The sequence below is a fragment of the Crotalus tigris genome, unplaced genomic scaffold, assembly GCF_016545835.1.
Source record: "Crotalus tigris isolate CLP2741 ecotype Arizona unplaced genomic scaffold, ASM1654583v1 scf7180000019363.1367679, whole genome shotgun sequence".
Lineage (NCBI taxonomy): Eukaryota > Metazoa > Chordata > Lepidosauria > Squamata > Viperidae > Crotalus > Crotalus tigris.
The window spans coordinates 862280-992123 of NW_024097499.1; the positions used below are offsets into that span (position 1 = coordinate 862280).

Below are 129844 nucleotides of genomic sequence, written 5' to 3' on the forward strand. Positions count from 1 at the left end.
CTGGACTCTTATAAATAATGATTTCTGCTTGATAGAAAAGCTGATTCGCTTTCTCTCTCTCGTTCTGTTTGCATCCCACGTCATGCTGCAGGACTCTGTGAATCACAGCACAATCCTAGAGCAGCATCAGCTCAGCAACGTCTGAAATTTCCGCTGGCAGAGAGCCAGTGTTTTTCTTAAACAATCTGATGCTCCACCCGTTGCAGGATGCCCTGCCCAAAGGCAGATTCAGGAAGTGACCAACAGATTTGTTTTAGAATAAGAGCATTTGCTGGTAGGGAAAGGAAATGAATGTGAATCCAAGTGTGCTTTTTGCAATGCCAAGGGCTTGGCTGTCCTTGGGGGACCTGGCATTTTCTCAGCTAAAATGGTCATCCTTCAAGGTTAATTGTTATATTAGGCACAATCCATTAGTCAATATAAAATGATAAGAGCAAACCAGGAAATTCCTTTCTATGGATCCTGGATCTATTACAGAATAAAATAGAATAGAATAACAGAGTTGGAAGGGACCTGAAATACTCCTCTTACTTCTGAACTTCCCATGAGAACTGCTGCCTTTGGCGCTGACAGCAGAAATCGTTACCTCTGCCTTCCTTGGGTCAAGGAAACAACTGTACTTCTTCTCATTCAGAGGCAACGGATGGAAACTGAACAAAGAGAGAAGCAGCCTAGAACTAAGGAGAAATTTCCTGACAGTTAGAACAATTAACCAGTGGAACAACCTACCTCCAGATGTTGTGAATGCTCTAACACTGGAAGTTTTTAAGAAGAGACTGGACACACATTTGTCCGAAATGCTATGGGGTTTCCTGCTTGAGCAGGGGGTTGGACTAGAAGACCTCCAAGCTCCCTTCCAACTCTATTATCCTGTTAGAGCAGCCAGAATAATATGATGCAAGAAGTGGGTCAAATCACAAGGTTGGTCATGCCCAGGCATTGTCTGTACTCACATGTAGGACACTTTGGTGAGATAGCACCATACTGAAGGAGTCTTGGTGTGGTTGTTAATGCATAGCTGAAAGAAACCCAAGGAGAGCTGAAGAAGCTTCTTGGATGAGAAGTGAAATGTCTTCAAAGAAAAACAAGAAAGTCTAGTGGCCTCTTGAAAAAGCACCTTTGGGGCAACCATGACCTGGATGGCTGAGAATCTCCACAGACCAAGGCGACTTGAAGCCACAGGCTTTAGGAAAACTGATGAATCCTATATGTGTCAGAACCAAAAGATCAGACCCAGCTTGTGCCACTTTAAGCCCTGTATTTTACAATAATTATGTCAGAGCTGTTCCCTCAATCATCCATTTTTGTTTTCCTTGTTATGAATCAGTGAGCTGTCAGCAAAAATTCCTAGCTTGAGGTGTGGCACTGCATGAGGCTATACTACATGGATGGCGGTTTGACGTAAATGCAATTCTAATGAATCCGATGAGCGTGGAGGCAATTAAAACTTCATCAAAAGGAAGGGAAGGTGCAGTAAAGTTATAACCAGAGTTTAATAAAACAGTAGCTTCAAAATCCATTTTACTGTTTGCATGTGTTTAACCTACTGTTGCTACTTTTATTATTATTTTATTCTCTGAATTTATACTTGCCAGCAGTTCTGCTGTGATTTTATCTGGGTGAGTATTTGGGTGCATTTCTCTTCTCCTGCATTTATTAGGTGATCCACAAGTACAACAAGAAGAGGAATTGAAACGAACATTTAATGAAAAAGAAGTGAGCGGTAGAACTGAAATTAGTTTCATACCAGGCTGATTCGACGCTATCTATCTCCTTACAGTCCGCCAAATGACTAAGATTTCTGTTTCAAATTCCACTCAACTTCATATCTCTCCAATCTGCTCTGAGGGCACTGGGGACCCTGCAAATGGTTGATAAAGTGCTACAAGAGATTCAGGAGAGTAAGCTTCAATCTTGCCATTCAGTGTCAAGATGAGTCATTATAACTCAGGCGGCCTCAAACTTGGCCACTTTAAGACTTGTGGACTTCAACTCCCAGAATTTCTCATGCTGGCTGGGAAATTCTGGGAATTGAAGTCCACAAGTCTTAAAGTGGCCAAGTTTGAGGACCCCTGTTATAAATTGTCTGCCCTAACTTCTACTGATCTGTCCCATATTTCATGCTTGATATTCAGTTGGACCCACTCAGTGATGTTTTAAACTTCAATGTTTGACTTGATTCACATCAAAAAATGGCATTCATGGGTATGGTCACAATGGAATCCCTAGAGAGCTTTTATTTTTTTTAGGTTTAGATTTTTTTAAAATCCTGCTTTTATTATTTTTATAAATAATTCAAAGTGGCAAACATAATTAATACACTTTCCTTCTCTTGTTTTCCCAGCAATCACAATCTTGTGAGATAAGTTGGGTTGAGAGAGAGAGACACTGGCTCAAAGTCGTCAGCTGCCTTTCATGCCTAAGGAGGGACTAGAACCCACAGTCTCCTGATTTCTAGGCTGGTGCCTTAACCACTAGGCTAAGCTGGCTCTTAATATTTGATATTTATATTTGATATTGCCTTAAACATATTTTTATTTCAGTGAAGTCTGTTCGCATTCAGCTGTAGCATCTACAACTGTGCCTGCACAGAAACCATCATATCTGTGTATGATATTTGTGCAGAAGGAGGGTATTTATTGCATTTATTTCCATTTATTTATTGCATTTTGGGGGAACAGAGACAACTGGCTTTAAATGATGGTGTTCAGTAAGTCACTGTTTTTTTTTAAATCATATTTCAGGCTGGATTGTGGCTATACTAACAGAGTTCTTAGCAAGAATAAAATAGTTTCATTAACATTCACTGCTTCTTGATCAAAGGAGGCATTTGTGAAAATAATGAGTCTATGACCATAATGTCAAGAGTTTTTAATATTTGCATGTGCTCATATATCTCACAAACAATAGTTTCCAACACTGAAGAGACATTTGTCTTCCATTCTTTTTCAACACCAATTATTAGAGTTCAGATACATGTGGTTAAAAGGCCAATTACTTACAATGTTCATAAATTGCCTCAGTAGCAAGCACTCTTATAGATGCTGCTTGAAAGAAGATTTTGTCAGCAAGATGATTAGCTAAGTCATGCACAAAAAACATAAGTTCCGTTTATCAACATGGAAGAAATTAGAGTATGACAACAAGCTTTATCTTTATGAATGACTTCATTCTTAGGCTTCTTCTGGATGAGTGATCCAACTTATGCACCACTGCCAGAATAGCTAGTGATATAGGACCCCATTTGTCACTAAATCTGACTTAGCACAAGGCTGGAAAAACTTTTCTAATCTACAGGTGTTATTGCACTATCTTGCACAATGATACAGGTGATTCCCACTGAAATCTCACTTCAAGTATAGTGAGACTGTGAAATTAGCCAGAACAGGAAGCAATCTTGGCAGGATTTTTGTTTGAAATTTTTCAAAATCTCAAGAGAAAACAGCAAAAGTTTCTGAAGATATGACAACGTTGTGATAGTTGGGGCATTTTTAAAAGCATGTGTGTTTGTGTGCAATGGAGGGACTATGTAAAATGTTTGGGAATTTTGTGGTATCATCATCATTGCTGATTTCTGATTTGTGTGTAGACTAACTCTTAGATATGTAAGGGAAAAAGGTTTGCTTGAAATTCTAGTTAGGAATTTAATTACTAGCATAAATATATAGCGTATGTGTAGTATTATATAATAGGTCTTTTTGGTATCTGCCAGTTCATTATCCAATCGTAAATATTTAATGGGCTTTTGTATGAATGGTTGACTTAATTTTTCCTTAAGAGTTCTCTCAGGCTGACACAGAGAGAGATTGTGTTTCTGAAAAATTAAGCTAATTTCAGTTCAAACTCAAAAAAATTTGCCACCAGAAATCTCAAGCCAAATGGTATCTCCTTTTAGGTCAAGCCAATTTTAGAAATTTATTGCACCTTTCATACATCACTTCCTACTCTTATAAGAATAGAACAGAACAGAACAGAACAGAATAGAATAGAATAGAATAGAATAGAATAGAATAGAATAGAATAGAATAGAAGTTGGAAGGGATGTTGGAGGTCTTCTAGTCCAGCTCCCTGCTTGAGCAGGAGAGCCTATACCATTTCAGACAAGTGACTGTCTAGTCTCTTCTTAAATACCTCCGGAACAACCACCATTTCTGAAGGCAAGCTGTTCCACTGGTTAATTGTCCTCACTGTTAGGAAGTTTCTCCTTAATTCCAGGTTGCTTCTCTTTTGAAGGGCATCCTGGTGCAGGCCAAAGTTCTCTTTGGTCCAACATGCTTCCTGCAGAGGTTAGCCAGATGTCTCTTGGATATTCAGGAGCAGGAGATGAGTAACAATTGCCTTCCTCATCATGACCTGTCTCACTGCTTGAAACAAACTCCTTCAGGCTATTAGACAGCAGTGCTTGTTTGGTTTGCAAGGAACTTTGGATTACGGTGTCCTTGTTGTGAAAGGCATACATGAATACAGTGCCCTTTGAAAATGGAACAAACTAAAGGAAAACGAAATGTTTTCTTATTTTTTTTTTTTACCACTGAATACATCTGAAGCTCTCCACCTATCACCTTGTAACTATATACAAGGCTGTTTTTCCATGCAGGCTGCAATTCTCTGCATATTTATATGACAGTCCCATTGCTCTCAAGAAAAGGATTGATTTAGAGAACTTAATGAATTTAATAAACTTGTATAGGAACTCGCTGCAAAGCTATATTCAGGGTAACTAAGTGTTTTACAAAACCAAATACAGGATAACAATAATTAAAAGTACGACCTATACATCACTATCTAGTGGCAATCAAAATCAAAATATCATCCCTAAGGTCTGGGAAGAGAGACTTGTACAAGAGAGAAAATGTACATTGTACATGTAGAAAGTTCCATTTCTGCAGGTTTGTGTGATTGTTGGCATACCAGCCTGAGAAGCTGCCCTATCTTTGTTGTTTGCATGGGGTGGCTAACCTATGAAGGGGACTGTGTTTTCAGCTGCTCTCATGTCATCAGCTGGAGTTGCAAGACAGAGAAAAGAGAAGTTTTTCCTGCAAAGGACAATTTAGTAATGATCACTTACCCATTTAGACCAAATTCAGCCTTCCATGACATTTTAAAGACTAGTTGGACTAGTTCAGCCTGTCATGACATTTTAAATGATTTTATTCCTTTGCTAGAAACAAAATGACGGGCAAGATTACGATATAACATACAAAGTCACTTGATAAAATTTCTTGATATATTAGATCAGACATGTCAAATACAAGGCCCAGGGACCGGATGCGGCCCGCAAAGTGGTTTCATGTGGCCCGCAAAGTCATCCTGGAAATAGTGAGGGAACGGCCCCCTCTGCCTTGGCCCTGGCCCAGGCCACCTGTGAGCCAATGTTCAGCCATCTATGCTGAAACGCATTCAGTCTTAGCTCCATAAGCCCCCCCCCTGCATGGCCTGAGAGGAACAGCAAGGCTCCTCCAGTGGACCATGCCTTGGCACTTGCCCTGGTCCCACCCCCTTCTGCCAGAGACCCTCAGATCTATCCCACTCCTGCCCAGGCCCCCACAGGCACCCTTGACACAAACAATGTAGAACTGACCACGCCCAACCAGTAGGCCACACCCACTCCATCCACGCCCATCCAGTAGGCTGCACCCACCCTGGTCACACCCACCCGGTCCCCTGAGGGCAACCGCAATGCTGATGCGGCCCTCAATGAAATTGAGTTTGACACCCCTGTATTAGATTGTGGATTGATTAAGTTGCCATCTGGTTAAAAGTACAACAGAATAATAAAAAGGTTCTAGACTAGAGGGTTAGACTTACAAACTTCCAGGGCCACAGTTTCAAGGTAAAACTGATAAATAAAAGTCTAGAACCTCAATGGCTTAATAAAATTCTGGAGGCTTCCTGGGTACAATTTATGAAGGTAGATGAAAGCAAGCCTATCTCTTGAGGGCTTCCTGATTAGAAAAGTCCTCTCCTTCTGAATCATATCCTTTCCACTGCTGCTAATTGCCTTTATTGGACTGGTTCCAGCTTGAACACGTTGCTGTGAAGTTGGCCTTGAAAGAAGGCAGACTGGAAAAAAAATGTCCAGCTTGCCAAACTGCCAAAAGCTGGTCAATAATTGCTCAGGGATTTAAACACACAAAGCTCTAACAATAGCACACTTCCCAGGCAGCGACTTAGTTAAGACTTTGATTTGCTTCCTGTTGCAACATGGCTTCTTGTTTCCTAAGCCTACTCATGGGATCTTGGGTGCCCTTAACAAAATCATGTTTGCACAAAAAAGGAATCTCAAGGCCTAGGCAGAAAATAGAGCTCGGGTAGAAACTAAATCATCTAATATTCAGATACCCACCTGCCCACCGTGGAGGAAAGGGAGTAGGACTTAAAGTAGTGTTTCTCAAATTTGGCAACTTTAAGATATGTGGAGTTCAGCTCCCAGAATCCCATAGTGACTTAGAGCAGCGGTTCTCAACCTATGGGTCGTGACCCCATTTGGGGTTGATCGACCATTTTATGGGGGTCGCGAAACAACGCAATCCGCCATTTTCCCCCCAGGGGGCACCGCCGCGCATGCGCACCACGCATGGGTGCGCCGCCGTGCATGCGCGCCACACATGGGGGTGCACCGTGCATGCGTGCCGCACATGGGGGCGCCGCCGCGCGCGCACGCCGTGCATGGGGGCTGCCGCGCATGCGCGCCATGCATGGGGGGCTGCCACGCATGCACGCCGCGCATGGGGGGTGCCGCGCATGGGGGTGCCGCACATGTGCGCCACACCGTGCATGCGCGTCGTGTCCGTGTGACGGGGTCGCCGTCACGCGGAGATTGAGAACCGCTGACTTAGAGGAATGGGGGTCATGCCATTCAATCTGCCATTGCTTAATTTCCTAAAGTGAAGGTGCACAACCTCCAAGGCAACACACTTACAACAGTTGCCGTAGATAGGAAGTGTCATTTTTAACGGCACAGAAAGGGGAAATGATTAAATTAAATGATTACCAAGAGTAACAGTCCAAACAGTATTTCATTAATTGCTTTAGAGACAGATCGGTTAGATTATTTGTATGGTATATTGTTCTGGTGGTTTTAGTCTGGTTGCCTATTTATATGTTTTAATTGTTTAAACACTTTTCTATGATTTAGTAAGTATTCAATGAATGAGCAGCTATCACCATTTTAATAAATTATTTATGTTGATTTTGCCCCTATTTTTTCTCTTTAGGGCATGCCTCCTGTTATATCCTCCAATAGGTAACCACACCTTACTAATCTTGTTAGTAATGACTGTTCTGTTTTAATGTTAGCAATGCTTGGTTTAGCATGAGAGAACAAAGAAGAGATGGTATTTAGCTATCTATGAATCCACAATTCTATTGGCCATGTACCACTGAGGCACTGGAGAAAGATAGAGCCCAAAAATGAAAGTAGAATTGGGGCTCCGGAGTGCTTAGGCCCAGCAACATACTTTGTTTGTGAATGCACTGTAGTTCTCATGCTTTTACTGCAGACCACCAGCTTCCATCCCTAGAGAGTGCAAAGGTTACTGGTATGTGTGGTCTCTCTGCTAGCAACCTGCTTGGGCTCATCATTTAACCTGCCATTTCAAATGGTTTCTCGCTAGGGAGGGAAGAAGAGCGAGAGAGACATTAACACAGGAGGAACTTGGCCAGGGTCCCAGAGCTCAATCTTTTAATTCTGAGAGGGAATTAACATTGTCTGGCTCTGCAAGGTTACCTTCAGAAGAACAAAATCTGGGCCTTTTCTGGCGAGTGGGCTTGGCGGGAAAGGAGGGAGGGAGATGCTATTTTAGTGCTGTTGAGAAACTGCTCTAAAACTGGGGACCGGAGAAAGATCACTTCGTTGCTCGAATGGAGGGGGGGGGGGAATGATCTAAAATGCTTATGGGGCTCCCTAGGACTCCTGTTTGGCTGGCAGGAAGCCAGCTTTTCTCCTCACTAAAACAAATACTCAGCCATGGCTAGCCAGATGTAACAGAAATTATCAAGGAGGTCACCTGATTCTTGAATAAGCCAAATGGTCATAAATAGGATGGCTGGGAAGGTAGGCAGAGTGTTTTCCTCTGGGTAAGACACAAAATTGTCAAATCGGTGAGGGGATTGATTATGAGGGGAATGTTGAAGTCAAAGGACTTTCAGCTTTCAAAATAATTACAGAAGCAGTTAGTTGGTGACACTATCAGTAGGATATTTCACATCTACATGTGATGACATCGGGAGTTGTCGCAAGGTCTATTTTCAGATGTTTGATCACCTCTTCCTCTATACAGATTGAGAATGAGGCAAATTGGACCTATACATTCTCATCCTATACAAAGATAAGGCAAGAATTAATGTTTGTCGGGTATTGTTTAGGTGTAATATTCACTTCATCCTAATTTAAACTGAAGCCTCACAATCCACTCCCTTAACTAAGTGATTTGGATTTGGATAGAGTCAGAGTTACTTCTGAGGCTGGTGACCTGTGTCAGTAATTAAAATGCGTCTATAAGTCCAAAAAGAAAGTGATTGACTGTACTGCTGCTTAACAATAATGTTTGTGTGTCTTCTTACTTTGCTTGCTTAATGTGTTTTCTAAAGAGCTGGGGGTGAAGAATCTAGGGATCCCTTTCAGAACAGATGTTACCTTTGTAACTTTATCTGAGGGTGGCAATCCTAACTTCTAATTTGCATTTTATTTAAAGAACGGGGATGTGGTAGCATTTTCATCACTTTATTGTAACACAAAGCTTTGAGGGCTAGAAATAATTTCAGTAGCTGTATGAAGCAGCTTCAGAAGTAGTCAAAGTGCTGTGAAATTGCAATTATAATGATAATGAGTTTATGTGGTCTAGCCAAAAGGTAAAGAATTGCAAAGTGATATGAATTTAAGAATAGAGCTCATTTTAATAAGCTCTACAACAATTGCTTATTATTAGTGTTTTCTTCAATCTACCACATCTGGTCCACCACTCCCTCCTATATCGAATATAAAATAAATACTATATATAGTTTTGAATATATTTATGCACTGGCTCCAATTGGCCAGAACAAGCTGTAATTTGGTTTCTTAGAGGCTTGAATTGTCTAGGCCAGTGGTTCTCAACCTGTGGGTCGGGACCCGATTTGGGGTCGAATGACCATTTCACGGGGGTCACCAAACAACGCAGTCCACTATTTTTTCCCCCTTTTCCTTAGCTGTGCTACTCCCTTTTATTCTATTGGCTTTTGAAAGCCAATAGAATAGACTCTCTTGAATAGAGTCTAATTCTATTGGCTTTCAAAAGCCAATAGGAATTGTCCAGGCTGTCTCTGCCCTGCTGAGCCCGCCAAAAGTCCCATTCTGCAAACGGTGCTGCACCAGTTGAGTAGTCCTCGACTTATGACCGGTTGAGTAGTCCTCGACTTACGACCGGTTGGGGGTCGCGGCATTAAAAAGGTTGAGAACCACTGATCTAGGCCTTTTTATATTATCTGCTGGAGTAAAATATAACCTACAGATGCTTTTCAGGAACAATTGGGTCACAGTTTTAATCTCCTGTTTGAACCATGGAAACCACCCAATATAATATAACCTCCCTCCCTGCCCAACTAGACTGCTGCATCAGGAATGGCCATGTCTTAGAGCAGGGGTCTTCAAACCTGGCCCTTTTATGACTTGTGGACTTCAACTCCCAGAATTCCTCAGCTAGACACACTGGCTGAGGAATTCTGGGAGCTGAAGTCCACAAGTCATAAAAGGGCCAAGTTTGTAGACCCCTGTCTTAGAGAGTCAAGCCAGCTGGCTTTTGTGGGTGAAATCTGGAAGGGACACCAGGTGATTCTTCACTTCAGATAGCAAAATGTCATGATTCACCCTGATCCCAGATTTATTGAATTCCCACCACTTTGCAAAGCTGTCTAAAGTCAAAAGAAAGTGGCGGGGTCTTCAGAGTAAACATAATTCAGATTATACTGCCTACAGGAAAAGACTTATTTGTTTGTTTGTTTTGGCTGTTGTCAAGGACATATTTCTGGTTGATGCATATCATCAGCATTCAGGGCATAAACTTGTAAAGCACGGATGTCAGGTATGGGCTGAATGATCTTTAAGCTAACCTTGCCAGAATGATCTCACTGATGATGGTGAGGTGACTCTTCTGGAATCAATTATCTGAGACAGTTAGTGCTATTTTTCTTATTAAAAAAAATCCTTTGCACAGTGATTTTTTTTTTCTTAATGAAACTGAATGGATAGGCAGTTGAGCCATTTGCAGAAAGAGTCTTTCAACATCTGGGTTATGGTAGTTTCAGGAAATTCTCTGCATTCTTAAAAGAAAATCTGATAAATGCAGAGCAGGTGCTGAGCCTCCAAAGACCTCATCTCTTCGTTGTACTTTAAAAAGGGATTGAAGCAAAGAGTTACAAAAGTGGATGCCTGTAACCATCTTGTTTTTCTAGTGCACAGTATATGTGTCTCTAATGGCCAACCTAGACCCAATACTAAATGAATCCTTACATTTAGCTTATCTGTTGCGGGAGGGCAATGGGGCTATCTTCTGCTGTAAATTGATCAGCTACCAGTGAATTCAGAAAAATACAATGCCAGATTTAGAGTATTTTCAGATAAAGTTCTTTGTGTACAATAACTCTACCTTATTTGACAGGCAGTTTGACAGGCTGTAGCAGAAACTTTGTCTTCTTTGTAAGTCTGTGTTTTGCCATGGCTTTTTCACTAGGTTTTTGTTCTCACAAGACAATGGCAAGGAGATAAAGTTGATATTGTATGACATTTCTTGATTGCTGGTGGAGGAGCTATCCATCTTGGAAGGTAGCTATAGTGGTGGCTGGATTTATGTTAGAGACAAAGAGCAATCTTAAAGGAAATCAATGCAGACCAAAAAAACCATTCTTCTTAGGGAAAATATAAATGCCTCTGTTTTATTGGCTTGTATTTTGAAGGGCAAACAAGGGGGAAAATGTTCTTTTTTCCCTACCACATACAGATTTCTTAATATCTATCTACTAAAAAGAATCAAGTGTGTCCTTTCCAGGCTGAGATAACTGCAGCTGTTGTTAACATTCGAGCATTGCATAATAGTGGAATATTTGGAAATTTTTTAAAAAAGTGTGAATGTAAGGTCTCCTTTGATCCATCTACATGCACCTTCATGCTGGAGGACTGATTTTGAAGAGGAAGGCACACAATATCACATTCCTCTCTGCCCCTAACACACAGATAGGGTCACAGAAATCAGATTGTTTGCTAAGTCACAGGAGAAAAACCCACATGGATTCACAATACTTATTTAATAGAATGTTCACTTGAGTTATATGATGACTGATAAAGCATTAACAATCACTTCCTGAAACAAATATTCCTATCTTTTTATGTTGATTGCTTAACCATAACTCTTACATTTCTTTGTACATGTTCAGTTTTATTTTGAGGTTGATCCATATTATTTAAAACCTGAACTATCACTCTTGGTATTATTTAAGATTTGATGATGCTCTTACGCAGTGCTTTTTTTGTAAAAAAAAAAAAAAAAAGGTGCCGGAACTCACACATGTCATACAACCCGCCTTGCCTACCCTACAAGGTTTACCTTCGTAGTTGAAAAAAAACCCCTTCAATTTTTAGTGTATCTAAAAGACTAGGATTTTGTTCAAGGTAAGTTTATACTGTTAATGTTACCATGCACTGTGTGGCTTTAAATTACAAGAAAGCATTTTATTAATCTTTTGGGACATTTACCAGTGGCATACCCATTTAGTTTAATGAGTGGAAATGTCAGCTTTCTATGTGGAATGAAATTGGCCCAATAAAACAAAATTTGGTTGCCTGTAAAAGATTGAATTATTTTTAAGAAGTTGTCGAGCAAGATGAAAAAATTTACTTTTGGAGTTTAATATGGATATTGACTTGAAACAAAGTAAAGTTGAAACTTTGTCAGTGAACAGATTACTTTTGATTTACCTTTAAGTTAAACCCAATTTAATAAATAGATCTGATTAAACCTCATACTGTAGGTCTATCTTTACATTTGACCAATACATAATTAATATATATTATTATTAATAATACCTCCAAATCACAAGACATTGGCTTTATTCTTATTCTTTCCCTCTGCAGTTGGAATATAAAGTATAAAAGACTAAAAAGAGATTTTTGTAGACATCCCAGCCTTTGAACTACCCAAGGAACTGAAATAGCAAAGTTTCGCTGTCGGGCAAACTTCCACACCAGCCCGCCTTTCTTTCCTCTCACTTCGCCTCTTTTTAACCTCACACCCACCTTCTGTAAGGGTGGGCAAAAAGCTCACTCACCCTCTCATGAAAGATGGCCTCCATGTTTATGTGTCTCTCACGCCACCATCAGCTTCCACATCACATGGTCTGACCCAGGCAATCAAGCCACGCTCTGGCTGTGGTGCTCCGATGCCTCATGGCTCCTCCTAGAGGAGGCAGACAGCGCTGGAGGGGACCCCGCTCACACCCTACTGCCAGCAGGGCATTTTCAAAAACAAACAAGGATAAGAAAGGAAACAATAGGAAAAGAATGCAACTTTGAAAAATCCGTCAAAAAAAGGTGCCGAAACTCTATTCTGGTACATTCTGTGACAAAAAAAGCCCTGCTCTTACGACAATTTTCCCCAGTCAGTGTGTATTATGGTAAAGAGGGAAAAAGTTTGGTTTCCCTATAATATCCATGCATCTCAATGCTGTTCTTTTGTAATACTTAAAGAATGTTCTTTGTATCGTTCTTCTCCCATTCCTTGTGAAAAGATGCTACCTGACTGGCTGCTTAACAACATATAGGCAGCAAAATGTGAGCAGTACTTTTAAGAAAATTTGATCACAGCTAATTGGAAGATGTGACTTATGACTGCAAAATAAGGGAGAGGTTTAGCAAGAAAAGTTAGACGCAAGTAAGAGGAATTCAGATTCTGGCATAAACCATACATGAAGTGCCGTCAATCTGTTACACTGATAATAAAGGCTTTTAGGGTAAACCTTGCCTGGAAGTTCTTTGAAGTGTTTCATTAGTCGGAACCATGACAGTTGCTTTCGTTTTCAAATTTACGTCACCACCTGAAACCAATTGGAACTAGGCTACTGACAGAGTTTGCATGCTAAAAGCAAGATGCAGAATCAGAATAAAATTAGAGTTTCAAGAACATATTTTTTCAAGAATTTGTTGTCCCTAGTAGCAGGGATTAACTAATGAATAAATATATTTGTCTTAAACAGCCATTAGTTTATTTGAAAACCCTGAGGAAAGGACTACCCTGTTATCAATTTCCTTAAAAGGAACTGCAGAGTTATTCCTCCCTAAACCGTGGTTTTCATTTTGTTTTATCTGCTTTATTTTACAGAATAATCTCACCATCAGTAGGGTTTTTCCACATTTTATCTCTCTAGATAGCTTTTATCTAAAGACTTGTTGAGGTTTATCAGTGAGCAACTATGATTTTTTATTTTGGTGTCCTTGAGTCAGTTATGATTCCTGGCAATTGCCTGAACAAGTCCCTGCAATTTTCTTGCCAAGGTTTTCCAGAGTGGATTGCCTGGTCTTGTCTTCTTCTTAGGGCTGAGGCTAAATAAGTGGCCCAAGGTCACCCAATTGGGTCTGTGCCTAGAAGTCATGGTCTCCCATTTTTAGCCTGGTGCTTTCACCAATATGCCAAACTGGGTCTCAACTATGAGTTTGGAAACAGCTAAAAAAAAGAGGTGGTTACCATATTTACAAGAAAGGAAAGTTAAATTTAATTCAATTCTCCCTGAAAAAAGAATATTACACAAACACAAAAAAATATTAGAAACATATACCTATGCCCATAATTTATAAAATGGATGTTCCAAATATGTCAGATGTCTGTATTACAGGTAACCCTGAACTTGCAATCATAAGTGAGCCAGCCGGTCATGACAATCATAAAGCAGGTGACCCACATGATTGACCTAATTTTATGATCTTTTTTGCAGCAGTAAAGTGAACTTATTGTTTAGTATGGACTGTTTTTGCTGAAAAACCATAAGTAAAGGCAGGTTTCCAGCAACAATGTCAAAAATTGAGGTCGTGTGACTACTGGTTGCTGCGAATGGCCGTAAATGCAGGCTATTTGCCGAGCAGCTGAAATGCGGTCATGTGATCAGGGAGGAGCCCTGGCTGTTGGAACTGGATAAATATCTTTTGGGAGGTTCATTGTAACTTTGAATGGTCACTAAGTCATAAGTTGAGGACTACCTGTACTGAATTTAAATAGTAAAGCATTAAATTCATAGCACTTCATGCATAATTTAGATTTTTATTTTTTATGTTGCAGCAAAAGAGTTTAAGTTGTTTTGTGATGTGTTTTTATTTGTTAGAGTTTTAATGCCCCTGAATAAATGAGCCATGGTTTGTCAGCCTTCAAAATGTCCCCTCGTCTTTTGGTGAAACTTAATATTTTTTAAAAAATAAAAGAAATGCTTAATTATGAACCCAACCCCCTCATATGTTAACGTCTAGGTTCTTTTGCTCTTATAATAAACAAAGATCTCCCTTTTCGATCCTACTCTTTACAGGAAGGAAATGTGGAGTAGTTCTCTCTTTGCTCCATTAATAAAGTGCTGAATAAATTTTAATGTCAGATGTCACTTAGACTAATGACACTGTACATTTAAGGGAAATTGAGATGCTTGCACATAGATCTATTTAAACAAAATTGCTAAATATGTCACAGTTGAAGAAGAGAAATGATGCTAGTTATAGCTGATGTTTAAATAAATGTATAGCGGTTAATGGAAATGTGGTGTTTTTCTTCTCTTCTACAGTTATCCATTCTCATTGTGATTCAGATTCTCAGACTTCATGTAAAGGAAACTTTTCAGATTTTCAAGAAGACATTTCACTATTTGCTGTAATGTCCAGTTTGGTTTTACAGACTAGCTGTTCACGCAGACCTAAATATTGGAGAGAGTGGTTTCAATGATATCCCATTTCAACTTCCTTATCACTATCTGCACGGAGTAAGGTAATACTCATATGTTACTATCATCTGATTATTCATGGATGTTTGGCAATTCATGGTATGCTTATCATGTTACTGTATGCTGCCAGGCCCGCCACCACCACCACCAAATCTGCTTATTTTGGTTACAACAGGTAACCAAAGCAACACTTCAGTAATACAATAATATATTTGTGAAATTTAAGCTCTATAATTTGTTGATTCAAGGTCCAACATGGTCCTGAATTTTGGGAAGAAAATGAGAAATACAGCAGCATTTCCTATACTTTTAGGAAGTATAAGTGTTTTAGACTTCAGAAGAACCAATGTATATTCAACATGTTTCTTAAGTCTACTGTAGAAAATCCTTGTTTTTGACATTTCTATTTTTTCTTCTTCATGATTTTGTTCACAAATCATCAGATCTGGGCAGTTTTTGATAAAGGGTTCAAGAGTCCAATAATGAGCTCCATCAGCTTCCTTATTTGAGTTAATTTAATTCCATATTCTGCATTCATAGACCTTCTTTGTTTTTTCCACAGTTAGAAAGAGAAATAAAGACTTGATTGTGTATACTTTGTGAATCAGTCTGTTAACTCTCAGTTATTGCTTAGAGCAAACATGTCTATGGAATATAATTAAACGTTATGGTTACTATTGATGATAATATCTTTGAGCTGAGTTCATTTTTACATTCTTTCTTAAGAAAAATCCTATTTGATGTTTTTAAAAGCTACTTTTTATAAATGATCCAGCCTAAAAATAGCAATTTTGTCCTAATAAATTAGCATGGAACCTTTATCTAAGGGGATTGTCCTGTAGATGTGGATGCTACTTCTAACTATGGAAAGATTACATGCATTATGTATGGGTGTATACATATTGAAAACCAAGAGAGAATTTTCTGAAATTTGCACACTTATCAGGTTTCAGAAACAGTTGCATCTGCAAGGAGTGGGAAGGAGAAGGGGATGAATAGTCAAGGCTGAGCTACACTAATATAATGCAAGCTCCACCTCTTTTGTACAAATATTGTGACAAAAGTTGTGAATCCTGCTTATTTTTCCTAGCCTAATACTCTAGCCAACATACCGTGGACCAAATAACTTTTTCTTGAGGGAAAACAGAAAAACAAAACAAAACCCAGCTTAAAGAGACATACAGGTACATTTAGGCAACACTGTCCTAGTCTGGCTGATTTTATTATCTCTTAATTTTTGAAGTAGAAACACAGAAAGATAGGCCTTTTGTCACAAGGCCAGAAAAAAGAATGAAAAGAGAGTAATTACCTTCATGAAGATTTCTTTCACGGTATACAGTGTACTATTTATTAAAGCTGGCTTCTTGCCACATCTTCTGCCTGCAGTTCACTTACATCAATGTTTTTCAAACTTGGTAACTTTTAAGATGTGTGGACTTCAGTTCCCAGAATTCCCCAGCCTGCATGGCTGATTTGAAAAACACTGACTTATGTGAAACAGAGTAGATGAGCATTGGTCTTCTGGGCTTAATTTCCACTGGAGATGATTTGTAACTCTAGTGCACTGTGTAATTTTTGACTTTATTTCCAGGAAATTGAAATGGCTTTCACTCCAGCAAAATGTTCCCTTCATTTTTAACCACAAAATGAACCTGTATTATAATTTAGCAAAAGCAAGGAGCAAGTGGATTGCAAGGGAGAGGGGAGGGGCTACAGAAACACATGAATGTCAAAGAGAGTGTTTGACTCAAAATCACACATAAGAAGCAAAATTGAGGCTTGCATCAGAATGTTTTTCTTGGTTGTGTGCAAGTACTATCCTACAAATCTCTTTTGCAGATACTTGATAACTCTCTTTCACAAACCGTTCACAAATTCCATACCCTTTTCCTGATCATTTATTCTCTTTGACTTTGTACTTGTTGTCAACCAATACATCTTGACATAATAATGCCTCAAGCTTTCTGGTGACTGATAGAGGAAATATCATTGCACCAGCCCAGAAGGATATTGAAATGCTTCATGTTTATGAAATAATCATGCTTTCATGTACAAGCTTGATTTCACTCAAGGCCCGCCTTCCGATGAGTCTATGATAACTCGCCACAGCCAAATCACTGAAGCCAATTCGCAAGACAATTTACTGTGGCCACGGAACAACTCGCCATGGGACAAGAGTTACCCTAATATTGAAGAAATAGTGGAATAGAATCATTAAAGAAAGAATGCCAAAGGAGGGACAAAATGAAGTGTGATTGACAAAAATTAAAATATTTTTAACATTATTGTAAATAATTACATTGGATTGCTGAATTGTTCCGCAACAAGTTGTCCTGTGGCGAGTTGGCCCATGGTGTGTTGGCCATGGTGAGTTGGCCCTGTGGCAAATTGGCTGTGGCAAGTTGACTGTGGTGAGTTGGCTGCAATGAGTTGTCCTGTTCTGCTCCCAACTGCCCTCCCTACTGCAGTGGTTGCTGGTTTGGCCCTTTCACGAACTTCTTCAGTAGAGCTGAGTCAGTGCTGTCCACGTTCTTCCAAGCCAGCTTCCGATTTTTCCAAATCTAGTTCCCGATCAACTTAATCAGTTTGAACATAAGCTAAAAAACAACAAATACCCTAAAAATAGATATAAATTGTTTAGCTGATTGAGCAAAGTCAAAATCAGGAATCCAATCTGATGGAAGCACATTCGCCTTTGGAGAAGTAGGAAATGATAACATTATTTCCTCTGTCTTATTGAGCGGTGAATATTCTAGGTATGCCCTGAATTACTCTAATGAAGAAATTCCTTTTCCTTCATCTTTCTTCTTTTCCTGCATGCATTCTTTCTATCTAGCCCCTGAACAAATTCCTTGTTACTATATACAGTATTTTTATTACAAATAACCATCATTTAGATCTGGGAACTAGAACCTTTCAGATGTTTAACTCTTGGCCATTGGCCAAGGTGGCTAGGAGTGATGGGAGAACACCAGATGGTCTAGGCCAGACCACCAAAGCTTGGAGCATATCATATGTTAAGAGAGGAAATTGTAGACAGCCTGGCCCTTGTTGGGAATTTTGTATCGAGAGTTCCAAGTCCAAACCATCAAGACAGTTCCAGATTTGGCCAGGCACCACTAGAAGTCAGCTTCTGAGATACCCAAAAGACTTTTTAATGCTGATTTGTGGTCATAAAAAGAGAGGATCTTGTTTATTGGAACCCAGTTTCTGCAATTTTAATAGAAAATTTGAATTTCATTCTGATTTGCTAGAGGCTACGGCAAATTCCAATAAATGAAGGACTACTTATATTACCATTTGCTTTAGGCTTGTCTGCCACTATACAGCTCTGGCCTGTAGTACAGGTAGTCCTCAATTTACAACCACAACTGAGCCCAAAATTTCTGTTGTTAAGTGAGACATTTGTTAATTTGCTTTGCCCCATTTTGTGACCTTTCTTGCCACCCTTGTTAAGTGAATGACTGCAGCTGATAAGTTAGTAGCCCCGTTGCTAAGTGAATCTGGCCAGCCCTTTGACTTTGCTGGCCAGAAAGTCGCAAAAGGTGATCATATGACCACGGGACACAGCAATGGTCATAAGTGTGAACCAGTTGTCAAGCGTCGGAATTTTGATCATGTGATCACGGGGATGCCGCAAAGATTGTAACTGTGAAAAAGGGTCAGTGCTGCTGTGACTGAATGGTCACTAAATGAACGTTAAGGATTACCCGTACTTGTCCTCAGCGTTGACATGGGATGAAAGTTCTGTAATGGAATTTGGTGATAACTGTTTCATGCTGTCTTCTCTACATAATACACACTGACAAATCTTTTTCCTCTCTCAGACCTTCCTCCATTCCTCAGACTCAAGACAGCTGCACAGGGGCGAAAAGATTGTGCCTCAGGTATCTCTCAAGGGAGCAAAGTCTCAGCCCAGGAGTAACTTGCACCTGAATGTAAAGTCTCATTCTATAAGTTAAGTGCTCCACTGTGCCTTGTTGCCAGTGTACTATTCCTCTGCAGTTCTCAGATAATAGCCACTTCAGAATTGAACTCAACATGTGTACCCCTTTGCCAACAAAGACGTCATTCATTCATTCATTCATTCATTCATTCATTCATTCATTCAGTCAGTCAGTCAGTCAGTCAGTCAGTCAGTCAGTCATTCTGTTTTAAAGTTGCCTTAGTCATGAAGGTAAGCCTATGATGCTTTTGGTCATGATATTTAGTTGTTAGTTATTGCTTACAATTATTACTTACATTTTAAAATATTTTAGTAACTATTATTTTAGTTATTAGATTTCTATATCTCCTTTCCTCTAGGACAGGGGTGTCAAACCCAATCACATCGTGGGCTGTATCATGATGTATCGGCATTTGTTTTGCCTTTGCAGGGCGGGGGTGGCCTATGTGGGCCACATTTGGCCTGTGGGCCACGTGTTTGACAGGACTTTTGTACAGCATACATAGCATTCCCTGGTTTTTTTTTTTTTATCCACAGCAACAACCCTGTCAGGTACACTGGACTGCCAGAGATAAACAGGCCCAGATTCACCCCTATCAGATTCTATGGTTAAGAGTGGAGATTTATTGTATTTGAATTGGTGATTAGAACTTTTCCAACCAAAGCAAAGTTTTCACTCCCTTGATCTGCCTCAAGAAAGTGTATTTGCATTTTTCACCAAAATTGGATGGGAAAATATGACATGGAGTTTGGAAATGGCACAACAACAAAAAAAGAAAGGAAGAAAAGGATTGCTTCTCCTAATAAAAGACATGCATGGAAATCAGCACTTACAACGCTTTCAATAGTGCCATCATAATGCTCCTTATAGAGTTATCTGATTATAGCATAGGTGTGAAACTGGAATCACATGGGAAAATCTGAAGTGGCTCTTAGAAAAATTCTCAGGTGGCCCTCAGCTTCTATAGTTCTGGAAGTGACAGCCATTATTCAAAGTGTAATATGTGTGGCAGTACAAGGATGGGATCGCCTGCAACAGCATCATCAAGCAACTTAGGAGAAGGAGAAACTTCCTGACAGTTAGAACAATTAACCAATGGAACAACCTGCCTCCAGAAGTGATGAATGCCCCAACACTGGAAGTTTTTAAGAAGAGACTGGACAGCCATCTGTCCGAAATGGTGTAGGGTTTCCTGCTTGCCTGAGCAGGGGGTTGGACTCGATGACCTCCCAGGTCCCTTCCAACATTATTATTATTATTATTATTATTATTATTATTATTATTATTATTATTATTATTATCACCATCATCATTATCATTATCATTATTATTATGGATCATCACACAGTCAGTCAGATGTTCAGACTGGATTTGGCATTTTGTCTACCTATCGAGTCCTTACCAAGTACCTGGGATGGGCAGATGTGGATGTTTGATGTTATTACAGATATCGTCGCAGGATGGAAGCAGTTCCTAGTAAAGCTGCCTTTTACAATTGACTAATTTGTCAATGCCGATGGTGTTCAAGTGGTGCTCCAGTTGTTTTGGGATTGCACCCAAGGCACCTATGACTATTGGTACTACCTTTGCTTGCTTTTGCCACAGTCTTTCTATTTCTATTTGTAAGTCTTTGTATTTTGTTATCTACCAGTTCTTTCTTGTCTATTCTGCTGTCTCCAGGCACTGCCACATCCACTATCCAGACTTTTTTGTCTTTCTTATCGACAATTGTTAAGTCCGGGGTGTTATGTTGCAGATGCTTGTCTGTTTGAATTTGGTTGAAACATCTAACTGTTATACACCCACTCATTGCCAAGCAGTTCAACAATATACTACAAGGAGGAGAAATTGAAAAGTGGCTAACAACTGGGAAAACCTACCTAATAATGAAAAATCCAGCAAAAGGGGCAACACCAGGCAACTACAGGCCAATTACCTGCTTACCAACAACTTTCAAATTACTAACTGGTGCGGTAGCTGATGCAGTACAACAGCATCTAGTTGAAAACAATCTCTTTCCACCTGAGCAAAAAGGAAACCGCCCCAATAGCAGAGGAACAAAAGATCAACTCCTAATAGACAAAATGATCTTGGAAAACTGCAAGAGAAGGAAGACCAACCTGAATGTGGCATGGATTGACTACAAAAAGGCATTTGACTCTCTGCCACATGATTGGATAATCAAGTGCCTAGAAATAACAGGAGTCAGTAGAAACATCAGAAAATTTGTGCAAAGATCGATGGCACAATGGAAGACACAGTTGCAGATCAATGGTGAGAGACTGGGAGAGGTTAATATCAAGAGAGGAATATTTCAAGGAGATTTATTGTCACCATTACTATTTGTTATTGCACTGTTTCCTCTGTCAACAATACTGAATAACTCAGGACATGGCTATCAAACATCAAAAACATCTACCAGACTACCCCATCTCCTTTACATGGATGATCTGAAGCTGTATGGAAAAACATCATCTGAAATAAAATCGCTGCTCAACACTGTCCGTATATATAGCCAAGATATTGTTATGGAGTTTGGCTTGGACAAATGTGCCACACTTACTATCAAACAAGGAAAAGTAGTGAAAACTGAAGGAATCAAGATGCCCCACGAAAATAACATTAAGAGTCTGGATGAGGAAGATTACTACAAATACTTGGGTATCCTTCAAGCTGACAACATCAAGCACACTGAAGTCAAGAAAAAGATTAGAGGTGAATACATCAAGAGAGTGAAGAAGATCTTAAAGTCCAAACTCAATGGAGGAAATACCATAAAGGCAATCAACACCTGGGCAATCCAGTCATTAGGTACACAGCTGGAATAGTGGACTGGACTCAAGCAGAACTAAAAGCAATGGATAGGCAGACCAGAAAAATAATGACAATGAATCATGCCCTTCATCCACGCAGTGACATTGACAGACTTTATCTACCAAGGCAAATAGGTGGGCGTGAAATGCTACAAGTACATCAGATGGTTGAAGAAGAAAAAATGGCTTTGGAAGAATATCTGAAGAACAATGATGAAGATGCACTGAAATTAGTATATCAGGAAGGCTTACTGACTACTGGAGAGACCAAACTGGCCTACAAGAAAGACCAAATGAAGAACAGAATAGAGGCATGGGAAGACAAAGCACTACATGGCCAATACATTAAAAAAATAGCTGGGAAAGCAGATAATAACAAGACCTGGCAATGGCTAAGAGCAGGAAAATTGAAGAAAGAGACCGAGGGACTAATTCTGGCTGCACAAGACCAAGCCTTAAGGACAAATGCATACAAAGTCAAAATTGAGAAGACAGCAACAGACAGTAAGTGCCGCCTATGCAAAGAAGCTGAAGAAACAGTGGACCACCTGGTAAGCTGTTGCAAGAAGATTGCACAGACTGACTACAAGCAGCGGCATGACAAAGTAGCAACAATGGTGCATTGGAAGATCTGCAAAAAATATCATTTGCCTGTAAGCAAAAACTGGTGGGATCATAAAATAGAGAAAGTCATAGAAAATGATAAAATTAAACTGCTCTGGGACTTCAGAATTCAAACAGACAAGCACCTGCAACATAACACCCCAGACTTAACAATTGTCGATAAGAAAGACAAAAAAGTCTGGATAGTGGACGTGGCAGTGCCTGGAGACAGCAGAATAGAAGAGAAAGAACTGGAGAAGATAACAAAATACAAAGACCTACAAATAGAAATAGAAAGACTGTGGCAAAAGCAAGCAAGGGTAGTACCAATAGTCATAGGCTCCTTGGGTGCAATCCCAAAACAACTGGAGCACCACTTGAACACCATTGGCATTGACAAATTCGCTATTAGTCAATTGCAAAAGGCGGCCTTACTAGGAACTGCTTCCATCCTGCAACGATATCTGTAATACCATCAAACATCCACATCTGCCTATCCCAGGTCCCGGGTAAGGACTTGATAGGTAGACAAAATACCGAATCCAGTCTGAACATCTGGCTGATTGTGCAATGATCAATAATAATAATAATAATTTGCATGCAATTTCTATCTACCACTATGGATGTAATAGCTTGCACCTTACAGCTATATAAGAGCTCGTTCTGCCATGAATAGAAAAACCACAGTAGTAATACATTAGAAAAAGGTCAAGCTGCACATTTGCTTCAATACCTATTTACCTCTCTGTGAATTTAGGTTGTCTCTAAAGAAGATGCCTTTTGTAGGGAGAGCCCCGAAATGCAGAGAAGGACGTGAGAATAAGCGTGGGAAAACCCAATCAAGAAGAACCTCTGAACTAAGTTTGCCCACACAAACATTCTTTTGTACCGTAAATTATTTCCCTATGTCCTTTGCTGGAATGGACTATTTTTTACCCTATCCCACAACAATATATTGCCTTCATTACGAGGACAATAGTTAGATACCATGGATTCTATCATTTCCTAGCCTTGAGGGCAAATAAGATTTACTGTTACCTCAGTAATATCAGATGTTAACCATTTGGCTATATGTAAAAGAAGGTCAAATGTGTAAAGCATGCTGGTTTAAAAGACATCTTGCAAACATCTTTCCCCTATTTTAAGAAATGAAAAATCATCTTCCTGTTTCAGTGTAATTTTATTCTTCCTGAACATTTTGTTCATGTAATTTTAAATCAAACTTAAATAAATGAACACATGGCAAAAGGCAGATCAGAACTTGCCACACATACCAGTTGTGGTAGGGAATATTGGATACAGTCTTCATAACACATTTTAGCTCATTTTCAGAGGATATGCAAATTTCTTGGAGCTATAATGACTACCAATTGCATGGATCAAAATTATTATGCCAATTTCTCAAGTAATATTAATTTTTTGTTATACAAGCTAAGGACTAGGAATGTCAACTTCTCTCTCTTGCTCCAAAAAAGCGTTCAAAAACATTGAATAGTTGCCAACAAATTAATCAATCTTTGGATTCTCTTGGCATTGCCAGATCAGCATTGATTGATTGATTGATTAATTGATATTGTGCCACCAAATCAGTGTTACTTCTAAGTGGCCATATAGATAGATTTTCTCTGGGAGGATCTTTCCCCAACCTGGTCCTTCAGATCCAATGTTCATTTATTACCACTGTAAAATCCATCTTGCTGCTGGTCATCCACTTACTCCCCTTCCTTCCCAGGATTATAGATTTCTTTTCTGAGGATTATAGACTTCTCCAGAGAGCTAGGTCTTTGTTTAATATGTCCAAAATATGATAAGTTAAGCTTGTTCATTTGTTCCTTAAGCGGGCTGACTTGTTTGACAATCCATTCCATTTTCTGTTTTTCTGGCTATCCGTGGAATTATTCTCAACACCAAAGTTCAAAAGCATCAATACTCTTTCTGCCCAGCTTCTGCAAAGTCCAGTTCTCACTGGCATAGAACACAATAGGGAAAGCCATTGCCTCAAAAATGTCTGATATTGGTAAATATACTGTAGACACGTTCCAGCACCTAAATATATTTTCCAAGGCCTTTATGGTTACTTGACCAAGTCTGTGGTGTATTTCTTGACTGCTGTTTCCTTCATTGTTGATAGTTTATTTAAAAGGCAGAAACCTATCTGCAGGTTCAGTAACTTCACTGTGAATTCTAAAGCTGGTTGCTGCATCTGTTGTCATTAGTTTGAGTCTGGGAGTAATCTTACAACATTTTTTTCCCACTGTGTTTCCTGACTCACTAGTACAGCTTGCATTTGCATTTTCAACTATCGGAGTAGCATCATCAGTAGGATGCAGATTGTTGAAGTTTCTTCCTCCTGTTTTAAAACCATGCAACTTTTCCCCCAATCCAGCTTTTTAAATATATACTGTACTGTATACCACATGTTGAATAAAGAAGGGGAGCATATACAGCCTTGTCCCATTCATTTGCCAACCTGGAGTTAAGTCTGTTTCACCATGTTCTGCGCACACTGTGGCTTTCTGTCCTATGTTACATGAAGAAAATGCAATGTCTTCACTGATATTTCTGTTTTTCTTCGACATGAAGAAAGCATCTCATTAACATCATTGAAACAACCAAAGAACTTTGGGTAATCACTGAATCATGACTCCTTTTGTACTCTTTGGCTTTTTCAATTATTAAATGGATATCAGCAATAATGTCTGACGTGCATTTGACTTTTCCAAAGCACTGTTGAACATTTGGCATCTCCTACTCCATGAGGGCTCTAATCTGCATTGGATGATCCTAAACATTGTTTTGCTAGTCTGTAAAATTGTGGTCATTATATGACAGTTTGTACACTTTGTTAGGTCTCCTTTCATTGGTACTGCTGGTATGTAGGTTCTTCCAATCTGTTGGTTACTATATTGTTTGTTGACTAAGGTTGGTCAGAACTTTTAGAGATCCAACTTCTGTTGCTTGCCATATTTCTGTAGATATTCAATTAATCCCAGCAGTCTTCCAACTTGGTCATGACCAGAGTTCTGATTAAACTTCACTTCTTGCACTAGACGTTCTTGTAAATAGGAGATACATTTTTTTGGTATCTTGGATGTTGATATCTGTACTATGTAGAATTTCAGTATCCTCCCTTCATCCTTGTTTGGTCTTCTTTGACTCAGTTACTATTTATCCATTGGCATCCTTTAACAAATCAATTTGAAGTTGGAACCTCCCTTTTTTGTTGGGAGGTCTTTTGGAAGACCTTATTTTTCTATGTATGCTTCCCTCTTTGATGACTTGATAGATGCCATTGTAATGTTGCTTTTTGTCTCTTCTAACAGCTCTGTGAAAGTCTTTTGAGATCTTCCTCTTATACAGATATAAAATAACAGAGTCGGAAGGGATCTTTTTTGGCTTTAGCTTCTCTTCTTCATTTGCTTTGCTTTCCACTGTTTGTTGACTGTTGACTGCCTCTTTTTCATGTTTATTCTTAAAAAAAATGTAAGTTCATTCCACAGTTCCTCTGGGTTCATGTACATGAGGTTCAAGGTTTTAGAGTGGCTCTTGATATTCTTCTTGAAAACAGTGGGTTTGTGCTCAAGATCATATTGTGGACATTGTTTGGCTTTCTTCTGCCACTTTAGCTTAATTTGAAGTTGCACCTGAGCAATTTGTGATTTGTTCCATATAGACTATTGTGCAGCCCTTTGCTGTTAAACTGAGCTCTTCCACCTCTTTCTACTAATAATAGTAAATCTGGTCAGCATAAAAATGTAATATTGTGCTCAAACATGATAATTGATGTACAAAAGGATGATGGCAAAAGGAAAAATCAGTTTTGTTTGTTTAAATATTATTTATAATTTCTAAAGAAAATACTAAATATATATAATAAAAGAGTATGAAATATTTTGTCAGGCCCCAAGGAACTATTAAGTTATTTTTAATTGGATAAACACCCTTTTTCCAGAAGATCTATTTATGTATTATTTTTCTTTGCTCCTCACATTAATTTTGGACTGATGAAAAGATAGTGATTTCCTTATTGGTTAGAACTAGAAAGCTTTATTGGATAAATAGAATTTACACTTCATTCTCACCAGTCATCATTATGTTGTTTTGTTTTCTCATCACCTCTAGATTTATCATAGCATAAAAACATCACAAGAAGAGGTTGAGATGTGTGGATAGGTGATGAATTAAAACATCCCTCATTTTTGATTGGTAATAGGTTTGATGCAAAACTATACGTTAAATATAATTGACTTCCCCTTTGATTACATATGCAGTATAATAGAAGTGGATAGAAAATAGATATGGATTTTCTGGCAAATCTCTGAATAATCAGAAGCAATTCAGCCATGATTTATAGCAAAAAATGTCAAGAACAAAACCATGTGACATACTTCCTAAAAATAGCTTCTTAGCTAATGATAACTTATAAATACTTTGCCAAGTTAGTTACAAATAGTGCACATTGCCAAAATATACTAGGAGTAATCTACTGTAAAGATCTCCTTGCTCTAAACCAGTGGCTCCCAACCTTTTCTATACCCCGCACCCCTAGAACGCTTCTAATATATTCTTGCACTCCTTACAAAAATTCAAAATAATGTCAATGAATTATGCATATACACTATAATTTTGAAAACCCAAGTTTTCGCACCCACTGGAATATCGTCTCGCACCCCCGGTTGGAACCCCTGCTCTAAACCATTAATTTGCCTATCTATTTTAACTGAGCAAAGGTATTCCTCTTTAAGGCCTTAAGCCTTAAATTGTGAAGGGAAGTGTTGCACTCAGTTATGTCGTTAAGTCCAGTGTTTGTGAATTGGGCCCAGAAGAAGACCATGATTAATAGATGGTTCAGAAGAATGCTCTCTGTTCAGTGTCTACTGTAGGTCATCTATTAAAATGATTAAGGCCAACTCAGACCAAAGAACTGAACATAAATTTGAAAAATAGGCACACTCGTTTGTTTCATCCAGTCAAATCTGATGAAAGACCATTATTTAAAAATGGTCTTGTTATTGTTTCTTTTAAATATGGAGGAACCATACCTTTCTATAAAAAGGCATTTTTTCTCATGCCATCCACTTAGCCAACCTAGTTGCTCTTCTTATTAATCTAGATAGGTCAGAGCTGAATGCACACGGAATTGACTTTGTTTCCTTAAGAATCTGGTTCATTTCCTAACTTTACATTAACCAGAATGAATCCAATCTATCTATATAAAGATGTTTCATCCATTTATTCTTCTTTAATCATGGTATCCAAGATAGAGTATGGATGACCGATTTTTATGCACAAACTGCCCTGAAAATTGGCTGTGCAAAGCAAATGAGCAGTCCTGCATTTGATTTTGTGAGTCAACATGGAAAGCCTTCCAACTTTTTGGAATGGTTCTAGTGGACAGTTCTGACCTGATATAACTGTAGTGGAAGGTGGAAGGCACGTCTTTGATGTTATATCACAATTGCAGAGTCTATGGAACATTATCTGTTGAGCACTGCAATGATATGGGGCCCATCTAGATCACTGAATTAACATTCTCCTGAAAGTCTTGGCTAACTTGTTGCTAATCCCTGCTAGATGTTTAAATTTTATAAAAACTTCTCAGCCCCAAATAGAACCTTCAGATATTCTATCTCCTTTGATGCATCCACAGAGCTCACCTGAGTATTGGTTATATATCTGTTTGACTTCCAGAAATCATACCACAAAACATCTGGACCGATTCATCATTGGCTATAGAATAGAAACTCCAACAAACTATCTCCTTGTGGAATACCTCTGGATTTCTAGATCACAGTCCCTTCCTTAGAAAAGACATGAAGGCTATGTGAACACCATCCTGTTGCTATAGTCCTGCCTCCTCACTTAATTGCTGTTAAATTATATACCAAGTGATCTGAGAAATTGCCTATTCAAATACTGTACTGTTTTTTCTTCAACAAATCAGTTTCCAACTCCAGAAAAACTGATTACATTTTATTTCATTCTAACATTTACATATTGTTTGATAATCTATGTAATCAACCACCGAGTTCTAGGAATTAACCAGCTGAAATTTAGCAAATAACACGTTTGCTTCTGGTTACTTGTAAGTTTGTTTACAAAGCAATGACACACATGCACTTACTAGTAGCCAATTTAAATTTCATATGCTGATTCAGAACACGGTTCTAACCCAAAGGTGCCTTTTCAAGAGGCAACTGGACTTTCTTTCTGCTGAAGAAGCTTCTTAAATGAGAAGCAAAATGTCTTCAAAGAAAAACAAGAAAGTCCAGTTGCCTCTTGAAAAAGCACCTTTGGGACAATCATGTCCTGGATGACTGAGAATCTCCATAGACAACACGGTTCTAATTTTCAACTTAAATGAGAGCTATACTATTTATGACACCCAAAGCAGGAAGGGCTTTTTTGTGATATTTTAAACACAAAATATTTGTTAAGATCTTTGAATAAGCCTATCGAACAAGCATTTTGAATAGCAAAAAAAGCACTTTCCGTCTTTCCTTTTATCTACATTAAGACCTCAATTACCAAGCAACTAGGTCAGTGATGGCGAACCTTTTAGAGACCGAGTGCCCAAACTGCAACTCAAAACCCACTTATGCATCGTCGGGTGCCAGGAGGGTGTGGCCCATTGGCTGGGTGTGGCCCATTGGGTAGGCGTGGCTGCGGTGGTAATGGCAGACTGGGTGGGACTAAAAAGTTCAACCAATTCCAACTTTACAAGATCTTTTTTTTCCCTGCGAGAAGTTGAAATTGACTGATTGATTGAATCTTTTTTGTTGTTGTTGCACATGGTGGCGGAGGCCTAAAGCGAAAAGGTTTTATAAAACCCAGCTCAAGGACTGGAGTGACAGTGCGCGTGCCCACAGAGAGGGCTCTAAGTGCCGCCTCTGGCACCCGTGCCGTAGGTTCGCCACCACTGAACTAGGTGCTTGTTTTGAAAGTACGTTTGTCAAGATCTGAAAAGCAGGTCTAGAAAATACAGTGCATATGTTATGTATGAAACAGAGGGCTGCTTTAAAATAAGAATCACATCTAGCCTTATTATTAGGCAAATCCAGATGATTCAGTGGGAAATAGACAGGTAGCAGCATTGTCACTTTGGAATAGAGAACTGGCTGTTGCACATAGCCAATGTGGTATGTCATGCAGAATACGGCTCACAGCATTTTCCTGTGCTCCATTAAGTTGGTCTGCTCCCCTCTAGGGTGGTGAAAGGTTATTCTATGGCTATTCTATGTCAATCAGAGTCAATTGCCAGTCCGGCCTTCAGCAGTGGAATGAGGAAGTTGTGAGCAAAATTTATCGTACTCAGCAGGATAAATCATGACCCCAATGAGATCATGAAAATGAATGGAAAGACAAGACAGTGGCAAGTCAATATCTCAGCATATTCATGACCTTTTACATCTCTAAAAATAGAACTAGGCCACACACTGGCAAACAACCAATAAACCACCTATCTTTCTTTTATCCTTCTTTGATGGATGTTTACAGTTGGAAACTATCATGTACAGAAAGAGGCTAGCTGTGCCCTGGTGTCTTTCTTTTCAGGATTCTGTTGCTCTAATCAGTTCTCCTTCATTCTAATAAATGAATAAACAAATAACCAACAGATCCACAAAAAACACTTTAAAGCACTTCTGTGCTACCAATATATTTTGGGGGGATTGAGTGGGGGATCCTTACTATACCTAATGTTGTTCTCTTGTGCTTGTTGTGTTTTTTTTTCTACTCAAACTTTGTAAGGAAGGATGGGCAGCAATATTATTTTTTTGGAGGAAAGTAAATTACATCCCTTTTTCTGTCTGCAGTTACAAGTACTGTAGTCCTCGACTTACGATCCAATTGAGCCCAACATTTATGTTGCTAAGTGAGACATTTGTTAAGTGAGTTTTGCCTCATTTTATGATTTTTCTTGCCATAGTTGTTAAGTGAACCACTGCAGTTCTTAAGTTAGTAATTTGGTTGTTAAGTGACTCTGGCTTCCTCATTGATTTTGTTGATCAGAAGGCTGAGAAAGGTGATCACATGACCCCGGGACACTGCAACCGTCATAAATATGTGTCAGTTGCCAAGCATCTGAATTTTGATCATGTGACCACAGGGATGCTGCAACAGCCATAAGTCACTTTTTTCAGTGCTGTTGTAACTTTGAACAGTCATTAAATGAACTGTTATAAGCTGAAGACTACCTGTATAGTACAGGTTTTCTGGAATCAAACGGAAAGGAAAAATCTACCTTAAAAAAAAAGACAACACTTTTGTTTAAGTGTTCTCTGTTCTCCATAGCCCTGCTGGGAAGCAGAATAAATTTTTCTGTTATTTTATAAAAGTATGAGGCAAGTGACAAAGCAAAAGGTCTGCGCAGGAAACAACTGCTTCCCTCGCCTCCGTTTTTGGGGTATTTATATAAACAACCCTACAAGTGTTACATAATTCTTCTCTTTATAGCATTCCACTCCTGTCTGTATTCTGTGCCAGCCTTAATAACACATTATCATTTTCTTTCCTTTTGAAGCAGTTTATCTACTTGGAGCAGCATAAATAGAGAAGATAATAATTTATAAATTCTTTGAGATAATGTGTGTCAAGAAAATCCTAGAGGACCTACTCAGTAACAGTTACCATGGGATGTTTACGTGAACAACTTGCCCTAGTTTATAATCTGGGAAATGAGAACCTTTTAGATGGAATAAGTGTACTTGATAGAACTATACCAGGATCCAAGAATGACCTTCTAGTCTTTTGATTCCTGTTATCCTGCCACTGAAAAAGGAGGAAACTTGTGATAATGAACTGTTTCTTTTTTTAGAAGAGCCACATTTATTTCCCCCCCAATTGCCTTTAATGCATTATAAAATACAAATAATGTATTATAGAATGCACATAGTAACGAAGTACAGTGGCATTTATACAATGGAAACTAAAAATTGCTGACATTTAAAGATGATTAAAAATGGTATCAGTGTGGAACATGATTTCTAAAATATTAAAGAATATAAGGGTGCTTAAATTGTGCAATTAATGCTAAACACATTGATAAAAATCACAAAGTGCATTCATTTTTATAATATAAAAATGTTTTGACCTTTGAGTTTAATACTAACTATATAAGAATTCATACCGAAATCTTTAATGTTTTATTATTTATCAATATAGGAAAGGAAAAAGGAAGGAAAGAAGGAAGGAAGGAAGGAAGGAAGGACAGAAAGAAAGAAAGAAAGAAAGAAAGAAAGAAAGAAAGAAAGAAAGAAAGGAAGGAAGGAGGGAGGGAGGGAGGGAGGGAGGAAGAAAAGGAACTGCTTGTAAAAAATATATAGATATTTAATTAATTTCTCCCTCTTAAAAACCATACTGTAAATATTCTGGGTGGGATTAGTAGTAGAAAGCATTCTACTAGATCTGATAGACAAAAAGAGAGAGGGTGGGAATGAGAGAGTAGTAGAAATAAATTAAGCTAATTACAGTAGATCTCCTTCAATAGATTATGCATACTTGCTGGAGTTTAGGAACCAGTAAGTTTATACATAGGTTTATGTTAACTAGGCCAGATTTCCATATACTATCTTTCCCTAGGTGAAAATATTTACATCCTTGTTTGTGTTTGCACAAGAGCTTGGGCTTTTATGAAGCAACTGCAGTGGTATCAGCAGAGTCTTTGAAAATAGTTAGTGCCTGTATGAGATCTGCAGAATTATTATGCAATAAAGGTCCATGAAGGAGAATTGGAATATCCACTTGCTAGGCTTGGTAATTCCAACTGGGCCATCCCAAGTGTTTACATTTATATCATAATGTATTGACATGACAGCAAATAAACCTGATGGCCTTCAGCATCATGCAGATTCTACATATTGTGTAGATTACCCTTCTGATTATTTGCACGCCTGAAATCCATTGAAATGGAATACAACTTCAGGCTCTTGGTTGTGAATCTTTCTATAACTTTGTCGGTTCTCAGAATGACAGTTGTTTAGACTTTCACTTTTGTGGCATACAAATGTGCAGTCAGTTATAACCAAAATAAAAAATAGGAGGTTGGCACAATGTCTATGTAGGAGGCATTGTTTTGTTGCTTTAGAAAATGGTCTGCTTTTACCATAAAGATATAATCCCCTCATACAAACAGCCCAGGGGGAAATTAAAGGAGACAGTGACAAGCCACCTATTGTCTATAGCTCACAAAGGAAGCCTATTGTAGAACTTGTACCGCTTTCCTGCGCTGACTTCTGCATTAAAGATAATAGCTTTAAAAGCTTTCTTAAATCATATTGTTAGGTAGGTGAAATAAAGCCTTTAAAACTATCTCTAAGAGTTTAAGATTAGGAAAAAAAAATCAGACTTTTTAACCACTCCTGAAATCCAACCATTCTATTGATCAGATTAATCAGCTTCTGCCATTAAGCACTCCAAATGTAATAGAATTGTAAAATGAAATACAGTAAATCATTTAAACATGGATGGGATGATCCTTGTGGTTCCTTTTAACTCCATAATGTTGTGATTCTATAGTTTAGCAGTTGTACCTGCTGATTGCAAAGTTGGTCCTGAGAAATGTACTATATTACATATTTGGAAGAACTAACAATAAAATAAAGTGTTAATAGATCAGTAAGCTCCCATTATTCAAGATATTCATGTTTATCATATCCTAAATCTGATCCTACTTGATCTTTGTCCAAACGTTAAAGAGTGTGAGATGACCTACAACTGTCTTATCCATTCTAGTACACCCCACATATGTTGGATTACAATTTCTATCACTCCCAGTCAGCATAATCCAGGTAGATTTTAAAAGAGCTCTTACTGTCATTGCCAATAAAACTCATGGAAACTCAGATGAAAATAAGTCTATAGCTATAGCAGTTATTTAGCATTTCCTAAGCTCCTCTATAGCCTTTCCTAATTAATAGCTCCAATTAGCTTTCCGCCAAGTTTCCATTTGATATCCATCAAATGTTTGCAGCAAGCGTATTTCCATTTAACAAATGGTCTACATAAATGGGTGAACATTTGGGCTTCTTTGGGCCAGTAGTGGGTATATTTGGAATTTGGAGAACATGATGTGGATGTCCTCAGAAAATGGCTGAAATAGGGAGCCTGCCTATATTTGACAAGATGGCTGCTCCTTTGACTATGACTAATTTTAAACCAAAACTAACGATAATGTTCCATGCCATCCCTTTTAGTCCCCTACAAGGTTCTCTATTTCTCTCTCTCTTTTTTTTTGTAGAAAGGTGGGCATACTTCCAAAGGAAACACTAGACTGCAGCTAATCACAGCTCTTCTTTTCTAACAATGCTGTGAAGTTTCTGTGCTGCCCAGAGGCAGTCTTGAAAGTAAAGATGATGCAAAAGGCTGATAATTTGCTTTGTGCCTGCCAGCTCTCAATTTTTTTAATTAAAATATTTTAAAAAAAAATTAATGCCAGATGCAATAGAAAGCATGTGGCCCTAATAGCTGGGGCTTTACTGGTGCTCAGAAAAATCTACATTTCATAGCCTTATTCTGGACATTTTACAAAGCTTGATTATAATAAGCAGAAGCACTGGCTGGATAAGAGCTGAGGTTTTTAAATCACAGTTTGTTGAACGAGCTGTTGTCTAGTCGTCCTCAAACATTGTTTCATAGCATGATGAATCAGTTTGCTTTTTGCAAAGCCAACAAGCTACTTTACAGAAAGATAAAACATCAGTCCATTTCTTTTTTATTGTTCAGTCTGATCAGGTCAGTTTCACAAAGTTTTTGCTCATTACCTGCCTCCTTCCTTTGATGCTGAACCCTTGCCTGGCTTTCCAGATCATATGGGGGGGGGGGGGAATCAATTTATCTTGTGAGAATAGATTTTGATTCTTTCTGCATTCCTGGGGGTTTGTGGGCCAAATGATGACATCATTGCACAAATGATACCAATTATGTACTTGTGTCAGATTTTGGGATGCAAGGACATAATGATGTCATATGCTCAATGATCTCATTTTACTGTATATGCCATCAGTTTGGAATCCATGAAGTTTGCTGGGGATGCCTCTTATTAATATTACCAGGGGGAAATAGGCAGTGGTGGAATTCAGTTGTGTAAACAACCAGTTCTCTGTGTGGATGCCGCTTCCAGAAGTCCATTCTGGGCTTGGGCAACAAAAAATTAGCTACCAGTTCTGTCAAAGTGATGCGAACCGGCTGAATCCCACCGCTGGAAATAGATTAGTAATATTGAGGATTCCTTGAAGTATATACTGTAGTTTAGTCCTTCCCAGGCTGGCATCCTACATCAATGTTGGCACTTCTGAGCTTGCTGCAGATGCCAGGAGATGTAACACCAATACATCTTGGGTTGTTCTTCCACATTTCAAATTGTTGTAACATTCAGTCCCCCTCCCCCACCCATGGTTCATCCTGTGTTCCCTGGTGCTGCAAGGAGAGTTCTCTGCTCTTCCATATAAAAAAACTGAACAAGTAGTAATAGTAGTAAAGTTGGAAGGGACCTTGGAGGTCATCTAGTCCAACCCCCTGCTCGGGCAGGAAACCCTAAACCATTTCGGACAAATGGCTGTCCAGTCTCTTCTTAAAAACTTCCAGTGTTGGAGCATTCACTGCTTCTGGAGGCAGGTGTTCCACTGATTAATTGTTCTCACTGTCAGGAAGTTTCTCCTTAGTTCTAGGTTGCTTCTCTCCTTGATTAGTTTCCACCCGTTGCTTCTTGTCCTGCCTTCAGGTGCTTTGGAAAATAGCTTAATTCCCTCTTCTTTATGGCAGCCCCTGAGATATTGGAATACTGCTGTCATGTCCCCCCTTGTCCTTCTCTTCGTTAAACTAGACATACCCAATTCTAGCAACCGTTCCTTATATGTTTTAGCCTCCAGTCCCCTAATCATCTTTGTTGCTCTTCTCTGTACTCTTTCTAGAGTCTCAACATCTTTTTTACATCGTGGTGACCAAAACTGGATGCAGTATTCCAAGTGTGGCCTTACCAAGGCATTGAAGAGTGGTATTAATACTTCACGTGATCTTGATTCTATCCCTCTGTTAATGCAGCCTAGCACTGTGTTGGCCTTTTTGGCAGCTGCCGCACACTGCTGGCTCATATTTAAGTGATTGTCTACAGGACTCCGAGGTCCCTCTCACAGTTACTACTATTGAGCATGGTGCCACCTATGCTGTACTTGTGCATTTGGTTTTTCTTGCCTAAATGTAGAACCTTGCTTTTTTCACCATTGAATTTCATTTTGTTAGTTAGTGCCCAGTGTTCAAGTCTGTCCAGATCCTTCTGTATCTGAAGCCTGTCTTCTGGAGTGTTGGCTATTCCTCCCAGCTGGGTGTCATCTGCAAATTTGATGAGTTCCCCATCTATCCCTTCATCCAAATCGTTGATGAAGATGTTGAAGAGTACTGGGCCCAAAACAGAGCCCTGGGGCACCCCACCACACACTTCCCTCCATATAGATGCAGTTCCATTGAGGACTACTCGCTGAGTACGGCCGGTCAGCCAGCTATGGATCCATCTGGTGGTGGTTCTGTCTACCCCACATTTTTCTATCTTGTCAAGTAGTAGGTTGTGATCTACTTTATCAAATGCCTTACTGAAGTCCAAGTAAATTATGTCCACAGCATTCCTCTGATCCACTAATTTTGTCACTTGGTCAAAGAATGCAATAAGATTTGTCTGGCATGATCTATTTTTGACAAACCCATGTTGGCTTTTAGTAATGACTTTGTTTGCCTCTAGGTGTTCGTTGATTCGTTGTTTGATTATCTTTTCCAGGATCTTCCCAGGTATTGAGGTCAGGCTGATAGGTCTGTAATTTCCTGGATCCATTTTTTTTCCTTTTTTGAGGATGGGAACTACATCAGCTCTTTTCCAGTCCTCTGGTAGTTCCCCTGTGTTCCAGGATCTTTGAAAAATATAGTTCAGTGGCTCCGATATCACATCTGCCAGTTCCTTGAGAACTCTGGGGTGTAATCCATCTGGTCCTGGCGATTTGAACTCATCTAGGCTGGACAGGTGCTCACTAACCATTTTCTTGCCTATCTTAACTTGTGTTTCTGTTTTGTTTTTTATGGCACTATTTTTGATAGGTTGGTCTGTTTTTTCCCTTTGTGTAAAGACAGATGCAAAAAATGAGTTAAATAGTTCTGCTTTCTCCCTGTTGCTTGTCACCTTCTTGCCACTTCCACCCACTAATGGACCAATCATTTCCTTCACTTTTTTCTTGTTTTTTACATGTTGAAAGAAGCTTTTTTTGTTATTTTTGTCAAAGTGTTGTGTGTTTAAAGCAAAAAAGGATAAATGGTAAACGGTGAGGCATACCAGTTAAGATTTCTGAGTGCTCACGAAATGAATCTTTGATTTTGACTTTAGCCCAGGTAAGCTCAAATGTGCTGATTTGTGCGGTTTGTAGATCTGTCTGGGCAGAAAAAGTTAATCTTCTAGATATCCCAAGCTTGCTGATTCACGACACCAGGGGTAGCATTTGGTTCATTAGGACTTATTGCTCAGCTTTTATGCTGTTTGCTTCTACTCACTACAAGAACTTATAATATATACCCAGGAGCAGCCATGCAAATACCGAAAAGCTACCTAAGGGTACGTATCTTTTTCATCTCTGGCATGTGGAGACACAGCATCCTGAAATATTTAGGTGTTGGCTCCTTGTAGTCATGATGAAGAAATGTCTTCAGGCAAAAAGGAAGGACGTTTGCATCTAGCATTCCAGAAAGTGAAGGCATATGTTTTCACCAAAATCCATGGATTCAATGGGTTAGATCCTGACTCATTCATACTTAAAACAGACCCACTGAAATTACTGAGATTTAAGTTAGCCATGATTATGTTGTCTTGATATCAATGCATCTGTACCAGCTTTGCCCAATTTGGTGCCTTCGCCAATCATGATCTTTCTTCCTCCAACTGCAGTTCCCAGGGTTTCCAGTCAGCGTAGGAATTCTGAGAGTTGTAATGCCAACACATCTAAAAGATTATTTTATTTAATTATTTTAGGCCTTACTGGCTGCTGCAATCCAACTCTTGAGCAATGTACAATCCTCCACTTTATAATTGGGATTAAAATAACCACAATATTTATAAAAATAATATTTATAAAGTAAATATTTATATTTATTTCTTTTCCTGTTGTGGAACTAGGACAGTTCTACAATAGTTTTTACTATTTCCTTGTTTATTAAGACGACTAACATGTTTTTTCACTTACATGTTAACAATTCAGTTAATTGTGGAAAAATAAAACCTCTGTGTTGTTTTGGGAAGACTAACAATGAATCTAAGCAAATAAATTAGTCTTAATAACAAATATTATACATTACTTGGATTTAGAGATTACAAGAAACTGCTTAAGAAATTCTCTGGCAAAGATCAATATTATAATAGAGGATAACTTGAAACATTTTGGTAGACACTTTTTGATAGGTATCCCAAAACTATCTTGGTACTTTTTAATTTTATTAAGTTGAAGTCAAATAGAGTAAAATTTGGGAGGAGAGTAATAGGGAAGAAAAGAAGAAAAGATTCAATAATTGCAGGTCGACATTTTTTTAAAAAGCCTTTTCTGAATTATTTCAAATGGTTCGTGTGCTTGCATACTTCAACATATACAACCTCTTGTGCATTAGGAATTAATTGTTTTTCTACCTCTTTCACTCTTTCAGATAAACTTAGTGAATCACTCAAGTTCTGCAAAGCCACGCAGCTATTTCTATTGTTTGCTGAGATTCCATGAAATACTTTTTACCAAATTGATTAGATTTACCCTTTGCTCAGGGCAGCCTAATGCAATCACCCTTTTCAAAGGATGAAATTGGAACTCCGATCACAAACCGAGTCTTCTCACCAAGCGAGTCTGGAAAGACAGTATTCTTGCGTGCCCCTTTCTCTTTCCATTCAGAAAGGCTAATCTAAGATTTAAGAATGTATACCCTTCCTAAATGGCATTTTCTTTTTCAACTTTAAAAGAGGTTCCTAGCACGAAATAACAAATGCATCTTGTGGGGGATGAGGGAAGGCCTTGGATAAACACAATTAATAAAGAAAAATAGGTGTAGCTCAGGGTTGAAACGAGGGGTCACTGGTGATCTCTGAGCTTGGTTTTTTTCCTGCAGATGTTTCATTACCTAAAGTAGGTAACATTTAGCCTGATTAGCCCTGATGATGTTTCCTAGTTTGGATAATGAAAGTCTGAAAAAACAACAACAACCGAGCTCAGAGAGCACCAAGGACCTGTCATAAACACAATTTAGTGGAGAAAAGAATAAATCAACATATCTATCCATTCTTCACATTTTTTAATTTTTGAGCTGCCCAGAATCACTTTAATGAGATCATTGGCTATATAAATTCAAATAAATAAGAAAAACCTGGTAGTCATTAAAAAACCTGCTCAAGAGGACCAATCGTGTAAAGTTCTAGGGTAAATATTATACTCAATCTCTAATTTAGATTATTTAATTTTAATTTATTTAAACTTTAGTCCATTGGCAGAATTAGCGCTTCTTTTAGCAAAGAGGCAATATGTTGTCTTACAATTATAGTCAGTATTATTGAGCTGGAAATAGTCACAATTGTCCATATTTTTTATTTTAAGATTTATAATATAAACCTAAGAAGTTATAATGGTAGAAAACTTAGGCTGACAGAAAGTTTTCTAGATTATTTCTAATTTTGCATCTATGTGTATAGGTGAACAGGTATAATTCTCTGCAAACACATTACTTCTTTTGATGATATGTATCATGTATCTGAAAGCCAGTTTGCTGTAGTGGTTAAGGTGTCAGGCTAAAAATTGGGATATTCCTGCCTTAGGCACAAAGCTAGTTGAGTGATTTGGAGCCAATCCCTTTCCATCAGCCCCAGAAAGGAGGCAACAGCAGCTACTTCTGAAAAAACTTGCCAAGAAAACTGCAGTCTTTGAGAATCAGATACAATTGAATGGAAGGGAAAAAAATCCTGCGTCTAGGAACTAACCTACGTTTTGGAAGCATGTTAACAACCTCAACAGGGTTCACTTAAGCCCCTCTAGCTCTCAAACCATATGGGTAAGTGTTTTTAGCTTAAGAAAGCTAAAATGCAACATTAAAATAGTCTTAATGTTGAAGAAAAAAAAATGTGAAGCAATCCAGAATCTGCCACACATAATTACCATTCAATCCATTTCTAAAGGGCCTTTCAAGCTGAATAAAACCAGTTTCTAAAATAGAATCCATTATATTGGAAGCTTTCTTGCACTGAGAGGTTTACATAGGCAATTTCTGAGTACCTCAATTCAAGTATTGGATGTGTGAGTCGGATGTTGTCACTACCTGACTGTTCTTAGGTTTCCTGTGCTAAAAACCAGCTATGTTTAATTGTGAAAATGTGAAAAAGATCCGAGCTCTTTTTTCATGTAGCTGCAATGCCTGGGCTGACGAAGCTCCCTGTAGTCTGGTAACTAAGGGCAACTATGCCAAGTTTTGCTGGCCCGGGAAACTATGTATTTGTGCTCTGCAGACAGTTCAGGACATCATTCACCAGCCTCCAACTTAGCATGTGCTGTGTGTTTGTTTCCTACCTTAATGGAGACTTGTCAGTCTGTAATACCTTTGCTAGCATGAGAAGAAGTAAAACGGAGCCAAGTTCTGTGTCATTTTCAACAAAACTAGGGTATTAGTAAAAACAACTTATAACTTGACGTGGTCCATCACTATAGATGAGGGACTATATGCTGATAGAGCAGGAGTCCCCAACCCTGGGCTGCAACCAACTATCGGCCCTTGAGCCATTTAGAACCGGGCAGTGGAAGTGGCAGACGAGCATGCGTCCCCATTTGCGTGAGTGGCAGATGTGCATGCCTGCTGCTCGTGCAAAACCATCCCCTCCCTCCCACTGGTCTGCAAAGCCAGAAAGGTTGTAGAACTGTGGTAGAGGACATCAGCTATCCTACACCAAGTCCAAACTATGGCTATGCTCAGTATGATAGCCTAGGCTCTTATACAGAGTCAAAGTCTACGTCAGTGATGGGGAATTTGTTGTCCTTCTAATTTTTTTTTGTCTCAACTTCCATCCGCTTTGACAACCGGTGAATTGCAATCCAGCAATATTTGGAAGGGCATAATTTTCTTTTGCCTGCTGTGCATTGATTTACAACAGTTCTCCAAGCTTTTAGGCAGAAGGCTATCAAAATCCTACTTATAGTTTACAGAGGTGTTTATAATCAAAGTGCCCACATCGCTCTGTATGCTACAGCGTGCATGCTAAATGGAGCCTCTCTTCTACAAGGGGAGGTGCTGTGTCCTGTAATTTCGAGGACCCTCAATTCCATTTCAGTCTCAAGACCTTCTAAAACAGGGGAATCAAACTGCTGGCCCACGGGACGGACGCGTCATGTGGAAGCCACGCCCACCCCATTGCCAGCAATGGCAAAACAGGCCCGATATGTTGCGTGATGTCATGTGACATCACAGGTTTGACATGTCTGTTCTAAAAGATTATTGGAGAGGATGTGGCTAATTTTTTTTGACCTCTTCAACTTTTTGGGAAGGTTTTAGGGGTGAGAATGGCAGGGAGAGAGTTCCCCTATCTTTAAAAACAACTTTCTTACAAACTGTGCAGCTGAAATTTAGCCATATTGGCCCCCCAATGTCAGCTGCATGTTTTTGGCATGGGAGGAGACACAAACAGTCCAGCCAGTGGGTCTCCAGGCAAAGGTTTGTCCATCTGTGCTAAAAATCAGAATGGCTGGGTCCAATATTACAGCAGCCGGTCCCTAACTTTTTGGGCATCAGGGATTGGTTCCTTGGAGAGAGATTTTTCCGCGTACTGGAGGGGGTGTGGTTTCGTGTATTGCCTGCATCCCGCAGATGGGGCTTTTTTTGCATGGCCCTGTTTCTTGCATACTGAGGACTGGTGTTGGTCCACAGACCAGGGATTGGGAACCCCTGTATTATAGGGTAAAGTGGGGCTTTTTCAAAACATCTCCCTGTTCTGAATTCTAGCTGGAAATGGAAAGGATATCAAACATTGTGCACAAAAACTGAATTAGCAGTGGAAAGTAAAACCTAACATAGCAAAGGCAATGTGCAAATGAGACAGTGCAGCAACAGCCTGACCCCAGCCAACCTTCCTGTCATCAGATAAGTGATCCTACATCCTGATAACCCTTCACAGTACTGGCTGCCTTCTCCTTCATCAATCTTTTCTATTTTGCCTTAGCAACTCTCAGCAAGCAAGTAACTTCTTGTAAAGATTCACAGACATATAATTCCCCCTCCCTTAGTGGTATTGGGAGGGGGGATATTATTTTTGCTCATGAAGCAGTCATGGAGAAAGAAGAGCAATGGAATTGTCTAGTCTAGTCACTGAATTCTGAATGAATCTACTGACCAATCAGGGACTGCAGTGGGCAACTTCCCCACCCCCTGCTTTATCCCCTGTGAAGGAAGGATTGTCGCAACCCATGGTGAGAACTTGTTGGGCTTCTCTAGGGTTGATAGCTAAGCAGGATCAGGCCCTGCTGTTGTTTTTGAATGGGACAGAGCTGTCAGCTAGGCTGGGAAATCAAAAAGGGGAAAAAAACAATCTGGAAAAAGAAAGTTACAAAATGTTTCTGCACTGAAGTCAAGACACCTGCACATAGTATCAAGATCTATCTTGACTTCAAGGAAATATTTACACTTCCAATGAATTTTGCTACAGTACTTTGACCTAGTGGGTAGAGTGGAATCTGCCCTCAGCTGATGCTGGAATGCTTTCTTTTCTGCTGATTGTTTGCTTCTGATTCGTATCAAAAGAGCAGCTTCTTTTATTAAGAATTATTTTGTCTGAAATGGTCCAGGGTCTCCTGCTTGAACGGGGGGGGGGGGGGTGGACTAGAAAACCTCCAAGGTCCCTTCCAACTCTGTTATTCTGTTTATTAAGAATTTTTCCATGCAATAAAGGACAAAATGAAAGAAAGAAAAACAAAGAAAAAGAGAAAACAAACAAACAAAAAATGTAAGAAAAGAGAACAAGAACCAAAGCTAAGAAATAAGTTAATAAGATTTCCAACCTTCTTTTCAAGAGATAGTTACAATTTTATAATCCCTCCTTCCTCCTTGATGTTATCTAAACACCTTTGGCCCCTCATTTAATCCAAGTCTATCTTAATCTTCAGAGCAATTAGTCATCATTCTATTTCTACTTTTTAAGCAAAATTCCATAAAAGGTTTCCAGTCTTTCAAAAATATTTTGGTATTTATACTTCTTCGTTTTCCTGACCAAACAAGTCAGCTTTGGCATTTCTGTAAATTCTAACATCTTCACAACCCAAACCTCCACCAGGGATGGGGGGGAGGGGAAATTTCATTTTTCTTCCATCATTGTGCCTATAATAATCTTACTGGAGTTACCACGTATAAGAAAGGGAACAGCTTCTTTCCCTGGCAAAAAGGTGGTTGGTACTCCTGTGGCTTAGGCTCCTCTCTAATAAGGGGGTGATGAAGTAAAATTCAGGGGCGCGCACTGAAAAAAAAGGTTACCTTGAGGAATGACCCTTAGGTTATTTTCTTTTCTCATTTTGGAGCAGGGAGGAGAACCATGAAGTACATTCAGCTGTTGTGTAACTTGCAAGGCAATTAGAGGAGACTATTTAAGTTATAAAGTCAAATTTCAGGGAAAAGCAGTTGAGAAACGGTTGTTGCCCTGTCAGCTCTCATCTTGTATGCTGTGTGAATGAGTGAGAAAAGGATCCACTTGATTGTTTGGGCTTACTAGAAATCAGTCTGGAAGGAACCCAGAGAAGGACGTCTGGCAACCATTCCTAGCAAGAGAGAATAACTGCAGTCAGTGTATGTCTCCCAGCCCTTAGGCTTAAGGCAACTGCCAGGCCTAGCCTTTCTCTCTGAAAGGAAGGCCTGAGTCAGCAGCATTGTGGAAGCTGAATGCTGCCTATTCAGCGTGTGCTCAGGCCCTTCTGTTGGACTTAAAACACACACACACACACACACACACACACACACACACACACACACACACGCGCACACACACACACGTAAACAGGTTCAGTTCAAAATTTAATTTTCCCTCATGCAACCAAACCCGAATATAGTCTCAGTTCCCCAACACAGACCAGAGGATGGGTTAAAACTGATCTAATCATGAGGACGTAAACCCAGTCCCTTTCAGTAAAAGCATAATTCTTCTCTGGTTTATCTTTTTTTCAGCTGGACAGAAAGCCTTGCCCCCAGGCCCTCTCTTTTCCTCCAAACATGTGGAAAAGCTGTCTTGATTTGTTTCATAGACTGCCTTGAGGAACTGCCTGGAAAATCTTTCACGTTCTTCTGCCCCAGAGAAGACATGAGGGTTGTTCTTGTCGCTTTCAGAAAAGGACTGTGAGACAGGAATAATCTCAGCTCTATTTTTAAGCGTAGCTTCTGAATATTTTTCAAACTGGGTAATTATTTATGCTAGTTTGGGTTTTACTATTTTTTTTTTATTTTTTATGCAGCCCTTGTCCTCAAGAACAGAAAGGTGGTTTTAGGTTCAAGGAGACTAAGCTCAAATCCATCCTTGGCCAGAAAAGTTGATCTGATACTAGTCACTATTCTGACCCTAACCAATTGCAGAGGGATTTTGTGCGTGTGTGTTTGGGGGGGGGGGAAATCAAAGGAGAGAGTGTTATGTATTCTGTCTTAAGCTCATACAGGAGAAGCAGGATGCAATTCTGACAACTTAACAATAATAAAATACCTCAATGCTGTTCTGTTGCACATGATTTGTCTAGCCAAATGTCTCTATGCCATTGGAAGCTCCTGGTCAGAAAGTGACTGGCACTGTATTCTGCCAATCTGAAGCAAGGAACTGAAAAAGCAATTGAGAAAACAAAGAAATATCCTCCATAGCCCACGAAAAATCAGAAGAATGTGATGACATGGCCCTGCCCTCTTTGTATCATCACTCTCTCCTTTCCCCAAAAAAGTTATGTGGGCCCCTCCCTAACTATCAACACTTTCCTTGCATGCCCACCCCTGCAGTGCTCTGGCAGTGCCCCTGCCTGTCATGTGGCAGATGCCAGATCAGCTGTATGACTACATCTGGAACGTCTCATAAAGAAATCAGATGAATCACCAAATAATTAAATGGGGCTAGGCTTTAACGGTAGCTTAGAAAACTGTTTGGCAGCTACCAATATTATTCAAAACAGAACTTTAAAGATGGCTAATATAAAGGATGATGGGAAGAATATTGGAATCCTAGGCAGGCTCTAAGACTTAAAGAGAGACTTAAGCCAGCCTTGATTACTTTGTTAAAAGTAATGGTACAATGACTGTTTAAACCCCCTGCCCTTGCTTTTCCTAGTTTTAAAGTCTCTTCCTAAAAGCTTGATGGGCAGCTTGCAGCCACCGTATTCGAGATACAGCCATTGATTTCATAAATTTTTATTCTAAGGGTGCTTATTATTTTCAGTGCTGGCGCAAGGCATATTTGGGGTTTAAAAATGCCTTTCACCAGCAGCTTGCAATACACAGCTGCGGCTTTATCTATTTACCAATATGTAACATGCTGTACTTTAGGCCAAATCAATGTGCCAATTTTGTGTTTTGTCCTTGCAACGAATGTAGACTTGGCAAGGAAAGAGGCCCTTCAAATCTCTCTAGAAGGCAGATTGAAGAGCCTCACTTGGCTCTAACTTCCTGTCTACCTTTCCCCAGCTTTAAAAAATGACAATTCCAGGCTCAACCCTATCATTAAACAAAGAATTGTTACATTGATGAAGAGAGCATAGCTGGCACTGCTGGGGCTCAATATGTGGGCCTAGCAGGCCCACATCTTGCAATGCATTTGGCAGGAGGCCCACATGCCTTTAATAAAAAGGCAGCTGAAAATTCAGCAAGAGCGGTGCACGTGTTGGCAGCAGAGCCCTGCAGCTCTCCTCTGGTTAAGAAACCACCCTTGGCAGTGAGTCCTTCAGAATCCTCCTTCTGTTTTTTAAAATATATCTACCACTTCTTTCCAAAGACAGCTCCCGGTAATTAACATATAATAACCATGTAATTGGAGACACACATTTTGAAACAGCAGAATATGTAGAAAAAGAGAGCAGCAGATAAGTCAGGCATTTTAAATTACGTTCCAGGAAATCCTGGGTTCCAGAAGAACTTGATGGGATTCCATGACTCCAATGTCACCTTATTTCCCCCCCCCCTTTTCTTTCACAATTAACTAAATAAAATAAAATAAAATAAATATGCAGAACTGTAAAAGAAGCCAATTTTCAATCAGTGGAGCTTTTCTCTTTTGATCATGAAATCTGGGAGATGTTTTTTCTTCAGCTTGAAAAGTTTGACCATTGGTTCATCAGTTGGATGAGTTTGCCAAACTATCATGTGGAACAGAACTATTATTTTTTTATAACCATTCTATTTGTACTTGGCAGGTCTCTTTTTGGTAGGAATGACAACTGAGTGATGCCAAGGCAGAAAAAGGCACGTTGCATGTTGCTGACATTCTGGTTGGGAGAATACAGGAACTCAAGACAACATTCGTATCTTGACAACAGCCCTGGTGAGATAGGTTGGGATAAGACAAAAAGGACTGGTTTCAAGTCATCCAATGATCTTCTCTGGTCAAGGGGAGACTCTCCTCAAACTTAGTTTGACCTCTTAGTCACTAGACCACACTGTCTTACACTTGTCAGTTTTTATACATCCATCTGAAAAGGAGGCCCTCGTGAATCAAGTTATTATTGTGAATAAATTACACATGAGCACACTGTGTGTGTCTTATGTTTTAACAGGTATTTATTTTGCTTCTTACAATTGCAAAAAGCACACCACTGAAATGAATGAATGTACTCAGGTCCTCCCCCCCCCACCCTCAAACACCTTTCCTTCCCATCTGGGAAGTCTTGGAAATATCAATTGCACTCCTAGCATAGAAGGATGGCATCTGATGGGGAAGATGATGACATGCCAGCCTTCTGGAGTTTTGGGATGCTACATACATAACTGCAATAAATAAAGCTTCATACCCTATTGTCTACTAAAATTCATACAACTATCTACTAAAATTCATTTCTTTATTAAATTACTGTATTTTAAATTATTTGAAATCTGCATCTGAGGAGATTGTGCTACTCTGTTCTTTTAGTGAAGTCTAATTTTTTTGCTGTCTGTCAAAAAGCAGAATCATAAGAACACAAGTCAAGAGCAGGAACAAAACAGTGTCTTGATAGTTTAAATGCTTCCAAACAGTGCAATCTTCCTGTCTGTCCCTTTTTATTGGGAGTGGATGGAGAAAACAGTATTGTCTATTAGTAATCCTTCTGTGCTTTCATCCTACTTCATTCATCTGTTTTACTAGCTTACTGCAAAATAAAACCCCTTAATAACAGAAAGATGAAATACTATATTTACCTGACAGAATGGCAGCTGTGAATTGTAACAGTATACCTATGTTAGAATATGGAATGTTAGAATGCTGGGATGGGGTGAAGTGAATGAGAGAATTTAATGAATGGCTGCATGTTTGGAAGTTTAACTTTGGTGCCAGGTCTTTAATATGAAAAAAAAATCAACTTTTCCTTTTGAGTGAATATAAGAGTGGCACATTTGAATGGGCTGTATTAGGAGCTGTTCATTCGAAAAGTATCTTATTAAGATGTGTTTTCCAAAGTCAGTTGATCAGCCTGTGGTAATGCAGATTAAAGCCCAGAATGCAAGAATCCTATAGCTCATAAATGAAGATGAATATACTTATCCTGTAAATGAGCTGTAGTAGTGCAGTGGCTAGAATGCAATATTGCAGGCTATTTCTGCTCACTGCCAGGGATTCGATCCTGACCTGCTCAAGGTTGATTCTGCCTTCCATCCTTCCAAGGTCAGTAAAATGAGGGCCTAGACTGTCGGGAACAAGATGCTGACTCTGTAATCCACTTAGAGAGGGCTGTAAAACACTGTGAAGCAGTATATGAGCCTAAGTGCTATTGCTATTGCTATCCCAGGATAATGTTGTAGGACAGAGGTGTCAAACTGCTGGTCCACAGGCCGGATGCGTCACAATGAAACCGTGCCCACCCCATTGCCAGCAATGGGGGAAAAGCTCCGATATGTCGTGTGACGTAGCGAGTTTGACATGTCTGTTGTAGGATCCAATCTTTGTTGGTCACTGGGACCAGAGGTTTAGTCTTCCGAGCTTTTGGATTTGTGCTGGGGCCCATCCTCAGGGAACTTCTCTCTAGCAGAGTGTGCGATAGCCCAAACCACACACTCTGCTAGAGAGAAGTTCCCTGAAGATGAGCTCCAGCACAAGTCTGAAAGCTCGGAAGACTAAACCTCTGGTCCTGGAGAGTGGCCCAAACTGGATCCTGCAACCCTACATCTGTTCTAACCAGTAATGTTTGAAAGATAACTACACAGGACTAAAATTAGTATTGTACTCATTTCCCCACCCTCTTCAAAAGATTAAAGAACACAATGATCTGATTAGAAATAAATTACCCACTTCCCCCCCACTTTCCTTCCAGTATGATCGCGAATAGGCAATTCAATGCATCTTTAATCCAATCATTTCTTCTTTAAGTCACAATATATTTATGGCTCCATTGTCAGACTGCCTTTACCATCCAGAAATTGTTCCTGATGTGCTGAACCCTCCAATACGTCCTGAAACCTAATCCCTTTACATTCAGCACAGGACAAGTATTTCTCTTCTGTGGGCACTTCAACTATCTGAAGAGCACTTTAGGTGTTTGAGCTCTGAGAGCATATTCAGCTTTTTCATATGTAACAATATTTGCCTGGCCTCGTCCCTCTTTTCTCACAGGTTCCATATTCATGGCCACCTGCTCAAATGATATCTTGAATAAACGTTCTGAGAACCCTTTGTGACGTTTTCCAACATTGCAATCCAGATAACTAATACAAACGTTACCAGCAGTGACAGATACCACCCTTGGAACTCTTAATTTGAAGCCGAGAGCCGGCCACTTTTTCAGGCCCAGAGTCCTATCTGCACCGTGGCCTGAGCAATCGGCCGTTTCTCCCGGTTTTCACATAGTATAATTAAAACGTCCGAGATTTCACCGGGTTGAATATTCACATGAGAAGAATTAACACGTTATGCAAATCTGCACATTCTCACGTGCAAAAAAAAAAAAAAAAAAGCATCATCCTCACACATTTCAGTCCTGAAGGGATATCTTAAGAAGTTCCGGGATACATCAGCTCCAGTTTTTTTTTTTTTTAAAGCACGAGGCAGTAGTTGCACTCTATGGCCCACACACCTGGTGCCGACCCCTAGAACTGACCAACCCAATAAATTCTGTATAGGCAAGGCTCCATTAATCACCGTGGTGGCCTCCTTCACACGTTTTGACCTCACATCAACGCTGCTCCTCCCAACTAAAAGCCTCTCGCCCTGGGCGCTTTATACTGTAGTTTGTTGCGAGTCCTTTTTTTCTGGGCAACAGGCAGGCAGGCTGGCAGGCTGGGCAGAGCAGGGCAAGGCGAGGCACTCCTGCCTGGTTGGGGAGAGACGGGGCGGGGCTCCTGGCTTGTTGTTCGTCACTTGGTGTAAAGCCCGAGCAAATCTCTGGAGAGAACAAGGAGCCCATTCAGAGCGGCCGCAAGGGGAGCGGCGCCGATCAGTGGCCAGAAGGGCGAGGGGCGCCCCGCGGGACTGGCTTTCCTGGGGATTCCGGCGGGCTGAGCAGCAGCAGCGGCGGCGGCGGCGGCAGGACTCGGCGGCCACTGGCTCTTCGGGGAGGGCAAAATGCTTTCGCTTTTCTACCTGTGCCTCTTGCCTGGGATCGCCCGCGCCTTCAACCTGGACACGGATCACGTCGTCAAATGGGACGGCGAACCCGGCAGCTTTTTCGGATTTTCTCTCGCCATGCATCAGCAGCTGAACCCCAACAGGAGGCTGTAAGTTTGGCTCCGGGGCGCGGCTGGGAGGAATTCCGATGAAGCCGGGACTTGGTTGCTGTGTAAGGGTCCGGCCGGTGGGGTGGGGTGTGTGTGTGTGTGGAGTGTGTGGAATCGGGGAGATCGGCCTGTCCAGCCATGTGGCACTCGCTCGGGGTAGCTCTCTGCTGTGGCCATCAATCCGCCGGATGTTAACGATCTGCTGTGGCGGGATCGAGGTTATTCGATTGACCGGTGGCAGTGCCGATCGTCACTTTTTGAAGTGGAATCGAGCAATTAAACACACACGCACAAAATAAGCAACCCCCCCCTACAGCTGGGATTGCTGTAAGGAAAGCGCGCGCAATCCCTGCAGGTGGGACCCGGCGGGAGTTATCACGTGAGTTTTGTTTTGTTTCCTCGGGGCTGATGATCGCTTGAGGGGTGTCTCTGACTCCCTCGCGAGAGATGGGCGTCAAGAATTCTGAAAAAAAAAAAAAAAAACCTGCTCCGCCCGGGCTGTTGCGGGGCAACGTAGCTGGAGGCGCAGCTTTTTGAAGTTTGTGCCTGAAGCTAAAACCGAGTCCTTGTTGCTCTGCCGCACCGGAGGATGGAGGTGTGGAGTGCAGCAGGAGGTGGTTGCGAACGAGGCTCACTTCCGCCGGCGTGCTGCGCTGATCTCTTCCTCTGCCAGCCGAAAATCGGTTTTAGTTTGATCAGCGTGTGACCGCGCGCGGCTCTTTTGCTAGAACAAGTCAAGGAACGGGTGGGAAACACACCCACACCCACACACCCACACACACACACACACACACACCCAGCCACCTGTTAACTGGGAGTGGAAGCAGATGAACTTCAGGAAGCGGGGCAAACGGATGGGAAGAAATCAAAATGTCCGATGGGAAACTGTTAAGTTGGAAAAAACTTTGCTTTGTTCTGCTGGTTAAAACAATCTGGAAGTCCTACCTGGTTGAAAGTTACTGGGCTTGGCATCAAGGACGCCCTCCAAGGGGGCTGGGCAACTGGCTTTAGAAGAAAACAATAGGAACAGCCTGCCCACTGTGCCATGCATTCTTGATCCCTGATCACAAAAGATGTTTGCTGGAGTAGGGGTGGTCTTGCAACAAAAAGGGGACATTTACAACTCTCCTCTCCCCCCCCTCCCCACAACCAAATAACATCAAGTCACAGCATTGCCAAAGGGCAGTGTAAAAACAACTAAGGAGGAGTTGGCTCCAGATTAAAAAAACTGGAGACTTACTTAGCTTGCCCATTCTGAATGTATCTTTGAAGAATAAAAGGAAACCTCTCCATCTTTTACCTTGCAGTACCAACCCACAGTGGGGCTAAGCACTCTGTATTGGATATTTCTGCCCTTCACTTCCTGTCTTCCTGCAAAGGCAAGGCAAGGGCTGGACAAGGCTCTTCATCCTGAAAGGGAATCCCAAATTGGGAGTGTCAGCATTTCAGGAGGCACAGAACAAAATCCACTCTGCCTCGCTTTTTTTCTTGTGTGAGTTACAAAAAGCCCAGCCTGTAAAAATCCACCTGCCAAAGAAACCAGATTGTTGCCTATTAGAATGACTGCTCCAAAGTCAAGCACCACAGTCATTACACCAATATTTCTTGAGAGGCAGGGGCATTTGGAGACCACTGGTCCAATACTGTATTTGTCCCTAAAATCTGTTTTGCATTGAAGAAAAGAGCAATTTAAAAGCAGAAGACAATGAAGAACTGAAACAGTACCTGTGTTACCTTCAGAGGTAGCCCATGCTATTACTCAAAGAAGTACCAAACCAACAGCAATTATATGGTTCAATTTATGTGCATTTGAAAGTTGGGGGTTTGGAGAAGGAGGGGGGGAACCAGCACTTTAGTAGCAGTGTAGAGTCTTTAGTAATTTTTCCTCATTAGCTTCATGCAGCTTTTAATGTATTTTCTTTCATTGCCTTCTTACACTTCAAGCAGTCTTGTAAGGTAGTTCAGCATGATTATTCTCAGGATAGTTAAATGTGGTTAAGGCAACACAGAACAACTCACTTAAAGCCAGTGCTTTCCAATTCAGAAATCAGTCCTATACATGTTTTGTTAGATGTAAAAATATATATATATTCAAGGAAATAGCTGCAAACCTCTATTCTTTAATCATCCTAATGCAGCCTTCAAGGAATTCCTATATTTTGTCTCATGAGCAAAGTTGAAACAATCTGCTATCCTATTTTATGTGAAATAAAAGCAACACTAAGGAACTGGGAAGAATGAAGTAGAAGTGACAATGCTCTTTGGGATTTACATGACTGTGTCTGAACTACAGGCTTCTTCTGTATCCATCTTTTTACGACTTCCTTCCAGGAGTTGCATTTTATTTTGTAGTAGAAAGGAATAGCTCGGCTCTCCCTCTTTCTTTGCCCTGAGGCTGGGAGAGCTGCCACAAGTGTGAACATGTGCTTCCTTGGGTACATCTGACTCATGCCACAGCTGGCACATACCCAACAGTAATCAACTTACCTTTGAATTACTGTATGCTTCTTTTCCAACAGATTCTCACTTTCTTTTTCGGTGGGTATAATCACCATGCAAAACATCTTGACGCTTGGTTCCAGCTAAGCATGGGTAAACAAATACCTTAAGACTGCAGTTCTAGACACGTGTACCTTGAAGTAATTTTTTTTTTAAAAAATAGCAAGATTCACTTAATGTTTAACTAGAATTTATCTCATAGTAGTGGCAAAAAAAAAATAAACAGGGCAGTTGTAGAGAAAAATGTAACAGAATGAAGATTGTTATATTTACATAACTGTATATGTAAAAGAGTTACAGGGACTTTCTGCAGTCTTACTACCGTTGCTCAAATTTAGTCAATAATTTAATTTAGAGTCTTTCTGTATTAAAGATTAGTGATTGCCAAGATGGCGATGATGGCTGTATAATTGAAGCCCTGCCTCTACATGTGTGCAAAATTGATGTGAGTGCAGAAGGAAGGGGGGGCTTTGATCATACAGATAGGATCACCTTGCAGCTTTTCATGTGTGTGTCCTTGCCACATAGAAGGTAGTTCATGATCTACCTTATTGCCACACAAATGTACCAGCCTAACTCTCTACACAAACCCAGACCCTGTTTAGAACACAAAAGCAACCTGACAGCAGCAGCAGCAGTAGTAGTAGTAGTATAAACAAATTAGGAAAGCAGGGACAAATTGCAGCTAGGTGTGGTTGTTGGAAGATCTGGACTATGCCCAGAGATCTGAAGTTTGCAGCTGCCCCTGCCCAAACTCGGTTGGCCTTGAGCAGACCTGATTTCTTCTTAATAAAAAATTGAGCTTTTACATAGCTGCACATTCTATACTTTGACATCTTTCCTAGTCTGTGAAGACAATTCACTGCTGGCTTGACACCACCACTGGGCTGGAAGTAATTCTTTTGGCTCTTGGATGTTTCTTTCTGGTGCTTTCATTATCTAAGGAGAACTCTGAAGACTGGATTGTGATGGTGCAGTGCAGAATAAGATAAATGTATGTAATTCTAAATAAACCACTGTTGGAGATTTCTGCTTTGTTTGGGTACTCTGCCTGGTATAGGGAACCAAGTGGATGTGATAGAGCAGGGGTCTTCAAATGTGGCCCTTTTATGACTTGTGGACTTCAACTCCCAGAATTCCTCACCCAGGCATAAAAGGGCCACGTTTGAAGACCCTTGTGATAGAGCAATGACTGCTCATTCCTAATCATTGAGAATGCTAAAGGGATTCTGGCTCCAGGTTCTATTGGAACACAATTGCTCAGTTAGCTGGACTGTGTAAATGTGTCTCATTATAATATCCCTTAGTTGTGGTGAGACTACCCAGTAGGCCAGTGGTTCTGAACCTTTTTAACGCCGTGACCCTCCAACCGGTCGTAAGTCGAGGACTACTCAACCGGTTGTAAGTCGAGGACTACTCACCTGGTGCAGCACCGTTTGCAGAATAGGACTTTTGGCGGGCTCAGCAGGGCAGAGACAGCCTGGACAATTCCTATTGGCTTTTGAAAGCCAATAGAATTAGACTCTATTCAAGAGAGTCTATTCTATTGGCTTTCAAAAGCCAATAGAATAAAAGGGAGTAGCACAGCTAAGGAAAAGGGCCCCCGTGAAATGGTCGTTCGACCCCAAATGGGGTCCTGACCCACAGGTTGAGAACCACTGCAGTAGGCCATAATTGTTTCTGGAAAGCGTACATGACGATGTCCTAGGCTTTTTCCTATTGCAATAACTTCTCTCTTATTGGAAAATTGACAGTTATCTCTTACTCTTTCACACTCATGGGCAGCAAAAGCCCCATAGCTGAAGAAGATGGTAAGTCTTGTTATGGGTTCAAGTAGCCTGTGCTTTGGACTACAGTTATATAGATTATACCAAGTTATCAAGTATCAAAAAAGTATAATAGAGTGAAATTGAATCCAGATAAAACAAGGGTGTGACTGGGAAAGGTCAATTCCAGAGCAGTAGCAAAGCTTCTGTTCTGGAAAAGGTAATGCTTTCTCAGAAGGAGCAAATAAGCAAGTTGGAAAGTGTTTCTGCAACTGGATATCTAAACACTTTTCCATGTTTCAATAACAGTCAAGAGTCCTTTTTATCAGTTTTGATTGATAAGCCAAGTTAACTTCTTCTTGGAAACAATGTCCTTAGGACTATGGTGCACAGGCTGATAACTTCCAGTTTTAATTACTAATAACATGTTATCCTGGAACTGTCTAAAGTTCACTTCCCTCTCCCCATCAGTGGGGCAAAGTGAGCAAGTGCATGGGTGTGGGACATGCTTTATTTGCTTTAACAAATAAAAAACAGGATTCAGATGCTTTTCTGTGAAGGATATCTTTAGAAAGATTTGCCCAACTTTTGTTGTTGTTAATTGCGAAGTTGTGTCCGACCCATCGCAACCCCATGGACAATGTTCCTCCAGGTCTTCCTGTCCTCTACCATCTTCTGGAGTCCATTTAAGTTCACACTTACTGCTTCAGTGACTCCATCCAGCCATCTCATTCTCTGTCGTCCCCTTCTTATATTGCCCTCAATCTTTCCCAGCATTAGGCCCTTCTCCAGTGAGTCCTTCCTTCTCATTAGGTGGCCAAAGTATTTGAGTTTCAACTTCAGGATCTGGCCTTCTAAAGAGCAGTCGGGGTTGATCTCTTCTAGGACTGACCGGTTTGAACGCCTTGCAGTCCAAGGGACTCGCAAGAGTCTTCTCCAGCACCATAGTTCAAAGGCCTCAATTCTTTCGCGCTCAGCCTTTCTTATGGTCCAACTTTCACAGCCATACATTGCAACTGGGAAAACCATGGCCTGGACTATACGCACTTTTGTTGGCAGAGTGATGTCTCTGCTTTTTAGTATGCTGTCTAGATTTGCCATAGCTTTCCTCCCCAGGAGCAACTTTACTGGGCTGTAATTCACAGGGCTTGAATCTAGCTACTGAAATAGCTACTTAAAGTGTCTATTTCTACATGGTTCCCCCAATTTTGTTAGGAAGACTATGGTTACTATGGGCTTCTGGAGGTGAAATATATCCTCAGTTCTTGGGAATTCATTTCTGCTCCTCTACATGTAGGTAAAAAACGGATACTAGGTTTCAAGTGGGGAGCTAAGGATGGACATTTCTGTGAATCTATATATGAAATTCTCTTGGAGATCCTCATCTATTCTAAGCCACCATCTCTAGGTCTGTCTTCATGGGGATGTCAGGGGGGACTTGAATCTGCAAAACCTGTTAAGGGTTGTGGCAGAAAAAGGAACAGGGAAGGAAATGCACATCAAATATGTGCTAGAGTGGGGTGGGGAATCTTGTCTCTGTTTGGAATTGCAAAATAAGCAGTTGCAGATTCATTGCAAGTGACCCAGTGAAAGAAAAAAAAGAGGCAGCCAATAAAAGATGATAAATATAGCTTCAGAAATTGCAGATTTCTCTTCTCTAGGAGCTATATGTGTCACAGATATGGGTTGGGTTGTTACCCCAAAGAGCAGGATTTCATCTGTTGAAAAAAATTCATAAATTTGACCTTGCTTTGTTCATTAGACCAGGGTCCCCAACCTCCAAGCCATGGCCCATTACTGGACTGCAGCCCGTTTGGAACCAGGCTGTGAAAGCTTGGCACAGCTCCACTTGAGTGGCAGGTGCTCATGCTTGCATGTGAAGCTCCAGTTACACCAGGCACTGACACCGCACACAGTTCCAGTTGTGCTCGCGCTCACATGCGAACCTCCATTTGCATGAGTGGCAGGCGCTCATGCTCAGGCGCAGCTCCACTTGCATGAGTGGCAGATGCTTGTGCTCACACAAAGGAGCTGTGCATGTGCATGCACGCCTGCCATTCACATGGAACCATTCCCTCTCCCCTCCCTCGCCAGGCCACCAAGCCATAAAAGTTGGGAACTGTTGCATTAGACAGTTGTAGTTGGGTTATTTTGGCCCTACTGATTCTGTTTGTGGACACATGTCAATTTACCAGTATTGGCTGACTGAGCAAAAAAAGGAAGCTAATAAAGATCATTTCTTTGAAGTAATATCTTAAAGTACTCTTTGTAGGCTAAGAGTCTTTTCTGCATGAACATATTACAAGGCATGTATCAGAATTCCAAACTGTGAAATAAAAACGTGAAAGACTATTGTAACCTACATAAATTGGGATCAATTTATTCTGAGTAAATCATTGATAATAGAGACATATAAAAAGATTATCTCAAGCTATACATCAGTGGTGGTGGTGGTGGGGAGGCAGAGGTAGGTTTTACAAGGCTGTAAGCTCCTTATTTGTGGTAAGATATACCACAAATGTGGTATTCAGAAATGTAATATCATTTTTCTGTTCTGAATTGTTATATATGATAGTTTTTAATAACTTTGTTTATATCTTTCTTGTCTTTGGTGATGGAGGAAATCTTAAATACATTAAATTCCATGAAGGAATTAGGCAAGAAAAACCAAATGCACAGGTACAGTATAGGTGGTACCTTGCTCAGTAGTAGCAACTGTGAGAGAGATCTTGGAGTCCTAGTGGACAATCATTTAAATATGAGCCAGCAGTGTGCTGCAGCTGCCAAAAAAGCCAACAAAGTTCTAAGCTACATTAACAGAGGGATAGAATCGAGATCATGTGAAGTGATAATACCAGTTTATAATGCCTTGATAAGCCACACTTGGAATACCTCATCTAGTTTTGGTTACTACGATGTAAAAAAGATGTTGAGACTCTAGAACAGGCATGTCAAACTGCCGGTGGGCCGGATGCGTCACGCCGAAACTGCGCCCACCCCATTGCCGACAATGAGGAAAAAGTCCTGATACATCACGCGACACCACGTGACGTTGCGAGTTTGAAATGCCTGCCTTAGAAAGAGTACAGAGAAGAGCAACCAAGATGATTAGGGGACTGGAGGCTAAAAACATATAAGAAACAGTTGCTAGAATTGCGTATGTCAAGTTTAATGAAGAAAAGGACGAGGGGGGACATGATAGCAGTGTTCCAATATCTCAGAGGCTGCCACAAAGAAGAAGGAGTCAAGCTATTCTCCAAAACACTGAAGGCAGGACAATAAGCAATGGATGGAAACTAACCAAAGAGAGAAGCAACCTAGAACTAAGGAGAAATTTCCTGACAGTTAGAATAATTAATCAGTGGAACAACCTGCCTCCAGAAGTTGTGAATGCTCCAACAATGGAAGTTTTTAAAAAGAGATTGGACAACCATTTGCTTGAAATGGTATAGGGTTTCCTGCCTGAGCAGAGGATTGGACTAGATGACTTCCAAGGTCCCTTTCAACTCTGTTCTGTTCTATTCTATTCTATTCTATTCTATTCTATTCTATTCTATTCTATTCTATTCTATTCTATTCTATTCTATTCTATATTCTATTCTATATTCTATTCTATTCCATCTAGATAGATGTGACTATAAAGGAAATTACTGGGTATTTGCTAGTGGTTTTGTAATTGCTTGAGGGAGTCTTGACATAAAGGGCATATGGATGCAAATCCACTTCCTTTTATTGATTGAAAGCATGATTTTTCCATTAATAATCTTCCTAATTGCTTACAAGAAAATAACATAACGTTCAAATAATGCTTCATCATAGCCCCAAAGGAAATTTGAGTCTCTTTTGATAGTCCTAAAAGGATTAGAGATGCTGTGATTTGAGTCAAATTAGAGGCGGAAGGATGGCCTTCCATCCCCTCCTCAGCTTTCTTTCCACCAAGAAAACCAGCCTTCTTCCATCCACTGATCCCTCATTGAAGTGACATGGAGAAATGGATACAATAAATGCATTTGTTTCACCTATCAGGATGAAGGGATGAAACAAACTTCAAAGTCCAACACTAACCATTCAGATGGCGGCCAGTGTGTCGTTACTTCAGTGTGTGTTTTAAACCGTTTGCTGAAAGGTTACGTCCAGGATCCTCTGGAGCTGCAGCATCACCCCCTTCTTATAAATTATTATAAGTATTAAACCATAACCAAGAAGTGCAAAAACTGCAATTTTTGCCACAAACTATTATTAATAATGGCTGAAGACAATGTCCACAGTTTCATTGTGGATAAGGTGATTTCTGGTAATCATTGGTGGCTGTCCTGATGTAGGTTGTCTTTCTTTAAAATAATAATAATATGTTGGTGTTGGGTGAAGCAACTTCAGTCTTCATGCTTTGGAGACCAGATCTAGGAAAGCTCAGGAGTCCGTGGCTTCTATAGTGACCATGTGTAGGAGAAGGGATGGCAGAACCTGGGGCAGAATTAAAAGAGGGATCAGCCTAGAATCCCTATGTAGCCACAAACAAAGTCCAGCCTCCCTTGAATTCTGTTGACTTTTCTCTAACTGAATAGGTGCTAACCATTAATTGAGCATATTCCTGTGTGTGGGCATGAGTAGCGATAAATCAGTTTAATTGGATCTTCAAATATGGACCGGATCTTTTGTGCCTGACACCATGGGTTTGTCCAAAAATAATCTTTGACTCAAGAGACTCAGATGATTATACTTTGGATCTTGTCTTTGCCTCAGAGCAGTTCATCTGGAACTGCATATCACCTGTAGCTCTTTGTAAAACCCAGTCTCTGATTTCCCTCTATTATTGTATTGGCAGGCTTTAAAGAGGTCCTCTCTCGATCCAGCTGTTTTGGACAGTATTTCCAACCATTCATTTTTTGGGGAAGGTTGTTGAATCAGTGCAGCAAAACAATCAAAGAGTGCCCTAGGAATAGTAGAATGTGGCCTCCATCTTTAGCAAAATTCAGACTTCAGCACCTTTTTGAGAGGGCATTGGTAACTCTAGTCCATGTTAGAGGATGACGGCTCTCCTGGTCCTACTGAGCCCTTCAGTGGCCTTTGCTAGTGATACCGTTAATCATGGTATCAGGCTGGACCCTCTCTGTGATGGTGGGGGGATTGGAGACATTGTTTCCAGTGTTTCCAGTCCATCCTCCATGGGCAATTCCAATTGATAGTTGCAGGAGAGCAGAGCTGGGTCCAATGAATATGAATAACAGAGTTGGAAGGTCTTGTCCAACCCCCTGCTCAAACAGGAAATCCTATACCATTTCAGACAAATGGTTGTCCAATCTCTTCTTAGAAACTCCAGTGTTAGCGCACCTGCAACTTCTGGAGGCAGGTTGTTCCACTGATTAATTGTTCTAACTGTCAGGAAATTTCTCCTTAGTTCTATGTTGGTTCTCTCCTTGATTAGTTTGCATCCATTGCTTCTTGTCCTGCCTTCAGGTGCTTTGGAGAATAGTTTGATTCCCTCTTCTTTGTGGAAGCACCTTTAAAATTGGAACATTGCTATCATGTCACCCTTAATCCTTCTTTTCATTAAACTAAACATACCCAATTCCTGCACTGAGTTCTCCTCTATGATGTATGTATGCAAGGTTTCATCCTCTCCCTCTTGCCTTTTAACATGAATCCAACTTGTGAGATCATCCATTGATTTATAAAGCGAGAGTTAAATTTAAAAAAATAGAAGATTTGACCTATTAGAGGGGGCATCATATGTTTAAATACTTGTTTGAATATGATTAAAAGAACGGATGACCCTTAGATATAGTTAGACTTTTATAATGAAAGATATGATTTAGAATTAAACTGGCATTTTTTCTTCTTCTTTTGATATGGGAAATATGAAAATAAGAGGAGGATAGGTATGAATCAAATTTTTAGCTATATAAATGTAATTAATATTGAGGAAATCATAACAGACAAAGGTACTTTAAATATTGATGGGAAATCAAACGTTAACAAGAGCACGAAAAACAGGATATTGATTTATGAATTGATATTATTGTTATTTGTATAATATTAGTAAAATATGATGAAGATGTTTATATCTAACTTTGTATACATCAATAGTAGCAAGAATTGTAACTGTGTAATGCAGTGGTTCTTAACCTTTTTAATGCCGTGATCCCCAACCAGTCGTAAGTCGAGGACTACTTAACTGGTGCAGCACCGTTTGCAGAATGGGACTTTTGGCGGGCTCAGTAGGGCAGAGACAGCCTGGACAATTCCTATTGGCTTTTGAAAGCCAATAGAATTAGACTCTATTCAAGAGAGTCTATTCTATTGGCTTTCAAAAGCCAATAGAATAAAAGGGAGTAGCACAGCTAAGGAAAAGGGGGAAAAAATGGCGGACTGCGTTGTTTGGCGACCCCCGTGAAATGGTCATTCGACCCCAAATGGGGTCCCGACCCACAGGTTGAGAACCACTGGTGTAATGAGAGGAAAATGGAAAAAATATGAGGAAGAAAGGAGGGTCAGAGAAAAAATACTGGGTTGTGCAATACTGAATAGATTTATATTGAAGAAGTTAATGTTAAATATGTGAACCCAGACAACACGTTTACTAAACTCTGAAGATTGTAATTCTTAAAAATTAATAAAACTTAAAAAAAAAGAAATCAGAAGAGGAGGGATTAGATTAAAATTTAACGGTAGTCTTTCTATGAAATGGAGCAGGGGTAGTCAACCTTGGCTCTTTTATGACTCGTGGACTTCAACTCCCAGAATTCCTGAGCCAGCACAGCTGGCTCAGGAATTCTGGGAGTTGAAGTCCACGAGTCATAAAAGAGCCAAGGTTGGCTACCCCTGAAATGGAGGCTTCTATAAGTATTCCCGATTCCAGATCTACCTGGTCACACCCACCCTCCACAGTGTTCTTTACACAGAATTGTCTTTAAAATAAGTCTTGTAATTTTATCTGGGACAGAATTTCAGCACCCACAATGCTTGTGAGAATCAGGCATTAAGATCATATGACAACTGATTTGTACCTGCACAGGTTGCCTATTCATCTCCTGATAACAGTTTAACACACTGGTCTTTCAAGCTCTGAATGGCCAGGATCAGATTACTTGAAAGGATACCCACGGCCTTAGAAATTAGTCAGGGATGAAATTAGCTTCAGAAACTATTAAATTATTTCGCTTTTTAAAAATTAGTTTTAGAATTGGTGTCACTCGAATGTCATACTGCATGATAATTTTGATATGACAATGTGTGTGCTAAGTGTCATTGTGCAAAAGTATTGGAAGTATGTAAATCTTGTCATTTGAATCATAATGTCAGGATGCTGGGTACACCTCCCCTGTTCTTGCCAACAGCTGTAATCACAACTTGACTATAGGCCCTTTAACCTTGTTCACCATGGTTCTCTTTGTGCATTGCTTCCAAACTGTATTTAGGAATCACAATATTCTATTTTGTATTAACAATATCTTATTTAGCTTGGGCATCTGATTGACCATGTCAGGGGTCTTCAAACTTGGCCCTTTTATGACTTTTGGACTTCAACTCCCAGAATTCAACTCCCAGGCATGACTGGCTGAGGAATTCTGGGAGTTGAAGTCCAAAAGTCATAAAAGGGCCAAGTTTGAAGACCCCTGAATTATGTAATATGAATTGGCAGCTTAAGCTATGGCAGACTACATTATTTGAACATGAAGGAAAAAAGAAAAAGTCATAAAAACATGTGAATTGAGGGGCAACCAAGTAAACCTGAGGTATGTCCCAAAGGTTAAATTTTATTTGAAGCTGTGACAGTTTTTATGTTCTCTGTAATTTTCCTTTTCTTCCCTTTTTTTTTTTGAAAGGCACAGTTGCATCGTGATAATGATATTGAAGTACATTATTAGATTTTATTTTAATTGAGATGACTTCTGGAAAACAAAGCAAAACAAAACAGAACTGAACCCTAAGTGTATTAAAGTTTTCCACAGTGATTCCTTCAATTTCATTTGGGTATGGAATTGGCAAAGGCAACCTGAGGCTTGTGTATGTAATATCAATGTATTTCTTATTTTATTAGCATACATAAGTGAGCTTTCTGAAGTCAGGTAGGTCTAAAGTGATGTTCTCATAGTATGAGAAAATGTTTCTAAAAATTAATCTTAGTAATGTCTAGACAGAGGACACATTTACATACTTTGGGTTGGATCCAGAATTAGCTACTGTATGTGTAAGAGATCCATGGAAATCTATAGGAATTATATCATTAACTTCTACTGGTTTCAGTGGTTCTACTTAAGCATGGCCTGATTATTGTCCCTAAAAATGTTAGCAGAGGTCAGATTTGTTAAAATACTTGGATATGCATCCATCATTGTCTCTGGTTCCCTGTTGCATGTCCATTGCATATCTCTTCTTTATGCTGTACATCAGACGCCCCCAACCTTTTGGGCATCAGGGACTGGTTCTGTGGAGAAAGGTTTTTCCGTGGATTGGAGGGTGCATGGTTTTATGTGTTGCCTGCATCCCACGGATGGGGCTTTGCTTATTTGTGCGGACCGGTTGCTGGCATGCCACGGCCTGATACCGGTCCATGGACTGGGGGTTGGGGACCCCTGCTGTACATAACAGAGAAGAGAATTGGAACTCTCTACTAATCCATACTTCAATTTGCTGCCATATTCCCTTAATCTTTTTCCTTAATTTGCCTATATTGCAATTAGTAATGCTTTAGTCCCATTAAAGACCAAAATCAGAAAATGAATAACATTTCTAAAATTGACAATGTCAGTAAATATTAATAGTAGATGACTAAATGTATTGTACAGGTAAAATTTTGATATATTTAGAGAAACGTAAGTCATTCTGATCTGATTGTAGGTGTAGATATAACTAAATAGTGGGTCATAACACACGAGTTCAAATTTGGGTGTTGTCTTATGGAGTGCCATGTGGTTGGACATCACAGGATGTGGTAAAGTCAGCTCAGGGTTGGATAAGATATCACATGTATTATAATAGCTGCTACATGCCAAGTAGAAGCCAAAAATAGATTTAGGATTACAGTTTTTCCCCAATTATTGATAGTAAAGCTCACGGAATTCAAGCAACTTTACTTCTTAGCAGATTCTATTGCAGTGGTTCTCAACCTTTTTAATGCCGCAACCCCCAACCGGTCGTAAGTTGAGGACTACTCAACCGATTGTAAGTCGAGGACTACTCAACTGGTGCAGCACCGTTTGCAGAATGGGACTTTTGGCGGGCTCAGCAGGGCAGAGACAGCCTGGACAATTCCTATTGGCTTTTGAAAGCCAATAGAATTAGACTCTATTCAAGAGAGTCTATTCTATTGGCTTTCAAAAGCCAATAGAATAAAAGGGAGTAGCACAGCTAAGGAAAAGGGGGAAAAAATGGCGGACTGTGCTGTTTGGCGACCCCCGTGAAATGGTCGTTCGACCCCAAATGGGGTCCCGACGCACAGGTTGAGAACCACTGTTCTATTGGATTTCATTGTTAAAAAATGTATAAGGTTCTTCAAAATTTTACTGCTCTCCAAAAGACAAAAGAAATATAGTCTCTCTATTAAAATTCTTCATTTTGTATGATATTATATTGTTGGAATGCATATTGAGAAGGTTAGATGAATTTGTTTCTCCATAAAAGATTCAGATTTTTGACAAAGTTCAAACGACAGGAAAAATGAACAGAAAATAAAAGAGAATAGGGAGGAAAAGATGCAAATCCTTTAGATTTCCTTTAGAAGAGGTGCTTTGAAATATGTGGGAATATGAATGACTGTGATTTTTTAAAGTCTTTTTCCAAGTTTGTGCTTCCGTTGTATAAAACATGCAATCCCAGAAAAAGAGATGGTTGCTTTAATGAGTCATAAACAGACGCTCTGTTTGTGCATCTATGTGTTCTAACAATCTTTTCCCAACTGAATCTGATGTATTATATAAACTTTATGATTTATATGAATTTTTCTAAGGAATGCTGCAAACTTCCATAGAAGAGAAAATAATTGAACTAATTATCTACTGGGTAACCTTGACGAAAGAATTGCATTGCAAAGCTGTGAATGGGAAAGCTTGCTGAACAATGTTGCTTGATGTTTTGAACTTCAGCTCTGACCACTTCTAGCCAGCATGATCAACATGAAAGAATTGTGTATAGGTATTCCTTGATTTATGACCAATATTGGGATCAGAACCTCATTCACTGAGCAAAGCAGTTGTTAAGCAAGATGCCCAGGTGAGTGCTCTGCTTAACAATTGCAATCCTGGCACTCCTGGTTGCAATCATTATGCAATCTCCCAGTTCATTAAAGGGACAGAGCAAAAGAGCTGCCTGCTGAGTTCAGCTCCCTTCTGTGCATGGAAGGGAACACCTCCAGCAGGCTGCAGGAATGGAGCTCAGATCTTCAGAGCTGGAAGGGGCCTTGGAGGTCTTCTAGTCCAACCATCTGCTCAAGCAGGAGACCCTATATCATTTTAGGCAAATGACTATCCAGTCTCTTCTTAAAAAACTTAAACACTTAAACTTTTCTTACAGTCTTCAGGATCTGTGCTCTATTTTTCTATCCCAGCTAAGATGTTAGCTTCTCACTATGCGTGCAAGGAAACTTCTCCAGTAGGCTGCAGGAATAGAGCTTAGCTCTTTGAGATGTGAGCTCTGTTTCGTATCCCACCTAAGTTGTTTAACTTCCCTTGGGTGGCAGCTCTTTCAGCCAGCCCCCAGAACCAAGGAGGAGTCTTCTTGGCAGGCAGCAGCATCTTGCAACCTTCCCTACCAGCTTCCCCATTGTAAATTGATTCCAAATGGCGATCACATGTTCATGGGGCATTTAGCCAAGTGTTAGCAGGTTGCCAAGCACCCAGATCATGATCACATGACCACAAGGGTTGGAGTACAATGTTTTGCTATGCCTAGAAGTGCCATTACAGGTCGTAAATCACCCTTTCTGAAGCCATCATAATTACAGACCATTGTTAAATGAACAATCATAAGTCAAGGATTACCTACAGCAATAGCACTTAGACTTATATACCACTTCACAGTGCTTCACAGCCTTCTCTAAGTGGTTTACAGAGTTGGCGTATTGCCACCAACAATCTGAGTCCTCATTTTACCCATCTCGGAAGGATGGAAGGCTGAGTCAACCTTGAGCCTGGTGAGAATCGAACTTCTGAACTGCTGGCAGCCAGCAGTCAGCAAAAGTAGCTGGCGGTACTGCATTTAACCACTGCGCCACCACAGCTCTGTAAGTCCTGATCCAACTACCTCTGAAGGCCATCAGCTTTCCTATCCATGGTACTAACCGGACCATTCTTCTCAACCAGCAACCTTCTGGAATAATTGGATTAAACCTCCACCACCACCACCCCATATTATCCACACAAAGAGACATCCACAAAATTAACTTGTCTTCGTAGAAAACATAAAGAGTTTATAATGCTTGTTCTTTAGAGAATCAAATCCAGAATAGCTGTTGTGTTGTGTTTTTTTCCCAAGTTGCTGGGCAGATGCAGGGCCATAGAGACAGATGGGGAAAATTTGGCCCTAGAGACATGAAGCACAAGTCTATATCTTTCTTAAACATTGCAAACTTTTTTTTTTTTGTGTAGCTGCTAACTAATCATTCTTTTGTTTAAAAAGGCCACTGGTTTCTTAAAAGAAAGCTATTCTAATAAGCACAGGTGTGAGCTGAGAATTTGAACTGTAATGGAATACAGTCCAAGTCTTCTAAAAAGCCTTTGGCTGAGCTTGTGGAAAAAAGAAGGCGGTTTTTGCCTCTTTCCCAAGTCTGCCCTGCCATCATATTCCTATTTCTTTCTTTGTGCACCGTGACTTGAAATTTAGAGGCAATTAGAAGGGTGGTATTAACTGGGCTTCCTTTGTGTACCTTTGCAGCATTGAAGAAATTACATTTCAATATAAAACATTCTTTCTCTTTCTTATTGCCAGCCAGCCAAGAGTCTTAAGTAGGGTGTCTGATATGTGCTTGCACAATGTATTGTTCAAACAGACTAAATGGTTTTAGGCCAGCCTTCCTTAACCTGATGCCCTTTCTCTTACTTAGTAAGTGCAACACCCAGAATTCTTTAACTGTGTTGGCTGGAAATCTCAGTAACAACAATCCCAACAGAGCTGGAGATCACCAAGTCAGAGAAGGTTCTCCTACACACATGTGAGGATTGGAATGTACTATTGTTCTCTTTTGGGTTTCACAGTGGTTTAAAACACATTGACACACCTATCTTTTAGCATAGAATACATTGAAAGATAATAAGCTTTTATTCCAAATGCAATTATAAGCATAACTTTTATGAGGAAAAATATAAATGTTTGCATAGTTTTTTCCTTTTAAATTTGCACAATAGTGTAAAAATGAGATGGAATAGATGTATAAAATTAGCAATTGCAAAATGAACACAGACCACAACTCTGTAAGCATTCGTTCATTAGCTTTCCTTTCCTTCCATCAACTCAACACTCTCCCTTCCATTTCTCCCCCAAAGTAATAAACACGTGAGATTGATTAAAGAGAGGGTGACTAGCCAAAAATCAGCCAAAGATTTTCTATGGCTGAGGGTGGATTTGACATTTGGCTTTCTCCAGTCCAAGAGATGACATCAACATACAATAAACTATCAGGATGGTGATGATGCTAAGGCTGATGATGCTGAAACAATGATTAAATGGAGCATAAAACATGAACACTGCTAAAGATTTGATGAACCACTATGATTTTACTTGGCTTAAATAAGGGTCCATCACCAAGAAGATCATATGATTGTAAGATAGACATCTCACTTCTGAAGGATAATTTATGTGATGGACAAAAGCTCTTCAGATAGCCTAGCCAGGTCTAAAATCATTTAAGGTAGCCTTCCCCAATCTATTATCCTTACCTGATGTAGTTGTACAAGTTGTGTTTGCCACATAATTATTAGATTGGCAAAAGGTGATTTAGGGTTTTGCTGATTTAAATTGACACTCAGCCTCCTCTTCCTTCTTTAGCCACACCATTGAGTAGAGCCCCCCTCAGAATTAGTATAGAAAAATAAAGACAAAATTCTTTCCTCTATTTTGGGATGTCTTCCCGTTCTGAGAGGAGATCCATGGCTACTCATTGAGGTTCATTCTCAGAAATGAATAATATTGCTGTAACATTCTCCTTTGCATTCACTTTTTTTGTTATTTGATTCACTGATTAGCAAAATGCCTTAACAAGCTTATAATAAATACATGAAGCCAGAATGTGCATAAAAATATTAAAATGAAAATTAAGATGGTAGTCTCTAATATATCAGTTTAATAATTTTTTTATAAAGCTAGTCATTCTTGCTTAGCTCAATTTATCTCATAAGGTCGTGAGGAAAAATGGAGGAGTGCCAGGTTTTCCCATTCTGGCTCCGGAATGAAAGGTAAGATAGGAATCTAGCAAATAAATACATCTCTTCTTGAGCCCACATATACCTTAAAAATGGCCCAAACCCCTGTTGCCAAAATTCAGCAAGTCAATCTGGGATGCTGGAACCATAACTGAGTTATTGGTGTGATGTATGTGGCTCACAAGCCAGGAAATGCATCCTCCCCACCACACACACCTTTGCTGTAGTAAGAAAATGGTTTGCAATTTCCTTATAAATGTTACATCTTGTAAAGCTAAGAAAAGAGCAGAATGTTTGCTAGACTGAGTTCCTGTGGTTTCCTCTTCTCAAGAAAAATAAAAAGTTGCCATCCCCGCTTAAGGTGTTTGGCATCCTAAAGGCACAACTCTATTAAAAAAGCTGCAGAATATGCCAAATTACAAACTTTCCCTCTTTCTTTACAGCTAACATCCAGCCAGTGGCTCCACCAGGCCTTTTTTTTACTCCTTTACAAGACAATTATGCAGACAGTTTCTCACAGAAGTAGCGAAAGTCTTGCCAGAATTGAAATGAAATGGGTTCCCTGAGCCCCAAAGCAGATTGAAGGTTGGAGAAGGAGACATTGTTCCCAAACTAGTAAACTCAAGGCCAGATGGAAGCAGAATAAAAATGAGGTTCTATAAAAGGCCTTCTCCTGAAGGAGATTTTTAAAAGACAGCTACCTTCAAGCATGAATTCCTTTCAACTTTAACTCAGCTACATTTCTCGACTTGTTATAGAATATTTCATTTTGTCAGATTACAGAGGTCTTTTTTTTCTATGGCTTTGTATGGAAATTTTTAAAATTCTTGAATAGATATGGTAAGGACCATGCTATCTCTCTTACCTCAAGTTGATTTCTGCAAGAGTACAGTAATTAAGATATTAATTGCATCAAGTTTTGGTTGCTACGATATAAAAAAGGAACTTGAGACTCTAGAAAGAGTACAGAGAAGAGCAACAAAGATGATTAGGGGACTGGAGGCTAAAACATATAAGGAACGGTTGCTGGAATTGGGTATGTCTAGTTTAATGAAGAGAAGGACTAGGGGTGACATGATAGCAGTGTTCCAATATCTCAGGGGCTGCCACAAAGAAGAGGGAGTCAAGTTATTCTCCAAAGCGCCTGAGGGCAGGACAAGAAGCAACGAATGGAAACTAATCGAGGAGAGAAGCAACCTAGAACTAAGGAGAAATTTCCTGACAGTTAGAACAATTAATCAGTGGAACAACTTGACTCCAGAAGTTGTGGGTGCTCCAACACTGGAGGTTTTTAAGTAGAGATTGGACAATCATTTGTCTGAAATGGTATAGGGTTTCCTGCCTGAGCAGGGGCCCCCTTCTAACTCTGTTATTCTGTTAATGATAATTATTCATCAGCCAGAGTTGGCTGGTGCTGTAGTCAGGTGGGCAGTTACAAATAAAGGGATGCATTTATAGGTCAGCAGGTGACATTGCTTATGAATACCTGATGCTTACCGGTTTTCTGGACCATCTGTAAAAAGGTGTAAACAATTAATTAGTTTTAAGTACATTCCCAGACATGTTAGATCAAGTTTCCCCATGTAGGCTAAGAAGTCTAAGAATTGTTATGCAAGGCTATACAACTTTCAGCCTCCCATAAAGCTTAGGATGTAGTCTCTGGAGTCAATCTAGAAGTTTCCATTGAATTGTATTTTTAGTCATTTTCCCAAAGTGGAAATGACTAATCATATTTGGAGAATAATCATATTGACACTGTTTAATTAATAACATTTACTTTTTAGTTTAATCACATTTTAGTTGATTGATTAATCTTCTTTGTCCTGTTCTGCTTCAACTCCCAGCATGCTGTTCAAAAGCCCTTGGTTTGAGCAAAGATTGTGCACAATTGTTTCTAGCATACCTGGAGAGGTGGCAGGACAGATGATGCATTGCTGGAGTCCATATCCCTTATCAAAGACGAATGTTTTAGCAATGGAATGAAAAGTGTCAGTTTACTGTCCAAGTAGAACATTAACCTATTATTCATAACAGCCATTCTTATTCTTGTCTGAAAGAATCAGTACATTCCCACTATTGCTTGAATGTCCTGTGTGAAAATTTCCAGTTTGCTCAGAAGTCTTCTGCTGTGGGAGGATCATGGATAATCAGGCAAATCAAAGAGGGAAATGCTATATATCCTTTTTTGTACATCAGTTGAATCATGCTTTGTTTCCAAGAAAAGGTTCCTATTGGGAGGCAACTTTGATTTCCTGACACTATTGACAAAATAGCTAGGACTGTTTTCTTACCGTATGTCCTGGTTATAAACATTCCAAAAATAATCTGCGTTAATTCCTGAAGGCTAAGAGTAGGAAGATTCTTTGTGCAATGGTGTCATGACACACATGTCATTTAAACTTTGTTATGACTTGCATGATTGGTGTTGAATAAGGTTTATTGTAGTCCAGAATATCTTCCTGCCAATCTTAGGCTTTGCTATTACCGTAGTTGAAATAGACCTCTGATGGGCACTTCTGAGAAAGGCTGGGATGGAGAATTTTATGGCCTACTTCTGGCTAAAACAAATTGCCTTATTTCAAGAACTTCCTGCCGGATTGAACTAGTTCAGCAGTCTGTTCCCATGATGGTCAATCAAGTGCACAAGAAAACCCACTGGTCACTTTGCAAACATTGCTGAATTACAGCTGTCCATTCAGCGGAGCCAGGAGAGCAGTGGCGAAGGATTCTGGGAGATACAGTCCAGCAACATCTGAAGAGCCTACAATTTATTTATAATTATTTTATTCACCAGCATTGGTCAAGTCTTTACAATCATTTGCTTTAAATGAATCTCAAGCAATTAAAACATTTCTGAATGGCCTACACATTTTCCTGAGATAAACCCAATCAGTTTGACAGGTTCACACACAGTCTGGGTGGGTTGGAATTCAAAAGGAAATACATATTTGTCTGGGAAACACCCAAACCTGGCAGCCAGTTGCTCTTAGCATGCCTAAAAATAACATGTGATAGATTTCACCTTGATTCCTCCTTTGCTGTTGATTTTTTCTTAAAAAAAAAAAAACTGCAACAAAATCTTATAAACCTTTTTTCTCTTTGTACTTATTTTTGTACAACGGAAGAAAAGTTTATATATTTTAAGGTAGTGACAACCACTGACTGTTTTAGTACATTGTTTTTATTCGAGTCATGTACACATTTATTAGGAAATAAATCTTGCTGGAAGGTGCTTTCAGAGAAATTAATTTTCAAGGAGACATATCTGAAAAAAAATTGAGGAATTTTTTCAAGGAAGTGAAGACGTGAATGTAATAAAAGTCAAGAGGAGTCTGACAAATAAAAAGGAGGAATTTAGTCTGACAGAGGCAGTCATGCATTGCTCTGCCCCATGGTATGGATAGTTAATTTTATTTTGGTTTAAGATGATGTGTGAAATTGGGTTGGTGGTCCTTAAATAAATTATGATTTGCTTTGGGGCATTGAACCAACATGAAACCATTCCAAGTGTGGCATACCATAAAATGGAGATGGGGATCCATAAACCTATGCATAAGATGCATAAATGAATTAATATATGAATAAAGAGAAGTAAGTGTTGAAAAGAAAGATATTTTTTTAGCAATTTATCACTTCTCTCTAATTCTTTCACATCTCTAATCTGATCTAATCCGATCTTCAAGTAATGTCCTAGGTGTTGTTGGTTTTTTTCATTTTTTTTCTTTGTCTCACAATTTCTCACAAAACTCTACAAGGCTTCAACAAATCTCTTTTGTAAATCCACTATAAGAAAGTTATGCAGATACTGTATTTTTTTCCATATAATTCTTGGAGCTTGAATTTTAAAAATCCACTCTCATATCAGTTGCATTGATCTGAAAGTGGACTTTCCACTTTGTTCCTCTTCTATAATATTGTTATATATCATACTTAGAGACCACCAATCTCCCTTATAGACTTACCATGTTTTAAAGATAATCTATCTACAATGGGAGAAATGCTTCAAATTAATTTCTGGGTCTGTTGTTCACAAATACCCTTCAACTTGTCCAATATTAGGTATTAACTTGATGGCTGGAGACAGATTTCATTTAGCATGAAAGACATATATTTTTCAGCTAAGCTGAGAGTCTTCTTAACTGAGACTGCGTTTTCAAGGGATTGCAGATTCCAAAGAGTACTACATCTGGATGGACTTCATTCATACTTTCCTAAAGCACGTTTGAGATGATTTGCTCAGGTGTGTACATGTAAAAATGTTACATACACTGTAATAAGTGCCATCAGTGATAGTTTTGTGCCAAGGTGGGTTTATGATTGTTTTTTGATTCCTTTGTTGTGTGTGTGTGTGTATGTACGTGTGCGTGAGCGTGTGCGTGTGTGTGTGTGTATATGTGTGTGTGTGTCTTTGGTTATTCGGGCGTAAAACTGAAAGTGTCTTGGCGACGTTTCGACGAAGTCCCATTCGTCATCTTCAGGCTGGTGTTTTCAGCTTCGTGAGCATGAAGCTGAAAACACCAGCCTGAAGATGACAAACGGGACTTCGTCGAAACGTCGCCAAGACATTTCCAATTTTACGCGGGAGAAAACCCGAATAACCAAAGACCTACATACAAACACCCGCGAAAACCTCAGAATATATGATACATATATGCATACATAGTGCATATACAATACTGTCCATTATTTTAAGTTTTAAATGCTTTTTAAATGCTTTTTAGCCCCTAAGCCACCATGCTTCTTCCAGCAGAGGAATGGATTTCATTCAGATTTTAACCCTTTTGCCCTTTAGTCCCGGGTGTGAGAACATGTGTGCGTGATGAACTTACCAGCTTTACACATATGAATTTCTTGCTCTGTTCTTTTTGTCTGGCAAAACTCAGAGTTTCTTGTCAGTTCCACTAATGTTTATTCCTCTTTGCTTCCCCATGGTGCTGACAAGGCCAACAAAAACCATGTCCATTGTAGAGATTCTGGGAAATGTCCACCCTTCTGGCCTGTTTGCTTGTCACTGTGCTAGAGCTTTGCTAAAGGGAGAGAAAGCACTAAAGGACCAATTGTTTCCAATTCTTAAAACATGCAAAAGGATTTTTTAAAGTAATGTGTATATACAGTTTATGTTCATTGTGCCATGTATTATGAGACTGCTTCTTCTTTAGTAGCCTGACCATATACATATCATATAAACATTGTTTTTGTGAATTTTTTTCCTCTCTTTAAACTAAATATTTTCTGTGATTATATAAAAGATAAACAAGATGGAAAAATAACACAATAGGAAAAAAATAACACCTTATTCAAAACCACCAGCATTTCTAGCATGAAGTAATTTAACAATCTGCAGAGCAACAGATTCTCACAATATAATAAAAGCCCAGAGTTTCTTAATGATATGAGGAGATGAGACAAGTCATTCACTACATCTTAAAACACAATGATTATCAATTCATTTCACTTTAATGTGTGATTTTCTCATCTGATGACAAACCAAGGATTTTAAAGCACAGGTTTCAAAGAAATGAACCTGGCTTTACTTGGAGTCATTGGAGTGGAGTTATCATCTGGGAAGATTTTTGAAGTATCTGAATAGGATGAAATGAAATGAATCAACATGACACCTGATGAGATGTATCATGTATTCAACCATTAATAGTTGTAGCTATTGTTTCTGTTGTTTTTCTCTCAACCTACAGTATCTCTTGTCCTGTGGATTTATTTCACTTTTAATCATGAGATACATTTATATCTGTGGTTGTCTATTTGCACTAATACTCGCATTAAGATGTACTTTAGGCCTGGCTGTCATCTGTCAACTGCACCTTAGAAATATTAACTATGGTTTATTAAATGGGTCATAAGTGTTAAGTATTTACTGCAGTTATTAAGCAAATCAGATGATCATTGAGTGAAACACACCATTGGTAAACAAATCCGCCCATTTGATTTTGCTTATTAGAAGCCAGCTGGTAAGGTCACAGATTGTGATCACGTGACCACAGTACGCTGTAACCCAGGGGTAGGCAACCTTGGCTCTTTTATGACTCATGGACTTCAACTCCCAGAATTCCTGAGCCAGCATGGCTCAGATTGGAAACTCTCTCTTTCCCCTCAGCATGGCTGGCTCAGGAATTCTGGGAGTTGACGTCTATGAGTCATAAAAGAGCCAAGGTTGCCTACCCCTGCTGTAACCATTGAAAATGTAAGCTCTTGGCCTGTACTCGAATTGTGGCCCCTGACTATGGTAATGGTATGATGGTCATAACTCTAGGATGGGTCTCAAATCACGTTTTTCAGCGCTGTCGTAACTTCAAACATTTGCTAAACAAATGGTTGTAAGTCAAGGATGACCTGTACTTCAGATGCTATGTGGCCTGAAGTCCCAGAACTAGTTAATTCCTGAAGGAATTTTCTAAGCCCAAAAGGAGCTAAGCTAGCGGGGCAACATACACTTGGCAAACCAAGGACAGTGAAATTATAGAGGAGATAAGCATTTCTTCTGAAAGGATCTACAGATCTTGGAATATAAGGGCTGTGTCTTCTTGATGGCAACACCTTCCGTGTGAAGATTTGGATGACTCTGATTATTCCCTGCCCGCCCGCCTGCCCCCCATTTCTAACTCTGTTTTTTTAAGAAGGCATTGAAGACTTGTTTCCTCAGGTAGTTCAGCTAGGTAGATAGATGGGCATACAGATGATGAATGGAGTCAGCTGTTTAACTGTGGTTGCTGGTATGTGTGTGTTATATTTGACTGTCTGTTGTCTAATCTTGTAAGCCACCCAGGGGTCCCTTGATTGTTATGTATATGTAGGGGTGTGGGTCTATACATATGCTGTATATTGTATGCTTAGGTGTGTGTCATGTATGTGTTTCACTTTGAGAGCGGGCAACTAAATTTCATTTTTGATGTGTGCCGTTGTACCCACAATAAAAAAAAATGACAATAAAGGTTATCTTATCTTACCTTACCTTATCTTACCTTACCTTACCTTATCTTATCATCTAAATCAGGCAAAGAAAAGCAAAGATGAAACCCTTGAGGCAAAACGTGGACTTGGTCTGCTCTATAAAATTTACGCACACAGCGGGTGCACAACCATATCTAAATAAGAAACTAAAGCAAGCTAAAGAATGCCAATGCAGGTAGTCCTCAAATTACGACAGTTCATTTAGTGATCATTCAAAGTTACAACAGCACTGAAAAAAGGGACTTCCACACTTATGACTGTGGCTGCATCCCCACGTCATGTGATCAAAACTCAGATGCTTGGCGACTGACTCATATTTATGACGGTTGCAGTGCCTTGGGGGCCATGTGGTCCACTTCTGCAACTCTCTGACAAGCAAAGTCAATGGAGAAGCCAGATTCACTTAACCACTGTGTTACTCCCTTAACACAACAGTGGCAAGAAAGGTCGTAAAATGGGGCAAAATTCATGTTTCACTTAGCAACAGCAAGTTTGGGCTGTCGTAAGTTGAGGACTACCTGTATTATTTTTTTCAAAAGAGAAAAAGTGTTCCTTTGTAGGGAATTGGGAAGAGGGGCTGCAACTCTGATATCAGGACCAGAGAGGGATGTAATGGATGTAATGTTTTATAAGTGTATGAGGTAATACCTGATATTTATTTGCATCTGCAGCTGTCGGTTCCCCATTACATTCTTCTGATCTTCTTTCTACAGCTTGCTGGTTGGTGCACCTCGACAAAAGGCTTTCCCATTGCAACAAGCCAACAGAACTGGAGGACTGTTCAGCTGTAACATCGAAACTCCAGAACTACCTTGCACACGTATCCAGTTTGATGAGACAGGTGAGCTAGCTGGAGGTTTTTTTTTTTTTTTCTAGGCAGAATAAAAATATTTATTTGGGAACCTGTTGGAAGAATCGAATCTGGCAGTTTAATTATGACTGTTAAACCTGAATACAATCCCCTAGCTAGTTTTTCAGCTTCCATTTTCATTGTTACTGGTTTTTCATAATCAAGAAGAGAAGCAACCTAAAACTAAGGGGAAACTTCCTGGCAGTTAGAACAATTAACCAGTGGAACAACCTGCCTCCAGAATTGGTGAATGCTCCAACACTGGAAGTTTTTAAGAAAAGACTGGACAGCCATTTGTCTAAAATGGTATAGGGTTCCCTGGCTGAGCAGGGGATTGGACTAGATGACCTCCAAGGTCCCTTCCAACATCATCGTCATCGTTGTTGTTGTTGGCAATTTGAGCAGGTTTTGCTCTTTCAAAAACCACATGTAATGTATTCAAGTATGATAGATGGGTCAGGTTCGTAGATGCTTCAAAAAGTATATATAGTCCCAGAAAAAAAAATATTTTGCATATATATTAGTGTGAGGTCAATTCCCTGACCACCAATTGTTCTGTGTTAAAAACAGCATATGATGTACCAACAGAGTGAAGGAAATTCTGAGTTTTCTAGACAAATACAGATTCCCAAGAACAGAATGAGAAATGAGGATAGGATGTTCAATGAACATGGAGTCTTGATACATTGTTGTGATGGGATTGAGGAAGTATCCAACAAACAGAAAGAGGAATAGTATGAAGAAGATGAATACGAGCAAAGAATACCTTTATTCTTTACTATTTTAATATACGACTCATTACACATTTTATACTATAATGATACAGTATCTCCAGTACTAAATGCAGTAAGCAGTGAAAATTTTGTACTAATACTGTAGACAAACAGCGCCATCTAAAGACTGTTGCGGATATAAATAATATTATTCAGTGAATCCATAGTGAAAATAATAATTTGCACATAATTATACAGAAACTGTTTTAAAAGACTAGTAGAAATAGATGAAACCTTTTTTTTTTGCAATGATTTTTTTTTTAGCTGACCCAACAAAAGAAAGCAAAGAAGATCAATGGATGGGTGTAACTGTGCGAAGTCAGGGGCCAGGTGGGAAAATTGTGGTAAGTTTTCAGAATGTTCTCTGAGCCTCAACATTGTTGGGGTTTTTTTGACACTGATAAACCTTTAGGATTATTTTGGGGGCTTTTTTTTGACACTGACAAGTCTTCAGAATTATTTTGATTTTATAGATACAGGTACTCCTCACTTAAAAATCCTAAATGACGCTGACAATTCCAACGTTGACAATTTCAAGTTCAAAGCAGTCGTTGAGCAAAAGTCACATAACCGTGTTGACTTACAACAGCAGTTCCAGCAGTGCTTGATAACTGAGACATCATGTGATTGTGACTTGTGACCTGCCATCATCTCCCACTGACTTTGCTGGTCGGAACTTGGCTGAAAGGTCTCAGACTGTGATCACGCAAGATGTTGCAATTGCCATAAGTGTGAGGGCTCGTCATAAGTTAATTTTTTCAGTCCAGTTGTAAGTTCAAACGGCTGCTCAATGGTCATTAATTGAGGACTACCTGTATCCTCATTTAGCGTCTGCCTTGTACAGCAACCATTCACAATTATGACAGGGATTATCTTTGAGTCCTATCCTCACATTTATGATCTTTGCAGGTCTAAAGCAAAAGAAAGTGCAGTCATGGTTTCATTTAGTGACCACTTCACTTAACCACCAAAGTGCTGGTCCCAGTTGTCATTGCTAAATGAGGAGTACCTGTACTATTTTAGTGCCAGAAGTGGACAACATAGAGACCACAAGGAGACATATACCATATACCAAACCATTTTTTTAAAGCTCCCAAAAATGGATCTGCTAAATTTCTAAATTTCTCATCCTGGAAAACTATGGTATGTGGACCTCTACTCCAGAATTCCCGAACCAGAATTCTGGGAGTCATTCACACATCTTAGTCATTAAGGTTGAGAAACACTATGCTGGTGTCAAAGCTATGAAGCAACTTAGGGATGAATTCCCACAGTTTTTAAAGGGAGAACAAAAATAGCCGTTTGAAGGTTCAACCCATCAAAAATCTGTAATCCCTCCAGCATCCTTACTGGAATCCCTATTTCCATAATAAAACGCTAGCCCCCACAGCACTCAAAAACAAAAGAAAAAAGTATAGTTTAGCCTGCCAGACTAATGTTTAATCATTGTTACCCCTAGGATTGAAGTTGTGCTATTGTACCATTTGGTTTTCTTTCTAATTTTTAGGGCTGTACGTATCTTTTCTTTCCGAATTGTGGAATGAAGTGAAGCGGCAGTATATGCATACATGTGTGGAGACAGCCAGGGACAGGTTCTTGAGCAGTCACACACACTTGGGAAAAATTCTGCCTGCTTGAGTGATTTGGAAAGTGGTGTTACGTGTGCCCTCCTATGTATTCTACAGCGTCTCTTTCAAAGGATTTGCAGATTTCTGATCATTTGAGATGGGAACTGGTCTAGAGTTCTCTTTTATATCTTATTTGTGGATCTTACACACAAGCCACATTGATATATGGACAACTAAAATAAACAAGCTATTCCGAAGGTCCGGTTAACAAAGCAGTGTACATAAGATTGGAAGTGCACTGTTATATTTTATAGGTAAAGCCACATTTAAGATACAATTCACTACATTTTATAGGTAAAGCCACCTTTAAGATACAATTCAGTCTGGTTAAAGCAAAGACACGCTAATAGACAGACCTTCTGTGCGGAGTTAATTGTTTGGAAAATCAGCCCTGTTCATTTGTGGAGGAGACAGATCTGTTGACTGATCGAATTTGCTTTTGATACTTTACAGACCTGTGCACATCGCTACGAGAAAAGGTATTATGTCAACACTGAACAGGAAACCCGAGACATCATTGGGAGGTGCTACGTGCTGAGTCAGGATCTTTCCATTTCCATCAATGAGTATATGGATGGTGGGGAATGGAGCTTCTGTGATGGACGGCTGAGGGGCCATGAGAAATTTGGCTCCTGCCAACAAGGTGTCGCGGCCACATTTACCAGAGATAATCATTACATTGTATTTGGTGCACCAGGGACCTATAACTGGAAAGGTATAACCTCTTTATGCTCATATCATTCCTATTGTCTATTTCCAGATTTATACATCCTGCATCCTACAGAATAATAATCACTGCTAGAAAACATTATGTACTTTGAACACTCGTTTATGCTATTCACCCCAAAACTGAAGAACAACCAAACAGGTTTCTGGTATATTACTCTTAAACACAGAAATTGCATTAAGGAAGCGTGTCTAATGATAAGGTGCTTCAGAATAGACAGCAGTAATATTTAGCTTTTCTGGGCATCATACAGATGCCCAGGAAAAGGTGCACCGTCCCAAGTGAGGCACCGACAGATGAAACAAGTGTGCCCTTATCTCCTGCAAAGCATCTTTTTGGAGTTGCCTTGTGGCAAGATGACCAGCAAACAGATTTAATTAATAAATAAAAATATACAATATTGATGTTTATACCTTGCGGAGGCTTATGCAAAAAGAATGTCTATGTATATCTGTATATGCACACATAACGCGCACACGTTCAACATGCAGATCAGGAGGCATTTACATAAATCACCTAGATTATTGCTGGGTTTTTTTTTCATATCAACTGAAATTCCATTAACCTCATTGAGAAGAAAATTGGTTTGAAAGCCAAAGTAATCAGAAGAGAGAAATCTGCTGAATTTCATTTGGTGATTAAGGCGGAAAGCCCATGGCTTTGCCCCATCTTAGTTATGCAGAGAAGCTGTAAAACACCACTCACTCCTTTCCACCATTTTTTTTCTCTGTCCAAGCAGTGTTTTTCTTGTGCTCTTTGTTATACCAATAGCTGTGGAATTCTTCTCTGCCCTGGCCTTTTCTTCTTGTGATAAATCCTTGCAGCGTACACCTGTGCCTGACACATAAGCCCTGTACAATCTTTGTGCCTTGGCACAAGGTGTTTTCAAGTGAAAGCTTACCTCTCCACATGCTGGGTTTTTGTCAAGAAGATTGGACTTTTCTGAGACAAGGTATCAGGTTTAGCTGTTGGTGAACTTAAATTACAGTAGTTGCTTAGTTTTAAGGCTTTTACTTGTCCAGGGAAAATTCTGCAATTTTGTAAGAGAATATTGTGCAGTGTATTCAATGGTGTAGAAATGTTTAGGTTTCTCAAAAAGTGAACGGAAGTAGTTGTCACACTTAGGAGACAGTATTTATTTGACAGAATATTTGAATGATAGATATTTACAAATGCTTGCATCGTTCCTTGCTTGCTTCCCCATGGCAATCACATGATTGCCCGGGGTTCTTGGCAACCAGTTGTAAATGTAAGCTGATTGCTAAGTATCCAAAAAGCGGACAGGTGATTGCCATGAGGAAGCCAGCAAGGAATGATGCAAGAATTTGTAAATATCCATCATTCAAATGTTCTGTCAAATAAAACTGTCCACTAAGTCTGACAACTACTTCTGTTGAAGTGCTTCATGGGCCATAAACATTCTTTCTGAGGCTCTTTGAATGGTCATTAACAATTGATTGTAAGTAGAGGACTGCCTGTAACCAGAATTCAGCACAAACTAGTGACTGATTCACCATATGCCCCAACTTCATTCCCTGCCTTTTTGGTTATTAGGAGGAGAGCGTAAAGAACCATGAAAAGCTGCTTTAGACTTGGTCTATCTCTCTTTCCGCTGTCTGCTCTGACTTCCTGAATTCTACAGAGTTTCAGCAGGTTTTTTTTTTTTTCTGTTCTGCGTCTTCATTTGCTTCATCTTCTTCATCTTCACCTGTGATCTGATCCTTTTCACTGGACATGCTATCAGCTTTTCTTTGCAAAGTATTTTTTCCATCACCTGTTTGCAAAGCACGTTTTTATGACATGGAGCTACAGCTCCTCTCTGTGGCTTGAAGAACATTCCTATAAATCCCACAGATAGATTTGCTTTGGCATTTGCTTTGCACTCAGCACATAGACCACTGCGAGTGCAAAGCTCTTAAAAGAGTTTTGCTGGGCCATGCCAATCAAAACTTTCCAGTGTCCCTCAGAGAATTAGAAAAACATACTGTTATTAGGTATGGCAGGAAAGATGTATGATTCCTGAGATGTCCAGACACAAGATAAAGTGCTGCATGAATGTCTTTGTACTTTGAACATTGCACTTTTAAGTTCAAAAAGGCTTACTAAAGGCAAAAAGAGAGTAAGATTGTACGATTTTTATGACATTTTAACTCTTTAGTAATTGACTCAGCGTTTTCAGTTCTTGATTATCATTCCAGTATTGACCAGTCAGCATTAGAATATCATGTTAAGCTTCTCACCAGCTCTAGAGACTTTTCCCCCTAGTACTTGAAGTGCCAGTGATTTTAATGTTTATATCATAGCTCTTAAACTCAACTACCCTAATTTTGGTTCCTAAGATCATTTGCCTATAGTAAATTCATAAAATGATTTTTTTTTATCCCTTCCACTCCATTTGCAGCCACCTAAGCAATATGACATGGGACAGGAAATAGATGACTGTGGTTGTGTGTGTGTGTGTGTGTGTGTGTGTGTGTGTGTAACATTCAAAACCAACAGGGCAGAGTATTGTTTTGTGATAGAGCATCTGATCTGCATCACTAAGCCACAGATTCTAATTCCTGCATCTCCACATAGCAATGGAAAACGTCCACAATACTGGAGGAACAATTTGACTGCTTAGAAGCCAATCCCTTTTGTCCTAAAGCTGTTACTCAGCTGATGCTCCATGCTTCTTCTATATCTTTCAGGAGGCCTCCCTCTCAGCAGGATTTTGAAAGAATGACTCAGGCCACAAGGAGAGAAGGGGATAGGAAGCTTTGCTTTTGTCATTTTGCTTAATGTATGTTAGGCTCCAAAGTGCCCTTTTCTCCTTTTAAATTTAGAGGGAAAGAAACAACTTTCTGATTATCACAAGAGTTAGTCACTCAGTATTCTAGTCATGAAGCTGATTTATTTTGGAAATATGTTCTTCTCCCCCCGCCCCCCAAAAAAGTTTAATGTAATTCTTACTCATTTCTGATCTCCATCTTTATTTTCAAATTCTCTGGGCATCTGTGCCTTTCTCACTTTTCTGTACTCTTGAAAAGCTCTGATTTCTCTTCCTCCCCTCTTACTGCTTCTAGTCCTTTCTATCTCTTCAGCAAACTTGATTCTGCCAAAATAATCCATCCGATGCCATTCTCTCAAGTGGAGTATATTTAGAAGTGTGTCCATGCTACATGTTTACTACCACTACAATATGCAAATTATGAAGTGTGTCCGTGCTACATGTTTACTACCAATACAATATGCAAATTTTGCGGGGTGTATGTGTGTGTGTGTGCATATTGCCCTAATCTCATTTTCCAGAATCTTTTTTTCTGCCATTCATTATGTCATTGTAATCAAATCAAGGATAGAATTGGGCTCAGTTGTGGTCACTCCCTTCGTTTCTTTGCTCCTTCCATTTTAAAACTATTTTATTTAATGTTCCCCGTTCTTTAACATTCATCCCATCTTTTGTTTTTGTTCTGTTTTGCCATTTCATTCTTCTAGGCATGGTGCGTGCAGAGCAAAAGAATCACACCCTTGACGAAATGGGCATATTTGATGATGGGCCTTATGAAATTGGGGGTGAAAGCCTGAAAAAGGAGTCCCTGGTTCCTGTTCCTGCTAACAGTTATTTAGGTAGGATTAAACTCTTGAGAGAACTGAAAGGAAAAATGGCCATCCGAGCGGTCCAATTGAAATGCCCCCAGAAGGTAACAGAGTTATGGAACCCTTAAATTTTGATCAAAGCTTTAGCCATTCATCCTGCCATTTTTAAGCTTCCTCCAAAGTACAGATAGCATCCTGGCTGTAGAATCCTTAAGAGCCACTAACGTGAAGACAGATTTAAGAGGTACAGTTGTCAACTTGGAAATTCTTATGCCGTGCTTAACAACTCTCTCTCTCTCATGGAAGACTATGGGTTGAGGATCAGTAGCTCTATCTAGCCTAAGGAATTCTATCGATTGCTGGTTGCTGAACAGGATGCAAACATATCTATAGCAAAAGCTTTCAAGGAACACTCCAGAACCATCAGCTTAAGTCTTGGGGCTTCCTTGAAATGTTTAATGGCTGTCTTGATAGAGTTCTGCCTTGCATGGGAATTACAAATGTGCTTTTAAATGCTGACGGGGGGGGGGGGATGCGGGGCATTGAACTTGGGTTCAACCAAATGAACATTTGTATGGCACTTTTAAAAAAATGGCAAAATAGTTTTTATTAAGGTAAACGGTGAAAAATAAGCACAACTTTGCGTAGCTTTGGTGGCTACACTAAACTGGGTCCTGATACCGTAAGTAAAACATAGGACTTGTTGTGACTGTCTGTGAGGAAAGATGGTGCTTCATTTTTTTCACTGGAGACACTGGGTGGATCTTCTGTTGTAAGCACTGTGTCTGCCATTGGTTCCTCTACTGCTAGTGTGAGGGACATCTACAGCAAATCTGTTTTTCACAGCTGGAATGGAACACAAAGGTGAAAGCTGGGGATAAAACAGCATAAAATAGTTTTCCACAAATAAGATAAAAAATAGGTATGGCGTTACATTTAGTAATGTTTGTTAATGAAAAAAAAACCCACAGCTTTATTTACATTCCAGAAAATGTTATCTCTAGACCTGGCTTTTCTACATGGACATATATTGGGATTGCAATTCACATACCTCCCTGCTACCATGGCCATTGGAATTCTGGGAATTATAGTTCCGTAGCATGCAGAGAATGCCAAGTTGGGGAAAGCTGTTATTGACTATCCCAGGGGTAGGCAACCTTGGCTCTTTTATGATTTGTGGACTAGCTCAGGAATTCTGGGAGTTGAAGTCCACGAGTCATAAAAGAGCCAAGGTTGCCCACCCCTGCACTATCCTGTTCCTTGATTAATGTTCTATATCAGGGGTTGGCAAACTATGACCATGGGCCAAATCCAGCCTGCTGCTTCTTGTTTTATGGCCTACATATAAGAATGGATAGGTAAGCAGGTGGCAGATTGCCAGGCTTGAGCCTCAGCTGAGCTCCTGGGGAGAGGGATGGAGTTGAGCGCCAGGGGTACATTGTCCTATTGGCAGCCTCTTGCTTGCAGGCCTTACCATTTATTGGCTGTCATGCTCCTTGATCTGCAGACCTGCTAGCCATTCCCACAGAGGCAGAGGAGGGGTAGGATCTGGCCCTTTACAGAAATAATTTGCCGACCCCTGCTGTATACTCTCACAGTGTATTTCTTTACTGTCCTTTATTTGTACCAGTAAGCGCTTCAGCTGGACTGCATGGAACTATCTATTTTTCTGCTCTCTGCTTAACTTGTCCTCCTTGTCTGCCTTTTCTTTCTCTACTCATTGCTACAGGTCTCCTTTTTATGACAAGCGTGTCTTATGCCAACCCTGATCAGTTTGTGTACAAAACACTGCCTCCCAGTGTCAGAGTAGACAAACCTGCTGATTTGACGATGAATAGCTACTTAGGTTTGTGACTTCCAAAGCACCAACCCATCTGCTTTCATTCATGACACTTCAGAGATCATTGTTTGACTTCCATTCCAAGTCAAAGCATGTCTGAGGGAAAAGTGCAGATGAGATGAGAGACTTACAGGAGATGGTGGTTTGAGTAAACAAAATCTGGAAGCTATCAAATGCTTGCTTAGTCAGAGAGATGATAATGGAATTGGAAGACCTATTAGACATATGGATCGTGGTCATCCTTCTGGTGACTACTTTATCAAACAAATAAACGAAACACTTGGGTGAATATTGTAGCACCAAAGAAATGGTATTGGAATATTTAGTCAATAAAATATGTCATCATCACCATCTTACCTAAATCTCTTATCTCACAACACTGTTTTCAAATTGAGAATTGGAAAGGCAGCAGTGAAACAATCCAGGTTTTCTTTTCTAACATCTCAATTTTTATCTTGGTATGACAAAACTTTTTTTTAAAAAAGTTAAGAATTAAAAATATATAATTTGTGGTATATATTCACTTTAAAGTATATTTATTCTTTAGAACTGAATTTGATGCAGATGAAATGGGGTAGAACTACATGTTATGCATAATGTGGATATATCATTAAACCCCACATCTCTGGGCCAACATCCCTGCCCCATTCCCCATAAAATGTGATGTTAGCTTATCTTTTAAATCGTATTTTATGATAGTGCATTTATCCCCAGCACCTCTTCCACATTGTTGATAATTATATGGCATGAATGGTTATATAGAAATGTCATCAAATGAAATAAATAAGAATAATACATTTTAGTAAAAAGGGAAGCTAATTCGGTAGGGGAATCCATGGTATGCAGTAGCCTTTTGTTGGGTCCTACTACCTTTTAGTTTTTCATTGCCTATATCAGGGGTGGGGAACTATGGTCCTTTTATGACTTGTGGACTTCAACTCTCAGAATTCTTGAGCCAGCCATGCTGTCTCAGGAATGCTGGGAGTTGAAGTCCACAGGTCATAAAGGGGCCATAGTTCCTCACCTCTGGCCTATATGCTGCCTCTTGTATTTGCTTAAAAAACAAAGTTTAAGCTTCTTCAGCAAATCACTCATTTAATGTCCTACAGGCATGGCAGGAAGTTTCAGCTCTCCAGAGACTGGCACCTTATTCACAATTCTTCAAAAATTGGTTTACTTGGTAGAAGACTCACAGAGCTGAACATATCTTCTTCGCAATGATATGCTGGCTGGCCCACCCATTTTTCCAGCACTTTTCTACCAGCTTGTCCATTTACCCTCAATCTTGTCAACATTTTGTGACTTCAGCCCTTCATCTTATCAGCATCTTCCTGCTATCACTACTGATCTTTCTGATGATCCATCCCCCTCCCATCTTAAACAGAATTGTAACACCGGTTTTTATAAACTGGACCAAACCAGCTCCACAATGCTTTGGCTCTAATTAAAGTCTTTCTTCTTCCTATGTAACTGACCTTTAAGGTTTGGGTTTTCTTTTGAAAGAGAGGCAATAGGTTTTATGTCTTTAAAAATAAATGCCACAAGAGAGGCAAGTGTTGTTTATACTTCATTACGCTTAACAACCTGTTTCTTCAGATTTGGGTAATGGGTCTTTTTGTTCCCTGAATACAATGAATGAATTCATAGACGGCTTCATTTGTAATTTCATCTAATTTCTAAATGTATAAACAGGTGCCCGGGGTTATCATTATATTCAGAAGGTAACCTTATCCATGCCTGAAAAGAGAATAGTTGGTTTCTCAGTAGAAAAACTAATAGCACGTTGAACATCATTAAATGTTGGAAGAATGGTGGAAGAAAAGGGTGTCACACCTTCAGAAACTGGAATCAGTAGAGATGCCTTCAATGACCTTGTCTTACTTGGGTTCAACTCTTGATCCTAACAGCCTCCCAACACTAGTTCAAGATATCTATGGCTCAGAATGGAGACGTACAACTACGTATCACTGCTATTCTGATGGTATTTCACCCCAAACTAAGCGACTTCTCCCAGTGGTGCCATCTGAACATTAAACAGCAATAGGAAGAGGATTGATCCCTACAGAATCTCACAACTGAGGACTTACAGTACCAGGTCAATCTCTCTTCCCCAATTGCCACCATATGGTACTGCTACTTACATAAGAATAAAACCAATAAAGTACACTTGCAAGCAGTTCAGGAAGATACCACAGTCAGTGGTAGGAAAAGTTGCTGGGAATCTACAAGGGCCAGGAGAAGTGCATTCACCATTCATGTCCTAACAAAGCAATCAGAAACAACCAAAGACATCATTGTGTCTGAATCCAGATTGCAACAGTTCTATATAATTCACTTCCTGGTAAGCACTTTGTAGGTGATACCACACTGTTTCTCAAGCATGTTCTGAACAAAAAGAAAATTGAATGATAAACAAAAATTATCAGGTACAGGGATGGCTTCTTGATGGGAATACATTATCACCCTCTTCTTGGTTGGTGGAAACCTTCTCTTTCAATGAGCCCTTAGGTCATAGAGAGCACCTTCTCTATCAGAGTCTACAGGCTGAGAAGATTCCTAGATAACATTGCAAGACATTGTTCAAGGCATCACATTGGATTCTGTCCACAAAAAGTCAAATTGGAGGGACTTTATCAGCAAAATGTTGGTCCCAGGAAGGTGTGGTTTTTCTTGCTCAATAATGTACCCTAACAGAGAATAGGCAACCTTAAGCAATGCCACTGGAAGGCAACCCACTGATGCTGTAAGAATGGAGAAACAAGCATGCATTGTTATTCTTATAACCATGGTGTAGGCTTAAACATACGCCTGGTCAGATTCACTTTTGAACTTTGTCTGCCAGCATGAAAGGTGTTTCTTCTATGGTTTTCATCTCCAGGAAGTCCTCAGTAAACCAAGAGACTTCCTAGGATCAACTAATGACAAAAGGCCACTTGGAAGCAATTATATCCAGAACCTTGATTGTTCTCCAGTTCCTGGCTCTCTAGAATTGCATTCCAAATTGTTGGGAAGGTCCCCCAGTATTTGAAAACAGCCCTGATCCATTTCTGCCTAGACTGCCTGGGTCTTGAGACAACCAAAACTGTTCCCTTTCACTGCTATTAAAACAGTTCTTGGCCCACCCACACTCACACCCAACATCCCACTTCTGTAAGCACCCAGCAACTCACCATTGTTTTTTGTGGGCCAAAGATTCAAGATGATATTTGCCCATAGTATTTAAAGTTCTGACAGGAAAGAGAGAATTAAAAAAACCCAGAAAGGTAAACATAGTGATGCACCTGATTTACAACTCCCCCCCCCCCCGTTTATTGAAGGAATGATAAACTATCAATATTATAAATGGCTAAGGATAATCACTGTGTATAACATGGAGTTCTGTTCACAGCATTTCTTTTATGCAGGTGATTTTTTTTGGAGTTTTTTGTTTTCACATTCTTGAAGGACTTTATCCAAGTGACTCTAGTAATTACACCACTGCTGCTCCCAAAACTGGAAGTATATTTGGCTGGGGCTATGTGAGTCCTATAAAAACTAATGTAGAGTATTTGGCAAATTAATCCTGGTTTGACATTTTGGGCAAAGCATGCCCTTTGTTGAGATGTGAGAGTATGAACCATTTCCCACGATAGTATGAACTTTCATTGAACATCATAGGGTTGCTGTAGCTAAGGGGCACAGTCATTTTAAAGTGCATGCAAGGTGTTTTTGTTGTTGTTAATGTTCACTTGTCTCTGAAATGGATTGCATGCATAATTAGTCAATATATTGAAGAGGCTGTCTTTGTATGTATGTACACACTGTATATATGTGCCTGTGTGTCTGTCTTTCTGTTTGTGTATCAGAGGGTGGGAAATTGCAATCTATTGCACCTCTGTCTTCTTCATCCTCTTCCCCTTTTGCATTTTGGTTTTGTGATGTGTATTGAAAAGCGAATAAATGGGTGTTATATATGAAAATGGTGGGTGGATATATAAAAATAAATGAAAGGATGTTTGAGGTCTACACTGATGGACTGAGGGTTGGATACATAAAAGTGTACATCAGATGTGGTATTTGTGTCTCTGTGTGGGAGGGAGGGAGGGAGAGGAGAGAAAATTGTCTTTTTTGTTTTGTTTTGATCAGCTTTACTCAAACAAGCGGGTCTGGAGACTGTGGAAATTATTGTCCAATGCATACAGATGTTTGGGAAGATGAAAAGATCCTTCTTAGTCTCAACTTTGTAAGACTCAATAGTCTTACCCTGTTATTCCTTCTCTTGCAAACAAAAAACAAAACAAGGGGAGGAAGAAAAAGATACCTAGAGAAGAGAATATTTATAGCTCAGGGTTGAAATGAGGGGTCCTTGGTACTTTCTGAGCTTGGTTGTTTTCTTGAAGACGTTTCATTACCAAACTAGGTAACATAATCAGTGCAAGTCAGGATTGGGGTTTGCTCTCCTTTGAGTACCAAGGACCCCAAAGAGAAAGGTGTGAGGCAGATAAAACTGGTGCTGATCCAAACTTTCGTCTTACTTACTGCTGGCCCAGAGCTTCCCAAGATATCTCTAAGGAAAGGCCTCTATAGAAAAGATCTATCCTGAGAAGCATGCAGCTTTGGCCTTTCAACAATTTGCTGGCAGTTTTTGCTTTGATGTGTTTAAAAGTCAGGGAGTGTGTTTTCCTGTAACCTGGAGCTCCTTTTTCTTAAAAAGAAAAAAATATATATCTTTGTGTGATATACAGGCATACCTATCCCATTTTCGTAACCCTCCTTTAACATAACAATAGTTGCCAGGCATTACAGGTCAGAGTGTGAGGTGTTTTTAGCTGAACATTTGTGTTCTGTTTTAGGGTTTTCTTTGGACTCTGGAAAAGGGATCGTTTCTAAGGAGGAGGTCACTTTTGTTTCTGGTGCTCCGAGAGCCAACCATAGTGGGGCGGTGGTCCTTCTGAAAAAAGACAGTGACATCCAGCGGGCCTTGTCCTCTGTACACATATTTGAAGGCGAAGGGCTTGCCTCTTCCTTCGGCTATGATGTGGCTGTTGTGGACCTCAACAATGATGGGTAAGATTCCTCTTCTTCACCCCTCCCAGTTGCTTTTCTGTGGCCCGTGATCCGATCTTTTTGGCAAAGTGGGAGCAGAACTGGGCTCTTTCTCTGCAACTCAGAAATAGCAGAGGGGAACAATAGCATATGCAACATCCCCTGTATCCGTTTCAGAAAAGCCACCGGCCAGATCTCTTATACTTTAAACAAAAAATCCAAATGCATGCAGCAAATATAAAGTTCAGGAAAGCTAAAAAGACAACGATGGAGAACTTAGATTCTAGAATTTATACTATATACATCATAGCAATAAATTTTGACGGAATCACGCTTACCTTTGTAGAGTGATGTACATATTTACTCAGAAGCAAGTCTGGGTCCAAAAGTGGAATCTCATAAATGCTATGAGATGACCACCTATTAGAATCGTAACAACCAGCATTGCAGGACTTTTATCATAATCAATCACTGAAAGATTATTATAAAGCAACAGTATAAGAGAGCTTCCCAAATGCGATCTCCTGCAGTTTCCATCATTCTTATCCAAGATTGGCCCTTCATTGCTGAAACTTTTAAAGCTGCACTTAAGGATTTTTTCTTCACAGATGCTTATATTTATTTATTTATTTTATTTATTTATGAGACTTATATACCGCTTTAAGTGCAAGCACTCTCTAAGCGGTGTACACCAGTAAGCAATGTATATATATATTTTACACTGCCCCCAACAATCTGGGTCCTCATTTTACCTACCTCGGAAGGATGGAAGGCTGAGTCAACCTTGAGCCGGTGAGATTTGAACCGCTGACCTGCTGAACACAGTCAGCTAAAGTGGCCTGCAGTACTGCACTCTAACTGCTGCGTCACCTTGCAGTCTTATTGCGCAGAGGTAACCCAGGAGTAAATATAGTAAACAGTGGTTTGTATTTAAATGATGGTTTATATTACACTATATCTACAAATATACACTAGAAATATAATACATACACGTGGTGAAACAGCAAACTCCAATGCACAGCAATTACAGCAATCAAACAGACAAGAGAGAGAAAGACTCCAGCAAAAACTTCCCTTTTATACTCTGACTCTTAAAGGAATACACACACCTGCTGAGTTACAACTATCTATTTAAAAGCAACCTTGCTTTTCTAAGTATTTAAAGAAAATTCTAAGTATTTTATAGTATTCTTTTCTAAGAAAGACCTCTATATATACACGAAGGAACCAGAAATCCTGCTTGATTCAAGCAAATCGCTCCCATTTTTGTTCCATGCATTGAGCAGGAGTTGTTTAACTGATCTGATCTCTTCAAAGTTGCTTGGGAGTATTTTATTTTATTTTTTTGAGAGAGAGCGAGAGAGAGGAAGAGAGGGAGGACTTAAAACCTTTTTTGCTCTACTTTTTTCAGTTGGCAAGATATTGTGGTTGGAGCCCCACAGTATTTTGAAAAAGAAGGACAAATTGGTGGTGCTGCATATGTGTATATTAATCAGGAAGGCAAATGGGACAGAGTAAACCCAATTCGCCTCAATGGATCTAAAGATTCCATGTTTGGGATTGCAGTTGAAAACGTTGGTGATGTTAATAAAGACGGCTTTCCAGGTAAGCAGGAAAGAAACTTGTATGTATTGCATGGATTTGGATTTGCATGGATTTTTTTGTTGTTAACATTCAGCAATTGGCCCAAATTATCCAGAAACCTGAATCCAACATAATGCTTAATCCATAGTCCAGTGGTGGCGAACCTACGGCACGCGTGCCAGATACGGCACTCAGAGCCCTCTCTGTGGGCATGCACACTGTCGCCCCAGCCCTGCCTCCCTGTGCGGACCCCTCCTCCCCAGAACCCCCCCTGGAGAGTCGCCCTCAAATGTGGTCTGTGCGGAGCAGCACAGCCAAGGACATGGCAGCTGGGCAGCAGGGACAAGACTCTGGCTTCATGCCCCATTGTGCGCAAATGATGCTGCGGGGCACGGGCGGAGAGCGTGGCCACTATGGTGCTGCTGGGCCGCCTGGATGATTTGCTGTGGCGGGCCATGGAGGCAATGGGTGGCCCTGTGGGTGGGGGGGGCGGAGTGGTGGGTGGGGAGGAACAGTTTTTGGGCACTCGGTCTCTAAAAGGTTCGCCATCACTGCCATAATCTTTGGAGCCAATAAAATGTTTCTTTATTAATTTATTTTTGTGTGGTTTATTTATCATTTTTATATCCCATGTTTAGTTTTAAAATTAGTCAACAAAGCTGACATCATAAAGCTAGGAATGCCATGAAATACTGAGCAGTGTTTTGTCTAAAAGTCAAATGTTTTGGAACTTGCATTTATCCTTAGGAAATTTGCACCTTGCAAATCATGTTCTTTGTGGCATAATTTATAATTTCATATTTAAAGTTTTAGATTTGTTATTTTACCCTTCTCTCTCCTTTGCTAAGATTTGTGTGCTTGTTTTGTTATGCCTCATGTAAACAACTCATGTTGTAGAAATAAGGAAGATCAGCCTGAGTATTTCTGTTTTCTTTCCTCTTTTTAAAATACAGATATTGCTGTAGGGGCTCCTTATGATGGAGAGTTTGGCAGGGTATACCTCTATCATGGCTCCAGGGATGGAATTAAAACAACACCAGCACAGGTATCAGCTTTGCAACAAGCTAATAGTGGAATTTCATTTATTTTATCTACTCACTTGCTCCTGAACAGCTGCCCAGTCATTGAAGCCATCAGCTTCCACCACTTACTGGCTTTTAACGCTGTATTTATTTTATCTAGTATTGTATTACCCCCTGTGCCCTTCCTATGGTTTTTCAAACTTCTTTTTCACTATGTTGGATTTAAACACTCATCATTTTAGCCAGACAAGGATTGCCTGGCCTAGCATCTTCAGAGCTTCTTTCCTGTTTCCTTTCTTCCAAAAGTGCTGGTCCACTTGTTTTTTGCCTTTTTAACCATCCCTGTTTTCAGCTCTGTGCAGATCGTGTCATATTTAATGAATGTGTAAGGAGGAAGTTGTATCATAATCAGTTTGCCAGGCATGCATTACTTTTCCACACTCTTTTAAGAACTTTCTATGTAGAATTCCTGTGGGAGTTGGAATCTTTTGTTAGTCTCAAACACGTCTTGAGGAATCTAGTGGAGGAGTCCCCAACCCTTGGTCCATGGACCGGTACTGGGCCGTGGCATGCCAGCAATGGGTCTGCACAGACAAGCAAAGCCCCATCTGTGGGATACAGGCAGCATACAAAACCACGCACCCTCCGGTCCGTGGAAAAACCCGTCTCCACGGAACCGGTCCTTGGTGCCCAAAAGGTTGGGGACCTCTGATCTAGTGGACCTGGGTCTCTGTTCAGGCTACCATGACATGGACTCACAAGAAGGCTTAGTTAATAGGTAGAAAAAGAGTTTCGCCCCTCTCCAGCAAAACTGCTGTTTCTCTTTAGTAGGAAGGGAAAGAGGGCAGTAGTGAACTTGGGAGAACAATGCTGGATTGGGAAGAAGTCATCACATTGGTATAGGCAAGGCAATGTGTTGCACATTGCAAATGACGTAAGTATTATGGACAGCAATGTTATTGACGGTGCACCACTACTTCCAGCCACCACACCTCCAAAGAGAAAGCTCAGAAACCAAAACGCTGGAGACGGGAGAACCCATATGTCTTCCCCTTCTATTCTCCTTTTCAGTGCTCCAATTTTTCCTTTTTATACTGAATTTGAAGGATAGAAAGGGGCAGGAAATACAGGAACATGCAGCATATTAATACTGTTCCATTGATATAAGGAAATTAGATATACTTTTGTTTTTTTCAAGAGCTGCCTTACTTGCAAAAGCAACACGAGCTTTTTAAATTTTGGGTGTTTAAATGAGCCTATCAACAACCAGCATTTAAGCTTGCATCTTTCCTTCCTGCAAGCTTTGGGAATATTTTCTTGTTCAAACAGATTTCTGATTCTTGTTTTCTGTTTCAAATCATAATTTTTCTTCATATACAAAGTGAAGAAATGACCTCATGTAAATACAGACATAATGTCTTCTAATTGCCATTGATTTTTCCATTATTCATAAGCAATTTATACATTCAAGAAATCTGGGAAAAATTGACTGTCTGTTCTGAGCAATCGACAATAAATTCTTATTTCTGTATGTCAATAATTCTAATAAGAGCTTACAATTTGAAAGGAGAGATGAAGAGATGCACAACTCTTTTTCTTATGCATGTAGAATTAGTTGTGGATAGCAACTGGGATGAATTAGGAACTAATGGATAACTATAATTGTGGGGATTAAAAACTGGCCAATGAAACAAGGTTAAAAGAACACAGCAAAAGTGTTCTTCGCAGTTCAGAAATGTTTTTGAATAAATGACCAGAATATTCTTTGTATATTGTTTCCGGTTTAGAAAATGCAGTGGTCCACACAGGAAAGGGCCTAAAACTTGAAAGAAATTGCCACTTGCAGTTCAGTGATTCATCTGTCTAGTGTACTCCTGATTTTGTTCATCTATTTAATATTGTAGGGGATAGAATTGTCAGTCCCTTTCTCTCAACCGGAGGCTGAAAAACATTGCAGAAGAAGGCAATGACAAACAGCAGCCTTATGCAATGTTGCACGGATCTATTTGGGAAATGGCCAAGAGTCAAGATTGACTTAAAGGGAACACCCCAAGACTTGTCTATAAATGGGGTCAAGGGTGGGAACTAAGTGAAGAAAGCAGTGTTGTATTGTTGTTTTTCAAATTATGTCCTTCTCCCCTGGCATTATGATGTCATGTCCATGTACAAAAAGGCGGAGCTTCCAGTGCAGTGCTGCTTTGGTCATGTTGATGAAAGCATTGGATCTTGTTCCAAAGGTGCTTTTTCAAGAGGTGAGTGGACTTTCTGGTTTTTTCTTCGAAGATGTTTCGCTTCTCATCCAAGAAGCTTCTTCAGCATTTTTCTAAGCTTCTTGGATGAGAAGCGAAACATCTTCAAAAGAAAACCAAGAAAGTCCAGTTGCCTCTTGAAAAGCACCTTTGGGACAGTCATGACCTGGATGGCTGAGAATCTCCATAGACATCTGACTTTTTGAAAATCTCAGCATAGGTTCCCACATATTGAATGAATACATTCGTTAAAGAGGTAATTTGACACTATGCTGCATTTGTATGCTTTTGTTTTGCGTTTCTAGACTCTTGATGGCGCGACAAATAATGTGATATTCTTTGGGTATTCTATCACTGGAAATATGGATCTTGATGGAAACTCTTACCCTGACATTGCTGTTGGATCTCTTTCAGATACTGTTTCAGTTTACAGGTATGTGCCCTCTTTATTATGATTTAACTGTCGCCCCCCAAATAAAAGAGGTTCTTAAAGTAAGTTTATTCATCTAGTTATCAAATCTGTAAGACCAATTGATTCCACAACTACTCTTAAGTCTACTGAGGGGGTGTGAAGAATATTTTGAATTTGAACATTCTTGCCTCTAATGCAGTGTTTCTCAACCTTGACAATTTTAAGGCATGTGGACTTCAACTCCCAGAATTCCACAGCTCTAATGTGTGATTTTTAGGCAAATCAGTTGCTTCTAGGGCAAAATAGATTGTTCCTATCATTTTAGATCAATGTTTCTCAAACGTGGCTGGGGAATTCTGGGAGTTGACGTCACCCATCTTAAAGTTGCCATGGTTGAGAAACATTGTTTGAGATGATTTCCAATGTGAAACTGTGCTAAACTTTGAAACATCCCTGCTGCTATTCGTGTTGGTCCAGTTTCATGCTTGTGAGAGCTTTGGTTTTTTTAAATCAGAACCTCAGAAATACACCATTGACAAACAGGTCCACAACAGTGGGTGGGAGCAGAACCAGATGCAAAATAGTGATTGGAATGGAGCCATTGATTTATTTTTTTATTTACTCATTAGACTTTTAAAGCCTGCCTTCATTGCTTTTATAAATATTTTAAAGCAGTGGGCATACCTAATACGGGTAGTCCTCAACTTACAACAGTTGGTTTAGTGACCATTGAAAGTTACAACGGCACTGAAAAAAGTGACTTTTGAAAAAAGTTACGCCCTTTGCAGCATCCCCCATGATCACGGGACTAAAACTCAGATGCTTGGCAATTGGTTCATATTTATGACGGTTGCAGATTCCCAAAAATCATGTGATCCCCTTTTGTGACCTTCTGAGAAGCAAAGTCAACGGGAAAGCCAGAATTCAATCAACAATCGGCTTACTAACTTACCAAGTGCAATGGTTTCACTTAACAGCTGAGGCGAGAAAGGGTGTAAAATGTGGCAAAACTCACTTGACAAGTAACTCACTTAACAACAGAAATGTTGGGCTCAGTTGTGGTTGTAAGTCCAGGACTACCTGCATTCCTTTCTCCTCCTATTTCCCTATGAGTATCACCCTGTAAAGTGATTTACCCCATGGATAGGTATGACTTTAATGTGCTATTACACGAAACAAAGCAGGATAGCTTTCATCCTCCTTGTGTGACACCCTGACTGTAAGACTGAAGCTTCGAGTTATTGTTACCGTTTATTAATGTAAAGCAGTTCTTCTTTCCTCTCACTACTTCTATTTTAACGATTTTTCTCTCTCCTTGCTTCACTTCTCACAAGGTCAAGGCCTGTAATAAGCATTAAGAAAACCATTACGATCTCTCCAGACAGAATTGATCTGAATATGAAGAACTGTGAAGTGTCCAGTAGCCTTTGGTGAGCCACTGAGCCTTTTGTTGTCGTTTCCATTTTTAGCACATGGATTTACATGCAAGTGGTTTATGTGCTACCTTTAGTCCTATTTTGGTGTATGGTCACATGGTACATCCCATTAATACTTTTAGGATGGTAGTAGCATGGAATAAATGCAGCACCCCTTCATTAAGGATGGCCCTAATTCTGTTGTAGAGCATGTGCTTTGTGTGCAAAGGTCCCAGATTCATACTCTAGCATCTCTAGAAACAGCTGAGAAAGTCCAGGCGTGGGCAGAAGAAGAGAGCAAGGCAAATAAAGGAGACTGTGTTCTATTTCCTTATTCTTCTCATTGCTGACTTGTTGGTAGAGTTAGATCAACAAATAGGTTATGCAGCAGTCAGGAAGTTTCAATGCTTAGGTATTACACTCTGCTCAGGTGCAGATCTGGACACATATCCAACACTTCCTCTTCCTGATGGAGTCTGCAACTCCATGCTAACTTTATTTCCATTTCCTGAGGCTAGCAAGAATAAAGTCATAATGTGGAAGCTTTCCAAGAGGTAGAAGACTTTGCACCTTAGGTAATTAGCTTCTGAACAACTCACATCTAGTGCAAAACTGTGCTATTAGGATAACATACTGGATTTTAGCCATCTAAAATGTGTCTGAGAGTCCAATATAAGAGGAAGGATTCTCAAAGAGAGGTCTTCCTTCTTGAGTTTCCAATTATTCTTAAGAAAATGTCATCCATATAGAACTCACTTTTTAAAACCACTTCTATCCTCTTGAATTTTTGCAGCCTGAACATTAGATCATGTTTTGAATATACAGCTAGCGAGCCTAACTTCAATCAAAAAATAAGTAAGTTTTTATAATAATACTTGTCTATCATTATTGCCCCAGCACATGACAGTACTTTGTTGATCTTGAAAAAAGCTTAAGTAGTTTCTGGCCTTGTTAATACTTGGATAAAAGGCCACCAGGAAATCCCAAGGCTGTAACTTATAATGGGAAATAAAACATTGAAGGAGGCAGGGCAAATCACTTCCGTATCGTCAAGCAATGGGATCATCAACACAACTAATATAGTAAGAAAAAGTCAAGCTCCAATTGAGAGTCTTGAATTTTTTTTAAGCACCCTTATTACTTTTGTGGGTGATTTCAGAAATTTAGCTTTCTCATCCGGGCTTCTTTGTGTATGTGTATACCCCATGAGGGCAGTGCAGAGAAAGATAAGCCTAGGACAAATTTTCTCCATGGCTACTTTCTTTGTAGATCAATCTTGTCTTTGAGTTGAGTTTGAAGAATGAAAAAGAAGCCAATCTATATTGTCCAGTCTGGATATTCTAGATGTGTCTCAACTCACAGTCGCCAGGATCTGGCCTCTTGAATCTGAAAGATGTGAAATTTGAGACACTCTTCAAAATGGATTGGACTGAATGCCCACATCAAGAAAAATACGTTCCATTTTATTTATTTTTAATCCCCATCCCATCCACTCCTTCCAGAATTGTTGTGCTAAAATGGTTAAAGCTGGCACTCTTTTTGCTTTTCTGTTCGTTTGTATTTAAAACAAAAATCACATCACACCATTAATATCATTCTTGAGATTGTCAATCATAGTGTGGCTGAATTAGGGCACTTATGCCAATGAGTTCAAATACAGCAATTTAGCTGTAGCATTTAGCAGGAGTACAGAGCATAAGCATGCAGGAGATATAGAAAAGTATCTAGTTAATTCCCAATATATATAACTACAGTGTAATATCCAGGGGCATTTTTAAAAACAAAAGTATTTGTGGGGTGGTTTTCTTCCCAGAACTAGCTTGGACGGAGTGCAATTCTTATTGTGCTGTATCTCCTAGCCTTAACTATTTCCAAGTGTTTTGTTTTTTCTTTCACACTTCTCCTTTCTCCAGTTTTGAACTATACATTTGAAGCAGAAAGTGAGAGGAAGCAATTAGGCTTGCCATCAAGAGTGCATTTTTCTAAGCTTCGCTCTGTTCCATTTAGTGGAAGTGTAACTCTCAAAGGACAGAAGGTGGAAGAGTGTGTGTCTAGCAGGCTCGAATTAGAGGTATGATGTTCAATAAATTGTTCTAGGGCTCTCATTTTTCAGGTTATATTTGGATCAAACCCAACATTAGTACAGGGATGGCCAGCTTGCAGGCCACAAATGAAAGCTGTAGTGACTGCTGCAACTTGAATTTTTTCAGCTCTCTCAGGCTCCCATCTCCCATCCCTCCCAGGACATTTATTTGGACTATCAGTATTATTGTCACAAAAATTTGGAAAGCTTGCCCACTTCTGCGTTGAAGATTTCAGTAGAGGTCAAGATCAAAATGGTCTAACCTCACTACCGGAATAGCTACAGTATTGTTCCAGTACAGGTAGTCTTTGACTTACAACAGTTCATTCAGTGACTGTTCAAAGTTACAACAGCACTGGAAAAAAAGTGACTTATGACCGTTTTTCACGCTTAAGACCATTGCAGCATCCCCACGGTCACATGATCAAAATTTGGATGATTGGCAACTGGTTCATCTTTATGATGGCTGCAATATCCTGGGGTCATGTGATCACTTTTTGCAACTTTCTGACAAGCAAAGTCAATGGGGAAGCCAGTTTCACTTAACAACCATGTTACTAACTTAACAACTACAATGTTTCACTTAACAACTGTGGCAAGAAAAGTCCTAAAATCTCTTAACAAATGTCTTACTCAACAACATAAATTTTGAGGTTAATTGTGATCGTAGGTCAAGGGCTGTACCTATACTACGAAAAGTGGTTGTCCCTCAAATTGGGCTTTTCTGAATGAAATGAAGCCATTCTGGCGAAGATGGATGAGATATTTCAGGATCAGAATGTTCCAGCCTTGAATTACTTTGTTGCATTTGCCATCAAACTCTACACATGTCGTATTCTCTGCTGTACTATTTAGTAGCAATAGTCCTACATATAATGGTCCTCTTATACATAAGTATCACCTCCTGGAAGAGGCTGCCACTACATGGGGTAGTAGAAAAGTTCTGGAGGGTATGGTTCACATTTGCAGTTAGGATGGGGAGGGAGAGGAAGCTAAATAAAACAATGTTGGTTTCTATGTTTAACTTTTAGTTGTCATGTAAGCCATTATATAATTTTAGGAGACGGGCAATTCATTATATCTTACGCAGCGTGTACCAGCTCTTTAAAATTGGGGTGGGGATGTCTTTACTTTAGACAAGCAGCCTACTTCTTTAAAATATCACTTGCATTGCTAGCATTGGAAATATCTAATTGATCTAGATGGCGCCCACCCTAATGATATACAGGATTTTTTTTAAAGAATCTGGTGATTCTCCCAAGCTTTGGGATAAAGTGGAGATGGAACTCAAACTGGACAAGTATTTGGGTTATATGCCATTCATCTTTTTATTTTTATGTGTTTATTTTGTATTTATTGGGCCATCCATCTTTTGTATTTTTATTTTTAAAACTTTTTAATTGAAGGACACTCAGAACCATTGGAAGTTGTGTGGTCTGTAAATTGCTTGCTTGTTTGTATGTTGAATGAATGAATGAATGAATGAATGAATGAATGAATGAATGAATAGCATTGTATTCCAGTTTTGTGGTAGCATGTATTAGTAGGTTTCAAATCAACCTAGTTGGAGTGACTTGCATATATTAATCAGAACTTCCTCTCTTATTTCTTAGGAAAAAATCAAAGATAAATTGCATCCAATCCGTGTATCTCTTAGCGTTGCAATTCATAGTCCTGAGACCTCTGTAAAATCCAGAAGAAGACAGGGAAGGTCACTGCCAGATCTTACCCCAATTCTCGATGCCAATGAGCCCAAAACTGTGCACTCAGAGGTAAGTTATTTATGAATCTTCATGCTAGACATCTATAAGAGTCTTATTATGCTATACAGTATCATGCTTATTAAAAAAGGAAATACTATCTCAACAACACTTGCCACTTCAGTCATTGCCAGTATATTATTTTGTCAAGAAAAGAAGGTTGCAAGCATTGGGAATGAAAGGTAGACCCTCCTTCCCTTGTTGGAGATGACAGAATGGCACATTAAATTATGTTCCTCTTCTCACTGACTGATGCCTCTGTAGCCTCATTCCCATAATTTTGTACTGTTGTACTCTGCTAAGAGTTGTGAAACAGACCTTGAATTGCTGATACAAGGCAATGTTGACTTCTTACTACTGAATGTTGACTTCTTACTACTGAGAATTGTTGATGGGGCTAGATTAGAGGTCTCCAAACTTGGAAAGTTTAAGATTTGTGGATTTCAACTCCCAGAATTCCTCAGCCAGCCATGCTAGTCTTAAAATTGCCAAGTTTGGAGACCCAGGTCTAGAAAATAATGTTCATGACAAACTGCCACCATTGATTCACCTGTCTTGTTCCTGGATGTAAACATTAATGAAATAAAATACTAATAGGGAAGAGGGTCTTATCCCGTCCTGGTAGAATAGCAAAGGCACTTGTTTGTAGAAAAGAAAAAAAAATAGGATAGGAAGAACTGAAGGTAGCTTTCTGTGAATGCAACACAATGTGATGGGAGTGATAGATTTAATATTGTGTCTGACCTACTGTCCTATTTCTGGTTGCATGTGATGTTTTCTTATTTATGGTTGCAAATAATGAGACAGCTGATTGCTGCTCATATTAGTATGTGACGTATATAAAATGAAGCAGATTACTACAACCTCCTCCCCGTTTTTGTTGTTGCTGTTGTTACAGTGGCATTTGAAATCAAACCGTTGAACTTGTATTCTTTCTTAGGTGCAGTTTCTGAAAGAAGGCTGTGGATCAGACAACATATGCCACAGCAATTTGAAGATGCAATACAGATTTTGCATCAAAGAAGGAAACGAGGACAGATTTGCCTATTTCCCCATGTAAGTAAGTCTACAGAAGGAATTTGCAAGAATGTGGCACAAACATTTTTACCCTCCAGTTCCCAGTGACCTGATTCGGGTTCTATTTCTCCAGGGAAAACAATGTTCCAGTGCTTGTTCTCAAAGACCAGAAAGATATCGCCCTTGAAATCACAGTGACGAACAGTCCTTCTAGTGCCATGGACCCTCTGAAAGACGGCGAAGATGCTCATGAAGCGAGATTTGTAGCAACCTTTCCAGACAGTTTGACTTATTCTGCTTTCAGGGAGTGGAAGAGCTTTCCGGTAAATAATTCCACCAAATGATGGGGAGGTTCAAAGATACTGTTTGTTTCACTTAATTTTGGCTTGATGGACCTGTGGCTTTTATTATTATTATTATTATTATTATTATTATTATTATTATTATTATTATTAATTCAGGAAAAACTCCTCTCCTGTGGTGCTAATCCAAATGGTTCTCAGGTGGAGTGTGAACTTGGAAATCCTTTCAAAAGAAATTCTACTGTAAGTATGGCTTCTTTTACCTCAGAGAATGGGATGACTGAATATTAGACTGCCCTAAATCTCTGATTGCTGAAATACAGGTAGTCCTTGACTTACGGCCATAATTAAGACAGACTTTCCATTACTAAGCTAAGCAGTTGTTAAGTGAGTCACGCCTCGTTTTGCCACCTTTTTGCCACGTGAATAACTTATAGTTGTTAAGTGAATCATGTGGTTGTTAAGCAGATCTTGCTTCCCTCATTGACTTTACTTATCAGAAGCTCCCTGGTTGCAGATGACATTCCCAGAACCCTGGATGGCTGCAGCCATCGTAAATACAGGTTGGTGGCCAAGCACCTGAAGTTTGATTGACATGACTATGGGATGCTGCGATGGTTGTAAATGTGAGAACTGGTCATAATTCAGTTTTTTCAATGCCACTGTAACTGAATGCTCATTAAACGAATGGCTGTAACTCAAGAATTACCTGCGTAATATCACCTCATGAAAAAAATGGCTTGAGTTTAAAATAGCAATAGCACTTAGACTTATATACCACTTCATAGTACTTTACAGCCCTCTCCAAGTGGTTTACAGAGTCAACATATTGCCCCCTCAACCATCTGGGTCCTCATTTTACCGACTTTGGAAGGGTGGAGGGCTGAGTCAATCTTGAGCCGGTGAGAATCGAACTGCCAAACTGCTGGCAGCCGGCAGTCAGCAGAAGTAGCCTGCAGTACTGCCTTCTAACCACTGCGCCACCACGGCTCTTAAAGTAGGTGGTACATTAATTAATTAAAGTAGAACCATATTTATCTGTGTGATAAAACGTATCATAAATTAAGCAAAGCAGCTATTCCTTATTTCTTGTGCATGGCAGAAGTCGTAACAATAATATTAAAAGGGAAGGCGCATCCTTCAGCAAAAAGTGAGGATCAGGGGAATGTACGTAATGTAAAAAGCTAGAAATTATATAATGCTTGCTGTAAAACTTCTCACTAAAACATTGGCTTTAGTAAATTTCAGTATCAGAGAAGACACTGCTGCCAGTACATCAGTTATGTCTCTCTGATTTTAATCAATCCCAGTTATGGCATATATAAGATTTATGCCTGCAATAAAGTACAATCACTCTTTTTATTCCTTTTTTTTTAGGTTACATTTTATGTGATTTTAAGTACAACCAAGGTTAACGTTGATACGAAAGAGCTGGATATCAATTTGAAACTGGAAACGTAAGACCTTTTTTTTAAAAAAACTGTATTCATCATGTTTCCTACTTTGTTTCTAATACTTTGATATGGCCATGCATTATAACATGAACATAATTAACTATTCCTTGAAAGCATCCTTTTGTTTCCTTTTTGTTGCAGGACAAGCAATCAGACTAATTTGGAACCAATTACCGCGAAAGCTAAAGTTGTTATTGAGCTGCTTTTATCACTTACAGGGTAGGTGACCTTTACAAATCAGTGGCAGAAATGGTCCCTTTTAAAAGTCATTTTCATATATTTGCTTTTTTTTTTTTTACAACAGGGTTGCTAAGCCTTCCCAAGTGTATTTTGGAGGTAATATCGTTGGGGAAAGTGCAATGAAATCTGAAGATAATATTGGTAGTTTAATTGAATATGAATTCAGGGTAAGTTGGCATGCATGAAAAAAAGGTTATTTCCTTTTTTGGTGATCAAATAAACTTGAAAGTTCACATGTAGTCTTGCCTTTGTATCTCAATGGCATTTTTTCAAAGACCCATCACTAAGGAGAATTTGGCCTTCGCTTTTCTGATAATGAGCAAAGCACAGAGGTTCAACCAGTAAAGCTGGGTGCTTAAAAACAGAGATAAAATAAGGTACTCAGAACCGTTGCATTTTATATTCAAACTATTTCACATCTTTTAGATTTACCAGTAAATGCATATTCCTGAGAAGTATTTGAAGTGGTAGGGAGGAGGGAAAGTCTCAAACTGTATAGTGATTAAAAAAATAATACCTGCTAGCATTAAAAATGCTATGTTTATTTTTAATTAATAATCATCTCTTGATAGGTGGGTGGTTCTTGATATGTTCTTAGGTTTTCTAATTAATTGCATTTACCCTAAATATTTGTATCTGAAAGCAAATTTCCATCTTTAGGGAGTGTATCAACACTGCATCCAATATTTAATTTGGTAGAATACACATGGTGTTAAAGAGAAAAAAGAGAGAAGCAAAGAAAGAATCTTGAGTGAGATGACAGCCCATTCCATAGTAAATATTGTGGGAATGGAGTGACTTAGATTTTAAATTCCTGTGAGAGGAACGATGGCCACAGGATTCTCACACTGGTAATGAGACAGGAAAGACATTTTATTTTTCCTTTTGGTCCATGGCACCTTGCAATAAACCTGATCCAGACAATTGTTGGACTTAAGAAGATGGAGTGGGGAGTGACATAAAGAGCTATAGGAAGTTCCTTCAATCAGCAGAATCTTTGGTGTATAGAGTCCTGTTCCATGAACAGAAGGAGCACTTCCGAGCTAACGATGTTTATCAGCCATAAGAATCACTAGAAATACTAATTTCAGATGTTCCTAGTCCCTAGGACTCACCTGCCCTCAAGCTGCTTATATGAAACATAATGGTTTTTAAAACCATACATTCAAGGGATTTTAATTCTATTAGATTTTTCTCAAAATCAAAGATGCAAGCAAAATAAATAAAATGGCTCACATAATCACAACTCATACTACCGTACTGTCCGGCGTATAAGACGACTTTCGCAAGCGTTAAGATCGGTGCCGAAATCAGGGGTCGTCTTATACGCCAGAAATAACGGTAGTTTCCGGCGTATAAGATGACTTTCTAGGCATGCAACTCGGTGCCGAAGTCGGGGGTTGTCTTATTCGCCGGGTAGCCTTATACGCCGGAATATACGGTATATATGATTATGTTGGAAGTTGAACAACCTTCTTCAGCCTGACCTAGACATTTGGAAAAAGATTATATGAAGAAGGTTATATTGCCATAATAAGCAAAAGGGAAACAGATTCGTAGTAAATTGGAATATTTGCATTTATTTTACACGATAGTTTTTTTTCCAGAACGTATCTGCTAATTAATATGAGCAAATGTATGTATTTTATTCCTGACAGATCACAAACTTAGGTAAACCACTGAAAACATTTGGTACAGCTTTCTTGGAAATTATGTGGCCAAAAGAACTGAAAGGAGGGAAGTGGTTGCTGTATTTGGTTTCCATTCATTCAAAGGAATTAGGAGAATTACAGTGTACTCCTGAAAGTGAAATAAACCTTTTGAACGTTCAGGTAAATGAGTGCGACTGCATATTTTTCAATTAAAATGGCTCTTCTGTGGCATTTATAAGGGATTGGTGATTGAGTTGGCTCGGCTTCTTGAACAAAGAATGAAACATCTGAGGATCTTTGCCTGTTTCCTTGGCCTGCTATTTTGGCAATATCCTGCTGATATTTCACATAATTGGAATGTATGAAAAAATATTATTTTCTTCTTTTGGTGACCAAATAAACTTGAAATTTCACACATAGTCTTGCCTTTGTATCTCAATGGCAAGAATGAGCTAGTTTGGTCTAGTGCAGGGGTAGGCAACCTTGGCTCTTTTATGACTGGCTCAGGAATTCTGGGAGTTGAAGTCCACAAGTCATAAAAGAGCCAAGATTGCCTACCCCTGGTCTAATGGTTAAGGCATTAGATTTAGAAAGCTGGAGATGATGAGTTCTAGTCCCGCCTTAGCCAAGAAAGCCAGCTGGGTGACCTTGGGTCAGGCCCTCTCTCAGCCCAACCCACCTCACAGGTTTGTTATTAAGGTGAAAAGAGGAGGATGTATGTTGAATATATTCGCCACCTTGAGTTATTTGTAAAATAAAGGTAGGATACAAATAAAAATAAATAAATTTCTGGAATGCAGGAAAGAATAGCATACAGTGTCTGTGTGAATGAGAAATGGAGAATATCGGTAGAAAAGTTTTCCTTCCTTTCTCTTGAGGAAGACCGTACTTGTGCATAAATAACTTGTGGAATTTTCATACTCCTTGCTTTATAAATTCTGTATGCATTCCATTAAGCAGCCTCTATTCCAACAGATTCCATCTTCCTACTTGTGGCAAGTAAACCGGCATCAACATATTTATATGCTACCAGTGTAGTTATTTCCTCTTTGGTCCCAGTGGGCCTAAGGCAGAGTTTGCTAGGCTCTTCATAACCCAGGGGGATTGGGCTACCTGAAAGCATGTGTTCCATGAATGAAATGGTATAGCTTTTGTCACAATAGCATGATACTTTTTTTTGGTTGCTTACCCTGCCTTCCCATTCCCAATAAAACCTATAAAGACTTTTGAAAAATATATTGGAATGGAAACTTAATAAATGCTTGTGGACTTGGCTACAGAATTCAATAGTGAAATCTGCCTTAAAGGGTTGTTTTTGTTTATTTTTTAATTATTTGCAGCATGCTTTATGTTAACTATTTTTGTATGTCTGTTCATATTTCTAGCGGTCTCAAAATTCACGGATAAAACGTGAAGTTGCAGAGAAGCAGATAGAGGGTAGCAAAAGCTTTTCTTTGTTTGCAGAAAGAAAGTATAAGACATTGGTAAGTACTTATTTAACCAGTGACAAATTGCCTTGTCAACTTCCCTCTCAATATTTATTTTGGGAACCAGAAATAAGGCATGTGTCCAAAATAACAGAAACTCCACACTTGCTTTGTTTCTTTCAGATTTCAAACTCTACTAAATGCAGTCTATTGTCAAGTACACCTATTAAACTACACTTAGCACATTTCAAACGTCTATATTTAAAATTTCCAAACACCCAAAAGAGTTTGCAGGCATCTTAAAGGTGCATAATTTCATGGTGGCATAATTTTTCTCAGATTAGTCCATACAGTGTCAGATTAAGGATTGATTGAAAACTAAATTCTAGTCAGTGACAACTTGAAATATAAGAAAGCATGTAAAGACTACCTATAGCCATTTGGAGAGAGTGAGTTTGATGTAATGGTTAAAGTCACTGGGCTAGAAGCCAGGAACTGTGAGTTCTAGTCTTGCCTTAGGTGTGAAGTCAACTGGGTGATTGGGCCAGTCACTTTTGCTAAGCTCTAAGAAGGCATCAAGGGCAAACCACTCCCAAAAATCTTGCTAAGAAAACTGCAGGGACCTATCCTGACAGTTGCCAGGAGTCAAGACTGATTCAAAGAGACAAAAATAAATACCGTATTTTCCGGCGTATAAGACGACTTTCTAAACCATAAAAATCTTCTCAAAAGTCAGGGGTCGTCTTATACGCCGGGTGTCATCTTATAGGGCAGGTGCTGAAACTTACCAAGCCGGACGGGAGAATCTGCGGTGCGTTAGTGCTGCAAGGGCGGGCCAGACGGGTGAAAGAGGCGTGTTTTTCTGGGCACAGTGCTGCTCTTGCTGCACTAAAGCTGCCCCTGGGAACTTGCCAGACCTCATCATAAGTCTTTTTTGGAAGATCTCGCTGAGGGATAGCACTAATAAAGGTACGGTACTTTTGGAATGTGGCCAAAGCAGTCTATAACCTGATCTGAGCGGTCTAAAACGCTCAGATCAGGTGACAGACTCCCTTGAAGCAGCCTTCTCTCCCTGATCTCTATCACATTGCGCTACTGCTCGGATCGTCTTGGAGACAGGGAGGTCTGGGCAGGCAGGGAGACCTGACCCACCCAATCCAAGCAGGCTTTGTATACAACAACCAGCCAATCACCGGTAAGGTACATCGCTTGCCGTGATTGGCTGGTTGTTGTATACTGGGTAATTTTTATTTGGTGTGCGTTGGAAGAGGGATAGTCTTATATGGCGAGTATAGCCCAAAATCTACATTTTAACTGGAAAAGTTGGGGGTCGTCTTATACGCCCAGTCGTCTTATACGCCGGAAAATACGGTAAGCCATTTTTTTTAAAAAGGCTGAAAGATAGTAGAAATATGTTTTATGAAAATACCACTCCCCAGCCTCCTTCATGTACACCTATATACACATTTAGTGACTTTATTCTTTAGTGAAATTAATGAAAGTAGGACTTTATCCAACCAGGTGATCAGAACAGTAGCACTAAAATAAACTAGCGACCTCCAAGGCTGCAGTCCCTTAGTTCTAATGAAACCGAGTGATTCCAAGAAACTGAGTGATTTTCCTATGCCTCCTTATTGTGAGCATGGAATTTCCTGCTATTCTTGCCTCTTTGATGCCAGTGGTCTTCAAGGCTGGGCAAAATGGGATGTGCAACAACAGAATGGAAACAGCTTGGATCCAGTATTTCTGTTCCTCACATTCCCGAGCAACAGCAAAACTATGCCATCCACGAACAGCCGAAGTGAATTTCGCATTCAGTGGAGTCCATGCCATGTGGACCATAAGAAACTCAACAAGGAAAATAAGATAAAAAGCTTCTCTCTTTTCCTCAGACAGATGCTCTCCTCCCTCTCTCTTAGGATTACTCTGTAAATGTTTTTCCATTTATTTTGGGAAAAAAAATCTTGCTGTGTCATAGGACTACAGGAACCTTGCAAAAAAAAAATGCTGTATATCTGCTTTTGAGTTAAGGTTTGTTTGAAAGCTTTCTGTGTATTACTTGCAGGAATGCAACGAAGAGGCAAACTGCGTCAACGTAACATGTTCCTTGAAAGGCTTAGACAGTAAAGCCATAGTAGTACTACGCTCAAGGTTGTGGAACAGCACTTTCCTAGAGGTAGGTTCCATAAACGTACCTTATACACATTTGAACTGAGTTCTTGTATTTGTTCTAAAGAAAGATTCTTTTACTACTCTATAGGAATTCTATAAAATGAACTATCTAGACATTCCTGTTAGAGCTAGAATTGGCATTTCTGCTGCGGATAACGTCAAGCTGGCAAATGAAGCTACGAATGTGAGTCTGCAATATTTCTCTACTTATGGCTGTCATAAGAGTGAATCATTGACTGTAATTCCTTCTTCCCTCCCTCCCTCCCTCGGTCAATAATTTCTCAGTGTTAATTATTCCTTTTCCTCAAATAGCATTTAGAAATTCATTATTTCCAGAGCTAGTTCCCAAAGAATCTCTCTTGTACTGTTTAGGGGAGGCAAATGATTGTGCATTGTTGTTGTGAATTAGTAAAAATGTAGTGAGCAATCTCAAAATCTCTGCTGTGATCGTTGGCTCAACTTTCATAGACCCATCCTCAGATCACCATACCTTCTCTGGAAGTCCTGAAATTGTTACCTCTTCATGTTTTCCTCTGCTCTGACAGTGTTTAATACCTTTCAAAGCTGAGCACATATGGATTCTAATAAGAATGTGCAGATTTCAAAAAAGCACGTCTGGGGAAAAAGGATAGTTCTTCTAGTTTATGATGTTATTGATAAATAATTTGAAAATAGTTTTGCACTGAAATACTTTGTAATTCAAGGGGAGCCTTCCTCTACTTCAGACATGTCAAACACAAGGCCAAGGGGCCGGATGTGGCCCGTGAATTGGTTTCATGTGGCCTGCGAAGCCATCCTGGAAACAGTGAGGGAACGGCCCCCGCTGCCTTGGCCCTGGCCCAGGCCGGCCGGGAGCCAATGTACAATTTTGTGGTGGCCATCTATGCTGAAACGCATTCAGTCTTAGCTCCACAAGGTGGTCTGGAAACAGCAAGGAACCAGCCCCTGCCGTGTCGGCCCCATCCCCTGGGTGCATGCTGGGGAGGTGTCACCCTTTGGGAGGAATGAAGAAATGCACCATGCCTTGGCGCTTGCCCCGGTCCCACCTCATTCTGCCAGAGAACCCCAGATCTGTCCCATTCCTGACCAGGCCCCCACAGGCACCCTTGACGTGAACGATGAAGAACTGGCCATGCCCACCCAGTAGGCCACACCCATTCCAGCCACGCCCACCAGTAGGCTGTGCCCACCCTGGCCACACCTACCTCCTCCCCCCCCCCCGAGGACAACTGCAATGCTGATGCGACCCTCAATGAAATTGAGTTTGACACCCCTGCTCTACTTGATATATACAATTATAATTCTTAGCAGGGTCAAGAGCCCAACTTCCTAGATAAAATGGAATGAAGAATCCAACATGTATAAAAATAACAGAGTAGACAAAAAAATGGAGTGCTTCAGTATAGATGTAGAATTAACATTGTAGCACATTGACTAACTTTTCTCTGTGTAATGACATCTTTTTTCTGCTTCTTTTGTAGGTACGAGTTACTATCTTTCCTGCAAAAACAGTAGCTTTATATAAAGGAGTTCCTTGGTGGATCATCTTGGTTGCTATTCTTGCTGGGTTATTAATGCTTGCTTTGCTGGTGTTCTTATTGTGGAAGGTGAGCTATTTTATCAGCATGCTTGTTCATATTTAATCACACATTATTTGAAATGTGCAGAGAACTTTTGGGTTTTTTTTTTTCAAAAAAGGAAGAGTTTAGCTAGATTAGCATATTTGTATATTTATAAAGGCTCAAATGTGAATTTCTGAAAATTTGAAAATTTGAATTTCTTTTAGAAATTATTGCTGTTGAGACCATACCCAGGCAATGGATTCCATTTTATATATGTTAACTTTAGATATAATGTTTCTAATATTTTTTCCATGTGAAAACAAATGTCCCACAACTATAGGGGGACAACTCCATATTATCTCAGATAACTCCATATTTCTTTTTCCACCACTACCCAGCATGTATGCTGATGCACGTCATGATGTAGGGAAAGGGCATATTCTTGTCCTTTCTGTACTTCCACACCTTGCTTCATCTTATTCTTCAATTCTATATACATTTGCTTGAATTCCCAATAAACTCAGTTGAATTTCATTTTGTCTGGAAATGAATAGGATTGCTGTGCTAATGCTGTTCAAATTAATCAGGATTTGAGTTTTAAAATTCATTGAAGAAATAGGATACTAAGTTCTTTGGGCATCTTTTATGCATGGGCACAGTCAAAAAGCTTTTTATCAAGTAATTTTGAACATCGAATCAACGCTACATTTATTCATGTTTCACATAATGCTTGTCTGTAAGTTCAAGATCTGTTTTTTTTGCAGAAAAATAGCTGTTGCCTCTATAGGGAGCAAACATGTCCTGATTGCTCTGACAAGCATTATATATTTATTTCACATCCTCAAAATAATGATTAAAAAGGCTTGCCCATCTGTTGACAGCTCAGGGTTCATAACTGAAACATTAGAGCAGCGGTTCTCAACCTGTGGGTCGCGACCCCATTTGGGGTCGAACGACCATTTCATGGGGGGGTCGCCAAACAACGCGATCCGCCATTTTTTTTCTCAGCTGGCGGCACTGCGTATGTGCATGGGGGCGCCGCCGCGCATGCGCGCCGTGTCCTTATGACCGGGGTCGCCGTATAAAAAGGTTGAGAACCACTGCATTAGAGCGTGGAACAAAGAAGTGATCTGTAAGGGGAAAATTATAACCAGAAGCCTATTGTAGTTATTTTACAAGACAGATTTTTAACATTCGGGTACCGAATAGTCGAGTTATTTCAATCTTTTTCCTTTTTTTTTTCTTTTCTTTTTGCACATTAATCCCTAATATTAACCAAGTGCCTTGCTTCCTTATAGTGTGGTTTCTTCAAGAGAGATAAGAAAGATCATTTTGATGCCACATATCACAAGGCTGAGATCCATGCTCAGCCATCTGATAAAGAGAGGCTTACTTCTGATGCATAGTATTGATCCACTTCTGTAATTGGTAATTGCTTTTTGAATTTATTAGCTGCAGGTTGGTTGCGGTGGCTAATGACTCAAAGCTTGCTGCATTTGTTCTGCTGGTTGCCTCGTTTCAAAATATCAATTCTTTTTAATGCTTGCTTACATTCCTTAGAATAATCTTTCTCGGTGCACGAACATGCCAATCCTTCTGTCAGTTGTTTTTTAACTGCTGCTTACTTACGCATTTCTCCTTCCACTCTGGAGACTTTCTACTGAGGGTTGGCATCCCAGTCCTAAATATGCTGGCTCACGGTCCAGGAGACTAAACACATCTCTGGGACCCTCTTCTGATTTTTTTCTATGAAATAAGGAGGAAAGTCCTGTATTAAGCCAAACTGGTGGCTTTCAAAGAATGTTGGCTCAGTTCCTCAAGAAGTTGGGAAACTCAGACAAGCTTTTCCAGAAAAACAACTTGTCAGCAGCTAATGTCCAAGCAAATCTCTGAAGGCTGGTCTGTGACTCGAGTAAACTATTGGTCCTTCTTAGAGGAAGGCCCTAAATCCCTTATAGTATATTGGGACTCTCTAATACAGCAGTCCCCAACCCTTTTTGGCACCAGAGATTGGTTTCATGGAATACAATTTTTCCACAGACTGAGAGGGGGGGATTGTGCAACCTAGATCCCTCACAGTTTACAGTAGAGTGCGGCCTGGTTGCTAATAGGCCATGGAATGGTATTGGTCCATGGCCCGGGGGTTGGGGACATCTTTAGCAGACTTTCAATGGTATGAGGAAAGCACTTTCCCAGAATGAAAGTGCTGGGCTAAATTGTCATTTCCTAGCAAACAACCAGACACCCAGTCCATCTGTCTAACAGCATGTAGATACTTAGGGTTGAAATAATCTTTGAGTCTAACACTTACCTCTTAAAAGACAAATCAGCACACAAGTATCTGAATGTGAAGGTTGAGGTTATAACTTTAAATCAGTGGTTCTCAACCTTTTTAATGCCACGACCCCCAACCGATCGTAAGTCGAGGACTACTCAACCGGTCGTAAGTCGAGGACTACTCAACTGGTGCAGCACCGGTTGCAGAATGGGACTTTTGGCGGGCTCAGCAGGGCAGAGACAGCCTGGACAATTCCTATTGGCTTTTGAAAGCCAATAGAATTAGACTCTATTCAAGAAAGTCTATTCTATTGGCTTTCAAAAGCCAATAGAATAAAAGGGAGTAGCACAGCTAAGGAAAAGGGAAAAAAAATGGCGGATTGCATTGTTTGGCGACCCCCATAAAATGGTTGTTCGACCCCAAATGGGGTCCCGACCCACAGGCTGAGAACCACTGCTTTAAATCATAACTCTATAAGTGGATTCCATGTAATGAATTCAAACCTATCTGGGCAGTCTCTTCAACGTTTAGATGAATGCATATGAAAAGGAGGCCATATAGATACTGTATAATAAACAATAATAATAATAAATATTAGGAAAGAAAAATACATATTACCATTAAACTATTTATTAACATTTTCTGTGTTGACTGGTGAAGGGACCACAATCCAATCCAATAGTTAATAAAATCCTAATTTTTAATGGAGCTTTTCTCAGATATTATATATATAGGACGGTTATAACTATGTCTACCTCCAGATTTAAGCATCTGTATTTAAAGATTTAACAATTGTTGTCCATAATTGTGAATCAGTGATGCTTCAGTAAGATATGGACCGTGTTTTGAAAAGCAAGACGTATTTTTACTTTTTTACTGAGTAGGTAATAGCTTTATTAACACAAGTGCATGCCAAAAGTCTTTACTGCTGTGGTTGCTCTTTCCAATATATGGCAGTTCTTGTTTCTCAGTTTTTACGATAGTTTACTACAGAAATTTCCATTTTATTTTATTTGTACTTGGATCTGCATTTCTTTCTCTAAAGCCTGCCTATTGCATGCTGGCTAATGTTATGTCTACCTTGAACGCATAGATGTAAATGTCCATTGCACGTCGGATTGCCAAAATGACCAGTTTAATTTTGCTGCTTTATGTCTAAAGAAGCCGAAATGTTCCAATTAGGAAGACTTCTCAGACTGATCAAAATTTATTTCTCTGACCAAGTCTTTGCTACAACAGTTATACAGTAATGTGCCAAGTATGGGTTAGAAATACAGATTGTATGTTGACCAAATGGGCTGAAGGGCAGGAGAAACATTGTGAATTTTAAATAATAAACGTGACAAAAAACCTTTTGAGTAGTTATGGATCCAGGCCATTTGTAAAACAAAGAGAAGAGGCGTTTACTATACGACCTGTCCTCTGAAGAGCTACTAGCCTTGCTGGCTGATATTTCTTGTACATAGGGTGAAAGAGCCTGTGGACCTTGTTAGTAGAAGGTAACCTGATTCATTGTAATTTTAATAATAATAAAGTATGGAAGAATCAGAGAGGATGGAAACTGGAATTGCTGATTACAAATATTGGAAAATATGTGAGTAAACACAGGTGCTCTGCTAGATAAGTGGAGACCTGCCTAAGGTTCCCTCTGCTGTATCAAGGCAATGTTGCCTCTTTTCCTCTCAGAACCAAGTCCCATGGCAGTATCCTCTTCCCTATCCAAGCATTCATGGGTTCCTCAGGCAACTGTAATATCCCAAACAAAGCTCCGTAACCATCCCCATGTCCGTGGAAATTTACAAGGTAACAGGGAGGCAATGGTGTAACTTGCTGCGAAGAAAATACTGCAACATTCCTGAACAGCATTTCTTTCAGCCCAAATTCTTTGCATGAAAAGGGGAAAAAGAAAGCCTAGGTCTAGAGATGGGTTGATATTTATGTTCGTCCATGCCAAGAACAACACTACGAGCAGCACAAATTGGATGGCTCTGTTATTCTCCCCATTTTTCTCCAGTGTCTCTGCCCCTTAAAATAATGTTTTGGGATACGAGGAGATGGGAGCTACCTGAATGATACTTTTATGTGTACCTACCTTAAAATTAACTTTGAGCTGGCAGGTTGTCTGGGGTTTAGATTTTGGTATTTGGCTATGGTGCATTCTGATGCCAGGCCTACATAATTTTGACCTCTTGTCTCCATAAACCATACATTCATAAGAATAGATTCCAAAGGCATGGGTTATTGGATATAAATCAGAAAGTGAATGATCAATTTTTATATTTTTACTGAGCCAGGTAAATTATGTATGGTTCTATACTATGGTCTAAGCAAGGTTCGATATATTTGGGCTGCCCTTCAATTTTAATACCGGATTTCCCAAAAATATTACTAGGTTGACTACAAAGAGAATTTACTTTTGTAAAATAAATTTGAGATTGAGAGTTTTCCTGGCAAGCTAAGATTGCAATCTTGGGTGAGACGTTTTCTCTATCTATCTATCTATCTATCTATCTATCTATCTATCTATCTATCTATCTATCTATCTATCTATCTATCTATCTATCTATCTATCTATCTCTATCTATCTATCTATCTATCTATCAATTAATTAATAAAATTTATATGCCGCCCAATCCCTAGGGACTCAGGGCGGCTAGGACATCTGGTGTTGTATTTATCCCTCTCTTTAAAGCAGTGGTTCTCAACCTTTTTAATGCCGCGACCCCCAACCGGTCGTAAGTTGAGGACTACTCAACCGGTCGTAAGTCGAGGACTACTCAACTGGTGCAGCACCGTTTGCAGAATGGGACTTTTGGCAGGCTCAGCAGGGCAGAGACAGCCTGGACAATTCCTATTGGCTTTTGAAAGCCAATAGAATTAGACTCTATTCAAGAGAGTCTATTCTATTGGCTTTCAAAAGCCAATAGAATAAAAGGGAGTAGCACAGCTAAGGAAAAGGGGGGGGGGAAAGGCAAACTGTGTTGTTTGGCGACCCCCATGAAATGGTCGTTCGACCCCAAATGGGGTCCCGACCCACAGGTTGAGAACCACTGCTTTAAAGGTACGCTCTGTGACAATATATTTTTTGAAGACAGAGATAAGGGGATTGTAGTGCAACATATCTGGGGGGCTCCAGGTTGGGTAAGACCATACTTGTTTAATAACATTGAGCATTGTGACATTTTCTCTCCCTATAGTGCGGGTTCTTCCAGCGTTCCAGGTACGATGACAGCATCCCCCGCTACCATGCTGTAAGAATTCGGAAGGAAGAAAGGCAGATTAAAGATGGAAAAGCTAAAGAGAACCATGCAAAAAAACAGTGGATCACAAAATGGAATGGAAATGAAAGTTATTCCTAGGGATTCCAGCTAAAATCCCAGATTGGATGGATTTTAAATGTCTTTGAGCAACATGATGGATGCAAGTGGAGGACCTGTTTGTTTTATAATAATTATTTTCATATCAAAGTTGTTTGGGGTTACAGATCTAAATTTTAAGACTCCCTAAACCCACTTCTTGCATTAACTAATCTCTAGTCTTTTGGAAAAAAAAATGCAGTTAAAATCCAAATTATCAGCCCAGAAAGGGATACTCTCCTTTTGGTGAAATTGAGCTATATTAATTTTTCCCAGGTAACGGATTTTTTTCCTTCCACCTTGGTCTTGAGAGACTCCCCTTGGGCCACGAAAAAAATTAATGAAACTGGCTGTGTGGGCAAGGACATCTGGCCACGGTCTAAAGGAGAAGAGAAGCAAAGTAGCCTGAGTTGTGTGGTTTGTTAGAATACTCTTGGCAAAATTTGACTGAACTGCACAATTACATTTTATTTCCAAAGTCTGAATTATGTGTTAGGTCAAGTCTTAAAATTGTTTCTTTGATCCCACTTTCTTGCATTGCTGGAACTTCTCTCACCAGATGTAAGATAGCAAGATAATTTTCCTAATGACGAATGGTTCAGTATATTTGTCTTCACTATTTAAGTATCAGAAGAGAATACTAGTATTTTGTCAGGAAAATTATATGGAACTCCAAGTGAGATACAGAATAATGTAAACCATAATTCTTTCTCACTTTGTGGATATTTCTTTTGTCACTGAATGCTTAAAATAAAAATGGAGGTTTCAGACTTGCCTGCCCATCATGACATTAAGATTTTCTCCTATCTCCCAGCCCAGAATATGTTTACTTTAATCCCACTACTTTCATGGCTGATTGATTATTCAGAAGTGAGAGATATGGACATATGAACAGAAGTTAATAATTTACATTAATAGGATAAAACCGTGACATTAAGAACTGGTTCTAACCTCAGGAAGATTAGCTTGTAGTATGTAACTCTGTTCAGTTTTAGGAACTGCAATGTTTGGATTTTTTTTGCTTTTAAGAGGTAAATTGCTGGAAAAAGTGCATATTAAGGGAAGTAAATATTTGCTAATATTTATAACTTTGGCGGGGTTTTTTTTTTGCAGTAGATATCTATGAAATAGTGAATGATCTAGACTTAGTTGCATTTTGATCCTGTTTGAAACCATGGGACCTAACTGCAACTAATTTCATCTGGATCCAATTCTTTATATTGACGAATTGATGCAATGATGTATGGCTGAATTTCTAAAGGAAAACTCAAGTTATCTTATAATCATGTTCTCCTAAAAGCCTTCTTGTTTAGAAAGAGTATTTTATGTTTCTGAGTAGGGAGACCTTGACATTCTGCATCTGTTTTAAAGGCACTGTTTACTTTGATTATTGTACTAATACAGTGTGCAGAAAAGAGTTTATCAGTCCCGCCATTACACACAGTGATATGGACATGTGTTTTTCGGGTAAATTTATGGTCTCTAAATCTGCTAATTCCGTGTTCTAAGACTAGTGTGTGAGCACCAGGTTTAAAAAACAAATTTTAATGTGCAATAGGTCATGTTTTAGTAATGTTTTAAAAATCAGCATTGCTGAATGTCACTTACACCAAATATATACAGCTTTTCCAGTGACGATGTGCATCAGGGCTAATAGAGCAGACTACTTTCACCTCTGAAGCTGGCAGCCACAATTGCCGGCAAAGCATTAGGATACCGAAGAATTAGGCCACATTCTATTAGCCCCAAAACTCCTCCCCATTGGATTAACGCTGGTTATGAAAGCCTGCATTGATATATACATAGGTTTTGTCTTTTAAAAGCTTGAATATTGGTTGTACTTTTTGTATATACTGTAAGTCATTCTTATATATTTATTTTTACCATAAATCTTTGTCTTTAATGGTTAAGCCAAAGATTTTTAATTAATGAGCAATAGCATATCAAGTTCAGTGAATAAAAATGAACTTTTTTCCACCAAATGTGCCAATAACTTTTAAAATTCCAATGATCAGAATATTCTCAGAACCTCTTCTTTACACATTTCTAAATTATGTACTAGAGATGTATCTTCTAAGTAATTTGTGCGCTAATGCATACTTACAGATATTTATAGAAGTTTTATATGACTAACTTAATTAAAAAATATAGCAAGTGCTCATTGGGAGTGGGGGAGGGACAGAGTTTTCTTTGTTCTGTATTTGGAACAAGGTTAAATAGTACAGAAGCTATAGCACTTGAACCAAAATATAAATTCACTAAATTAACTATGGTATTTTAATGGACGGATTAAGGACTACTGAGTAATTTCCTACATTCCTAAAATTTAAGAATTGTTCCATACAAAATGCCATTTGAAACTTGTAATAAATGTAACTGCAGTCTTATCATATCAAAATATTGGTACTGATTAAGTGTTATATACATATGCTAGCATTTACAGTGTATGAAATACCAATGGTCCATCAGAAGAAAGATTTTGGAACTATGCAATGCATGGCTTTGCAATTTAATTCCATGTAGGGCGTTCAGAGCGCATGGGACCAAACATCGCACTATTTGTAGCTCTGTGAAAGTAGCCTTATCTTTTCCTGTGATCACTCGGCAGCTCCGGAAAATAGCTGTACAATCCTAGGAAAAATCACAACAGCGTAGAGCTTTAGATGGATGCTGCATTTATGGTCTTGTGTGCCCTGAAGTGCTTCCTTGGAATCAAATCTGAAGCATAGCATAGCGTTGACAGATGTTAACAGATAAAAACTATGCAAACCTGTAAGTATATATCTTAAAGAAACAGGTATTATATGTCTTCTGCTGTGTAGTTCAGTATAAAAATATGTTGGTTTGGTGCAGGATGATAGTTGGTTCCAAGCTTTGGTTTCTAGCTATTAATGTCAATTTCTATCATTCCACTTTTTATGGTTATCCAAATAACTTTTTGACCACCCATTTTATACAGATTATTTTTCATAAAGCTTTTTTAACTTAAAAGGTATAAGCTCTTTTTTGAAGCTTCAGGTACAAATTTGGTGCCTGACATTAATCCACTAAATGCTGCTGTGGTGTCTCCTCCATCCATTTTATTTATATGTGGCCCATAAAAATAAATCTTAGGTATGATGGATAAATTTTATTTAAAACTCTATCTCTGTAATGGGCTTATTGAACCGAAAAAGTAACTGAAACACTACTATAATTTTTCATTAAAACTAACTGGTTATTCTGGTGGTTTGTCAGAAAAAATAAATATGTAATCAATAAGTAAAAGTATCATCTTGAGTCACATCACTGGTATATATTTATTTTCCACATTAATTGTTACTAACATCTAATGTTGCATCATGCCTGAAAATTACCTGTGGATATGTCTATAAACATGTGAAATAAATTTTATATGAAAACATTTTCTATGGTAGTATTGTGTATTACACAGTTACTTTAAATTTCTAAATACTTATTTAAATTTGGAGGTGCCCACTGGGATTGTATCACAGGTTCTACAATTCTTTTGATTTGGAAGCAATACCCACACCGATAATATTATTTAAGGCTTAATTCCAAGATAATACAGGCAGTCCTTGTTGAACGACCGCTTGTTCAGCAATTGTTTGAACTTATGGTGCTGAATGAGGGGGACTTTTGAGGATTCCTTTAGTTGTGGCCATTGCAGTGCCCCCATGGTCATAGGATTGTGATTCAGTTGGTTGGCACAGGCTTACAACAGTTGCAATGTCCCATAGTGATTATATGGTCACTGCTGACTTCCAACAAGCAAAGTCAGTGGGGAAGCTGACAGGAAGTTGAAAATGATGATCAAGCTGAGCTTGGGACACTGCAATGATGGCAATGGGAACTGCTACAACTGCCTCTGTTAAATCAACATAATCACTTGACATCCCACTTTTATGACCGTGTTGCTTGGCTACAGAATTGCTAATCCCAATACCGTTGTTAAGCAAGGACTACCTGTATGTGATGACCCAGGGCCCTGAACGAAGGCAAAGCAATTAGCTGGTCAGGATAATTGTCTTTGTAAGCACTGCCAACGTTCACCCAACAGCCCCCCACATATGCTGGCACAAGTTCAATAAAACAGTCCACGGAGTTAAACAGTTCTTTAAAGTAAAACAGATAATAAACAAAGTATAATCTTTTCAACGCCCAGCTTGCCTGTAACCTGCAAACTGCAAAACTGAGGACAGCAAGGAGAACCCTTGCAGGAAACAAACTTGATCCAAAATACAAAGAGTCCAGGTACAAGAGCTCACATCATGTTTGTTCCCGGCAAATGCCCCACCCCACAACGTCTCCTTAAATACCTACTCCCTAGGTGTGCCTTGTGGAGTGGGGCGTGACGCTCCTCCCGAGCAAGTGAGCCTGCTTCCGTTGTTCCCTCCTCCTCTCTGCTCTCTTTGCTCTGGGATCTGATGGGGAGGGGCCTTGCTCCTCGCCTGAGCTCTGCCTTCCCTGTTCCAAACTTGAAGGGCCCTGGTCTGCTTCAGCCTGTTCCTCCCCACAGTCCTCCGAAGCCACAGACACCCCCTCCTGGGCCTCTACAGGGAACTCCATGTCGTCCTCAGAGTCAGGCTCAGATAGAGGCATGACTCTGTATAGGAAAATAATATAATCACATAATATGAGACAGTAAATAGGGAATAAACAGGAAGAATATAACATAAGCCAAAATAGCAATAAGGGTAAAGATTTCCCTGTCCAATCGTGTTCAACTCTAGGGGACGATGCTCATCTCCGTTTCTTGGTGGAGGGGGCCAGCATTATCTGAATACATTTTCCGTGTCATGTGGCCAGCATGGCCATACATACACTGTTACTTTCCCACCTAAGTGGTACCTATTAATCTACTTGCATTTGATGCTTTCAAACTGCTAGGTGGACAGGAACTGGGGCAGGAACAGCAGCTGACCCCATTGCGCGGCGCTTAGGTCTGATAAGCTATTAAACACAAGACAGTAATTGCAAATATTCAAGAAGGCAAGAGTATAACAATAGAGTATCTTCCAATTAGGAACAGGGAAACATAATGGCAGACCAATCTTGAAAGGTCAGCAAATGTGTAGCACCCTTCTGATTAGGTCTCTATTGATGCTCCATTACATGAAGCAGGGGAGAGGGTGTTGACTTATTTTATATAGGCTCTGAAGCATAATTAAACATACCAGCTTTTGAAGGCATTGTGGCACTGGATTTTCCGAAGAACAAGGACAAATGTTTTATCTTGGAAGCTTTGCCATTTTACCAAGACTGAAACAACCAAGACTGAAGAATCAAGGAATCAAGTCTCAGGGGTCTTAACTTTGAGATCATCCCAAAGTTAAGAGGTATCTATTTCTCAAGGTTGATTGAATTGAAGATGAGAAAAATCATCCTACTCTATACCAATGTCTCATTAAATACAGCAGGAGTCCCCAACCCCTGGGTTGCACAAGCCAGTGTTCGCAGCTTGTACAAATGGAGCTGGGCAAGTGAGTGTGTGCATGGAACCATCCACTCCCCCTCCCCTTGCTAGTTCACAAAGCCGGAAAGGCTGGAGACCACTGAAGTACAGGACAAAACAAAATAGGGCCCTTTTGTTGAATTCTGCACTATATACTGAACTATTATATGTAAATATAAAATCACATAGAGTTCTATGTACCATGCACCTAAAGAGGAACACATCGCTATTCAATTTCTCCTTGCCTACAGGAGGCTCTACATAATACTGTGTTTCCCCGAAAATAAGACCCGGTCTTATTTTTTATTTTTGCCTCCAAAAGAGGCACCAGATCTTATTTTTGGGGTGGGAGGGTCTTTTCCATGGTCTCGTACATGTGGCACTGACAGCCCCACCCAGCTGGCCCATTCTGCGGCTGAAGGAAATGCCTCTGCAGCTGAGAATGGATTGGCGTGTGCGGTGCCCTCCAGCATGCATTTCGCTGTCAAAGGCCTTCTGGAAAGGCCTGCGGCCAAAAACTGAGAATAGATTCTCACAGCCACAGAAGAAATGGGTCAGCTGGGTGTGGCTGTCGGCCACAGCCACAAGGGAACCGCAGAAGAAGTGGGCTGGTGAGGCAAGGTAGGTGCCAATTCATGGAAGGCCTGGCTACAACGGAAAGCAGGTGGGCGCGTGGAGCAGATCCACCCCACCCCCTCTCTAGCTTGATTTTTAGGCATGTACCTTGCCCCAAAACTAGGCCTTATTTTGGAGATAGGGCTTATATTAGGCCCACCCCAAAAATCAAACTAGGGCTTATTTTGGGTGTTGGTCTTTCGGGGAAACACGGTATATACAGCAAAACATTTATCTAATATAGCTGTGATAGTCTAGCGCAAAATATATTCTACCAACAAATTATGAGTACAGAAATAAATCAATTATTTTAGATTTAGACTTGGAACCCTTTGCATTAAAAACCAGCAAGTGTTAAATGCATAATTCAAGTAGCTTATACCATTCATCTATTTTAATAGGCCTGGTAACAAACTTTCTGTCCAAAATACTATTCAATTTATTAGTTTGATTAATGTTACACAATTACTCTCAACATTATACAGGCATAAAAATTGATATTGAAGTATGGCTTTTTTTTAGCAATAAACAAATCAGGAAAAGAGGTCCCTTTTTATAACATTGTGATAAAAAGCCATTTATTATTATCTTTGGTTTTGTTTTATAAATATTCTGTATCCACGTGAAAAAGTTAGAGCCGCAACTCTTTTAATGGTGAAGACATAAAACTACTCTAGATTATCATTTTTTCTGTATTAAGGAAGATTATAGCCATTTTTTACAAATGTTATCTTTCTCCAGCAGGATGGCTGTAGAGTCCAATGGATGGGTTCTATGACAGCCTTCCTGCCCGGCAGACTGGGTAAAAACTTTGGCCACACCCCTTCCTTTGGGCGTGACCCCAGTTTTGACTCAGTCTCGAAGCCTGGTAGAAGTGCGAGAAGCAGCTCTCAGAAAACAAAAAAGGAATTTCACTCCAAAAAAGAGAAATCATCCCCTCTTCCTTCCAATTTGAAAGCAAGGTTTTCTGGCAGCTGATAGAATCTTTGACGGGTGCAGCCAGGATCGTCGGAGTGGTGAGAGGGGCTTCAGGGCGGCTAGCCAGGGAGGCTTGGACCGGGGCCGGATCGCTCGCCGATATCCGGCCCGCCGAGCAGCTGTTTGGCGCGGGGACCTCACACCGGATTGCTCGCCACTCTCCGGCCCGCCAAACAGCTGAGTGGCCGACTCTGCTCGGCCGACGGAGCAGAGGCGCCGCTCGGCGCTAAACAGCTGAGCGGCGCGGGAAGCACCAAACCGCGGCGCCGCTCGGCATCGATCAGCTGAGCGGCGCGAGAAGCACGCCCTGAACAGAGCAGAGCTCTAGCGCCGTTCTTTCTCCTCAGCGGAGAGGCGCAGCCCCCTTAAGGCCAAAGGAATTACCTTATTGCTGAATTTAAAGATCCGCCATTGTTTGAGCCTCGTGGCTTCCCGGGCTACTATTGGGAGGCGTGGCTTCCTCCCATTCGCCATTTTGAACGAGCGGATCAATCCGCTGTTTTCCTTTGTGGGTGGGGCTACCATCCGGGCTCCTTTCCCCTGCAGATAAAGAAGGGATCCTTTATGCAATTGCCTGAGGTTACCTCAACACATTGGGGCAAGAGGAAGGAAGAGGAAAAAGAAAGAGAACTACCATCAGTTCTGATCGTGGTCTGCTGCCACAGCCACAGACTGGGGGAGAGGGAGATATTAAATGCATTGTGTCTGGACTTAGGTGAGGAGGTGAGGAGGAATAATTTCTCTAACTGTTCCTATAGTGACCTTTAGTCACTGCTTTGCAGGATCTCCTGTCCAAAGAATCCTGTCTGTCCGGCCATTGTTTGTATAGGCAGAAGAGGGCAACAGCCCCAAGCATCTGCATCTGATCTGCGTATCTTATTCCCCCACTCCAGGCATTGCCCACTCGGGGTGCCTGGCGCAATGGCAGACAATGTCTCGTATTCAGTCACTGAGGTCCCTCAATTGTCCCCCCCACAGCAGCAACAAAAACGCAGATCTTCTGAACCAGAGGTGGGGGGGAAGAAGAAGGCTAAAACAAAGCACCTTACTCAGAAGGGACAATCTAAAACGACTGAGCGAGAGGCTTTGAGGAGACATTTGGCTTTAGAACGACAAATTAGCAGGGCGCAGAGAACCAATTCCAATGGGACAAGCGTGGTTTCCCCTGTCCCAGTGGTGGCGCCCAGCTCGGAACCTACTGCCCAGGAGGTTCTCAAAACTTGGTCTCCTCCTGGGGAAACTGAACAGTTAGATTCCTCCAATCCCTCCTCACCAGCTTCTTCACCCGACCACACTCCAGTGCGCCACTCCAGCGACAAAGCGCAGAACATATGGTCGGCACAATTTCAGGCATTCATGCAGGATGCCTTTTCCCAGTTCATGGCTTCTAAGGGGCAAGTGGCTTTTCATACACCCCATAAGGGACGAACTAGGCCGCCCCCTACCAACATTTCTGAGACTTCCTCTCAAATAGGAGAGGGTGACTCATTAGACCTCGATATGTCAGACATGCCCCTTTTGGAGGATGAGGAGACCGCACCTGAGCAGGCGGCAAGCTCTGGCCTCTTTAACCCAGCACTCCTAAAATCACTCCTGATAAAGGCAGTCTCCACGGTCAGCCTCACATCAGTACAGGAAGAGAAGCCCTCTACAAGCAAGGAGGCCAATCCTCTATTTGCCAAAAAGGTTCCACAGGATAAGTACATTCCATGTCCGGAGGTCTTCATGACCATGGTAGAGGAACAATGGTCCTCACTTGCAAGCCCACCGGTACCCAATAGCGTGGAAAGAAAGCTTTTCAACCTCTCTCCCTCCTTCTCGAACATGTTAGAGGTCCCCACGGTAGATAACCCCTTGATCTCATTATTTTCTACCTCCGCAATTCCAGGGGACATGGCGGAGGCCTTGAAACCTGAAGAAAAGAAATTTGAACACTCCCTCCGTCGTTCCCACATGGCTGCAGCCTGGGCGGCCAAAGCAGCCACTTCATCATCATTCTTCGCAAGGGCCTGCATCATGTGGTTGAGGGAACTGCAAAGCATGGTGCCTCCAGATCAGGTCAGAGTACACCAGACATTGGCCAAGCTCCTCGCAGCCTCTCAGTTCATGGCTGACGCTTCGCTGTACGCAACAAAGTACGCGGCAAGATCCATTGCGGCCACAGTGGCCTCACGTAGACTACTGTGGCTCAAAAATTGGAAGACAGACCTGAGGTCCAAGTGGTGTCTCTCGACGTCCAAATACAGCGGGGCATCCCTATTTGGGTCCATTCTGGACCCGCATGTCAGTGAAGGCAGAAACAAGAGGAAGATCTTAGTGCACCCATCAAAGAAGTTTGATAGGAGAAGCAGCCAAGACTTCCGGAGACAGGGATCCCGTCCAGGGAGCCCCTGGGAATGGAGGCAGCCCTTTCGGTCAGGGCAATCCTGGGACTGGCCCAGAGGCTCGCGATCCTTCTACCCGAGACAGGATCGACCCCAGGATCGCCAAAGCACAGGAACCAGAGGCCAGTTCCAGTCCAGACGTCCATATAGGGGATCGGGAGGCAGATCCTTTAAGCGCACCAAGTGACACCAAACGGGACACTCCCATCGAGGGTCGGTTAGGAAATTTCATCGAGGTCTGGGAGCAGACCACTACCGACGCCTGGGTCTTGGAGACGATCAGACATGGTCTGACCTTAGACTTTTGTTCTCCCCCACCAAACCGGTTCATCAGATGTCCCATCTCCAGAAAGGTACACAAGGCAAGGTTGTTAACTTTGGCCATAGCTCACCTCCTGTCAATTCAAGCCATAGAGAGGGTACCAAAGGGAGAGGAAGGAAGAGGATTTTATTCCATCCTCTTCGTTATCCCGAAGTCATCAGGAGGATGGAGAGCAATATTGGACCTGAAGGGCCTGAATTATTACATAAAATACAGGAGGTTCAAGATGCACTCCTTGAAATCCATCCTAGCCAGCGTCAGGGAAGACGATCTACTATCCTCAATAGACCTGACAGAGGCGTACCTACACATTCCCATTCATCCCAGTTACCGGAAATTCCTCAGATTTACCTACGCGGGCCGACATTACCAATACAGGGCCCTACCCTTCGGGCTATCCTCAGCGCCAAGGGTATTTACCAAGATCCTAGCTGTAATAGCAGCCCATCTCAGGATGATGCCGGTTCGCGTACAGTTTTATCTGGACGACATCTTGATCCAGTCCAGATCTTAGGAACAAGCAAAGACAGATCTCAAGACCACAATCCGAACCCTACAGGGGCATGGATTCTCGGTCAATCTGGCCAAGAGTCATCTCACTCCCTCAAGGAGACTGCAACACCTAGGCGCAGTAATAGACTCGTCACAGTGCAGGGTATACCTTTCCCAGGAACGACGAATCAGCATATCCAAGCTAATTCACCAAACTCAGAGAATCAGGAGAGTGCCCTTGATACAGCTCTCGAAACTCCTGGGAAAGATGATATCTTGCATGGGCATTATACCATGGGCAAGGCTCCACTCGAGGGAGTTGCAGTGGTTCCTCCTACCCTACCAGAGGAGGAATCTCAGCACCTCCAACAGGAAGGTCTTGGTACCAGTACAGGTGATGAGATCACTGAAATGGTGGATATCTCCCAAGATACTCAAGGGGAGCGTATTCAAAGAGCCGGACAGGGTCACGCTCACGACAGACGCGAGCCTGTTCGGATGGGGAGCCCACTTGGGAACCCAGATAGCACAGGGCCAGTAGGACCAGAAGGACCTTTCACACAGTATCAATTGGCTAGAGCTCCGGACCATCCACCTGGCTCTACGTCATTTCTCATACCTAGTAACAAGGAGGCACGTCCTCGTGTTAACAGACAATGTAGCAGCCAAGGCCCATGTAAACAAGGAAGGGGGAACGCGATCAGTGGAACTAATGAAGGAGGCATTAGCTCTGGCTCGGTGGGCAGAAACCAATATGAGTTCTATCAGAGCAGAACACATCTCAGGGGAGGCAAACACCCAGGCAGACTCCCTGAGCAGAGCCAAGGTGGATCAGTCGGAATGGCGCCTGGATCCGGCTCTGTTCGAGGAGATCTCCCGGAGATTCGGACAACCGCATCTGGACCTATTTGCCAATCACAAGAACACTCAACTCCCCAGGTTCTTCTCCAGATTCCCGTCTCCGGGGTCGGAGGGAACGGATGCCCTCAGGTGTCGGTGGCCGGCGCATCTCCTGTACGCCTTTCCACCGTTGCCCTTGATACCGGCGACCATATGCAAGCTGATCCTGGAAAGCGCAGAGATAGTCTGCGTTGCCCCGCATTGGCCACGGCGCCCGTGGTTTGCCGACCTCGTGGACCTTTCGATATCACCCCCGTGGAGGATTCCCCCGGACAGAGTAACACTCAGCCAGGGCAAGTTCGTACACCCAGACCCCCAGTGGCTACAACTAGCCGCCTGGCATTTGAGTGGCAAAGTTTAGCCAAGCAATCTTACTCGGCAGGGGTGATATCGATCATACAAGCTTCACGACGAGCGTCCACGAACAGGATTTACGATGCTACATGGAAAGGCTTTTGTAGGTGGTGCGTTTCTCTGCACCTAGATCCAGCTGCAGCATCTATCCCCAACATTCTAGATTATCTCCTGGAGGGTCTTAATAAGGGCCTATCAGTCAACACTATTCGCAGACAGATATCGGCTCTCTCAACTGTACTCTCCTGCGACAACTTAACATCTCTAGCGCAACATCCAGCGATTAGCGCCTTTTTAAAAGGGGCGACCAACACAAAGCCTCCAGCCATACACAGGTACCCGTCTTGGAACTTGCCTAAAGTCCTTCTAGCCTTGACATCAGCCCCCTTTGAGCCTCTTGAATCATGTTCTCTTCATCACCTATCGCTGAAGGTAGCCTTCCTTGTGGCAATTACTTCAGCAAGGAGAATTTCAGAACTAGCGGCACTGTCAGTAAGAAAGGATCTGTGTACCTTCTTCAAGGACAAGGTCGTTCTTAGGCCAGATCCGGCCTTCATTCCGAAAGTAAACAGCGTCTTTCACAGATCTCAGGAACTGACCCTTCCTGATTTCTGCCCAAAACCCAAACATAGGCTAGAGCATAGATGGCACAAGCTGGACGTGCGTAGAGCGCTGTGTTTCTACGTGAAACGCACTTCGGCCTTCCGCAAGACGGAAGCATTATTTGTTTCCTTTCAACCATCAACTATGGGAAAGAAGGTGTCTTCTTCCACCATAGGTAGGTGGATCAGGGCCTGCATAGCCCAAGCCTACGTTTCGCAGGGACTGCCAGTACCCGCACATATGACTGCGCATTCAACACGGAGCGCAGCCACATCTGCGGCATGGCTAACACAAGCGCCGGTGGAAGAAATTTGCAAGGCAGCAACTTGGTCTTCACCGTCCGTCTTCATTCGGCATTACCGTTTAGACTCCCTTGCCACAGCAGATGCTGCTTTTGGTAGAAGAGTGCTACAGCAAGTCGTGTCTGCTCAGAATTCGGTAGCCTAGACATTCCCTCCCAAGGGGACATGAGAGCTTTGGTAGGTCCCATCCATTGGACTCTACAGCCATCCTGCTGGAGAAGGGGCGTTGTCTTACCTGAATGCCTTTTCTCAGCAGGATGATGTAGAGTCCAAGCCCACCCAGGGGTTAGGTCTAGGCAGGTATATAAGAAAGAGCTGCAATATCAATTCCAACAAAGTTTCTCGCCTAAGTCAAAACTGGGGTCACGCCCAAAGGAAGGGGTGTGGCCAAAGTTTTTACCCAGTCTGCCGGGCAGGAAGGCTGTCATAGAACCCATCCATTGGACTCTACATCATCCTGCTGAGAAAAGGCGTTCAGGTAAGACAACGCCCCTTCTGATTACTTTCAAGATAGACCTGACATTTTATCTCCTACATCTTTTTGAAACAAAACTAGGATGTATCATTTCAGTTATAAAAATATTGCTTATCTCTACATTTGATTAAGCAAAAGTAAGTCTATATAACTGGGTAAGTCAAATCCTTTCCTTCTGTATAAAAAAAAAACTTTATTTCCATGAAAAAAAGTTCTTCACATTTCTAAATCTAATCCATTATTTGGGATACATGTTTAGCCAGTTATAAATTTCTTTCCAGCTGATTCATGGAGACAGCTCGGTTATTAGGCAGATTTACTTAAATCAGTAAACACTAGGGAAAAAGATAAATGGCAAGGCGTGGAAAGGGTTGTAAGCTAGGAAGTTTGCCTTGTAAATTTTAAACAAGGTCCTTACTCATGGGTATAACAGAATGTTATCCTGTCACCTGACTGGTCCTAATTATTCAAAGCATACATTATTCAAATGTATTTAAACTATGTGGCTATAAAGCATATTTTATTTACCAAAGCTATTACACAAGCTATTACACAAGAAGTTACTTTATAGCATTTTGATTCCAGAACTTTAAAGTGCAGTAATTCTTTTCATTTTATCAATTAATTAAAAGAAAGACCCCAAGCCCTTTAACTACCACTAGCAAAAGAAGAAACCAAGTCCTAACTAAATGTGGCATTGTGATATACATAACTATTGCATACGTCCTGGTTGTAGGTACTTGCTTAAATTAAGGAAACCCTATTAACCATGAGAGATTTCAACAGGATTTCTTTCTCACACTTCAAAGTCCTGTCTGGCTTTAGAATTTATTTTTTTCTCCTTTATTTTGCCTCTGAGATAACATGACTGGACGGAATGAGACAGCGATCAGTAAAAACATTTGGTTGATAATTAAATAACTGTTTAATTTATAGGTTTACCTGATTCTAGTATAGCCAATCAATATTCACCTATCTTGATAATATATTGCTCTCCAATAGAGGGTGGTATTCCCAAAGTCTGTTTCAACCTACAACCTCCTTCCTCTGAACTAAATGTACTATACTTTGAGTGGGAATTCCAATCATTGTGAAAACTTGCTAAAATAGACTATAAAATAGGCATTTCTATACAGAGCCCCAAATGAGAGCACAAAGTTAGTAATGGCACTATAAGATTTACAATACTTGCAAATTATTAAATAATTAATCAGTTCCTACCTAGGGCCCCAGGCCTGCACATAGGCTGTTTTTACTGTACTGCAACTTAACTAGGCTTAATGAAAGCCAATTAAAAGTGTTTGAAAAGCTTGGTCCTGCTTGCTTCTTCAGTCAATTTTGTATCAGTCCAAAATCTTAACTACCACCGAAGATTGCCTTAAAGGCAAAGAAGGCACATGAACTTGTAAAAGAATTATCTATCTATTCCCTTCCAATGGATAATAACATACCATGCAAATTTGCTGAGAAATTCCAGACTTCATAACTATTGCCTTCCTTATATACAGCACATGGACCAGATTGCAGCACATATGTGCATATTTTCTTGGAAATTAATGGAACTGACTTGTACTCATTTTCATTTCAGCAAAGCAAAATACAAGAAGTCCTCGACTTACAACATTTAGTTCATTTAGTGACCATTTGAAGTTACAACGGCACTGGAAAAATTAACTTACTACCATTTTTCACTTTTATCCATGGCAGCACCCCTATGGTCACGTGACTAATATTCAGCTGCTTGGCAACTGATTCATATTTATGATGGTTGCAATGTCCTGGGGACATGTGATCCTCTTTCGTAACCTTCTGACAAGCAACTGCAGTGATTCACTTAACAACTGTGGCAAGAAAGATCATGAAACGGGACAAAACTCACTTCACAAGTGTCTCAGGAACAGAAATTTTGGGCTCAGTTGTGGTCATTAGTTGAGGACTATTAGTACTAAAATAATCAGGAACGATTAACAAACTAGAGGAATTTTAACAAGTTTTTTTTAATGAAAAAAAAACCAGTGCAGAGTTTTGTGGTATATTTACAATCCAAAGAAAAAAAGATAAAAGATATTATGCCTGCATACATACAGAAACTTTGTTCAAAGAAACATAGTTTAATTCTCCAGTTGCTATAGAAGACCCGGGAGATTAACATAATAAATTGGAATTGATTTGTCATGAAGTTCTGGTTCATAAATCTCCAGGGAAATGGACAGTAGAACCACCCCAAAATGAATAAAGCAAGGTAGTCCCTGACTTACAATTCATTTAGTGACCATTCAAAGTTACAATGGTTGTGAAAAAGTCACATGACCATTTTTCCCACTTATAATCATTGCAGCACGCCCATGGTCACGTGAACAAGATTCAGACACTTGACAACTAGTTCATATTTATGATTGTTGCAGCATCCTGGGGGGGCACATGATCCCCTTTTGCCACCTTCTGACAAGCAAAGGCAATAGGGAAGCCCGAATCACTTAACCACAGTGTTATTAACAACTGCAGTGATTCACTTAACAACTGTAGCAAGAAAGATGATAAAATGGGACAAAAATTCACCGAACAGATGTTTCGCTTGGCAACAGAAATTTTGGGTTCAACGGAGGTCGCAAGTCGAGGACTACCTGAATCGGCTAGATCAGTGTTTCTCAACCTTGACAATTTTAAGGCATGTGGACTTCAACTCCTAGAATGTCCACATGTCTTAAAATTGTCAAGGTTGAGAAACACTGGGCTAGATTCAGGCAGGGCTGCTCAGCGAGGCGCCCGCTAC

General features: G+C 40.2%; 1 protein-coding gene across 2 annotated transcripts; it reads left to right on the forward strand.

Moving 5' to 3' along the window:
* Positions 1-48462: 48462 nt before the first annotated feature.
* ITGA6 (integrin subunit alpha 6) lies at positions 48463-117594 on the forward strand. Of its 2 annotated transcripts, XM_039361775.1 has the most exons (26): positions 48471-49198; positions 74498-74625; positions 75672-75751; positions 77489-77750; positions 81240-81371; positions 88014-88227; positions 89618-89811; positions 90744-90835; positions 93367-93494; positions 94808-94903; positions 95682-95743; positions 96802-96959; positions 98585-98743; positions 99672-99787; positions 99882-100071; positions 100210-100293; positions 101428-101507; positions 101646-101723; positions 101809-101911; positions 103403-103576; positions 104782-104880; positions 106889-106999; positions 107084-107179; positions 108477-108602; positions 109856-109985; positions 114033-114168. In XM_039361775.1, the coding sequence occupies exons 1-25, from the start codon at positions 49047-49049 to the stop codon at positions 109961-109963; spliced, it is 3222 nt and encodes a 1073-aa protein (XP_039217709.1). In that variant the 5' UTR covers positions 48471-49046; the 3' UTR covers positions 109964-109985; positions 114033-114168. The 2 variants fall into 2 exon arrangements, with proteins under 2 accessions (XP_039217708.1, XP_039217709.1); XM_039361774.1 differs by lacking the exon at positions 109856-109985 and having other exon boundaries at positions 48463-49198; positions 114033-117594.
* Positions 117595-129844: the final 12250 nt, after the last annotated feature.

Excerpts from the sequence above, each read along its gene's own strand:
- ITGA6 (XM_039361774.1), top strand. The coding sequence starts at position 49,047 with ATGCTTTCGCTTTTCTACCTGTGCCTCTTGCCTGGGATCGCCCGCGCC. Across the intron at positions 49,199-74,497 it reads CTGAACCCCAACAGGAGGCT|CTTGCTGGTTGGTGCACCTC; the intron begins GTAAGTTTGGCT and ends TTCTTTCTACAG. Across the intron at positions 103,577-104,781 it reads TAAACCTTTTGAACGTTCAG|CGGTCTCAAAATTCACGGAT; the intron begins GTAAATGAGTGC and ends TCATATTTCTAG.